A 110,219-nucleotide genomic window follows, 5' to 3' on the forward strand; every position below is an offset into this window, starting at 1 on the left:
ACTTTGTGTACACTAGTGTGTGTACTTAGGGTGGGATCTAGGGAGATACCACACCTTTTGTAACCCTGCAGTTTTTATTGAAGCATCTCAGCAGTACACCTTGCTCAGGAGTGTATAATGAGCACTCCAACATTCAGACTCGAACGCATACAACAACTGGCTGACGATGATGGCAGTAAGACGCAGAAGAGCTTTTTTTTATTAGCAGTGCTGCTGGCACATGCTGTCCTCTACTTCAGCAGAGATACTGAAGTTACTCTATTAATCTGCATGTATTTGTGTGTCCCTGTAAACAGTTCTTGCATGAGAAATTTTAATTAATTTTGCTCCATGTCTTCCTGTTGAGTCAGACACTTAATCGAACAACACACTAATGCACAAACATACACAGATGGAATTTTCTAAAGCAATTTTTGGCTGCGACATTACAAATAATTTGTCACCTGTTTGTGACACATAGATGTACGGATGTGGTTGTGTCACCAATGGCAGACGCTTTTCTAAGTGTAAATGATGGTGTGAAAAACAGCTTTTGAAGGTTCTGATTATGTAGGCTGGCCTGTTAGACATGGTGTATCAGATTCTGTCAGACAGACAACATAGAAGAAAGCAAGTCGTACACACACACACACACACACACACACACACACACACACACACACACACACACACACACACACACTGGTGTACTGGTGTCCTACCCATTTGCCATTCACTAGTAATTTCAAACAAACCTACAACAAAAATTAGATAACATACACACATGCAGTAAATGCTACATATTAACCTAGTTCATGCAAACAGACGAGTTGGATATGAACCATAAATCAGTTGTCCAAACAGGAAATTAATAAGTCCTCCACAGATCCAGGCCAGTAAAATGCTTCAGTCTTGATGGGGCTTCCAGTAAAGACAACTGAACATGATTAAAATGATTAAAAAGCCACTTTCTAAGAATTTTTCTTTAAATAAAATAAATAAAGGCAAAATTTCCATGTCCTTTGGAGATATTTGGAGAGAGAACCAAAAGATATGTTAGAAAAAACGACATGAATATGATATTATAATGTTATTATTAATCATTACAATATTATAATATACATTATTAATAGTAGCATTAATATTAGTTCAGCTAAAAGTTCAAATAAATGAATAATTATAAAATTTATATACATTCTATAATGGTTTGTGAATATCACAACTTTAACGATTAACTTTTACCAAAAATGTAAGCCACAATTTAGACAACAGGCACACCTTTTATGGCATGATGTTCCCTCTATTGTATTTTAGTGGATTCCAAATAAAAAGAAAATTGACTGACAAGGATGTAGGATTTCATTATTGAATTAACTTTTCGTTCTCATCCATTTCAAGCTCTATTATCGTGTGGAAAGTGCCAGCTATTAATGCAGAGGTTGTAGGTTCAGTCCCAAGTATGCATGATGTACAGTGATTACAGCCCTGTTCTATTACTCTTGTGCTCTCCAGCAAGCCACTTCACCTCAGATTGCCGCTGGCAGACTGCCACTGCAATTAGTGTATTGTCGCTTTAGATAAAAACCTAAATGGTGACTAGTAGCTGTAGCTGTAGCTGTATCGGATTGGCTGGGCTGTCATACTGACATCTGGAGTGTCAGTCTATTAACAAAGCAGAGAGATAAAAAGTGCTTGATTTTGTCTCTAAATTATTGTTATATATAAGGATATACATGTATAATATATATATATGGATTGCTATTCATATTCTGTATGTAATGTGCTCTTTTATATTTTATAATTTAGATACTGTTTTGTGTTTGATATTTGTAATGAGAGGCATAATAATTATAGTTTTAAAGTGGTCATGTCAGACATTTTTAATAATTTTCCCTCTTGAGGATATTTGTGAGCCAAGGTGGATGGTTTTTTGTTTTTGTTTAGTTTTTTTGCATTGAAAAGAGTAATAATCGGTTTTTCATTATGATTTTCTACCCTCTCTTTCTTTGACCCTTGCAGGCAGACTGATGGAAACACAGAATCATTTTTTTTTTCAACTTACTTTCAGTAGAATTTTTTTATTTATTTCTGAACGTAATTATGTTTTAGATTATATATTATATATTTTATATATATATATTTATATTATATTAAACTCTATTTTTTTAAAAGATCATGAACAATTAACTAGGTCAGAAGACATGAATCATGATTTACCATGTATATTGTAAGTATTACACATAAAATACCCGGATTGATCACTGATTTTTTTTTTATATGGATGTTATTCTTGCAGGCATTCATCAGGTGAAAGGGTTAATGCACTGACCAGTAGGATCACAAGACCTGCCACAATTGCTGAGAGATTAATGTTATCGTCTGAAGGAGCGGGCAGATGACCTTTGTGTCGACATGTAGATGTGCCAAAGCAATCCTTCATTAATTCATAAGGATTCAAGCTGCATTCATGAAGCTTAATTTTTATTGGTTTGTGGCCAGTTTTATTGGCTGAGTTTTCCTTGAGCTCTGTGAGCGGTTCTTTAAATGGTCATGGCGAAGACAACCGGGTCCCTTAATCTGTCCTTCCTTCTGGAGCACGAAAAGCAGACGATCCTCAGTGTTCTCCAGAAAGACGAGAAGGTCAGGAAACGAGAGGAGAAACGCATCAGGTAGAGTCTTCCACCTGCACATCATCACAAACAGACATTTTCTTTCTTCTGCAAAAGTAGTTAGCTATTCTATAAACTTGAAAGAAAATGCTAACTACACTGAAGCTACTTAAAATAGGTATACAACTATCCAATTAGATTATTTTTAATTATATTGCAGCACAACAAAAGCAAATAGAACTCATTATAATCAGTGATGCTGTCTACAGTGACAGTTTCCCGACAGTAACTGATGCCCCATTCTATTTCAAACGCATAATAATAAACTAAATGTTCTGCTTAAAAAAATACTTAAAATGTAGCGAACAAATCTGTGGATTTGTGGAAAATTCAGCTTCTTTTTGGAGTAGATAAACCGTGTTATAAGAAACAGACCTACTGTAGTTAATGGCTACGTTTAGTTACTCCCCAACAGTGATGCCAGTTGTGCCTCTACAGGAAGCTGAAAAATGAACTTCTGGAACTGAGGCGAGCCGGGCGGCGAAGTTCAGCTGATCAGCGTGAGTGTGCCGTATGTCTGCGTGCTCTGGGTCTCATCCTGCAGAGGGGTAATGTGTGTACCAACTGTCATCGGCGCATCTGCAACTTCTGCACTGCTACGCCTCCAGGCAGCAACTGCAAATGCACTGTGTGTGCAAAGTCTGCGTGAGTCTCACAGAATATCCATACACGCTCTGAAAAGATGAAAGACACCATGAAATGCATTTTTTGGCTTTTAATCCATGTTCTGCACCAACTTATTTCAATAGGAAATGTGTCAACGCAGTATGGAAAATTGCAGTTCATAGGCTCTTTAATTGGTGAACCAGTTAAGCAATGCTTGTCACTTCTATAATTGTGGCTTATGCAGTGTTGTCTGTGTGTGACTTGCTGTCATAGGGAACTGAAGGTGGTTACAGGAGAATGGTTTCTGGAAGAGAGATCCAAGAGGTTTCAACATGTCGGTGTACCCATCACTGATGTAGTCAAACAGTCAATCCTCAGCAGTCCTCCAGGTGAGATCAACTCAGAGTTTGTGTCAACACAAACATCCATCAAACAATGCCTGGAAATATTGCCATACATTTTACACAATGCCCTGACATAATGGAAGGTTTTCCTCTCCAGGCTCTTTTTAATGATTTGAATACTAGAATAGTTACATGTTTCAGTGTATACAAAATAAAAATATTATCATTGTTTGTTCATGTCCAGGTGAACAGCAGCATTGACAAAAAAGTACAAGTTTTGTGTTAATTAATAGTGACGCACCTCATATTTCAGCATCCAAAAACATTCACAACATTGGTTGCAGCCAGAATAGTTTTGAAGGGCCGAAACCATTGACGGAACAGTGACCGTGTCAGCATCTATTACATGCACACAATGTGGATAAGCAACAGCGGGTGAACATGTCAGTGTGGACGCATGACCAAAAAGGATGCTAAAGAAGCAATATGCAAATTTGTTCAGCTGACATATTGTTGCCAAAGAACTTTACTACTGGTTTAATTTATCATCTGAGAACACTATACCCTGAGCAGAATACCATGTTCAAATACCCAAATTTAATTTCCTAAACTTTATTGGTCACTATTGAATAATACACAGATGGCCAAAGGACTGTGTATTTAGCTTAACGGCATTGATTCGATTCTTATTATGAACATTTGTTTTTGTTTATGGAGATGGAGGCTCTTCTCCCAGACCTTCAGAGAGGGAGAGATCATCCACACCACAGTACGAGAGATCGCCTACGTCCCAATTCCAGATAAGGACAGGGAAGAACAGGAAAGGGTGAGGGGCATCATTTACAGTCCACTGAGCTTGACTCTGCTATGCTTGGAATCACTTACTTTGATACAATTCCTGCAGTTTATAGTAATTATGCAGTGCAGTGTATGCCTTTTTCTTTATGCATGGAAAAACAGGAAGACCTACTACAGTTGCTTAAATGTAACACAGTAAACACTGTATGCAACAATGCAATGCTCGACCATTAGCAATGTGACAAATGAACCAGGAGTAATATCATAAATGGTTTAAACATTAATTAAGCATGCATTGCAATGAGGTCATGTGACAACAATGTAGCATATCGCTGTTTGAAATGATTGTATATTGCATAGTTTCACATATTATTTAAAAAAAAATTATAATAATAGGCAGTATATACTTTAGTGCAATAAGCTAGCGTCTCAAGCCTGTGTCTTCTCAATAAGACTGTCAGTGTTTCACTCTCATTAAGTGTCTGTGTTTTAGGAAGAAAGCGGTTGCAGTGGAGCCATCAGGGTTACCAGCGGTACCCAATAACATGAGAGCACAAATGGTCAAAACACCAACCCAGACAGAGGCAAGAAACAGGGTAACACACGAAAACACAATTGCATTCATATATACAGACTTGTGTGCATGGCAAGAAAGCAGTGTTTACTGTCTGTGCGTGTCCGTGTGTTTGTTCAGCCGGATGGAGCAGAGAGCGTGTGTAGTATACAAAGCAGTGACAGCACTTCTGAAAAGATGGCGGATGGGCGGAGACAAAAAGATTCCAGCACACCCTCTATCGCCATATCCAGAGCCTCCCTCTCATCAGGTATCACCATGGCAACAACTTGACATATATATACTATTGCTGCCAGTGACACCAGTAACAACATTTGCATGCGAAACTGTCCTTATATCAGTTCACTCTAATATAAAAAATGTACAGAGACCACACTGAAAATCTAATTTAAACATGGAAATGAACAGTTACAAAATGTAAAATAGAAATATATGTAGAAGAAATGGAAATACTGTCATGTAAACAAACAATAATCAGTGTCTTTGAATTTGTAAACCAATACTTACCTCAAAAACAGAATGTCTACCTCTTTTTCTAATGTTTTTTTTTTCTTCTTCGATATACTATGTAAAACATTTTCTTGAAAAATCAATTTTAAAAAAAGTAAAACAAATCTATGTAGAAATATTCAAGATTCTGCACTATTTCTAGGACACTAATTAAAATAAGCATTTTTAGACCAGTGGTAATTTTAGGCAAGTGGTAAAATATAATTAAATATATTGATATTTTTTCCTTTACTTGCTTTAGCTTATTATGTTTGTTTAGTCTGATTTTAATCATTTTAAGTAATCTTAGAGGGCTCAACCCTGGTTGAGAACAACAGTTTTAGGCCATGTTAACATTGTTGTACAGACTGTCAGATGTTCTTGCTTCCGTTAAAGCACAAGATGCTTTTTGGATCTTTCTCAAATCATGCTAGAGAACATGATCATCGGGGTTTACACAAACATGCCAAATACTAAAACATTCGGAAATTTGTGTTAGTGTTTCAGTTCAACCTTTTGCTTAAATTATGGGAATGATGTAATTTGCAATGAAAGAAGTAAATATCATATTCCGGAAAATGCTAAATAAATGCATTTTCACTTGTGGTTTTAGGCTCGGTCTATGTCCTTAGAAGTATTAGATCATATAAAATAGTCAGAGCATCTAATTTTCTGTTCTTCACAGATCGCAGTCGCTCTGAGGTGGACCTCAGTAATCCTGGTGAGGGGTTCAGTGAAGATCCTCTGATAAGTCGATGCCGCTCAGTTCCAGGACTGAACGATGGGGTAGATTTCAGCCACAGTCTCTTAAACCACTTCTCACTAGCAATCTTGTTCATAATTTTTTTTGCTGTGTGCAGGATATGAGATAGATTTCCGGATAGGGAGTTAAAATGATAAGAGACAGCCTTCTGTAATGTGATTTTTATGATATCATATCACTGAGTGAAGTGATTGCATGAAGAAAAGCAGTGCTGTTTCAATGTGATATTCGCTGAAGGCAGTGTTTGTGCTCTAGGACTCGGATGAGGACATTGATGCGGTGTTATCAGCACACTATAAAACCAACCGGAGCGTCTGCAGTGCGCAATCAATGGTATAATGATTTACACAGACACACGCACACAAAAAACAACATAATCACAGGTGCTTTGCTGCAGTGTGTGTTTGCTGGCTTTGTGCAAATGTCTGACTGAAACAAAATATATTTGTTCCTTTTTCTGTGTTTTGCATGTGTGTACTGTATGTTTAGACTTATATTTGTGTGCCTTGTAGAAGGGGAACCAGAACCCATTGCTTTTACCCTCTTTTTTCAGATATTAAGTGTACCCTATAAAACTCGTTCCAGCTATTCTTTTGAATATAAGTATATATCCTTGTAAATATTAGCATTTCCTCCTCCTGGCAAAATATCCAGTTACATGAGATCACTTAATTTGTTGACTCACCTGGTAGACCCATGCATGCATTTTTTATCGCACAATCTCATATACACACAATTCAGCATTGATAAAACTCGCAATAACTACTGAAAGTGCATAATTGTCATAGTTCCCGGTTCTTGGCCACACATACAGACGCAGGTGGTGCATTAAGACACAACAAAGAGAAATAATTCAGGGAAACATGAAGACAAGTGGCCTCTTTCAAAACAGCTGACATAACTCATAGCTCACACGCAGTCTCTAATAGCTAGATGAGTCAGATGTGTTTCCTCTTCATTTAGCACTCTTCACAAGAAAAGAGAAAAAAACTAGCGAAGAACGGTCATGTTTTCACCGAATTAAAGTTGCCATCGTTTACTCAACCTTATATGATTCAAAATCTAAATTATGTTCTTCTGTGGAACACAAAAGATGTTTTGAAGAATGCATGAACATGCTACTCTTTGACATACAGTGAAAGTGAATGACAAAAAGAACCATTAAAGTGGTCAATTCAATTTGTGTGATAAAGTCAGAATATAAAATATTCCAAAGAGTAGACCGAAATGATACAATATTTATTACTTGTTGAAAATCTTTCTGCCATAGCTCTTAAATCGCATAAGTCTTCATGTAAATTCATATGCCCTGTGCTACATTTTACATAAAATGTATGGCTTCAAAAAACCTATACTATTTTTATTGGGTTTTTCTGTCATTTTTGGAGCCCAAAAGCCCCAGTTCCCATTCAATGTCATTATATGGAAAAGAGTAGGGATGCACTGAATTAATTTTCTAACAAAACTAAACCGAAATTAAATATTTCGTTCAGCCCGAAACCAAAACTAAATAGTATGTATGGGTAATTTCATTTTGTTCATTGAATTTGGTATGCTGTTTGGGGATTTATGTTCTCAGGTGATAAATTAGACGTAGTCGTAGTAAAGTTCTCAATATTTTAGTCACCTAATTCGGCTACTGAGAAATACTAATTAAATGGTGTTTTTTGGTCAATGGTTTCGTCCCCTCAAAACTACTACTGCCAATACCAAAAATTCAGCTGAATATTTGTTTTTGCTGAAATGTGCATAACTAGAAAATAAAATCTCTTTTTATGGAAGAAAGAAGTACAAATGGGTTTGCAATGACATCAGGGTTAGTAAATAGGACACAATGTTCATTTTTAGGTGAACTGTCACTTTAAACAGCTAATAATCAATAATCAAATGTGAAAAAGTTCCTTCTTGGCTCTAGCAATCTGTGTTCTGTCACATTATATAGGTTTTCTTATTCTACTTCTCTGCTCTCTGTTTTTTTCCTGGCTTGCCTTCATACTGTCATTCTTCTCTGCTTTCTGTCTTTCTCCTGTCTTATTCTAGTCTTCCACACCTGCCTCGGAGAGAAAGTGGGGTTTCCTTAATGTACCTGACTCAGATGCTGACACTGTGAGTGTTCAGTGTGTGTGTTCGAGTACAGCTGTGCGTCTGTCTGTCTGTTGCTGTGTTCGCTTCAGTTTCTCTCTCTTGCCTTTCTGTATTACACATACATACATACATACATACATACATTTAAACAGAAGCTTGTGAAAGATGCACAGTCAAAGACTCTCCCTATATTCTCTCCAGACCAGCATTAACAGTATGATGAGCGTGTACAGTGAGACGGGGGACTATGGCAACGTGCGGGTTTCCGGGGAGATCCTGCTCAACATCTCTTACAGCTATAAAACAGGGGCACTCAACGTGCTCGTCCGCGAGTGCCGCTGCCTAGCAACCGGGGATGAGAGGAGACAGCGCACGGATGCGTAAGGCCACACACACACAGACACACACAGAGAGAGAGACAGCTATACACTTCACTTTGAGCCCTGGTAGTGCATCTCTGCACTGCATGTATTTGGGGTGTCCATATATTAACATTAGATTCACAATTAGTATTTAATTAATTTTTACTGTATTTAAAGGGATAGTTCCATGTGATAATGTTAAATGTAAATTCTATAATTATTTATATTAGTATTGTTGTTTATACACTTAAATTAGTTAAATGGTAATCACTTAAACTGTTAAATTAGCTATTATTTCTATATTTTGTCTTCATTTTAGTTTGTTTTAATAGTTGTATGTGTTTGTGTAATTTTTTACTAGTTTTATAAATATTTAGCTATCATTTATATTTATTTTATTTTATTTTTACTTTTATTTCAATTATCGGAAACAATTGTTAATAGTTGATTTTCAGTAATTTAATGATTTAATTTTTAGTCAATGGCATGGCTTTAAAAAAATGTTTATGGATGTAAGGACTATTTTTTGTCATTTTTAGAGCTCAAAAGACTCAAAAGACTTTTTTTTTTTTTTTTTTTTTAAAGATGGGTGACCTTTTCATTTAATACAGTCATTTTCAGTTTTGATTTAGCTGAAATGTTCAGAATTTTTTTCTGAAATATTAATAATTAAATACAGTATGTGTTGAAAGGTACAGAAATCTAACTGTCCAGTATCCACATATATTCTCATAAATTGTATATTATCATCAAATTATTATTTGTTGTCTAAGATATCAATTTAATACTGATGCTTCAGAGACTGATATTGTACAGAAGCAACAAATTTGGTACTGTGTGTGTGTGTGTGTGTGTGTGTGTGTGTGTGTGTGTGTGTGTGTGTGTGTGTGTGTGTGTGTGTGTGTGTTACAGCTATATTAAAACATATCTCCTGCCAGACAAGTCCCGTCAAAGCAAGCGGAAAACCAGCATCAAAAGCAACACCACTAACCCAGTCTTCAACGAAAACCTGAGAGTAAGAGAGGGTTCAATCCTGCCTTACAGCGTTTTCTATTGAGATTGATGAGATATCGTAAATGAGATATTGATTTAAAGGCTCTTATCTGTCTGTCCCTTTGAGTAGTATGTAGTCAGTCACTCTCAGCTGGAGACGCGCACACTGCAGGTTTCTGTGTGGCATCATGATCGTTTTGGACACAACAACTTCCTGGGGGAGACGGAGCTGACCTTTGACTCCTGGGAGTTTGACACGCAGATAGAGGAATGGTTCTCTCTACAGCCTAGGGTGAGCTGAACACACACACACAAACAGAAACAGCGAGAGATAAAAAGAAATGCGTTGACATGGATTAGTGTGATACTGAAATGTGTGTGTGTCTGTGTCAGAATGAGTCTTATGTGGACTCAGTGATGCACTATAAAGGGGAACTTACAGTGGTTTTGAAGTACATTCCTGCAGAGAGAAATGTCTCCCTGCCTCTGGATCAAGTGCAAGGTATGACTTAGAAATAATTTCTACTTAATTTCTTTCACATTTTCATTGTTGATAAAACCTATGACCTACAGTAGTGGCAAAAAGTGGGGATATATTTTTTAATTAACCTTAAGTTCGATTAAACCATAAAAAAATATTAAATTATATTTTAAATATGAGGGAGGAACAAAACACTAAACTTGGTTAAGGTATTTTTCTGACAAAAACTATTTGGCCAAAAAAAGACAAACTACAGCTAGAGGTTTTATTTTACTGTGCAAAAAAAAGTTTGTTTTTGCATGTGTTCATAATTTCTTTGTATGACAGCCTGGCCAAAAATTATGTCCGCAAAATTTGGCATGTTTCATTGCGTTTTCACAAATACAGCAAATGACTCCAAGCACAACTACGAGCACAAAATCTTTAACAAAATTTTAATAGTATTTGAATAAAAGGTGAAGATGTCAATTTTCCTTGGCTGAACATCATGAATTTAATTTTAATGTGGCAATCATTTTTTTATGGATTGATCTTGAATTATGATGTTGCCTCGAAGCCATAAACAGCCTACAGTTAGGTTACAATTAACTATATTACTAAGTGGAAGAATTATTTATTGTGATTATTAGTAGTATTATATATTGAATTATTTTTAATATCTAATATTATATATCATATCGCTTTGCTGACTGTAAAACACTTTGTGTCATATTTTAAATTCTATAAAAAGTAAATGATAATGATATCATATCATATAATAAAATGATAAAAGGACATATTTGTTTAAAGTTACATTTATGCATAATGTAAATTTACAAACATTTTGTGTTTTAAAAACTAGGTACTTTTCATGGTTGGTTAATTTTGTGATAGGTACGTTAATCTAATAGTTTACACAGAAAAAAAAAACTATTGCAGATGTTTTAAATAAGAAATGTTCAATAGAGGAATATGCAATGGTGGTTAATACAAAGTGATACTTTAGATGGTATACCCAAAAAATTTGCTCATCCTCAAGTTGATCCAAACCTGTGTGAATTTATATGGAATATTTTGAAGAATGTCAGTAATCAAACAGTGGATGGGACCCTATTGATTTCCATAGTTTTTAGTATATAGTATTTTTGCCATAATATGAAAGTCAGTGAGATCCATCAACTGATACAGGTTTGGAGCAACTTGAGGGTGAATAAATAAAGTAAAACCGCCAGTATGTGTCTGTAAGTCACTGTCTTAATGCTTGAGCCATCGGGTCATTCATACATTCATTCAGTTACAAAGCAAGTGACTGTATCTATGAATGAAACATTGACTCTCACGATTCGTTCAAAGCCTCAGATTCGTTGCAGTTCTGCTGTGGCTTTCGTTGGAACTATTATTTCGTTGCAAAATAGAGCAATCAATACTGACAATACTGTGTTTAAAATGAACATCACTTAATATTACCATTTTGTTTTTGAACTTGGAAAAGTTGCATTCTTGCTCCTATAATACTGATAATGATAATATTCAACATTAAAAACAAGCCCTCACACAGGGTATGGTTTTGTTTTGAAGAGAGTTTGTGTCTTAAAAGGATCTCCATGCACTCTCTGTGTCTATATTTGTTCTTCATGCTAGTAAGTGCTAAATTCCTACATTTACAAAGGTACAATGCCGAGAATGACAGTAATGTAGCTCGATTTGCCATGGCAGCCGACTCAGCAGCACACAGCCTCTCATGCACAGTGCTTGTGCGGGATGCAGTCAGGTAATTTGATTGGATGTCATGCATTTGACCTTTTACGGCATTTTGCCTGTTAGAAATACATGCTCGGTTTTAATGTAATTTTAAGGTGGGGTAGAATTAAATTAAACGGCAAAAACTCAGCATTTTGTTCGCATACACCCTTTGTGTCGCCCCAGTTTAGGAACTACTGGTCTAATGATTTAAACATTGTAACGGGACACTATATGTTTAACGTGCCATCATCAAAGCTTATATTTGAGCTCCCTGTATATAATACTGAAGTGTGTAATCAAGCTCTCTTCTGTTTCTCAGTGAAAAGGGGATTTCTGAAAGGAAAGAAGAAGACCATCACACTTCCTAAAGGAGGAATGGTGGAGCTGCTGGTTAAAGAGGCAAAAAACCTAACGGCTGTTAAAGGAGGGTCCTCTGACCCATTCGTCAAAGGGTGAGCTGAATTCCTCTGATTTCATTCATATATATCTCGCAAACTCACACTCCTGGTTTTCTGCTTGTGTATCAGATACCTACTGCCTGATGACAAGAAAAGCACAAAGCACAAGACCGAGGTGGTGAAGCGTACTGTAAACCCACGCTGGAATCACACCTTCACGTACTGCGGCCTGCAGCACAGCGATCTGGACAGCGTGTGTCTGGAGCTGACAGTGTGGGACAGGGAACCGCTTGCCAGCAACGTCTTCCTGGGTGGCGTTCGGCTCGGGGGAGGGACAGGTCAGTCTTTCTTTAGCTTAGCCTTTTTAAGTTCAATCTGTATTTTTGTATCAAAAATACACAAGATCGGCATACATGCTAAATTCAGCGTTTTACGCAAACAATGGGTATATTATAATATTTTGAATTCGTAATATTTTGAAATAGACTTTATTTTTATATTTTCAACTTATAAAAGTTTTAGTCGTTTTGTTGTGCTTTTCTGTTTTAAGTTTTAAAAAATATATATATTTCTATGTAACTTTCATTTATTAATACTTCAACTTATACATAGTTTTTTTATTCTTATATGTTTATTGTACTTTAGCTTTTTTCAATTTCTTTTTTTTTTTATACATAGTTTTAGTTTTTAGACACTTGAAAGTCAATCACAAAATACTCAAGTTCTGTCAGGAATAGGAGCCAAACTTTTCAAAGCACAACCTGAAACATAGTTTTTCATTCACTAATGGAAGTCCATTTCATTTAATTCCCCACATTAGTAGGACAGATTTGTTCAGATTTTATATTGTGCGTTACTGTGCAATGTTCTCTAACTCAAATTAAGATAATCATTCAGTCCCACATGTTCTTGAATATAATTTCCACTGTAATGTTCTTTCTAATCGTCTCTTAAATCCATCATCAGTGATGCATGAAGCATTAGTTTCTGCAACACATTTTGTATTCATGCTAAACTAATTTACTGTTACAAATAAGTTTTATTAATATCTTCACTCACTTTGATGATTGTGTTAAAGGGGCATTTTACAGTGTTTATAATTACAAATATTACTCAAAGTTTCTTGCACTAAAATCAGTTTGCATGACTAATTTCCACCCCCTCTAGCCCTTTGATATTCCTTTAAGACTTCTATAAATAAAGGACCCCGATTAGGACTGGCTAACCTCTTCACATGTAAAATAAAAGGACTATCACACCCATATTAAATTGCTGACAAAGTAAATGTAGACAGTGATATATTTATGTGCTGATAGTTCAAACATAACCATGACATGTTCCTGACACTGAAGACTGGAGTAATGATGCTGAAAATTCAGCTTTAGCTTCACAGAAATACATTTATTTTTTAAAATATATTACAATATACAAAATATTTCACAATATTACTGTTTTCTACTGTATTTTTGTTTAAATAAATGCAGGCTTTGGTGAGCATAAGAGACTAATTTTCAAACACTAAAAAAACTTTCCATCTAGTGTAAATTCATTCATTTTGTGACTGTGTAAATTCATTCATTTTCACTGTGATATACTAAATGGGCTTTTTGGTGTGAATTGCATAAAAAACATTTTGAACACTAACAGCCAAAAAATGGTCACCTAGCTAGCTAACATAAGTATATTTTATTTCTTTAAACAACCTTTGAAATGATTCCACTGTGGGTGTCTGAGAGTTGAGCAGTACAGCTAAGATCTCTGTGTTTAGATCTTACATACAGAGCAATCGTATGACCTGCTTGTGTCCTGCAGGTCTGAGTTATGGGAAAGAAGTAGACTGGAACGATTCCTGCGGCGAGGAGCAGCGGCTATGGCAACGCATGATTGACAACCCTGAAGTCCCACAAGAGTGCACACTGATGCTGCGATCCAGCATGGCCAAGAGGAAGACATAGAGAGAAGAGGAGGGACAGTTTCCCTGGCAATACGTATCAAATCTGATCACCTCTAGACACTTTAAAGTGCTCTTTATGTTCTTTGGCAGTACTCACACTACCCAGATTCTCATTCCAACGTGCATATGCTCTCTAAATTCTCAAAACACATCTGTGGCATACACATATGGGCCTTTAAGGTCCCATTTACACCTGGTATTAACATGTCTCAGTTGTGACCACATGGAATTGGATTTAAATCATTATCATACATCATCTATATATCATATAGATATCCATATATATATCATAGATATATATCACTTATATCAGTGCGGTACTTCATGTTGATAAAGCACATGGGAAGAGCAAAAAAAGGTACACAGTCTCTCCCAGATATATTTAAATATTTAATATAAGCTTTTTTATTTTTTTTATTTACACATTCACATTAGTTGAGTACCTGTATTAAGCAATCCTCGGAATAGTGTGCTTCAAATTTTGTTGATATCAGGCTTACTGAAGAAAGAATATTATGTGGTACTTAAATGTATATTTACACTGTTTTAATATATAAGCTTACACTTTATTTTAAGGTGTCCTTATTACAATCACACACATTGGTCATAACTGAATAGCACATGAGTACTATTTAAAAAGAGCATAGTGAGCATTATCAACAATCAAAGGTCACAGTTGTCCAGAAAGAACAAAGCACAAAGCACTTCCTCCACACACACACACACACACACACACACACACACACACACACACACACACACACACACACACACACACACACACACACACAAGATCTTTTTTTTTATCCAATTTGCACAAATACCACCTGCACATAACACTTGTACAAATGGCAGACTAACTGAGAACAATGTACTGTAGTTTCATAGCTAGTTTTTCCACAGTTAGAATGTGAAAATAGGTGCGTGGCATAAAAAAAAGATTATCTGGGAACAATGTGGTTCATTACCTTTTACTAGATTTACAGTTCCTCGAAGAAAATCCAGTGTGTTTGGTAAAATGATAGTTATAACCCCAAATGTAAAGTAGATCAAGTATATTACATTTCTATTAAGACATCTTTAAGCCTGTTTTCTAAAGACTAGTCACAATTCAGCATGCAAATATTACAATGACATGATTGTTGTAAGGTAGATCTCCCCAATCCCCCCCCCCCCCCACCACCACCACCACTAGCACTGTTCTATCACACAGAAAGCCTCACCCCAAAGGAGAAAGTAGTTTAGCGTTGAATAAAGCACACACTCCACAAATGCATGATGTTTACCATAACCGAAAATACAAAGAAAAACCTAAGAATAAAATGATCTATAAAAATGTAAGTGGTTTAAGGTTCTATTTGGATATTAAAAGAAAAAAAGAGGGATTGAAATACACAAATTGTCACAAAAAAACACATACGTGTACACATTATATTGTATAAGCACAATGCGTACAGCCCCTATATTGAGTTTTGAGGTTATTGTAATAGTTAATTCCCCAGTTGATCCATTTGAGCCGTCATGTCACTGAGATCTCCATGAATAATGCGTGCACCCCCTTTTACACCTAATACTCTTGTTAGAATCAGTCAAGTGAATAGACCTTATATCACACCGTATAATAAATTGAGAGATTTTGTGGCATGTGTAAGGCTTTATCAGTGTCGATGTTTGACATCCAAGTGTTCCCATGTCTGATATTGTCTAAAGCTGTTTGATTCACAGCATGTTCAGTGTATGTGTGCTGTTTCCACTCTCTCATCAGGAAGACAGTGTTTAGGACTGTTCTGAACTGTACTTTATCATCTTCAGAAAGAGAATAAACTATTATTTAACCACTCTTGCTGCTTCATTTCTTCTTTTTCCACATCTTAATTATTATTCTCGACCATTCTCTCTCTCTCTCTCTCTCTAAATACATACATAGCTGTATTATATATTATCTGAAAGAAGTTTTCTGCTCACCAAGGTTGTATTTATTTGATCAAACATTCAGTAAAAACAGTAACATTGTGAGTTATTGCAATATAATATATTGTAAAATGTAATTTATTCCTGTGATGGCAAAGCTGCCATTACTCCAGTCTTCAGTGTCACATAATATAATAATATTCTGTGTAATATTCTGATTTGGTGCCAAATATTTCTTGTTATCAATGTTGAAAACAGTTGTGCTACTTAAATATTTGCGGAAAAATGTTATAAATTTGTTCAGGATTCTCTGATGAATAGAAAGTTCAAAAGAACAGCATTTACTTTAAATAGAAATCTTTTGTAACAATGTCTTTCTCTTTACTCTCACATTTGGTGTTTTTTAAATATTTTTTTAGAATATTTTTTAATAAATATTATTTTGTGATAAAGTGGCTAAACAAGCTGGTTAAAAATATCACATTATTGCTCTCTTGACTTCAATAATTTCTTTTTTTTTTACATGGCAACAAAAATGGCTTTTACAATAGCCTTTCAAACATAACAAATATACTTTATATATATTTTAAAGCAAAGCTGATTCACTACTTGCCAATATATTTATTCCATATTTATTTACCAATCCAAATAACCCAGATAAACCATAACAGCCTTTTAAAAAAGCGGAGTCTCATGCTCTCAAATTTCAATCATCAAACAGGCTTTTATTACATTAATATTGCTTTGGTAGTATTTCGTAAGAAAAGTAGACCGTCCACTCTGACATAAATAGAGACAACAGACAAATCAAATAGAGCAGACCATCATAAAAAGACAAACAACAAAGACTCACTCATGCATTCATATTGAGAGATGTGTGTGCATGTGTGTATGTTTACAATATATGATAAGATGTAGCAGCTCTATCCAGACTCTCTCTTGTAGTGTGGTTTGCTTTATACCCAGTAGAAAATGATGTGTAAATGTGTGCACTGTAAATATACATCTAGCAGCTCTGTCCAGCCTCTTTCTGTAGTATGGCCTCCTCAGTGCGGAGGGGAAACGTGTCAATGGTGGTAAAGATCTCTGCTGATGTGATGGGGAAAGTGTAGCGTTGCTTATCCACACCCTGTTTGTCCAGCAGCACCATGCTAAAGGAATTCTGAGACAGCTGCAGCAGCAACCTGCCCCACACAAACAAAACACACACACACACACACATTTACCTCACATTCAGGAGAATGATGCGTATCAGGAGGTGCTTTCTAGTGGGAGCAATTCACAAGTTCTCATCTACAAAACATTGTTTACAAAATATTAATTTAGAGCTTTCTTTCAAGCGCTGTAATCAAGTACCTGAGTTGTAGAGCCAGCCCTGGAGGGATGAGTCTGTGTCTCATGCGGCCGATCTGAGCTGGATACACCCCCACCAGCTCAATCACCGTCACATGCCTTAAGTCCAGACCACACTGGGCATGCTGCACAATACAGATCATCCCGTTTACTTGCAATATGTGTGTATGTATTTATTATGCCATCATTTTTACATTTACATTGTTGTTTTCATCTATCTTTGTGAGGACATTCATTGACACAATGCAATCTCTAGCTGTTTACCCTAACACTACACATCACAACTAAGTGTCTAACACGAACCCTTACTGTAAAACCAAGTCTTGACCCCCAAACAGGCCTTTAAAGGGGCCTCAGAAAGTGAGGAGCAGTCCTCACTCCGATGGTCTAAAGCCCGGGACACACCAAGCCGAAGTCAAAGAACTAGCTGACTGTGTTGCCGCCTCTCGTCGGCTGCGTCTCGGCCAAAAAGCTGCGCTTGAACACACCAAAAGGACTTAAAGGCGACTGTGTGTTCTGTGCCTGCGTATAAGTATATAACTTTCTATATCAGCAGGCATCAATGGTATATTCTCATCATTCTAAAAGGAAAACCGAAACTAGGACTGCAGATATACAAACCGTAAATAAAGCAGCGCTTGCTTTCTATTTTGAATATCAATCAAGCTAATCAGTTTTTCATTCCAGTCGCCTCATGTTATTATGGAAATATTAGTGCATTCGAATGCTCGGGTAAGATGACGTATAATTATAACAGTCTTCTGTCTGTACTGTCTTGACTTTTTTGTTCGCTTTGGCTTTTATTCTGTTCACTAAGCTGAACAGCCAATCAGAGTTCTCTCTCTCACCGGCAGCCCAACAGCTATTCCACATGCTGAATCAGCCCAAAAAACCCGGAAGGCATCCAACTAGAGCCAACAGTGCCGAACATAGCGATAAAACTATCCCGACCGACACTCAAAAACGGCCCAACATTGCCTGACGGCCGACCGTTGGCTTGGTGTGACCCAGCCTTAAAAGTCAAACTGGTCATCACAAAGATAGTTGTGCAAACACACACACACACACACACACACACACACACACACACACACACACACACACACACACACTCAAACTGGTCATCACAAAGATAGTTGTGCAAACACACACACACACACACACACACACACACACACACACACACACACACACACACACACACACACACACACACACACACACACACTTGTAGCTAACTATTTTTGAACTGAACTTTCTTAGCCTGGACTTTACACCTCTGCTTTAAACTTAAAACTTCTCCAAATTTAAAACTATTTCAAACTCCTTAACATTCCAACTAAGCTTTATATGCTTTATTTTGTAGAATAAATAGAATAAAGAGGCAGATATTAATCTTGTACCTGTAAATTAGTCATCTGGAATCTGTAGTAGTGATTGGCAGCCGAGGGGGCTGAGATGATCAAAATGCGCCGTTTCTCATAGAACTGGTCCAACAATGCAGCAGCAGACCGCACACCCACATTAATATTCATGGCTTTTAATAAAACAAATCATTAGGATGTTATTCACCGGAGGGCAGGAAAGTAAGAGTAAGATCATGAATTTTACATGAACTGTGAGGTTTAATCGCATAAGAAAAATGTGAATAATTCTGTCATGAAAATGTAATCGTTTCCTCTAGCATTTTGCCTCACAATATTAAATATAAATATTCTGCCAGAATAAGCAGCATCATTCTTATTTAGGAATTCTATGCAATCTTGCATTTAAGGGCGTATAATGTTTAATGCAAGGAATATCTCTGGCTAAGCTGTTTGTGAGATGTTAATGTGTGTTACGTACGGGCACAGGAAGTCTCCAGGCCAGACCATTCCATGTTAAACTGGCAGACTCTGGCAGCGCTGCCCTTCAGCTCGTAGCCACCCAGACAGCGGAATTCACACGTGGCCCCGTAATTATCACCCGCACTGTCACATTTCATCCAGCCGTTGTCAGGGGCAGAGAGAGGAGTACAGCGACGCACTACAATGTGTACATAACACACACTTATTACCTTACACACATTCATATATCACAATGCCAACACATTTTGCAATGCTCGGCAACTAAACAAAAGCAAGGATGCCACCAACTACAGTTTAGCTTTTTCAGTAACACACACAGCCGATCAAAAGTTTGCAGTCAGTTTTAGTTTTAAGGAATTAATACTTTTGTTTTGTTTTTTTAAGGAATTAATACTTTTATTCAGCAAGGATGCACTTAACTAATCAATACATTTTTACAAATGGTTTATATTTCATATAAGTGCTGTTAATTTGATCTCTCTAAAGAATTCTGAAAAAAAAAAAAAAATTATCAAGGTTTCTAGAAAATTTTTAATCAGTACAACTATTTTCAACAATGTTAAAAATAAGAAATGTTTTTTGAGCACCAAAACAGCATATTCGAATGATTTCTGAAGGATCATGTGACACTAAAGAGTAATAATTATGCTATAAGAATAATTACATTTTTAAATATATTAATAGAAAACATTTAACAGTAATATTTCACAGTGCTTTATTATTGTTTTTGATCAAATTTATGCAGCCTTGTTGAGCATGAGAAAAGCACAGAGAAGAGGAATAACAGTATTTAATATAAAAACTCAGGAGACACTCCCTTAAACACAACATAACATTAACGTGAACGGACAATGACTGAGGGAGAACACAGGGTATAAATGCATGGGCAAACAAAGGGAGCTGATGAGTGAATGACAAGGAACAGGTGAATGAAATGAGTAATCAAACAGACTGGGGAAAACTAGGTCACAGGACTAAACCAAAATGAAACATAATGAAGGGGGGAACACAGAACATATATTTTACACAAACATTTGAACAGTAATGTACAGTTGTGGTCAGAATTATTGGCACCCCTGGTAAATATGGTCAAAGATGGCTGTAAAAATAAATCTGCATTGTTTATCCTTTTGATCTTTCATTCAAAAATTCACAAAACTCTAACCTTTCATTGAAGTAAAAGAATTGAAAGTGGGGGGAAAGTCACATTATGAAATACATGTTTTTCTCCAAAACACATTGACCACAATTATTGGCACCCCTAGTATTTTTTATGAGTAAAATATCTCTGAAGTATATTTTCATGACTTTACATTTTTTTATAACACTAGGGTGACTAAACATGAAACTTGTGTGTTTGTTTATGACTTGTTTGTTTCAAAGGAATATAAATATGAGGAAACACAAAGGCCAAATTTCCTTTTATCATCCATCACAATGAGTAAAACCAAAGAATATAAGTCTGATGTGCAGCAAAAGATTGTTGAGCTTCACAAAATAGAAAGTGGCTATAAGAAAATAGCTAAAGAATTGAAAATCCCCATTTCCACCATTAGGGCAAAAATTAAGAAGTTCCAATTGACCTAAGATGTTATGAATCTGCCTGGAAGAGGACGTGTGTCTATATTGTCTTAATGCAAGGTGAGGAGGAGAGTTTCCAAGGATCACAAATGGAGAATTGCAGAGATTAGTTGAGCATAGGGGTCAAAAAGCCCATGGTTAAATATACTGCTGGATCTTTAATGTTGTGGGCCTATTTTTTTTTTTGCTGGAGGTCCTGGACATCTTGTTCAGATACATGGTATCATGGATTCTAGCAAATACCAACAGATAAAAAATCTAAACCTGACAACCTCTGCCAGAAATCTGATAATGGGCCGTGGCTGGATCTTCCATCAGGACAGTGATCCAAAAACAAACATCAAAATCAACACAAAAATGTGTCACTGAGCACAAAAGGAAGCCTCAGCTATGACCATCCCAGTCCCTGACCTGAACCCTATAGAAGATGAGTGGGTTGAACTGAAAAGAAGAAGCGCCAACATGTATCTGGGAATCTGAAGGATATGGAGAGATTCTGTATGGAGGAATGGTCTCTGATCTCTAGTCAGGTGTTCTCCAAACTCATCAGGCATTATAGGAGAAGACTCAGAGCTGTTATCTTGGCAAAAGGAGGTTGCCAAAAGACAGTAATTAATAAAAGTGTGCCAATAATTGTGGCCAACGTGTTTTGGACAAAACCATTTATTTCATAATGTGATTTCCCCCACTTTCAATTCATTTACTTCAATAAAAGGTTGGAGTTTTGCAATTTTTTTGAATGAAAGATCAAAAGGATAAACAATGCAGATTTATTTTTACAGCCATTTTTGATCATATTCACCATATTGTTACCTTCTTAAAAGAGCTTAAATGTATATTTTGTAGCTAACATTTTTAGCTCTTTGTTTAGCTAAGCAATTTCAAAGAATAACTTGACTTAAATCATGAGTAAATGATTAAACATTTCAAACATTAAATATTTCACTAAAGAACTTACCTCTCACTCGAACATTGAACCTGCAGGTCGCCTTGTTCTCAGCACGGTCAAACACAGTGTATGATAATTTATGATTCCCTTCTGGGAAGTGCGAGCCTGGTGGCTTTCCTTTCAGTATAACACTACAACAACAACAACAACAACAATGGTTTCTCACAACAAGAATCTAGACAGTGATTAGATGTGAATTATTGTGAATTCAATGATTCTCTTTGGTCAATCTTGGCATTGAGGGGTAAAATATTTTTGAATAAAGACCACTGAACTGAGTGAGCATAAAACTGATTCACTGACTCTGTTAGGATGCCATCCGCTGTGTCTTTGCCCTCTGGCGTGTCCCACGTCACTTTGGCAGTGAGTTTTCCTGGTTCAGCTGTCTTCTCCTTTATATTAGGACACTTAATAACTGGGGGATCCACATCTGAGACAGAAAGCACCTTTACATGCCTCACCACCTAAATACTAGGCCTATGTCATCAATCCAAATCTGTAAATGAATATTAGTGAGTGCTCAATGACTGTTTCACTCACCCAGGCACACACTGTTGCCCCCGCTCCACGTTCTGCTACTTTGGCAGGTGGCGCTGTGGACTCCACGGAGTGTGTATCCTGGTGAGCAGAAAAACTGGCAGCGGGAGTTGAAGTAAGACCCGTCTGAACACTTAAAACCTCCGTTAGATGGCATGGTCAGTTTAGGACAGCGGACTTCTGTACACATAAATCATAGCCTGATGAAAATGGATTTTCAAAGGACAATCACTGCTGTCAATCCAAATAAATCCATGTGTCATTCAGCTGCTGACTGACATGTGGCTGGTTGTGGCTAGTACTAAGCTGTGTCTCGAGATTTCTTCAGGAATCAGTCATTTGAGAAACTGATCAATTGAATTATAAAAAGCAACAACTAGGAAATCAATAAATGAATTAAAATAGATACAATCAACAGTCAAACTTTCAGCATGTGGCAAAAGAGATTATCGAATTTAAAGTTTGGTCATCAAAAATAATCAATTAATAAAAACATAAAAAAGACACTACCATTCAAAGTCAAGTTTGGGGTCAGTAAGATTTTTTAAAAGAAATTAATACTTTTGTTCAGCAAGGATGCATTAAATTGATCAACGGTGAAAGTAAAGACATTTACAAAAGATTTCTATTTTTGAAATAAATGCTGTTCTTGTGCAATTTCCATTCATCAAAAAAATCCCCCAAAAAATATTAATCAGCACAACCGTTTTCAATGTTGATAACAATAAGAAATGTTTCTTGAGCAGCAAATCAGCATATTAGAATGATTTCTGAAGGATCATGTGACAGAGTAATAATGCTGAAAATTCAGCTTTGCAATCACTGGAATAAATTGCATTTTAAAATATATTCAAATAAAAAAAAGTATATTTCACAATATTGCTTTACCGTTTTACTGTTTTTTACTGTACTTTTGATCATATAAATGCAGCCTTGGAGAGGAGACTTCCTAATCTTACTGACTCCAAACTTTTGAACGGTAGTGTAAATAAACAAAAAATGTTGAATTGAAAAAAAAAACATTATGAATTGATTGATGAATGCATTAAAATGATTGTAAAATGATTTTGTTAAAATATAGAACTGATTATGCCTTAATCCTTTCCTTAATCATTCAAGTGAGTTAACACGTCAGCATTTATAGGCAATATGATCTTATAATTGAGCTCAGTAAATGTTGACCTCTGCATGCGTAGTTTCCTGACCACTGTTTGCTGGCCATACAGAGAATCTCGCTGCTGCCGTGCATCTCGTAGCCCGTCTTACAGCGGATCTTGCACCGAGTTCCCAGAACGTTCTTATAACGCTCTCCGCGTGGTGTCTGGCAGCTGACGTGACCATGTTTGACTTTCACTGGGGCGCACCACGGCACACCTAGAAAGAGACATACGTTATCACACATGTACGCAAAGACACTGAGTCATAACAAAACACGGCCTTCAAAGCTTACCTTGACAACTGGCATAATCCAGACATGAATGGAGAAAACGTGAACAAAGATAAAGTAGCACAGCCACAGAAGAAGAGGAAGCAATCAGAGGCCTGAAGCCTAAGCAGGCAGTCAGAGATGTAGTGGCTTCTGTGTTGTGAGTGTATGTGTTCTGACAGCAGCGCTCGTGTGTTAAGATGTGATAAGAGTGTTTCACTGAGAGAAGATGGGTTTAAGTTCTGTGTAATGGGTTTTTGGGATCAACACGTGCATTTAATGTAGTATGTCCTTGCATGTTTTCACCTGTGTGTCGCACATCTTCATCATCAGCGTATGGCCAGTATCCAGAGCCTGCAAAACAATTTAGGACAGCACAAGCAAGAAGAGTTGGCATGAGCGCAGAATTTCAGATTCAGTTCAACTAGAATCATTTGTATTCTGTGTGACTATATTAGAACAAAACAAACCACAGTTTGGTTTTTGTTGTAATATCTTGTAATAGTTGTATGTTCAGTCTGCTAACTATGGAAGCCTCAGAACAAAAAAGGTAATTGTGTATACTATCATTCAAAAATCTGGGGTCAGTAAGATTTTTTTTAAGGGATTAATATTTTTTATTCAGCATGGACTCATTAAATTGATCAAAAATTGACAGTAACAACATTTACAATGAAAAAAGTGCTGTCTTTATGAACTTTCTATTCATCAAAAAATCCTTGAAAAAAAGTATCACGGTTTCCAGAAAATTATTAAGCAGCACAACTGTTTTCAACATTGATAGCATATTAGAATGATTTCTGAAAGACCACGTGACACTGAAGACTGGAGTAATGATGCTGAAAATAGATGCATCACATTTTAAAATAGAAGTTATTTTAAATTGTAATAACATTTCACAATATTACTGGTTTTTTTTTTTTACTGTATCGAATAATTGCAGCTTTGGTAAGCATTTGAGACAAAAACAGTATGTTAAAAGACAAAAACACTAAAAAAAATCTTACCTATCTTGACCCCAAACGTTTGAATGGTACTGCATTTATTCACAATGTGACCTTTTTTTATTTTATTCTTACATTTATATTTTTAAACAGGCTTTCATAGCTAGGCTATCACTGAAATGGGTTTGTTGTATTTATTGACATGGCATGAAATGCAACAATGACCCCTGCTGGTAATGAAGTGAATTACAGTGTGTCATGTTGCGATGCAGTGAAAATGGCAGCCACATAAAATAACATACGACACTATATTAGGATAACATGCTCTACAGGGAACATGACTAGATGGAATAGATGTTGGCATGGCTTTATTCAGAGGTCAGACTAGTAACTACCAATTTTTTTTGCTTATTTACATTCAGTGTCATAACAGAAGCTCCTTCACAACAGTCAACGTGTAATTTCATCCTCCACCACGCTGCAGGAAAAACAGTAATGTTCTCCAACAGAAACAGGTTTCAGTGTTCTATTCCATCTAATTCGGTCAGTTGTACTTACTGTATTATGAAAGTAAGTGATCCATACTCCAATGAAACTTAAAACAAGACCTGCTTCAATAAATCATGGAAAACTCCATTACCCACATTTTGCCCTCTTATATTGGAATCAAACACAAAAAACCTAGAGGCTGCATTCACACTGATTCACTTTTTTATTCCCTCTAGTTCTGTTCTCTTGGCTCATGTGTGTGTGTGTGTGTGTGTGTGTGTGTGTGTGTGTGTGTGTGTGTGTGTGTGTGTGTGTGTGTGTGTGTGTGTGTGTGTGTGTGTGTGTGTGTGTGTGTAAGTGAGTGGATGGCTGATCACACAGCAAGTTAGATCAAAGCTCCCTCTGATGGAGTAACAAGAACTTGAGAGAGACAGAGCAGCAAACACATATACATACACAATGCAGAGCTAGAGGTGAATCATGACAGGACCACAGTTTTCCAACTTCTATCATGGAAAACACTCCACAGGGATCATGTGTGTAGGTGTGTGTGCTCCATTTGGCAGATGAGTTTTCCTGTTCCATTCTGTTAAGCTCAGCAGAACGTTGTGTAACCCAGAATACTCACTGACTTGGCTTAGATTTGCTCTCTCTCTCTCTCTCTCTCTCTCTCTCTCACACACACACACACACACACACACACACACACACACACACACACACACACACACACACACATAAATATACTTCAAACAGAGGGAGTTTCCACTTACAGAAAACTTTGTCAACTAAAACATAAAGCTTCTGTTGAAAAGACTTCACAACTTCTACAATGTTTAGCTTAAAACTGGATTTGGATGAACGTTTTGCAGTCATTAGTCATAAGAAAGCAAGATCCCTCAGGCTCCCCATGTTCAGTGTCTGCAACAGTTCCAGCCTTACGGATTCACAGCTCTTATGTGTGTGGAGTTTAGTTAACCTTATTCTACAGACTGACGGGGAATTACAGACTAATTATGTTTATATCAATCCATCAGCCACCACACATTGACCTAGCCACCATCCAAAACACCTTAGCAACCACTGAAAAAATGCTTGTAACCACACAAGAAAACCTTAGCAACACCCTAGCAGCCATCCAGAGCACCTTAACAACTGGCTAACAACCACTCAACACGCTTTAACCTTCACATCACTCTACAAACTGTCAATATATTCAAACTACATAGGCTTATACTTACATATCAAAAACTGCCCACATATTCAAACTACACTCTCCAAACAGCCTTTAGACTTTTTAAAATCTTTTATTGTCAAGGTTTGTCTTCATTTCTTTTTTTACATTTTTCTTTGAAACTATTGTCCCCCCACATCAATGTGTTTTCTCTCTCTCATATATGCAACAAGCTTTGCTCATCCAAAAGAGTTAATTTCTGAAAGATACTGATTCATATTAGACAAATAATAGCTCAGAATGTTAAATTCGTTTGAGTTTGGGCATGTGGCTGTTTTACAACTACATGCATTCACTCGTACTAGTTCGAGTCAGGACTGTGTTATGTGGACAGTCTGTGTCTGTTCAATCTTAATCTAGTAACATGTCTTCAAGTTTTAGCCTGCATGAGTCTGTGTTTGTGTTCACAAGGCCATAAAATACACACACACAAATAGCCACCCAGTCTTTGTGAATAAACAATGTAAATCATTTGAGATAATTTACCAAAACGCATAATTTATTTTACTGGCGTTTACTTTACACATGCAAATAAAGCCAATATGTTAGTCTGATGGTCGGTTGTATTTTGTAAATTGGACCTCTCATGCATTTACAAACTGTAGCCTGGACCACAACCACAACCTAAAACCCAAAGACAGGACAACAACCTCACACAGTCATTCCGCATTGAATTACATTCCCAGCCGTGGTCTCACTCTAACAGTGCTCGAAATGGAGATTGGTAATTTAGAGCAATTAGTTCTACCACCACAACACATTCATCTCTTCAGCTTTTTCAATTGTGTGTTTCCAGCAGCACGGGAAATGTGCATGTCTAAGCGAGTCCAAGCAAGACTCCTTTTTCATTAATTCTCTAAACAAATAAAATCTTGGAGTGAGAAACCATGAAGGTTTGAAGGGACCAAGGTGCACACGGTGAATGTAAGCAAGTGTGAACTGCTTCTGCCGGAATATAAACACATTACTTCATCACAATGTTTTCTGGAAGTAAAATGCATTTTTTGCTCTCACTAATATACAGCAATACTTCAAAAGACCCTCCTTAGTCAACCAGTCTGATACAAACAACAATACAGATGAATCAAACATAAACCAAAGCACAAAGTAGATTAAAATGTTATAAAGATTCCTAAAATTATCATATACATAGGTTGAATATATTAGTGACATCTGGTACAGGCTTAGCAACCATAGTCTAGTTATGGGAAAGTGGATAGTCTCTAGCTCTGGATACACAAAAATCCTAGATTTTTTAGTTAAAACTATATATATATTTTTTTTTTTCATAAAATGTGAATAACTTATCAAAACATCAGACACATTTCCAAATAGCAGTCCCAGACTCCATAGCCCCCTTAGCATAGCCTGAGGGACAGTGAGTAGCACCATACTACACCACCAGCATATTAATACACACCTCCAGTGATGCTTCATTGCTTGTTTCATATTTTGCATGTATAACTTCTTGTAAATTCAATGTCATTGTATCATATATATGATTACTATTTTATTCTGTTGACTTGAGACTTAACCAAGGAAATGACTCATGATGAATAACACAATCTTTAGATCTGCAAGACCCTATTGAGTAGGCACTTGAAATTTTGCCTAAAATAGCAGTAGGCCTAAATAGATAATGAAGGATAATGAACAAACTTAATATTAAAAGTGCATGGTATTAATATGAATTGTCCTACTAGAAATTTTGAGATCTTGAGACAAAAGACTGTTGAACATGTTTGCTCTAGGCTATATGCTTGGACATTTTGTAAATGTTCCCATTAAACCTTTGCTGACTCTTCGGGCACACTGCTGACCTACTGTCCAGAAGACATTATTACAATATTAGGCTACTGTGTGTCACTAGACACATTAAAGACAAAGCATTCAAAATATATGTCCCATCAGTATTGAGCACTTCGACCGGGCGCGCAGTGTCCTACTGGTGACAAGTCATCAGTGCATTTTCATATGAAAGAGGTCAGTGTCTTTTTCCTGGATTTAAGAAACTTACCCCCTTCTTTCCCCCCAAACAGCCCCAAAAGCGTCCACGTAAACACTCTGAGCTCTGTTGAAATATACTGTGCCTAATACAGAAAATCAAGCAGAAACAGCACGGGGAAACTCTCAAATGCACAAATACTGTATTTCCTCAGATTTTTGCACAACTTTGCATTAGTTTGATAAGTATTGCTCAAAACATTTTGATTGATTTGAGGTCAGATCGCGAGACTCAACACGATCCGTTTGGATGGCTCTCTTACCGTCATAAGCAAAGCTTCCGGACAGCTGCAGTCCCACTATCATATACACACACATCCAGGTGTCCATCTTTAGGAAGTCCAGGAGCTGCTGGGAGACCTCGGGTACATTCCTACGATAGAACCAGAGCACAAGCCCGAGCCCGCCTCCTCAATAGAAATACGAGAGCTCTTCATCCAGCGCGAGCGCGCGCACAGAGCGGCGCGGGGACTTTTGGTATACATGTATACAATATGTACTGTTATTAGTGCTGCTTACAGTGACCCTAAAAAGTAGGCTTTTGGGACACTTAAGTAACAGTTAAATTATTATTATTTGGATCATTTATTATTCGAGTCCTATTTAACTTTTTTTTTAGAATACTTCTTGTATTGTAGCCTATTGAGGGGGAAATTATGCACTGAACAGTTAAAGAAGTTGATAAGATTTAGTTCAAATTCTTTTTGGTCTACATAGACATTTTACCCATCACCATTAGTACTGTAGGATTTTAGACTACAGAATAGGCTACATGGAATACTGAAATAAAGGGAATGTCCTCAAAAGTAAAAGTGGAGTTTGTGGAGCCTGAATCTGAACTATCATAAAAGGGCAATTTAGTTGCCAGACTCCTTGTAGATACTGTAAAAAAAATATATTTTTAAGTACAACCACATTGTTTAAGTCATTTCTACTTAAATTACATTAAACTGACTTAAAAATGAGTTAAATCTTGTATAACAAAATTGCTTCACTGTTAGAGTTAAAGCAATGTAAAAACATATGTTGTCATAACTTATTGATCATATTTATTTTACAGCTAACAGATAAACATCTCAAAATTTAGAGCGACAGAACATTGTTTTTCATCATTTTTTTCATAAAGTACTCAGCAAATTCTTATCAACTTTACAGTCAAATCATAGTATGTAGGTGCGTGACTGTCTGTTCTCTTGCACTTTTAAATAGCAGTTATCATTTACAGTAGTCTGGTATGCTGCTAATAACAGACCAGGTCTTGGAAAAGGAATGTCAAATAGAAACATGAAAATATTCACTGTCTGGTTTATTTTTCTTTGTGTACACAGAAATAAATACTTTAAACATCTGTACTTAAAAAAATAACATTAATAAACACTATGACAATATATACTGTAACAGAATATGCATGGAATAATTTAGTCAAGGCACTTGATAATCAAGAATCCTCATATAGAAGTGAGAAACAACCAGCCCTTTTAGAGCCATACGTCATACTAAAGCAGAACACAAACCATATTTTATGTTTATGTTTCATGTTTAGCTCCATCGCAACACCGTTTAAAGAACTGTGATTCACAGCACTTTTGAAATGTCCTGTGAACTGTAATTGCAGATGTTCAGGGTGTCTGTGCTTGGGGTCATTTAAGGTTGAGATACTGTGGTAGGACACTGTTCCAGAACTGAGGGTCCTGAGCACCATCTGTTTGCTTCTTCCCTTTAACATTCTGTTGATCTCTTTGTCTAGTCTTCTGCCTGTCTCTCTGTGCACTTGCCTGTCTGCGTGCAGGTAACACATTTGGTTTCTCTCTCTGTTTTGGTGCTTCTTTGGTCTTTTCTTCTTCTTCCTCCTCTTCTTCTTCCTCCTCTTCCTCTTCACCTTCTTCTTCTTCTTCCTCTGCTTCTTCAGTAGTTTCTGTCAGTCTCCTCCCAAATTTCTCCGTTTTTATATTCATTACTTTCTGCTCTGCTATTTCCTCCTCCTCCTCTTCCTCACTCTCTCCTTCGCGTTCTTCTTCCTCTTCACTGGTTTCTCTCTGTTTCCTCCTGTTTTTCTCAGTTTTTATATCCTTTTCTTTCTGCTTTGTTTCTTCCTCCTCCTTTTCATCCTCTTCCTCGCTCTCTTCCGCCTGTTCTTCTTCCTCATCAGTATTTCCTCTTTGCTTGTTCTCATGTTTATCTTTCTTAATATTTTTATCGTTCTTCTCTGTTTCTTCCTCCTCCTCTTCATCACCTTCTTCCCATTCTTCCTCTTCACTAGTTTCTCTCTGTTTCCTCCTGTTTTTCTCAGTTTTTATATTCATTTCTTTCCGTTCTGCTATTTCTTCCTCATCCTCCTCCTCCTCCTCTTCCTCACTCTCTTCTTCCTGTTCTTCTTCTTCTTCACTAGTTTCTCTCTGTTTCATCCTGTTTCTCTCAGTTTTTATATTCATTTTTTCCCTCTCTGTTTCCTCTTCCTCGTCCTCCTCACTCTCTTCCTGTTCTTCTTCTTCACTAGTTTCAATCGGTTTCCTCCTGTTTTTTTCAGTTTTTATTTTCATTTCTTTCTGCTCTGCTTCTTCCTCCTCCTCTTCCTCACTCTCTTCTTCATTTTCTTCTTCCTCTTCAGTAGATTCTTTCTGTTTCCTCCTTTTTATCTCTGATTTTATAATATTTTCTTTCTGATCTGTTTCTTCCTCATTAGTTTCTGTCTGTTTCCTCCCACTTCTGTCTGTTTTTTTATTCTCTTCCTCCTCTTCTGTTTCTTCCTCACTTCCTTTCTCTTCCTCATTATTTTCTTCCATCATTTCATTCAGCTTGTCTACCTCATCATCTTCATCTTCTCTGTCCACTTCCTGTGTCTCTGAGAGATCCAGATTCTCTTCTCCTCTAAATTTCACTTCACTTGTATCCATTTCCTCTTCTTTTTCTCCAACGTCTTCCTCAAGCTGTTCACTCCCTTCCTGTCTTTCTTCATCTCCATCTTTCTCGGAAACCTTTTCTTCGTCTTTAGCTTCCACCTCATCCTGTTGTTCTTCTTTCTCTCTCGCACTCTCATCTTCCTCCTCTTCTTCACTGTTTGTTACTCCATCTTTTTTGTCTTTCAGTTCTTCATTATTTTCCATTTCCTCATCTTCTTCACCCTCTTCTTCTTCTTCCTCCTCTTTTGCCTGGTCTCCGTTTCCCTCCTCCTCTTCATGATCAGTCTCTTCTTCTTGATTTTCCTCCTCATCTTCATTTCCTACCTCTTCTTCCTCACACTTTTCTTCCTGTTCTCCCTCTCCTTCCTCTGTTTCATTCTCTTCCTCTTCACTCCCATCATTTTCTTCGCTCTCTCCTTCCTCTTCATCTGATCTCACATTTTTCTTTTCATCCTCACTGTCAGATTGTTCACCTACTTCCGTTTTCTCCTCATTACTGTTCTCTCCTTCCTGCTCCTCCTCTGGATCGGTTTTCACCTCTCCCTCACTCCCTCCATCCCAGCTCTCCCTCTCTTCTTCCTCATCTTCACCACCACTCTCTTCATCTTTATTCTCTTCTTCTTCCATTTCTCCATCCTCACCCTCATTCTCCTCTTCTTCTCTTTCAGTCACATCTTCACTTCCTCCTTCTTCACTCTTCTCTCCCTCACTTTTACTGCTCTGTCCACTATTGCTGTCATCCTCTTCCTCCCCTGCTGTCTCACTTTCCTCTTCTTCTCCCTCCTCTTCCTCACAGTCCTCCACTCTCTTTTGAGCACTGTCACTGTCTTCATCATTATCGCTCTCTCTTTCTTCTTCATCTTCAACAACACTGTTCTCTTCTTTCTGCCCAACACCCTCACTTTCATCTTCCTCTCCCTCCTCTTCCTCACCATCCTCCTCACCTTTTTGAGCACTCTCACTGTCTTCATCATAATCGCTTTTTCTTTCTTCTTCATCTTCAACAACACTGTTCTCTTCTTTCTGCCCAACACCCTCACTTTCATCTTCCTCTCCCTCCTCTTCCTCACCATCCTCCTCACCTTTTTGAGCACTATCACTGTCTTCATCATTATCGCTTTCTCTTTCTTCTTCATCTTCAACAACACTGTTCTCTTCTTTCTGCCCAACCCCCTCACTTTCATCTTCTTCTCCCTCCTCTTCCTCATTGTCCTCCTCTCCTTTTTGAGCACTGTCACTGTCTTCATCATTATCGCTTTCTCTTTCTTCTTCATCTTCAACAACACTGTTCTCTACTTTCTGCCAAACCCCCTCACTTTCATCTTCTTCTCCCTCCTCTTCCTCACCATCCTCCTCACCTTTTTGAGCACTCTCACTGTCTTCATCATAATCGCTTTTTCTTTCTTCTTCATCTTCAACAACACTGTTCTCCTCTTTCTGCCCAACTCCCTCACTTTCATCTTCCTCTCCCTCCTCTTCCTCATTGTCCTCCTCGCCTTTTTGAGCACTGTCACTGTCTTCATCATTATCGCTTTCTCTTTCTTCTTCATCTTCAACAACACTGTTCTCTACTTTCTGCCCAACCCCCTCACTTTCATCTTCTTCTCCCTCCTCTTCCTCACCATCCTCCTCACCTTTTTGAGCACTCTCACTGTCTTCATCATAATCGCTTTTTCTTTCTTCTTCATCTTCAACAACACTGTTCTCCTCTTTCTGCCCAACTCCCTCACTTTCATCTTCCTCTCCCTCCTCTTCCTCATTGTCCTCCTCGCCTTTTTGAGCACTGTCACTGTCTTCATCATTATCACTTTCTCTTTCTTCTTCATCTTCAACAACACTGTTCACTTCTTTCTGCCCAACACCCTCACTTTCATCTTCCTCTCCCTCCTCTTCCTCATTGTCCTCCTCGCCTTTTTGAGCACTGTCACTGTCTTCATCATTATCGCTTTTTCTTTTTTCTTCATCTTCAACAACACTGTTCTCTTCTTTCTGCCCAACCCCCTCACTTTCATCTTCTTCTCCCTCCTCTTCCTCATTGTCCTCCTCTCCTTTTTGAGCACTGTCACTGTCTTCATCATTATCGCTTTCTCTTTCTTCTTCATCTTCAACAACACTGTTCTCTACTTTCTGCCCAACCCCCTCACTTTCATCTTCTTCTCCCTCCTCTTCCTCACCATCCTCCTCACCTTTTTGAGCACTCTCACTGTCTTCATCATAATCGCTTTTTCTTTCTTCTTCATCTTCAACAACACTGTTCTCCTCTTTCTGCCCAACTCCCTCACTTTCATCTTCCTCTCCCTCCTCTTCCTCATTGTCCTCCTCGCCTTTTTGAGCACTGTCACTGTCTTCATCATTATCGCTTTCTCTTTCTTCTTCATCTTCAACAACACTGTTCTCTACTTTCTGCCCAACCCCCTCACTTTCATCTTCTTCTCCCTCCTCTTCCTCACCATCCTCCTCACCTTTTTGAGCACTCTCACTGTCTTCATCATAATCGCTTTTTCTTTCTTCTTCATCTTCAACAACACTGTTCTCCTCTTTCTGCCCAACTCCCTCACTTTCATCTTCCTCTCCCTCCTCTTCCTCATTGTCCTCCTCGCCTTTTTGAGCACTGTCACTGTCTTCATCATTATCACTTTCTCTTTCTTCTTCATCTTCAACAACACTGTTCACTTCTTTCTGCCCAACACCCTCACTTTCATCTTCCTCTCCCTCCTCTTCCTCATTGTCCTCCTCGCCTTTTTGAGCACTGTCACTGTCTTCATCATTATCGCTTTTTCTTTTTTCTTCATCTTCAACAACACTGTTCTCTTCTTTCTGCCCAACCCCCTCACTTTCCTCTTCAACCTCAGCGAGAGTCTCTTCTTCACCTCTCTCTTCCACTCTCTCTGTTTCGCTATCCTTCACATCTATTTCATTCTCCATTTTTCTGTTTTCATCTGAAACAAGCTTGTTTTGTACATCTTGTGCACTCTGCTTTTTGGAGATGCTGTCATCTATTTCCTCAATTGCTGATACATCCTGAACTGTGCTGTCCAGGTCCACTTCGTGTTCTGGCAGGAAATTGTTTCCTGCTACTTCTTGGGACATTGATGCACACAAGGACATCATATTACTTTGTTCCGGTGAATTTTCAGAAAGAACTTCAGCAGCTTTTATTAGTAGTGGTGCAGCACTAACTATAGCCATGGCTGCTAGTGGTGAAACTACACTACCCATAATGCTCCGCTCAGCCTGTGGCTTCCTGTCTGGCTCTTCAGGTTCAACTGATTTGCCATCTAATTTAACTTCATTTAGTGGTGACTGCCTGTATTGTGGTGATAGACTTAACAAATTACCAGATGATGATTCAGTTTCTTTTATGGTGGAAGATTTACTGGTTGCTGATTCGTTACTGGACCATAAACTGGAAAATGATTGGCCTCTTTCTGGAGTTAAGCTTTTAATTGATGGAAATTCATATTTCTGTTCAGTAAGCAGTTTATCAGGGGGTGACTGGCTATTTTTATGCTCAGACTGCAGGTTGGAAGCGGATTGGCTTATTTCAGCAGCTCCTCCTGATTTTCTGTTCTCTACAGGGGGAAATGATATATTGGAGTTCTGAGATATTTTACTATCACTTTCCCTTTTGACTTGTGCTTGCATCTCAGTTCTCAGCTGGACGTTTGAGTTTTCAGCCTCCACAGGTTTCCCCTTTTTTGCTTTAGACTTTCGTGTGGGTATGGAAACTGATAGAGGGCTGGGTGTTTTGGGTGCTGTTTCTTTCATTGGGGCTCTTTCCACATCTGATTTCTTCTTCTTAGCTTTCTTTGGTGTAAGTTCACCAGGGTTTTCTTCTGTGTCAACATGATTTCCTTTTTTGGGGGTGTTTTGCAGTTTGGCTGGAATTTTGACTGATGGGTTTCCCTGTTCTTGTGTGTCGATCAGTGTTGATATGACCTTTTGAGCCTTTCCAAGGGATGGCCTGATGTCTTTTTGAGCAGGACCTGCCTGAAGTTTTGATTCGACCACACTAACTTCCATCCTGCCAGAGGGCACGTCTTGATCCTTGACTGGAGACTTGACCCTTTTTGTAGCTCTTACTGGAATACCCTCCTCTTTAATTTTATGTGATTTGACCTCTAAAACTTTTGTTGGCATCGTTCTAACTTCCTTGACTTCCTGAACTGGAGAACTTGTATTTTGAATTTTAAGTGAACTCGACTTGGTCTCGTGCTCCATCTCAGCAAGAGTAGTATCCTCTTGACCTCTGGGATCTGCTTTTGAAACTTTGTGCCTTGAATCAATACTAACACTGCATGTTTCACTGCATCCTTCCCTTTCTTTAGCTGGCATTCTCTCTGGAGATGATCTGATCTCTACTGCTTGACCTTTAGATTTATTATTTGTACTCTGGATAGGTTTTTTGTATGTTTTGGATTGCATTTTGCTTTGAGATTCTGTAGCATAAAAACGTTCCTCCTGCGTAGCAGCGTTCTTTGGATCTCCAGACCTGGGCTTCTTGTGTTTAAGATTGCTTGGTGGTGGAGATTCTGTCATTGATGGATGAGAAACAGAGCCAGCCTGTACTTCAGTGGGCAGAGCCTGCTGAGGAACATTCTCTTCTTTCCCAATAGAAGAGGCTCTTGCCATCTTGTGCTTATGCTGTTCACGTGTCTGTCAAATCAAACATTATATTCTTCAGTTAAATAAACAGTTTTCTAATAAATAATTTCGTCATCTTGAGCACAGTGACACAGCTTTTGCTCACCTTGTCTGACATGCTGTTTTCAGATGTTCCAACACTATGGCAGTCCTCTGTGCTCTTAGTGATGGGTGTGACTGTATTCACAAGAAAGCTGGTCAATACTGATAATCAAGTGTTTGGATCTTGCTAGTGTTTTTTGATTAATTTAGAATTACTATATTTAGTGATTATATAATTGTGGTAAGAGATATTAGCATCACAGTTGGATAGATGGTAGATGGATGGCTAGAAAGAGAGGTCTTGGGAGAACATAGAAAAATGTAAAAATATTTACGTGGAAGTGTCCTGACAGGCAGTGTGATTGAGGTAGAAGAAGATTCCACAGGGGCATCAGTTCTGAAGCGTTTAGGAGAGTCTGTTGGAGATCTGGGTTGTAGGATGTTGCCTGTCAGGGCTAGTGCAGTAAAGCCAGTTGTAATGGGAGGAAGATGGCAAAATTCTGGACCAAACTGTGCAGATGAGCTCTTCTGAAACACACATACACACAACCATGTTGGTGCACCTATTATTATGAAGACATTCCATAGGTGTAAGGGTTTTTATACTGTACAAACTCTATATTATATCCCCTAACCCTACCCCTAAACCTACTCATCACAGAAAACCTTCTGCATGTTTAATAAAACATTTTTTATTATGTTTTTTAATATTACTTAATATTTACATTTACATTTTTTATATTAATAAAAAACATGTTTATGTTGTAATACCAGTGTAATACCCATGTCATTATACAAATTTGAGTCCTCATAAATCATATAAACAAGCACACGTACACAAATATTTTCACACTCTCCCTACTTTATTTTTTCATTAAGAATGTCACACACAATTAAATAATATTTTCACACACATTTTTCTCACAGGTAAAAAATTCTGTAATATTTACCTTGATTTTTCTTTGTTTCCTAACACATTACAAGTCTCATATTTCATTTCAATCTTGCTCCTTGGTAAGCAAGTACACTAACCTTTTGAAAAAAACTTTCACAATATTGTGTGGTGTGGTCAAAATATAGGACAGCTATAATTATATATATATTTGTTTGGATGCTCGTAGTTGTAAACATAATTATAATTAATATAATATATATATATATATATATATATATATATATATATATATATATATATATATATATATATATATATATAATTAATGAATATTTTTATTATTGATTGTCTTATTTTAAGTTCGAAAATATAGGTCAGGGACAAGGGTAAAAAAAAAATTGTATTCATTAAAGGCACAGAAACGGTTTACACGTTTTAATGTGACCTTAATTTAAAAAAAAAAAAAAAAGAGTTAACTTTGTTAACTCAAATAAAAATCAACCCCTGGTTCATAAAGTGCTTAGCTGAAAAATGATCAACCCTGTAACCCAAGAGATCAGTTTCTTACCCTCTGTCTCCGTCTGGCCCGTGTTGATAGGCTCCAGCGGTGAGAGGTTGGAAGAGATGAGGGGAGAAAGGTCAGTTGTGAGACGAGAGCAGGTGCTGGGTCTGGAATATGCTCTAATGGTTGCCCCTGTAACATTGAGGTATAACACCTGTCCAGGTAAGAGTAGGTAACATCTTCATCCTCTAAACAAACTTCTTCACTTTCCTGTTGCCGTGGCCGTGCGAACACCAGCATGTGACTGGAACCACATGCCACCTACAGCACATAAGCACAAATACAATGAACACATGTGATATTTCCTCAGTTATACATACATAAGAAAGAAAGAACATGATAAGAAACTATCAAAAAAACTTACAGTCATGACAGAGTAATCAAAGAACCTCTGGCACACAGTTGGACTGAACTGATTGGTGAAGTTCTCGTCTCCAAGGCCTAACTTCCCATGACGGCCATCTCCAAATGTGTACAGAAGACCACTATCTGAGAAATGAGTGCATTTAAATAAGATGTGTAACTAACTATATAAACCACAAATACATGTTTTTTGGAACTGGTAAATGTGAAGTCAAATGTTGAATGTATATGTAATTATTGCAGTCAACACATTTACACAACACAACTGTTTGATTCTGTTAAAGACTGATCAGAATAAGAGCTCGTCTGGTAAAGTATTGAACTAGCAACACTAAGATTATGGGTTCGACTCCAAGTCGCTTTAGAAAAAAAATGTCTGCCAAATGTGTAAATGTAATGTTACCCATGTTGTTCAATAAGTTTGTTAGTAAATGACAAAGGAATAATTTATTTTAATCATTTATTTGAATCCTCTGACAGCTCTTAGTTAACAGTGTGTATATCTTACCTGTTATAAGCGCAGTGTGGTTTTCGCCACATGTGACATGAGTGACCCTGCCTTTCCTGAAGTGGCCGACAGCAACAGGTGCGTCTGCTACAAACATCATCGTCCCCAACCCCAACTGCCCAAACTCCCCACGGCCAAAAGAATATAACTCATCCTCTACAGAAAAGGGAGATGCAATTCATTTAAAAACATCATTAACATTCAATGTTTAAGACAAAAAAATGAGAGAAAAGGGGAAAGAGTGGAATAATTGTATGTGTATAATTTCATATCAGGGTTCCCACACCTTGGTTAACTTCAAATTCAAAGACCTTTCAAGGACTTTCCAGGCCCAATACCCTCAAATTCAAGGACTTAATGTGGGGACACATTTCAAGTGAGATCAAGGTTACATTGTGTTACCGGTTTCATGTGTCATTCTTTTTATTTTATTTTTTTTATTTTTTGGCCATATGATAGAGATCTGATATTCTATTTGTCGCATTTCTGTTTTGCATAAAACTGAAGAATATTTGTAAAATGATCTGATATTAACTTATGCATGAAACGTTGAGGTATCATCATAGTAGTTTTGTGTAACACTTAATGTAACGCGTAAACGCGCATAACTAACGTAAATCAAGCAAGCTAGTATGCATAGGCCACGAAGTGTTGGTGAAATAACACATTATCGGACCGGAGGGAATTATATGGAATTGTTTCCAAAAAACTTCCTGCACAAAATAAATCCAAGCACTTTCAAGGACCTGTATGTATGTTTATTTTCAAAAACCTTCCAGGGCCTTGACTTTTTTTTTTCAGATTCACAAACTTTCAAGGATTTCAAGGACCCATTCAGGGAAGTATCAAGAAGTCTCAAGAAGTATTTGGACATGATTCCTGTCTTGTTTCCCCGGTTTTTGTTTAAGACTTTTAAGTTTATTTTTTTTTCTGTTTCCATTGTTTCTGTGTTCTTTTCCTGTGTTGCTATGTCCCTTGTTACTTTCTATAGTGTGTCCCTTGTTTGTCCACCCTGATTAGTTCTCACCCGTGGTCCCTTAACATGGGTTTAACATTCCATGTAAGCTGTTGCATTCTGGTTTCCCTGTTTGGATTATGTTCTTTAACCTGTCTGGATTACCTGTGTTTGTGTTATTTTGAATAAACGCTTGGATTCTTGCCTCTCCTCGTCCCTGCTGTCACGTAACATTAAGCCACACTTAAAAAAATTTATTAATGGCACTGCATTAGATAACAACATATCAAACCAAGTGGCATTTCAATTTTAAACCTAACTAAAATATATTTAATATCCATTCATTCAAATGTTTTTAAGGCACTGTGTGTGTACTTCTCCATCACCTGTGAGGGCGAGTGTGTGCTTGCCTCCACATGCCACCTGCAGAACCCTGTGCAGAGATTCTACTCGCTGGGGACATCTGTGATTGGCCAGCTGATGAGCAGAAAGACCCAGTCGTCCATCTGCACTTTCCCCAAAAGTGAAAACATCCCCATTATCTGAAACATACCAAATTCCCAACAATTTATTGCACCCTCAAAAAATAAATAACAGCATTGTTCATAAATAACAGCATTGTTCAGATATGCAGAATGCATATCTGCATTCAAACAAAAGCAGATATGTGAACATTGATGGTGGTACATAGTCTTAGTTGTTTATTTTATTCTATTTTATTTTATTTTATTTCATTAGTTTTTTTTTTTTTTTTTAGCCCAACCAGGGACTGGGGCTGCAAATTAGCCTCCGGCTAGAAGCCTATATGTAGAGCATCGGCTGCATGAAATTGTAGCAATGTTATACTGCATTGTCCCTGTTAAATAAACTAATAAATAAATAAATGCTTATTAAAAGTGTTGATTGACAGGCGCTCACCTGTGACCAGAGCTGAGTGCCTGTATCCACATGAGACCGACTGAATGGGTTGTCCCAATTTCAGCTCTTTAGGCAACAAGGCATGACTGTCATTCCCCAAACCAAGCTGTCCAACAGAGTTATCACCCCACAGAAACAGCCTGCCATCCTCTGAAATATGCAGATTTATTATTTAAATGCATTTGCATTTATAATAGTAGGTTTATATCTACTATGAAGGAGAATTTCTAGTGCGTATCAATGTTACCTGTAAGTGCAGCAGAGGTGTGGCCACCTGCAGAGAGCAATTTGATTGGAGAATAGTCACAAAAGGGGCGGAGGCGCTGGAAAGAGTCACTGACATTACAGTGGCCCAGTCCCAACTGGCCATCACTGTTTCCTCCAGCCGCAAAAATCTCCCCTTGTGCTGGAAAAACCCACAGACACTTTCACTTACAATTCTCTTTTTAAAATATAAACTAGTTTAAAAGTTTGCGGTCAGTAAGATAAAAAAAAAAGAAAAACGAATACTTTTATTCAGTAAGGACACATTAAATTGATCAAACGTGACAGTAAAGACCATTTATTTTTACAAGAGATTTTTATTTCAAATAAATGCTGTTCTTTTGAACATTCTGTTAATCAAAGAATCATGAATCATGGTTTTCACAAAAAATATTAAGCATATTAAGCATAGAGTGAAGGATCATGTGACACTGAAGACTGGAGTAATGATGATGAAAATTCTGCTTTGCCAACACGGAAATAAATTAAAACATATTAAAACAGAAAACAGCAATTTTAATTATATTTCAAAATATTACCAGTATAAACTGAAATAATATTACACTTCTTCCAAAAACATCTTCCATTTAAAGCTGATGCCAATCTTTTTAACAATAGTGTATACCGTAATACAAAACTACAGTAAAAGGCTTTACTTACAGGTGCTTACAAGTGTGTGATCAGTCCCACAGGCAACCAACTGAACTCTCTCCCCTTTAAGAACTGTGTGGACGAATAAGAAGACAACACAGAGCTAAATTAATATAAAAAATATACATAAATGTATACTGTATGCACCTTTAAGTCTAACCTTTAACACAGACTGGTTTTTTAACTGGTCCTTTGGCTTGTAGACCAAGCTGACCGCTGTCATTACTTCCAAACACAAACAAACGGCCCTGCTCTGAAAAGAGATCAGTAAAGAGACAAAAATATAGTATATATTACAACATATAGCTATAGTTACAAAATCACAAGGAGAATATAGAGAGATTACAACCTGTTACAAAGGCTGAGTGTGACTGTCCGCATGAGATGTGCACAGTTATATCATTCTTTAACCATAACCTGCTGGGCTCATTGTTTGCTATTTTACTATTTCCAAAGGTAAATACAGCACCTGTATCTGCAATAAGGAAACATTTGTTCAGTACAACATCTCACAATTGTTCACATCCGGAGCAAAGAGCAAACCTCCCCATGCTCAGCAAGACGGTCCGTTTAAATCCTTAGAAAGCTTCCAGCTTCCCAGAATAGCCTGTGTGGGTATAATGCTCTAGGAGATCAAAGGCATGATTATGGTGTCACACAAAGAGAGTCTTACAAGCACATGCTAAAATACACACACACGTACACAGATAGAAAGATATATAGATAAAAAGACAGACAGACAGACAGACAGACAGACAGACAGACAGACAGACAGATAGACAGATAGATAGATAGATAGATAGATAGATAGATAGATAGATAGATAGATAGATAGATAGATAGATAGATAGATAGATAGATAGATAGATAGATAGATAGATAGATAGATAGATAGATAGATAGATGTGTCACTATAAAAATACACATCTTACCTGGTATTTCTGTGTCTGTTTCTCCTGTCATTACCTTCTACACCTCTGTTCTTCAGATGACATTCCTGAACTTTCAGCTGTTCCCTGCTGAAGAGATAAAGTTGAACCGGAAGTATACGTTAAAAAAAAATCGAATAAAGTGTTCGCACTCTGTTGTAACTGTACAGTTTTTATTTATTAAATTATATAATTATTTAATTAAGAAAATAAACATTATATTTAATGAGTATTTTAACTGAGAGAGAGAGAGAGAGAGAGAGAGAGAGAGAGAGAGAGAGAATTTAACATCCGATGTCAGGGATAAATGAGAACATGCACAAGAGCTGTCACTCACCACGCCCAGTTACATCCCATTAGCCACGCCCACAATGCTGTATGGCAGGGAGCACGTGGAAATGCATTAATTTGGTTGTGCCAGCTTTGAGCTTTATATGTTTTCATGTGTTAGTAAAATGTTTGCTCTCAAAAACAGAATATATTGTAGTCTGAAAGTTGCAAGATGTTGCCAGAGCAGGAATTTAAGGTGAGTCGCAAAGTTTGCCATAAACAAGAAAAATGGTTTGCTGCTGTTTAACAAATGAATTAATAATTTTATTCATCATTAATATTAACAAATATTACATTTCATAATGCTCAACAGACAATTAATTTAAATATTAAGAAGTCATCATGAGTGTCGTGAAAGTTTGAATAATGTTCTCATTTTAATGTATAGTAACATGCTGATCTGAAAAAAAGTACTTACATTTTAATTAATAAATTTAATTAATGAGTAATTGGCCAATAACACTGATATTTTAACAAAACATTAACATTTAACATTTTTCCTGAATTTATATGTTTTCATAAAGGGACATGTATTCTTAAGATTCTGATACTTTTGAAGTTTTTAACCATTTATATAAATTTTATACATATTTATATAGAGAAATAACCTATACAATTTATTCTTTCAATTTATGACGTCATGAAATCTAAATAATAATTTGAAAATGTTATTTAAAATGTTGTTTTACATTAACTATTTTCATAAAGTGTGTTTGAGTTTTCTTTTCGCTTCTTTTGTTCTAATATTCAAGCAGTTTTCCGTCTGTATCATGCGTATTTCATGTCCACAGAGTGGGAAAAGCAATGTTGAAGAGCGTTAACTTGAAGGGCAGCAGCTTTCTAACACTAAAGGACTTTAATGCAGAGGAAATTAAACATATCCTGTGGGTTTCTGCTGACCTAAAACATCGAATAAAGCACAGGGGCGAGGTACTGCAAACTACTGAACTTACTGATTGGAAATCTCACCATTTCAGGACTTATAAACAGTTCATTTATTCCTCTTTTTATGTACAGTATGTCCCATTACTTCAAGGCAAATCTATTGCCATGATATTTGAAAAGAGGAGCACTAGGACCCGCATGTCCACTGAAACAGGTGCCATTCAGTATTCAAGCTTGTGAAAGGGCTTATGTTTATCAGTGCGGTCTCTGAACAAAATGAATGAATAGAATGATACAGAACAAAGGATTTGACACATAGACAGTTTCTCTCTCTCTCTTTCACTAGGCTTCTCTCTATTGGGTGGCCATCCATGTTTTCTCACACCCCAAGATATTCATCTAGGCATCAATGAAAGCACCACAGACACGGCCAGGTCTGAATTTAAACACATTGTAAACATTGCTTAGACTCAATACTGTGAGGCCTTGAAATGGTCTTCAATGTGGGTATGTATGGCAGGGTGCTTTCTGGTTTGGCTGATATCGTGTTAGCCCGGGTGTATAGTCACTCATCTCTGGAGCTCCTGGATAAAGACGCATCTATACCAATCATCAATGGCCTGTCTGACCTCTACCACCCTGTACAGATTCTGGCTGACCTACTGACACTGCAGGTACAAAACACTTACACAAGTATAAACTGAAGTACATTCACTCATGTGTTTTTTTTTTGTCTCTCTTAAAGGAGCACTACGGTTCATTAAAAGGCCTCACTCTGGCTTGGATAGGTGATGGAAACAACGTTCTTCATTCCTTCATGATGTCATTGGCTAAACTAGGTGTCAATCTAAAAGTGGCCACACCCAAGGTTTGCGCCACTTTCAGAACTGTGTCATATACATGCATACTGTCGCTATTCCTGTCTTGTGTTCAGAATTATAATGAATTTAAGGAAGTTTTTACTGAAGATAGTTTCATCAGCAGAAGTCAGCTTCAAGACTCACACAGGAGTTCGTAGGCCGCCCCGCTTACAGTTACAAAGATCACAGCAGTTATACCCTTCACCAAGGTCTAAGCTACGTCCTTGCTTCAGGTTCAATGATTGTCATTGGCTAAGAAAAATATAAACATAGTAATTTTCCACACATATACCTCGACTGAAGCATATCTCCATCGATTATGCAGCTGAAACTCTGACCCTGAAGTCAGGCATGTTGTGATCTTCCAGGTCGCAGATTTGGGTTGCTGGGTGTCCAGAACAACAACTCATTCAATCTCCAATAATGCCAGTGGTTCTTTAACCTGTAACCAAAAAGACTAACACACACACCGACACACAGCTTTTCCAAGGTTGGATTTGGCCAGGCTCTAGCTATAAACAGGAGTCTCGTCTCAAAACATCAAGATAATACGTTCTTTCTCTAAAGAAGAGCTACGCTTTAGTCTAACTGGAAAGTAAGGCTTTAACAAAGAAATGGTCCCTTAAACTATTGGCTTCAATGACCCCTATATGTTTTAACACGGTGAAGACCTTTCTCAAACACAAAACAAGTCCCTATTTCATTTCTGGAAGCCGGCCTAAATATGCAAGCACTGTTACTGCATTCAAATATCAAATACTGACATTAGAGAATACATGAAAAGAACATTTCAGTAATCACACTGGTTACTTCTGTAAGGGTGGAATTCCTGCAGTGGTTCAAGCTGCAAGAACTGCCGAATGACTAAAGAAACGTTATTGGCAAGATGGTAGAAAACTGCACATTTCTTGTCTATAACCACCCACTGCCACTTATACCAACGACGGAAATAAGTGCAGTTACAATAGCTTAATATTTGTGGGAGAGCGTTGCTATAGATAGTGATGATATTGTATTGCAATATGTAGCACTTCAAAGTCAAATCCGAATCAAAACTAGTTAGCACATTAGTTGCAATTGAAAAGGTTTAATGACAAATTATGGTTATGGTTACACCTAAAATAGTTACAAAATATATGTATGAGATGATGATAACTTATATTATTAATTGTACCCAGCATATATGAAAAATGTTACCTGAGAGAGAGAGAGAGAGAGAGAGAGAGAGAGAGAGAGAGAGAGAGAGAGAGAGAGAGAGAGAGAGAGAGAGAGAGAGAGAGAGAGAGAGAGAGAGAGAGAGAGAGGAAGAGAAGAAGATAGCCAGAGCATCAAAGAGCCAGAGCAACAGTTACAATCTTCTTTTATCCTTTCCTTGACCATGTGACTAAAACCCAAATGTGAGACATTCAAACTGACCAATCAGATAATTACACTCCCACCACTGTACTAAAGGTGTGACAATTCATCGACCCCCCAAAGTACAAACATTTGGCCTGCATGCCTAGATCACTATCAGCCCCTCTGTGCCTTAGGAACTCCAAATGGTCATTGTGGTAGAAAGAGGGGGTAGAAAAACAGTCAAGCAAATATCTTTGTTCATTTAAAATATCTTGGATTATTTACAATCCTACACTTCAATAACAAAGTAAAATCTCCAGAGAAGTCATTCAACTCATTTGATATTTAGAAGGACAAAATATTGATTAATACCTTGATTATAATCACTCATTACATATACATTGAAGCAGCAGTGGATTCCAATCCACCCCCTTCAATAGAAAAGTGTTTATCTAAATTGTATTATTATTTCAAAGTATAACTGTTTTACTGTATTGTTCATCAAATAAATGCAGCCTTGGTGAGCATAAGAGACTTCTTTCAAAAACATAGAAAATCGTACCTACTTTTGAACGGTTGTGTATATATATATATGTATATGTGTATGTGTGTGTGTGTGTGTGTGTGTGTGTGTGTGTGTGTGTGTGTGGTATTTATTTATTTTAATTCGCACCACTCTGAAATGATTTTTCCTAAATTAACTTCTTATTTCTAGGGTTATGAGCCAGATGCTAACGTCACTCAAGAGGCTCAGCGTCTATCTAAGCAGGTATAGACTACCCTACAATACAATTGTCTCTTTGTAATGTCTGCTTTATCTTTATAAGGAATGTTTTATACCATGCATTTGCATTATAGGCATTTGTGTTTTTCTATGTATGTGAAATGATTCTTTAATAATTGCCTTTAACAGATTTTTTTGTTCACTAGCTTATGTATAGAATGTATGTATAGAAAATGCAATGTTTAGCTAATCATGATATCCATGCAATAGTTTGGTACCAAGTTGGAATTCCTGACGGATCCAGTGGAGGCAGCACGGGGCAGTAATGTGCTGGTTACTGACACTTGGGTGAGCATGGGCCAAGAGGAGGAGAAGAAGAAGAGACTGAAGGATTTCCATGGTTACCAGATCACAATGCAGGTTGACAAACATCCATCAACTTTGTCTAGTTTGATCTAGTCTAGACTTTTCATTCCATTATGTTAGTATGATTTACTCTGAATTATAATGCATTTATATGCTGCCTTGTTGTGGAAATTAAAAACTTGCTTCTGAATAGTGTTATGCAGTTTTTTTTATGTTTCTGTTGAATCTGTTGACAGGCAGGAAGTGTGGCTGCACCAGACTGGACGTTTCTACACTGTCTCCCACGTAAAGCAGAGGAAGTAGACGATGAAGTTTTCTACTCACCCCGTTCCCTCGTGTTTACAGAAGCTGAGAACCGCAAGTGGACCATTATGGTAAAGTGTACCTACAGTATATGTAAAGATGTGAGCTTTAATAATGCATTTATGTTTGTTAAGTAATGTTTCATTGTGTTTTCTTCAGGGTTTGATGGTGTGCATCCTGACAGACTATAGGCCTCAAATTCCCAAACTCAAATTTTAAAAAATTAGAAAAGCATAACAAAAAAACTAAACCAGCAAAATGCTGTCATCATCAGCTTTTGTATCAATAATGTGTCTCAAATGTGGTTTAATAGAGAAATAATTAATGAATTCATCAATTAATTGTATAAAAAAATACTTTTCACAACAAATTATTCAAGTATTTCAGTTGTGCAAATACCTTTATGACCTATAGAGGGTGCTGTGACATTGTGTGAAATGGTATGTATTATAAAACATTTGATATGTTCTGATTTCTTTAAATTACAAGGGGTCAGATGGACACTGCAATTTTTTTTACAACAGAAATGGGTTGCAAAGTGTATTAAGCGAAATAAATAAATAATGCTATTCATTTTCTTTTTGTATAAATGCCGTTATTGTATCTCTTGGGGTTTATATGTAATGATGCAGCATTCATGTTGCTTTTTACATAACAGATAGACTCTTCTCAGGTCATCCCTTGTATGTCTAACTCTGCACAGGACAGAAATACAAGTACACTACAATGTCCAGCAGTGTGACATGATTCAGAGTGAGGGCATGCATTTAAAACAACGGTGGTATTTTCATGTTACGCCTGATCTTATCATAAAAAGAAATGTGTGTGTTTTAGCATGAATGTGGAATGGTGTGCATGGTTTGGTTGGTGTAGTTTTTTTAGTTTCTCTATGACTTTTGACTGGCAGCTGCCCTGCAGTTTCAGATCAGACTGAGATCAGACTGATATGCACAGGGATGGGCAGTATTTCGGATACATGTATAAAAAAATACATATTTGAAATACAAAATCAACTATAAACTAGTTCAGCCCCCCCAACCCAAACTTTCCTGCATGTGAGCTGCAGCTGTACAACTCTCCATCTAGCATTGAGAGAGCTAATTTTCTGCATTAATAATGAATAAGATAAGGTGAGGATGTCATGGTCGAACCAAACTTGTTGATTAAGTTTAAATCTCAGCATTATTCAGATTTACCTTCAGTTAACATGAAGGAATAAAAGAGCACTGGCAAGGGGAAAAATAGTGTTAGCCAGTCAGTTTTGATAGTTAATTGGTTATTTGTTTTATCAATCTGCTAGTCAAATGTGTTCAAGCATTATGTTTGTTAGGACTGGGCGATATGATGATCATGTTGGTATCACTGTATCATGTTGGTAATGTAGGCCTATAGAGTGAATCAATTTCAATAGAGTGAATCAATAACTTGTTCTATATTGTTTATATATTGTGGTATACTTATACGTGCAGCTTTTAGCCTGAGTTAATAGTGATAATAGTGATTATTCATGCCCATCTCTGGATATCCAAAATAGTCAAAAAAGATGTTTAGGGGAGGTTTAGACTGAAACTAACAACAATGAAGTTAAGTGAAGACACACCGCTTGAAAAAGAGACAATGTTATGGTGCACTTTTGCAAATCATACATTTACAATGGTACAATTCTCAGTCATTCTTGGGGTGAGGCATAGATGGACCTAGAACAAGGGTGGAGGTGAGAGGCAGAGCAGAAGAACAGGTTTTTAAATCATCCGAGACATTCTAGTCATTGCAAAGGTTTCTCAGCTTCCTTTTTTATGACTTGGTATGCACAATTATTTTAACTGAAACCTTGACGTGATCTTATCTTTTATCGTATCTGGTTTGACCCTTTTGTGGAGACCTTATTAGGCCCGAGTGTGTGTGTTTTAGTTTTTGGATGTATGGGATATTGTACATACAGTATATGATAGCTATTCCAAGAAAGCCAAATATAGAAATAAGACCTTGTGATTTCTTACAGATATATGTGTGAAAAGAGAAACCTTTTTAACTATAACATAAATAGTAGATTAGCATTCTAATCGTTTCATTTACATCTGAATAATCCTCTTGTGTTCATTTGTTGAATTGGACAACAAACCAAATCCCTTCTGGGCATTCAGATTAATTTTACAGGCCAGAAGGGACAGTTTCAGAACATTTTACACAAGTCCATAAAGTGGAAAGCAGAAACATGCCCCCGCACAACCCATTTTAAGGACACAAATAAGACATCTTGTCAACTTATAAAGTATTAATGAAATGTAATGTTTCAATAGTTTGACGAATAAATCAACCTTGCAGACCAATCAGTTTATGAAGTGTTTTTTTTTTTCAGAGAAAATCATTATAAGGTTTGGTCTTTCTTAGCTCAGGAGACATTAATTGAGTTCTCAATCACTGTATGTTCCATTAGAATCAGCTTTCTCTCACATGTTCATATGGATAAATGGAAATCTGTTGAGAAATGTTTACATAGTTTATACCAAAATCTTCTAATGTTGAGACTGCACATCAGTTATGGCAAAATCTTGTCAGTTTCCATTATGTTCCATCCATTATGAACAGAAGACTCTTCTTTAGGAGAAAACTGTAACAAGCTGTAGATTAAAGCAAAAGTTTCTTTCTCTCTATCTCAATTGCCATCTGGAAGACAACTGAGATAGAATCTCATGTTATTTGTGATTTTTCCTTTCTGTTGGTTTCATTCTTTTTTGCTTAGGTGGCATGATAATGACTTCAAACATTAATAGGCTTATTCATAACTTAAGCATTCAACTTTTGGCCTCAATATGTTACTAATCAGAAAAGAATTCTAAAGATTAGATTTTGTTATCAAGGGACATAGTAGGCCTATCCTATGTTACTTGCTCAAAAAGGGATATTTTAACCCTTATTAATGTTGTTAGCCTGCTATGACCGTTCATTTATATAGCCTATAGAACTAGATATTAACAGGCTATTTGTGTCATGTGTAGGCTAAATCTTGAAAATAAAAGTCCAGTTTGGTGCAACAACATTTCACATGCCCTCACAGCAGAATTTAGTTGAATTATTAAGTATTTATGTAGCTTAAATAATTATGCAACCAATTGATCCATGCACTGTTGTGCCGCTCCCTGTGTATCTATGGGCCGTGAGGTGGTTTCTGTCTTACTGTTCGGAATCTGGTTTGTGTCCGACCTGACATCCCAGACCAGATCAACAGGTTTCGGTCACGCCCAGAAGCTAGAAACGTCTGCTATATAAGGAATTAAAGAATGCAGATGTTCATAACTAAGCTAAACACGCCAGAGAGAAGCATACAGAGTAAACTAGCCTACTCTCGAATTAACCACCAAAATGCAGATGTCCGAACCCCTCAGCCAGAAGAACGCTCTCTTCACGGCAATGAACCGCTTCATCGGCGCCGTCAACAACATGGACCAGACGGTCATGGTGCCAAGCCTGCTGAGAGATGTGCCGCTGGACCAACAGAACGAGGAGCAGAAGCTAACCAATGTTATGGGTAGCTATCTGCGGGATGCTGAGGACGACATGTACAGCTATTACAGCCAGCTCAAGTCCATCCGGAACAACATCGAATGGGGTGTCTTGCGCGCAGAGGAGCAGAGGCGCAAGAAAGACTGTCCTGCGCCGGAGCCAGTGCACACAGAACCGGACAGCGACACGGATCTGGAGCAGCTCCTGCAGTACCATCTGAAGGGCTTGCATGGGGTGCTGTCCAAACTTACAAGCCAAGCCAACAACCTGACCAACCGATACAAGCAGGAGATTGGCATTGCTGGCTGGGGACAGTGAACTGCATCATGTAGGATCAATGACTTTGAACATGATGAACAATTCTGATCTAATATGATCTATTCTGCCTTTGTGGAAGAGACAAAAGGGACTGACCGAACAGATGTTAAACTGTCAAAAGTTAAAATGCAAGGCAAAGCGAGAGGGGGAACAGGGTTTTGTATTGGTGTTGATCACTGACAAATTGTAAGAGCATGCTTCCTGTCTTGACGTTATATGTGCACTGGCAGATTCCCTTTTTCACAAAACAAAACAAAATCTCCGTTCAAATGGCTGGCGCCATGCCTTACCTTGATATTTAAATCTATTTATGGATTATGTGTAATTGAAAGCTTTTATTTTGTCATTCTTCTTTAAAGTTGCTGTCTTATGATGTTACCGTGTGTTCCAGAGGACTGATGACTTTAAGAACTAAATGTATGATAGTTTGTTTATGTGAATATTCCTGTAGATGAAGCAGAAACTCTGTAGAAAACTCCTGGGAACGTTTCCTGTTAATGACCTGAAACTATCTGTGAATCATCCTGTGAATCAATGACGTGGACAACTCTGAAAATCACTGCTTGTGTGTGTCATGATGAGTTCCATGAGATTCTGGGTTAAATTGTGCCTAAATGCCAGTTTGATAAAAACAATTTCTGTGTTTTGTATTGAATTGGTTTTTTATAACAAATTAAACTTTTGTAATTTGAATATATGTGGTTGTTTATTATTCATTCATGCTCAAAAATTCACAACAGGCTTACACACCCTGCACCATGTAGGCCTACATACTCCCCATTCCTTAGTTCTTACAAAAGCCTATCATTTAAATAACTTTCATTTCTGAGACTAAGGGATTAGGGATAATGACACAAAATAATAATCAGCTCTAATTTAATCTAATAAAATTAAATTCCCATTTACCATTTCAATTTCTAGCTGTGTATGTGTGTATGTAGATGTACGTTAAGTGAGACCTGTGCAATTAATCAGATTATTTCTCTTACAAAGATTATTTATGTTCATTTGAAGGTCTGTACGACCTACAAATCTGTGGAAGGTACGACTCAATTGGACGGACCAAATTTAATAATGTATTTAAATGTAAACAACTGAAGTTTTTATTGCACAATGACTTATTGTTCAAAGATACCAAAGATTCTTCATTTTTGGACCTAAACCTAAACAAACATTTTGACAAAGTGAACTGCCACACTATGTTCATTGGATGAATCTAAATCACCTTGCTTTCACTCTACTAAATGTTTCATACCATGTTATGAAAACATAAGACACACACACTATTCCACAAAATTAATAAATAGCCTATCAATAGGCCTATAACAGATACGCTGAATAGTCTTATCCATTTATTTTAAGTAAATAATATTAATTAACCAATAACATGACTTCACTGTATAAACAACAGCTAAGTCTGTAGAAAATATAATGTTTATGTGAAAGCTACTGACAGTAACTTAATCAACTTAACTTAATCGCGTTTCGTATATTGTGTTGTTTGTCCCTATGTGCACGCCTTACGTGTCAATGGGGATGATGTGGTGCTCTCATCATGTGCGTTTCCACATCAAAATATTAGTTAGTAAAAAGGAAGAGTAATTATGGGAGATGAGCATTCAGTCCAGGTTAACAACACTAGCACCTCCCGCTGTACTGTCTTTAACGCAGCGCCCGACGACTATCGATGTGTAAGTGTAAACTTGTTTTAAAAATTAATGCAATGCTAACTTTTTAGCCCTCATGCTAATCACAACATGACATCATCCTTTCCAGGCATGATGATTTTCATAGTAGTTTACTCCTAGACGTAAAAGTAAGAAAGTATGGTGATTGATAATCACTTAATTTTAGTTAAACATTCTTGTGGGAAGTATATTAGATGGCTCAGGGTGAGGTAAGTTCATTTGTAAATAAATGACTTATTGAGTTGTGATGGGACAAACCACCCAACACACGAGCAGGAAAATGGGTTACATTTCTTTGGTGAATGGTTGCAAAGTGTCTAAAAGAACCGTATAGTGTGTTAAAATGTAAAGAAATATAGGGGAATCAAGACTTCTATTTAAAATGAAAAGAAAAATATGTGAACGTGCTTTTGAAATCGTTCTTCAGTAGTAGGCTACTTCATGGAATCTCAATTAAAGTTCACCCAAAAATGAAAATTCTATCAACATTTATTCGCCCTCGAGTTGTTCCAAACCTGTATGAATTTCTTTTTTCTGCTTAACACAAAATGTGATATTTGGAGGAATGTTTGTAACCAGACTTCCATAGTATGAAAAAAAAAAAAAAAAAAAATCTGTGGAAGTCAATGTGCAAAATACAAAATACCTTCCTTTGTTTGTTTTAACTTTCCTTCCTTATGGTCATTTTAGTTTTCATTATATTTTTATGTATGTATTTTAATCCTTAGGATGTGATTCTTAAAGTGAAAAGAGCCACAGGGACATTTTCATTAGTGGCATGGTGAGTCGATTTATATCGCACAGAACTTCTTTGTTTTAAATTGACTTTTGAACATTCTTAACTAACTTAAAATTTCCTATCTGTAGCTTTTTCATGCTCTTTGTGATATGGCTGCTGCGCAGATATAACTCTTTGGCTCAGGTACAGTGTGTGTTTGATTTGAATTGCTAAGATACATACACTACTGTTCAAATTCAGCAAGGATGCATTGCAAAAGTGACAGTAAAGATGTTTTGTTACAAAAAAGAGCGGCACAACTAAAATTAATTAGTTAAAATGTTTCTTGTACAACAAATCAGAATATTGGAATTATTAGAACATATTGAAGACTGGAGTAAATTTAGTTTTGCCATCATAGCAATATACATCTTTTTAAAATGTATTAAAATAGTAAACCGGGTTACACTTTATTTTGATGGTCCCTTTAACACGTTCTGTTGACTATAAGTAACATTGCACCTACATGTCTGCTAACTCTCATTAGAGACTTAGTAGAGTATTAGTAGATTAAAAAAGAGTATTAGTAGACTAGTTGGGTTAGGGTTAGAATAAAATAAGTTGACATGTAGTTGCAAAGTTACTTATAGTCAGTAGAATGTCTGTTGGAGGACCATCGCAATAAAGAGTTAGCAGATATTAAGCAGACAGTCTACTAATATTCTAATGAGAGTTAGTTGACATGTAGTTGCAAAGTTACTTATAGTCAACAGAATGTTCACAAGGGACCATCAAAATAAACTGTTACTGTAAACTTATTTTAAATTGAAAAGTGCAGTCTGGTTGAAGAGTTCCTTCAAAAACATAAACAACTCCAAACTTTGGAATGGTAGTGTAATTACACAACATAATTTAAAACTCAGTAAAGTTCTAGTAATTGTCATATTCCATCATATTGTTGATTATTTTAAATAACATTGTATCTCTTTTTATCTGTATGTTATAATCTCTCTCCTTTCCTTTTTTTTCAGAAAATGGTAGTCAGTCTGACAGTAGCTGCATTTTTTGACAGTGTTGCATATGTTATGGTAAGTTTTGTTGATTAATTTGTGTGTATGTTTGAGAGAGAGAGATATATGTAGGCAGAGAGTAATTATTCAAACTAATGTATGTTGAAAACTCTTTAGTTTTTTTTTTTTATCCCTCTTTAATAACTTTATTTCATTGCACCTTTTCTTTTCCTCTCACCTGCAGGGAGAGTCTCATCCAGAGGGTTCTCTGTGTAATTTTCAAGCGTGGTGGCTCACATATTTTGGTAAATTTGGCAACTGATCAAAAGATGTTTGTTTATATGTGTACTGTCTTATTAAAGGGTCAGTTCACCAAAAAATGGGCAAGGCATTAATTACTCCCCCTCTTTCATTCATCTTGTGAAAAATATATATATATATATATATATATATATATTTTTTTTTTTATGAAATTTGAGAGCTTTGTGAATAAAAGCCTAAATTCAATCTGTTCATCATATAAAGTGATCGAGTCTCTTCAGAAAAGTTGGGCTACAACGCTTAATTCACATTGATTAGTTTTACGATCTCTTTATGAACTTTTTGAAGCGTCAAAGTGGTAGTTGCGTAGCTGTCAGTGGAGGGACAGAAAGCTCAGATTTCATCAATGATCTTAATTTGTTTTCCGAAATGAACGAAAGTCTTACGGATTTAGTACGACCTGAGGGTGATTAATTAATAACAGAATTTTCATTTTGAGGTGAACTATCCCTTTAATGTAAAGTAACAGATCATCAATTCTGACATGGCATAATAAGATTATTTAATTTAGTCATTGATGTAACTAGCAGAAGACTTTTAAACCCAAAAATTCACACCACAAAAAACATGTACAGTATGATATTTGTGAATTTGTAGACTGATGTCATGATAAATTGCTGTTGTTGTTGTTATAGTTTTGAACTTTTGGTATGTGTTTTTGACTTTAGACTGGACTGCACTGATGTGGGTGTGTCTTATTACTTTCAATCTCTACCTGAACCTGGTGAGAGAAATCAGAACGGAACATTATGAGATGTGAGTCAATACACACAAAAAACTAATTTAGTTGTGTGTTTTATATATATATATATATATATATATATATATATATATATATATAAGTATTCCTAACATCTGCATGTGCTTCTCAGACCGTACCATGTGGTGGCGTGGGGGGTTCCTCTGTTCATGTCCACTCTCCCACTGATGGCTGGATTCTACGGTCCTGCTGGAGCCTGGTGGTATATAACCTCTGATTTTTGATATATTCTTAATTGGAGTTGTATCACTACAGTAGTCATCAGTCCTTTCTGTTTCATTCTCTTCCTGCAGTTGGATTACAGATAATCATGTTGGGTGGAGGTTTGGCATGTAAGTTTGTAATGTTCAGCATGTGTATGGAATGCGTGTTGTTTCTAGGGATGAATATGAGTTGGAGTAATGTAACTATGTTATGATGTTTCATCACATTTCAGAGGTTCTCGCAGCTCCTCATGCTATTTGAATCTCAGGAATTTCCGTTCTCAATCTGACAGGTTTTTGTGCATGCTGGAGCTGCTTAGAATATTTTTCACTCTAATTATGTAAAGTTTATTGCCGTGTTACTTAACACACTGGTAAACACTGGCCACAGATATATTTAGACGGCTAAAATGCATGAATGCTTTTGCATTACGTAACTATATAATATATTTATATGGATGCGCAACAGCGCAAGATATTGTTTCCATGTTGGTTACTAGCCAATATTTATATATATATATATTTGAAGAGTTCAGATGCAAAAGCCTCTAAGTGCCATCTGAAATTTTCTTCTAGAATGATCATTTTTTATAAAGCTTGTATAAAGTTCAGTAATTTCACTTAAATGACAATTAATAGGTTAATTTCATTGCCATTTAAGTGAAATTACTGAACTTAAATATACAAGATTTATAAAAAGGATCATTCTAGAAGAAAATTTCAGATGGCACTTAGAGGCTTTTGCATCTGAACTCTTCATTTATTTATGTATATCAAATATTGAATTGTTCATTATAATTTTCCATATATTTACATTTACATGACCCTTTTCCATCATCTAACAATCACTTAAAAGTAATCTTTAAAAATAAATCTTATTAATAATGTTAAATGTTAAAACTTTAGCAAATCTAAAAATGAATATCCATTTTTCATACTGTTAAAGTCTTTTAAAATGTTATGATGCTTAAATTCAGTTGTAGCATTTAAAATGATTGATTTTACTTTTTTCTTTTACAAATGTAAAGAATATTATTATATTATAAAAATGATTGATTTGAGTTTTTAGGGATTTATTTGAAACTTTAGACAAATTATATATATATATATATATATATATTTTTTTTTTAAATGTACTATATTATGTCGTTATTACATTATATATTATGTATATAATGTAATTTATACATAATATATAATGTAATAAAGAAGGATAGTAGTACAAGAAGTGCACTTATCTAATAAATGTCCAAATACTTTTTGAGGCCTCTGTTTGTGTATTGTCTTGTTTGAGGTGTAAAGTATTTCTTTGTTGTTGTTTTTTGCAGATGGTACATCCCTCTGTTTAGCCTGATTATCCTCATGATCTGCTGTTATGCTCGAATCATCTGTGTGGCCAATGAGAGGGTGAGTGAATGTGACTCACAAACATCAACTAAAAGATTGTCCCGCTACTTCCAGAATTTGACCTTATGGCAATTTTAGGTCCAACTTAGGTGTGAAATTCAAATTCATCTTGAACAAAGCACTTTGCTTTTCTCTTCCCTGTTCTCTGTAATGCTGACGTGCCACGCTAAGGCTGAAAGTGAACTTTTTGCACGTCTGGCAGCTTCTTCCAGTCACTGACGCAATAAATCAGGCTATACAGGCTCATGTACGTGCAGACACCCGTGTACTCTGCACAGGTCTTAGGGGGGGACATTGAGCATTGTACAGTACACCACATCATGATCCATGCATTAGGAGTGTAAATGCATGTTTAAAGTTACTGTCTTTATTTCAGATGCGGTCCTGGTTAGGCACCTTTAATCCTGAAAGAGAGAGGAGGAAGGTAAGCATGTGTATTAGTGCATGTGCAGATATTACAATCCTGCCATCCACTGGTTTATACATCAGTAATGTATCATTACTTCTTCCTGCAGATCTCTCTAGCTGAAGAGATCAGACCGTTGAAGTGGTATCCCTCTGTCTATCTGCTTGTCTCTATCTTCCCCCTCATAAATCGGTAACAATGCTTTTTTTTGCCATATTTAACATACTGAACCTCATGGATGTGATCTGTATTTATATGGATTTCCATATATTCTGAAATGAACTGTCCCACATGTTAGCTGATCACATACCTTATAGTTGTGGATGCATCTGTGTGCTTGTGTGCATGATCAGCATGTGTATTTTTGCAGGCTTCATAATGCTGCTCACCCAGAGGACCCTGTGTTTTCTCTGACATTACTGCACGTGCTCAGTGCACCATTGCATGGACTTGCAAATGCTCTCGTCTTCGGTAAGGACACCTGGAGTCAACTGAGTTCAACAGGAATAAAGGTACAGTTCACACTCACTGGTCTCAGCCATGGATTGGTTGATTCTTATGTCAGTCAGACAGTCCCTTCTTGTATCATTATGGTAACTAGGCAGCAATGCATACCAGACACATTTGTGCGGTTTGATTTCAATCTCTCATTCACGTAACTCATGCGTTTTCCACAGATGGCGATCCAGTCTCGACTGTGTGACAGCACAAGGATTGGAGAGTACCATGCCACGAATGTAAGATACACACATGACCTTGATACACACTCCGATTCTGATGACGAGGACAACAATGTCATCTTTTACAGTCCGAACATGATCTTAAAAGACAGGGGACCCTTGGAAAGTGTTTAGAAAAGAAGTGTGTATGTGTGTGCCTTTAAAGAGTTTCATTCAGTGTTTCTGTTGCAGCTTTTATTTCGACATTTTAAAATATGTATCATGATTATTGGAAAACAGAAAAGAAAATGGTTGATAGAACGTCTTCCTTTGCCTTTAATTATGGGTAGTATCATAACATTTGTTTGTACTGTATTAATGTGGGAAAGCTTTCATTCAAGCTGTTTACCACCTGAAAGTAATATATTTTGTTGTAAATAATGGAATTAAAGACTGCCTTTTCATTCATCTGAATATTTCAGACATTATATTCTTTTTAGAAAATTTGAGCATGTTTTACTATCATATTTATGAAAATGTATGATATATTTTTGTATTGTTTACATATGCAGCAAATTTGTAATAAAAATCTAATAACATTTCTCTCGTTTGTGTCTTTTGCCTTGTAGAATGAGTTAGCACTCTAACTTTAATTAATCAGCTAATTAACTGAGTTCTTGAATCTCAGCACTTAAATCAGGATGATTAATCAGAAAGCCCTGTGGAGTAAGACATGTTTCCCATGATAAGAGCGTTATAAAAGCTCCTTGATATACACAAGTGATATAGTTTGTGGAACTTTGTCTTACGAAAGCTAATTTAAACGATACTGACACCGTGTGGACAGAAGTGTGAACACTATTCTCGCCAGAAATAGACAATATTTATCGCTCTGTATCTTGCTTTATGAAATAAGAATCCAAAAAGTTGATTCTAAAAGTGTATTTAAATATAATTTAAAGTGTTCAATAAACTATAAGCAAAAGGAGAGCTGTTATTTCGCTGTTCTCTTTTCCTGATTGGCTGTGTTGTGTTATATCATCTAAGCGCATTTAACAGCGATTGGTGAACAACTCCTCGTAAGTGACTAGAGAGCCAATCAGTGAAGAGTGCGTTGTAAAATTGATGATAAATGTAACAGTAACCATACGTAACATATTTTCATAACATCAGCTGGCGAACATGACATACTAGGCAGGGCACTCCCTGAAAGACAACAGTATCATCCATAACCCGTAAAGGCTTGCGTTTCAAGGAAGATTGCTGGGTTGGAAACGGAATACAGTAGAAACTGTAGCCAACGTTACATTCTATCTTAACCATGGTATGACTTCTGATAAAAGGTAAGACTTATTAGTTCTTTATAAGCCGTTAACATTTATTTACTGTATATGATATAAAAGCCTATTATATAGTTAATATTATTGAATAATATATATATTTTTATTAACAAACATGAACAAAAAAGTATTACATTTATTGACTGTTTCGTGTACATACAATTATACATGTGGTAATATGGGATTGTGCTTAATATGAGTACACGGTGTAGTGATTTGTGTTTTGTGTATTTGTATGACTTGCAACATTTACAGCCAGCGTCTATGTGGTGCGCAAGATCAGGGCTTCCATTAAAGAGGGAGAGCAAACAGAGCAACCTGTCCTCACACCATGTAGCCTGGCTAAAGGTGAGTTTACATTATAAATAAATCTATATTTTTATTTAAAGTAAATAATAATGTCAATTCACAGGAATAACAAGTTATGAAACTCATGAGGAACGCAACAGTTCCCGCCCCCTTTTTCAGTGGCGTTGGTTCCGGAAGTAAAAAAAAAAAACGTTTTTTTTTTTTTGTTTTGTTTTTTTATAAATGAACGATGAACCAAGCCAATCAGCTACAAGTTGAATCACAACACTACAAACTCTGATTAAAAGCAAACAGCTTTTTGAAAATCGGACAAAAAGAGAGAGGTACAAGTGTACAATGTAGGCTACTTAACGGAAGGGAGGGAAAGAACTACAATCCCATGAAGCATTGCGAACAGCATAATCGAATTAAAAACGATTACACAGTGCTTAATGCATGTGGGCGGAGCTAAATAGCTATTTTGGAGTGTGTTGCTTTTTTCGACTCTGATTGGTTGTTTTCTGTAGGATCTTCTTGAGTAATGTAATTTTTCACCAGCAATTCCATTGTTAAACACAATTATTTTATGAATAAACTGACAGCGTCAGCAGAAGCAGATACCATGGATTAGCAACCTCATAGCTCACAGTAAGGGCTGTCTTTTAAGGTTTTAAGTTATCTTATGGAGAAAATGAATGAAGTTCTTAATTCCGGAACACACTTGTTGCACTCTATTAAGAAAGTATATAGAGTGAAATTGTATCTCATTGTTTTATTACTCTATAGCCTTATCTGAATGAGGCAAAGTACATCAGAGTGCATTAGTTCATTCCACATTGTACAGATCAGATGTGAATGTACAGAGGGTGTTTTCGAATGTCACTAAAGTTGCCGGACTTGTTTGTGTGTTTCCAGGTAAAAAGAAGAGCAATGCGTCAGACAGTGCATTAATGGCAGCTCCAGAGTCTGAGGGTGCTGTTGGGTCATCTGCACCTACAGAGACAGCTATACAGACATGTGGTTCCTGAGGTTAAAGGTCACGCAGAAGCAAATCTGGAAAAAACTGCCTCGTTGAACACCAGCATATGTTGTGTTTTGCATGCTGGTGTTCTGGTGTTCCAACAATGGCATCTAAGCCGGTCTTTTCAACAGAGACTTTACAGAAGCGGAAGGCAGACTGTGACAAAGATCTGATATCAGACCAGTTTTGCTTTGCGTGACCTTTATTCTCAGTTGCCGACAATTGCTCTGTCTCCTCTTTCTCTTTTTCTTTTCCCCTTCAGCTGTAGTTTATGAAGGTCTGTTCATCAACCTCTGCCTCAGGGGCGGTTCAGATCTGATGTTTACCTGCAGCTTTTGCATTTATACTCACTAACAAACTGAATGAACATGTATCACTGTAACTTTGACGATATTTATAAGATAATTTCATGTTTGTTATGATAAAAACAACTAATAAAATTGTGAAACTCTATGAGCCTCTATTCTTTGATAAGATAAACACACTTCTGTATTTAAATGATGACATCACAATGACATAATTCCTCCACAGGGTTAGAGATGATCTCCGTAATCAAAGGATTTATTTTAAACAATATGAAAGTTGAAAATATATGTATTGTTATTTAATTGTTTAATTAATGTATTGTGTAATTGTAAGTGTTATTTAGATAAATATTCATGGTCATGGTGAACAATATTGACAGGGAAAGGATTTTGTGTCACACTATGTAAACTTTAAAAAGAAACATAAGCAAAACTCAAAAACAAATAAGAATTGTATTATATTATACATGTATTATATTAGTTATATTATAATCAGTTTGAGGACGGTTGATTATGTTGTGGCAAAATAGCAAATTCGAAGTCCTTGGTTCAGGTCACAAAGATGCCACATCGTGGTCCTGTAATGGTCAAGTGGTATGACATCCATCCTTGTCGAGTCGACTGCCTGGTTAAGTCAGCAAGGGTTTCATTTGTTCTTGCACCTCCCACACACTTTGCCAGCAGGGCCTTGATATCTCCAATGGCTAAGATCTTGCCCATTGTCTCTTCTTCCAGTAGTCGAATCCATTTGCCCGCCCCTTCGTGTATGTCAGGGAGGCGAGCGCTCAGTCCTTCCAAATCTTGTCCTGCCCATGGCACATGCTGTCCTTGTTGCCCTTAAATCAGGACGGGGCACTGTGTTTGTTCCTTTCTCAGTTGGCCTCTTCTTTGTGCAGACATAATCCACTCATTGACCTTCTTCTCAAATTGTCCCCTCTTATCCAATGTGGTTTGTTATGGGGGAGTTCCTCCAAGAGGAGGGTCCCTGACACATTCTTGGATTCTTTGTTAGGGCTGGCTGCGGGGTCTATTCCTTGTGTAGTCCTGAAGTCTCCGATGTTCTCTTCGCATGGTTTCCTCCAATGTCTTTTGCATGGACTCAGTCTCTCGTTGGATTTGTTCTTTGGTTATGAGTATGTCTCTTTCTATCTCATCTTGCTCAGGTTCGAATTGTTGGCTGTCAGCTTCCATCTCCTTCTACAGTCTCTCTTCGAGTTCTTGTAGGGCTTTACTTGCATGATGATAAGGATTGGAGAGGGTGGGGTCTGGGATTGTCCTGGTCAGATGTCTCACGCTTAGGTTGCTGTTTTGACTTCCCCATGACTCAGTGTGCCCTGTTTTGTTGTAGTTGTAGCTTCAAAGATGTCTGTAGCTTTTCTTTCTCTGTAGCCAGGACTTTTCTGTCATCATCCATCCTTCTTCCTCCCTCCTAACTTCGTCAGTTGGTTCGTCCTCAAAGTCCACTTTGCCTTGTACTGTTAAAGTTGCATTTACCAGTGGCAGTTGTTTATCAGTTGAATCATAGTGCATAAGGGGGTGGGGTTGCTGTCATGTCACTTTCTTTTCCTGTTTTCTCCCTAATTCCCTTAATCAATTTTACCCCTTGGTCTCTACAAAGATTCTGTTTTTTTGCTTCTATCTTGGGCTTTGTAATTCTTTATCAGTGCTCCCATTTCCCAGCACATAGCCAAATCAAATGTTCCCTCTGCTGGCCACTTAGTGTTTCATTTTCTAGTTCTTTTTTCCCACTTCCCTGACAGGTTTTTAATAGCATCTACATATCGGGTATTGTGATATAAGCTGCTCTACTGGGGTCTCTTGTTGTGGTGACGTCGAAGCCATTGTTTTAACCTCAATTGTTCTGTATTCCCACCCAATTAGTCAAATTATAATCTGTTTTCTCAATTTTCTGTTAAGTTTAAGAATTGCCTGTTTGGTTTTTTGGAGATATCTCAAGATATTTGTTCATATTTGTACCTCAGACAATGGCTTTCGGCGTCACTTCTCCTAGTCAATCATGTATATTTCGTTTCCAAATGATGTCCTCCCCCAGGCACATCAGTTCGAAACTCCAAATAATGTTCTTTTCAAACCACCAGCCTCGCGCAGTCATATCTCCTGCCCTATTTAGATAAGTAAGAGATGGGGTCAATTCCACTTCATGGCCTTTCCACATGGTAACTGAAATATTTAATTATTCATTATTGCAAGTTTCTAATTTTAATGGTTCAAATAAATCAATTAAAGTTTTTCTTTCATGCATGAATTATGATAACCTCAGTCAGGATTTTTTTTCCTATGTGTTTTTATTGCTCTCAAGGCCGTAACCAGGGTTTGAAAATTAGTGAGGTCCGGGGTGAGGTGCAGGGCCGGATTAAGAATTCAGAGGCCCCTGGCCACAATCAATGTCTTATGCCCCCCCTTAGGTAGGCCAAATGTATAGTTTGTCCAAGGACATTTTAATTTTGCATTAAGAGTTTTAGTTTACTGACTTAAAAGGAACTTTGTTGTACTATGCTGGAGTAAAGTTCATAAATGATCGATCTTTCCCATAGGATTTTGTAAAACTATGTTGGGCAAACCTCTGTCCCTCTAGGGGGGTTCGGGGGCATGCTCCCCCGTAAGAAAATTTTGTACATTTTAAGGTTAAATGCATCAATCTGGTGGTCTTTGAGAGCTCAAAATTAAGAGCTTCAACGGGCTTCAACCCATGAACTGTGCACAAAGAAAAAACATTGACTTGTACCTGGACATTAAAGGGGGCTCAAACATATTTTTTAGTTATGATATGGAGTTTCAGTCTACATTACATTATAACTGGTGTTTTAGTATGCCAAACAATTAGTATAATAATAATATAATAATGATTTAGATAATTATTCCTATTAAAATCCATATAGCCTATAATGAAAATGAATATTTCAAAAGTATACTTTACATTACACTATAGGAAAATTACAATACTTTTGTCCTAATGTCTTCACTTGCAAGAAATAAACTCTTTGATCGCGTGAGCAAAGTGCGCACTTTTCTTTAAATCACGCAGCACAAACATAATGCCCATATAGGATACTTAAATTCTTGTGCTGTTTTATAAAAGCACAAAACCATATCACGGTTTCGATATTAGTTCGTTGGCAAAATATAACGCTAGAGACCTTTATGTTAGGCTATACATTTTACATCTCATGTGTATTGGGAAAAGGGAGAAGAGCGAGTTCGGCAAAAGGCGGATTCGAACTCGAGTCGAACGCTTCAAAAGCTACTGAGTTTCAAGCACCTCACGCACGCCCAACGACCCATGCCACTGTAGCTATTTAGTAGAAGGTGTCTTTTTTTTGCTAAAAAGACAGGCACTTAGTGCAAATTACGCTCCATTATCGGAAATGTAAAAGAAAAAAAAAGTTCATTGGCACTTTTTGGTCATTTCATGAATTACAAATTGACATCAAATGTTGTTGCATCATGCTTGTAGTTTCTTTTGCGCTTTATTTACAAATTATAATAAAGTGACATAAAGCGCTCTGCCGCATTTTTTATAGTCTATGCTTACAACACGCTCTCAAGCCCCGTTCACTGATCTACCTTCTCGCAGCGACATAAATTGCAAACACACATGACGCGGTTTAAACGGCTAATTAATCATTCAGAGAGCTTGACATTTTATTTTTGAATATAAAAAAATGACCGAGGTCCAGACCTCGGTGACCTCATAGCTGGCTACGGCCATGATTGCTCTTAGGGCATGAAAAACAAGAATTGATTTTTATTTTATTTTTTTACTAATTTTTCAAAGAGATCTTCAGATGTCCACTTGAGTGGACAGCATACGGTTATGGTTTAAACTTAAGATATACTATATTAAATATAAGACAATAATCAAACAGATAAAGTATGTGAATTTAACAAACTAATCAATACAATTATATCAAATCACGTGAAAACTATCAAATATATACAAAAAATATAAATGCAAAATATTGCAAAGGCTTCATACAACTTCATACAAGTTGCACTTCGCGTATCTTTGATATCAGAACATGAGGACGTGATTCCATCAGAATTTTCTACAGTCTGTCAAGGTACAACTGTGGAAACCTCTCAGATGCTCCCTCCAGTGCACCAGAGTATGGATATTATTAGCTGATAATTCTGATTGTGTTCAAGATGGACATGCACATTTCTATCATAGCCCTCCTCTGAGAAAACCTAGCGATACGTTTTTCAATCTCATCTGAAATGATCAGTGTTGGGGGTAACGCTTTACAAGTAACATGCATAATGCATTCAGATTACTTTTTTGATGTTACAAGTAAAGTAATGTGTTACAAGTAACATGCATTACCTAATCAGATTACTTTTTGATCTAACAAGTAATTAACTACAAGTAATGTGCATTACCTAATCAGATTACTTTTTGATGTAACAAGTAAAGAAACGCATTACAAGTAACATGCATTACGTAATCAGATTACTTTTTGATGTTGAGTAAAGAAACGCATTACAAGTAACATGCATTACGTAATCAGATTACTTTTTGATCTAACAAGTAAAGTAATGCATTACAAGTGTCATACATTATGTAATCACATGACTTTTTTCGATGTCAATGAAAATTACATTCTAATAATACAAATACATTTATTTACAGTAAAAAAGTCACTGCAGATTAAGTTTTTAAGTTTTAAGTTTCAAAAACAATATTCACATTATAATTATGAATTGTAGCTGAAATATAGCAATTGATGCATGACGTCCACTACAGTGGACATGATTAATCAGAGTTTTCACTCAATCTAAAATCAAAACTTGGAAAATTTTACTGTGATATGACTCATTAGATATTGCTTGATGCTGCAATATTTTTTTTACCTACAAGAGTCTCCTAGGATAGAAGGAATGGGTGGATATTCCGGAGCAACTTTGCATGTCTGACTGACCCTTGGCCATCTTGGTTTGGAGGGGGAAAAAATCGAAACACAACGGCTTGCCACTTGATTGCAATTTATAGGATGATGCACCAGGGTCCAATGAAGAGGCTGATGTGCAACCCGTGCAAATTTAAGAAAATGCTTTTTTAATAGCTGTCCACTGTAGTGACCACTATGCGTGAAAGGGTTCATTGATTTTTGTTTAAGATTTTTGTTAGTTTTCTTAAATAATATTTTTTTCTTTTGGTCTGTTAATTCTTGTCTCTGTTCACGAATTCCTTTTCCTGCCAAAAGTTCCTTTTCTCTCAATCTGGTCCACATGTGTTCTTATCTTCAGGCTTCAAAAAAAAAAAAGCTCTCTTTCTCTGTCACCTCTCTCCCTCCTTATTTCTTTATCTCAATACAAATATTTTTAGTCTACTACATTGTTCATTAACACACCCGGGATTTCATTCAAGTTATTTTTTATTTTTCTTATAACAAATGAAAAGACAAAGTTAATCAATCAAACTTCTGCTCAATATGGGCTGTGTTTCCCTTTCTGGATCACAACACTACAGTAAGGAAAATGGCCAAACAGCTGACAAAACCAATTTCGAGGAATATTCTTTGTTCTTTAAAATATGTTGGTTTTCTTATTTTCCTTTCATTCATTTGTTTTTTATTATCCATTAAACTTTTTAATAACATTGATTCACCATTCTTATTTCTTGTAAGAGTTTTATTTCATGTGCCTTTGTCTGTCTCAGCTTTCTCAGCCTGATTACTCCCTTTTTTCTCACTGAGCAGTGCCAAGGTGTGCCTTTTCATCTTATATTTAAGATGAAAAATCACTTAGACATACAAACAAAAACCACTTTACTCCTCACATAAAACAGATCACGTGCTTCTCATTTCAAACGCACTTTCTTATAAGCAAAAATTGACTTAGACTACCTTATTTTATGGCGAGCCTTTGTTTTGTAAGGCCTCTGCCAGCACGCCCACCATGGCCACTCCTCGACTCCTCGTCCACTCCTGGCTGAGCTCGCCAATTATGTTGTAGCAAATTCAAAGTTCCTTTTGGTTCAGGTCTCAAAGAAGTTATCAAGTTATAGCAAATTCTAAGTCCTTGGTTCAGGTCACAAATAAGTTTCTCAGAGTCGAGGTTCCAGGTCAGAAGACAAGCAACAAAGTGAGAAGCCAGCAGGCCATCCGGACATCTGAGGTTACAATGGCCAGTGTTCATGTCTTATACTTTTTCTTATCGCTAGGTGCACAATGGGCACCCTCATATCTATCTCTTCTTCTTTGTCACTCCTTGTGGCCTTGCCACCATTAGATACATCTCTCCCTAAACCTTCTTATTGATGGAACATCTCAAAAAACATGTTTTTCTGCCAGCGCATCCCAGCACCTGCATTAACAGACTTTTGGGTACTTTTCCATTCTCTTATCCTTGTGACCTATTTTCTGCTGGGCATTACAGCATTCAGACTTTTACATGAGACAAGGGAAATTCTTCAACATTTTCTGCTCCAGCATGACAATGTCCCTGTGCGTAGACAAATGTACTGACCCTGGTGTGATAATGTAAACCTGAACAAAGTCTTGACCTGAACCCCATTTGAACACATAGAGGATGAATTGGATTGCTGACTGTGAGACTCCGTCAGTGCCTGAACACACTGGTGATCTTATGTCTGAATGGGACCAAATCCCTACAGCCATGTTCCAACATAATAAAAGCTTTTGAAGAGAGAGAATAGAGAAAGCGTTTAGAGAGAACCAGCTCCCAATAACATCAATGGTTTTGTTTATTTTTAATAAATGCTCAACAAAGACATATTGTTTGAGTGTCCGAATACTTTTGTTTTTTCTATAGTTTGTAATTTCGTACAGTCTATGATTCAACCTCAGTGAAAAAAGGAGCTTACACTAGTTTATATTTCACTCAACATTTCCTCCATGGCGCTAGATGGCGTACAATACCTTGTGGGGAGAAGAGAAGAAGAGAACCCGACTTCCTGTGAATGGCGGAAGTTTTCAATCGAGGAATATAATCCTAATATTCATGTGCTCATTTCTGTTCAGCAACTGAATTATCTTCATTAAACATGTTCTACAGCTTAAACTGACTCCTGGACTTAAAAAGTAGGTGCAATATATAAACCTGAAACCAGATGAAGGTATAATAGGACATTGTATTTAGCTACAGGCCAGTTAAGATCACTTTTAATGTGCATCAGTGTAAATTGCTGACTGTTTTACTGCACCGACAGAAGTGAATAGTTACAATGTGCAGATTTTTGACTTGGTATATTAGTTAAAGTCATCTAATGATAAAATAATCTGATTTAGCTCTTCTAGGACTGGTTGCAGCGGTACACGCTTTTATCTAGAGCGACTTACAATTGAGGAAAACAATCTACAAAGTAGTATATTAAGGTTCTTATCCTGTCCTGATTGTTGTTGTTCTCACTGCTTTATCTGTGATCTCAAAGAGGCCTTGAAACATCTGTTTGCAGAATGCCACATGAAAAAACCCGCAACAGCCCTCTTTCTGATTCGTGTAAACTTACTCTGGACCGGAGGAGAGCTCTGACTCTCTCACCTGGGCTCAAACGTGGCAACTGTCAGGTATGTCCATGACTTAAAATTGAGGAAGGATTGAGGTGTTTACAGAGTTTCAGTGCTTTCACCTAAATCATTCGGTAACACGTTATTTTACAGTGTCCTAGTTAAGTTGGCTTGGAAAAGTTTCTCCACGTAACTCCTCCTAAACTGTTCAAGCTACAACCACTAAACTCAGACTAGACCTTCAAACTGTTCTGACTCGAGTTGCTTTATCTATTTAGACTGATCAGACTTGCTGTTTTCCTAAAATGGCTGATATAAACTTGAAAAAATCCCATAGACTTTCATTGCGGAATGTTCAAATTGAGCCAAGACTAACGTTATTTAAACTTCAACTGTCTATCTATCTATCTATCTATCTATCTATCTATCTATCTATCTATCTATCTATCTATCTATCTATCTATCTATCTAACTCCAAACTAAATTCAAATTTTGACAGTTGGAGAGGCTCATTAGACTCCATCAGCTGCCCTTCTATGTATTATTTCTAATTAATGGTAGCCAGCAGCCATGTCACCCTGTAGCCCAAGACTGGTTGCCCACTGAAGCTAAGCAGGGCTGAGCCTGGTCAGTACCTGGATGGGAGACCTCCTGAGAAAACCAGGTTGCTGCTGGAAGAGGTGTTAGTGAGGCCAGCAGGGGGTGCTCACCCTGTGGTCTGTGTGGGTCCTAACACCCCAGTGTAGTGACGGGGACACTATACTGTCAAAGAGCACCGTCCTTCGGATGAGACGTTAAACCGAGGTCCTGACTCTCTGTGGTCATTAAAAATCCCAGGATGTCCTTCGAAAGAGTAGGGGTGTAACCCCGGCATCCTGGCCAAATTTGCCCCTTGGCCTTTGTCCATCATGGCCTTCTAATCATCCCCATATACTGATTGGCTTCATCACGGTCTCCTCTCCACCAGTAAGCTGGTGTGTGGTGGGCGTTCTGGCGCAATATGGCTGCCGTCGCATCATCCAGGTGGATGCTGCACATTGGTGGTGGTTGAGGAGATTCCCCCATCTATGTAAAGCGCTTTGAGTGCCGAGAAAAGCGCTATATAAATGTAATGAATTATTATTATTATTATTATTAATTCATTGAGACGCATTTAATCTTTCTTTCTTTCTTTCTAACTAATCTTTCTTTCTAACTCCAAACTAAATTCAAATTTTGACAGTTGGAGAGGCTCATTAGACTCAATCAGCTGCCATTCTATGTATTATTTCTAATTCATTGAGACTCATTTAAGCTATCTATCTATCTATCTATCTATCTATCTATCTATCTATCTATCTATCTATCTATCTATCTATCTATCTATCTATCTATCTATCTTTCTTTCTTTCTTTCTTTCTTTCTTTCTTTCTCCGAACTAAATTCAAATTTTGACAGTTGGAGAGGCCCATAAGACTCCATTAGCTGCCATTCTATGTACTATTTCTAATCAATCAAGACTCATTTAAGCTTCCCTTCTATCTAATATTTCTAAACTGAAAACCTTCAAACTTCTACAAACTTTTAAAACTACTAAACTAAAACTTAAACTAATTAAAACTGAAAACATTCAAACTTTTAAAACTAGTAAACTAAAACTTAAACTTTAACTAATTAAAACTAAAAACCTACAAACTTCAAGCTATTGAAAATTCTTCAAACTTTCTGGCAAGGCTTTTTCATGCCAACTTAAAGTTTGTCTACAAACTTTTTCATCTAGTTATTATTATTTCATTATAAACTATTTAATAAGAGAAACCTTATTTTTGTTTAAACCTATTTGTTATTATAATTTTCATATTTACTTAATTTGTCGTCTTTATAATTTTACATGTTTACTTAATAAATTGGTTAGTCCTTATTCAAATTTGATCTCTGAGTCTGACATAATTGTTGCTTGTATGCCTGGATCTCTCTGCATCAAAAGTTTAACCCATCTCTTCATGTGTCTCAGATTGAAAGTCCTCTTAAGATCCCCAGGAGAGTTTCCACAGCTGAGGATGAGTGTGCAGATACGGAGATGTTTAAAGATCTGACAAAGAGCCACTCCAAGGTGAATGAGAATGACAGGAAGTGATGCATAATGTGTTTGTGTATTTGTTGACATTTTTTTTTTTTTTTCAAGTTCTAGTAAAGAACTACATTTGGACCACTAAGACATTATGGACATTTGTGGTGGAAATTCACCAATAAAATTAAAGTCAGGCAACTCAATGGTAAAAATTAAATAAAAATGTATTTATGTGAAATCACGATTCAGATATGTTTCTCTTACTACCAAAACATACTGTATCTGAGAGACCTACAAAGTGAGCTCCGAGCAAAACAGAGTATTTATTCAGTAAGATCATACATATACTTTTATCATTGAACAAAGACTTTCAAATTGATTGGATAAAAAAATTAGCAGATTATCATTAGGCCTCTTACATTTTTCAGTTCTTGACATCCCATAATATTTATCGACATCCCATAATATATATATATGTATGTTAGAAGCAACTTGGGTATAATTATTTCTTTCTGCAGTGAAGGTATATATATATATATTTTCTTTCCTATATAATTATCTCATAATTGTGTAAGAAAATCTATGTAACTCATGTAAGGTTAACAGAATTGATGTATAAGCAGCAGCATTAACAGAATACATAGAAGCAAATAATATTTATCTTGCACATTTAGTCAAATAATTATAGTTCTTTTGAGTGCTATTGCTTTTATAAATCAGAAACTACAGCAATATGATAAAACACACAAGTGTTCAATAAATTATGCATGTTCACCAAGTTATATAGTTTATAAGCATATCTATATGGTTGCCAAGCACAGAATTCTTTTGGCACATTAATATAGAATGTGTTTATCTGTTTTTAGATGGTTTCCTGATCCAGTAAACTACCTCTGTCAACAATTCAACCTGATATGTCCTAATGTTTGGCAGTGTCTGATTGTTTTTTTGTTTTTTTTTGTACTATTAGATCCACTGGACACAGCTGGCCTCAAATGGTACATCCTCCCAGTCAGATCCCAAATCACTAAAAAACAGCATTAAAGAAAATACAGTATGGAAGGAAATCCAAAGGTAACATGCTTTTCCCATTAACCTTCAGATCCCGAAGGCGAAGCACGTTCTTCGTCACTCAAAAGTTTAGTTATGTTGTGTATATTTTTTACATTGCATTATCTGAATTATGTCGTTTTGAACCACACAAATGACAAAAGAATGACTTGCTGTCAATTGCATGTATGATATTTTGTGTGATAGACTCAATATTGCGTGTATTTTGACAATAATTCAAATTTCAGAGGTTTTAAACAGAATTTGTAACATTCTTGATTACCCAACACCTGTTTCCTGGCAGAGGAAGTGATGGGGGGGGGGGGTACAGTGACTGTACTGCTAGAACTGAAGTGTCTCTTATCTGGCATTAACAAATTCCTATGAAAACTGGCTCCTTGGCCAGTTGTTTTATTATTTTCCCTGATGTCCACTTATAATTTTAATCAAGTAATTTTTTGTAATTTTCCACCCTCTTTCTGATCCTTGATATAGGCTTGCTGGATCAAGTCTACAAAAATATTAAATCGCTGTTTTTGTGTTGTGTAACACATCATTTTTAAATTAAACCATCTGAGGAGGGAGAATTTATATAGAATATAGTATATCAGACTCTTGTTTCAAATGAGCAGAGGGAAATCCTGTTTTGCACGATATGGTGCACATCTACACTCTCCTACTGACGTTTTTTTTTCTTATCATTTGTGCACCATCTGTGCATGTTGACCCGTTTCATTCCATGTGCACACTGCTAATACGTTAAAATGGCTAATGTACCATTAGTTAAAAAGTCAATAAACAGCTATGCAGCATGTACCAAATGTTTTAACTGTCTGTCTTGTAGTTAAGGAGCTACAGTGTTTTTATGCAGTATTTTGTTGAGGCAAATATAATTTATGATTTATAATTTTTAAATATTTTGTGATCTTTATTTGGCAGTCATTTGTTTTATTATATTTGTCATTTACTTATATATATATATGTGTATGTATGTATGTATTGTTGATTGTTTAATATGTATTATTCTTTTCCCACAGGCGTCAGGTTAAAATTGTCTTAGAAGATGTTCTTCAGACAGAGATCGGACAGAATCTAAAATGTAGTGGGCAGACTTTCAAAAAGACAGACCAATCAGAGAGCAAAAGACGGAGTGATCACACCTCAACAGCCACGCTTAAAGAAAAGAGGAGATCCAGTTTAACAAAAAGAGGAGGAACAGACTCTACTGAACCAAATGCCACTTCACCATCCCATAATCCGACTGAGTCATCTACTGAAAATGAATCATGTCTACACAAGGAAATCAAAAATCTGCAATCCAAACAACTGAACTCATCACTGAAACTCACGGGTTCATCTGAAGTATCAAGTAACGCTTGTTCACCCAGAGAAAGCGGCTCGCTACAGGCTGTTCAGATTAGTGAACAGTTTGCTAAACAGAACAAACCATTTACTTTTAAAGAGAATGACGCATCACTTCTTGAAGGATCTCCACAGCATGAGGAAGCGCTTTCCTCTGGATTTGAAATTGTATGCAGTCCCTCGTCACGAATGCAGGGTAGCCTGAGAGAAGAAATATCAGATAGTGAGGTAAGACCTGTACACCTTGGCAAAAGACATTGGAACATTTAATGTGCACTGCCATTCAAAAGTTTGGGGTCAGTAATTTTTTTTTTTTTTTTTTTAGAAAGAAATGATTACTTTAAACAAGGATGCAATAAATTGATGAAAAGTGACAGTAAAGACATTTATAATGTTACAAGAGGTTTCTATTCATCAAAGAATCCAGGAAAAATGAATTATGGTGGTTTCCATATATATAGCAAATTATGTTTAAAAAAATAAATTAATTGCATCTTATATCATAATTAGTAATCATGAGATTAATCGCAATTATTAGGTTTAGCAAAGAAAAATATAAGAATAATATATTCTTAAGTACATCCGTTTAGGATTCACTTAGAAACGTTACCATTTTATTGTAGATCATCCTTTTTGATTCTGCCTTCGATTTTACAGAATTTTGATCTACCCAATAAGCAAGAAATGAGAGAAACACAAGAGCCCCCAAAGGATTCTGCAGGAGATGAGGAAAATCACTTGCGCAAGAATGGAGAGGTGGTGCAGGAAGTGGAAGGGATGAGAGGAAGTGTGTTACGCCTCTCGGTCGGGGCTGAGGGGCAAATCCCAGTCAAAAGATGTCGTATGGATAGCTTCTCAGGTGAACAGGGTCCCAACTCATACCCCGCCTCTGTGAGTACAGAGGGACGGAGCTTCGTCAGAAAATCCTCTAAGCTCGACCCATCTGAACCTAGTAAGTGATTAGTGCTCAATATTCAGCAATCATTTTCATTAACATGTACCAATTAGAGGTGTAACTATATATCATTATATCTATTTATTGCGATATAAAAATTTGACGATATAAATCGGTGATCACGATATAGAGTTTTATCCAAGACTCAGCTTACTCTATTTATAAGGTAGGCTATAATTCGCCTAAAAATTTAACTTCTGTCATGATGTTGTTTCAAACCTATAAGATCTATTTCGTTTATCTTCCAAACACAAATGAAGATATTTAAGAAACCTGAGAGATTCCTGTTCCTTCATTTAAAGTCCATTCCTCTAAAAAAAAAAAAAAGGCATCGTAAAATTAATCAATCGAGCGGTCTAATCCAAATTCATGTCTTATGAAGAGACACGATGGCTTTACATGATAAACAGATTTGCAATGCACTTACTGTAGTAAACACGGACTACACTTAAATTGATGCTTGCGAACAACATGAGAGTGAGTAAGTGGAGACAATTTTGATTAGAACTTTAATTGAATGCTTTGTGCTGGAGCGGCTCCTCAAAGTGAAAGTGCAAACATCATTTTAATCACCGTATCGCATTTAGTTGTAGTAGTATGATGATTCAAAGTGTTTTAGATGGATTATTCTTACCATGTAAGTGCATTAATAAAGTGAGAGACAGGACTTTGCTCCATGAGCACCAGGAGTGCTGTGTTCGATGCCTGCATTGAAAGCATGAGTGTACTGCGAGTGTACTAGTTTTAGTGACAGCACTACATTACATTAAACAACTATATATAGCTAATGTTTAATATAATGTATAATAATGCAATGGGGGAATATTTGTGGGTCTTAATAATGCCAAATGTCTGATTTTACCAGTGAAAAAAGAGCCTACATTATATTTATATGCAGTCAGTGACAGTGCAAGCATATGTTTCTAACATAATTCTGCATTTTCAGCTTCAGAATCAAGAATTTTTTTTTTTTTCTGGTGTCACCACTGCCCTGTGTATTGGGACCAGGACCACGTTCAAGTCTATTCAAGTCCACTACCCCAAGTACATTTTAAACAAGAGTTGATTTTACCACATGTTGTTATAAAACATTTTAAAGCAAATAACTTGCCATGCGTCATGACTTACTCTGCCATTCAAAAGTTTATGTCAGTATGATTTTATTTCTTTGAAAGAAATTATTTCATATATCCAGTGAGGATTAAATAGATCAAAAGTGGCAGTAAAAAACTTTCATCAAACTTCCTTTTGAATTTTCTGTTCATCATCAAGAATCCTGGAAAAAAAATCGATCACAGTTCCCACAAAAGTATTAAGCAGCACAACTGTTTCCAACATTTATTATTATAAGAATTGTTTCTTGAGCACCAAATAAGCATATTAGAATGATTTCTGAAGGATCATGTGAAACTGAATACTGGCTTAATGGCTGCCAAAAATTCAGTTTACCATTACAGAAAATGGTTATTTTAAATTGTAATGATATTTCACATTGTTTGATCAAATAAATGCAGCCTTGGTGAACATAAGAGACTTTCAAAAACATCTTTGAAAATCGAATCCACGCCAAACTTTTGAACAACTTACTTTTGTAAGTGATAAATTACATTAATTTTCATAAAATATCAACACATTGTAATTATTACAGATATAACAAATCATTTTTTCTAAAGTTGTCCACCTCATGTTTTACTTCTAAACTTTGTATGTTTATTATTTAAAAACAATAATTCTATCATTACCTTGCTTAGTTGTTCTCTCCAGTGAAGAGGATGATGAAGAAGAGGAAGCCTCTGCTTTAAACATCCAGCCACTGGAGTGTGCAAAGTTCATGAATAAAGTAGATGAATCGGCAAGAGTTTATGAGCAGAAAAACACACCTGAGTGTAACTTACAAACTACAGAGTTATATGACCAGGTTTGTATGATAATCTAAATACTAGACTAAAATAATATAGTTAGTTTACTAAATATATAGCTCATGTATATATAGTAAACCATCTAGCTTAACATAAGCGGTGTGTTGCAACTGGTCACTCACTGGTACTGATGTGTGTTTGTATGTTTTCATTGTCAGAATTCTGCTGTGATAGAGCTACCGCTGTCTTCCCTTCACATGGGTGGAGTTAATGTCACATCCAATGAGAGTATGATGGTGAGAACGATATGTTGATGTGATGGGTTGTAGTGATCAAATATGTCTGAATCATTTTAATCAAAGTTATAAAGATATGTTTTACGTAATATAACAGGAAGTGTATGAGGAAGGTTTCACTGGAAGGAATGAGGGAGTGTCACTGATTTTTAATATACTTTTTTTCAGATTACTACAGACAAGATCACCTTTTCGTTGAAAGGTAAACCTGTTTTAAACAAAAATGATTAGAAATAATCTAGTGAAGTGTAAATTACTTATTTTTAAGCATTTACTGTTTTCTTTTGTAGATTTTAGATTTTCATAGTTTCTTTATATTATAATATAGATTAGATATAGATCAAGGTAAGATATATGCAAGATATACCTTATGTTTAGATTTTTGTAAGCATCTGTCTGTTTTGTTTTTTGTTTACTCAGATTCTTCAGTGAAAATTTCTATATCAACTGCTAGTGTGTGCAAATACAGTGTGTGGGAAGGGGCTACTCTAAGGGGGTGTGGCCTGGTTAAGAATGATGAGGTCCCGCCCCCTTCTCTGCTCCTCTTTTGGCTGTCTGATGCTCAGGCACACCAACTACACAATGACCTGTCTGTCATCGAGTCAGGCATGCGTCCAGGTGAGATTACTGATTTGTTTTTATTTATTTTTTAAAGTAATGACAGTAGTTTCTTTTATCCTCTCTCGTTTTACATATGTTTTCCTGTGTGTGTACAGCTGAAGGCAGTACATGTGTGTTGCTGTGTTTGGCTGAACCTGTTACTGGTATAACGAGTGCGCTCTTGGCCTCTTTAATGGACATGGTGGTTTTGAAGCAGAACGACTCGGTCCTCTCGTCCCCCCTCACACAGCCGGACAGCCTGAAACTGCTGCAGAGCTCCCAGGAAACACACCTGTTCCAGCTGCTGACGCCCAAAATTGATGCACAAACCAGCACTGCACATGCAGCTGTATCTGCTGTGAAGGTTCAGACAAAATATTGTATCCATGATTCTAGGTTGCGTGTTTGCTTTTTTTCTTTTTGTTTGCAAGTTCTTCCCTGAAGTTCACTTTTAATGTTAGTAATTTTGTTACCATAGTGGTTTTTGGATGATCTGTTTTCCAGCTTAGTTTGATGTGGGAAGCTTAGACAGAATTATTGATTATAGGAGGCTATATTAAATGTTTTCCATATTGAATGTGTGTCTCCAGTGTCAGGATTCTGATGTTCAGTTGAAGCCAGTCTACACTCTGTGCCATAGAAAAGCTCAGGGTTCATACAGTGTTTCCTTGGCACCTACAATTGGGGCAGAATGGACACCGTACAGACACTCTGTCCCGGCACGCAGGTGAAAACTTGTGATTTTACCATGTTTAAGGGGGATTTACTATCTCATTCAAAAGTTTGGAGTCTGCAGGGTTTTTTTTTTTTTATTTACATATGCTTATCAAGGCTGCATTTATTTTACCAAAATACAGTTAAAAAAGTTAAATAATACAATTTAAAATAACTGCTTTCTATTTGAATGTATTTTAAAATGTAATTTATTCCTGTGCTGACAAAGCTGGATTTTCAGCAGCCTTTACTCCAATCTTCAGTGTCACATGATCCCTCAGAAATCATTCTATTATGCTGATTTAGTGCTCAAGAAAAAACTCTTATTATCAGTGTTGAAAACAGCTGTGCTGTTCATATTTTTGCGAATACTGAGATACTTTTTTTCAAGATTCTTTGATGAATAGAAAGTTCAGAAGAACAGCATTTCTTTTAAACATTAAAAAATGTATTTGATCCAAAGTGACAGGAATTTAACAAGTATTAATTTCTTTAAAAAAAGACTGACTTTTGAACATTTGCATACTCAGTTGCAACCCTATATTTGCACACATTCTCTGTACCTCAGTCCTAATTTACCACTATTCCTCCCTGTTTAGATTGATTCTGTTCCCTCCTCCGCCCTCGAAAGGAGCCCTCACCGTGACGACAGAGGACCTGGAATGTTTAGACAGCGGCGAGTTTCTTAATGATGTCATCATCGACTTCTACCTCAAGTAAGACTAAAGGCCCGTTCACATCAAGGACGATAACTATAAAGATAACGATAAAGATATAATTCTAAAAATCGTTCTCCATATTGAAAAATAACAGAGTTCACACCACAACTTTAACGATAAAGATATGAGGAACGATATCGTTGGGATCACTTTCAGAACGATTTTTTTCCAGCTTTCAAACGATAAAACACTGACAGCCAATCAGAATCCATTTTAGCAGGTCATCCATTTTCGCTACTTTGAAACCGCAGCGCGGGCGCACGCGTGCTTAGAATAAAAAGACCGTTATTGGTCGTTGGTGTGGACACATATATAGTTATCTTTATCGTTATCTTTATAGTTATCGTGCTTGGTGTGAACGGGCCTTGAGACACAATATTTCAGTGGGAGGTGTTGAATTAGATCCAATCCTTCATAGTTATTCGGGGATGAAAGGGGTTAAGAACTGGGACTTTTGACTGTAAGCATAAAAATTGGTCCAATTGGCATCTGGTTCTGCTCAAAACCTGCACATAGTTGCCTGTCTTAATGATGTGGATCTTTTTTTTTTACGTACATTTTTTTAGGTGCTTAAATTTGAACTTAACATAACCCTGAAGATGTCTTATTTACTTGCTACCAGGCATGTCAACCAATACTTTTTTGAATATCGCCTACAAACTTGCAAACTGATGTTGTATTTTCAGGGTTTGAATTTCTGACAATTGCAGGTTTCTCGTCTGTCCTTAATGTCTTAAATTCACATTTCAAAATTTTAAGGCTGTAAATAGGCTTACATTTCTCAATTAGTGTAATAAATGTCTTAATTTTAGTTTGAATAAGTCTTAAATTAAGGAAAGACGAGGTGTATTCACCCTGCTTAGGGGGATGTGATCAGAGCCTGGAGTGGAGCGAAAGCACGTTCCTCTCTCCACTCGCGGTTCACTCAGGGTTTTCCATTCCCGCTCATGGAAAAACTGCTCTGTGTTCACTCCATTTTAAAAGTTATTCTGATATGTTTAATTTTTTTATATCATGAACATCTGAACACAACATTTATAATACTATATACTACTATTGGAAAGTATTCTACACGTTTAATAAATAGAATTACACAAAAATGTCTGAATGTAGGCTTGTGAACGTGCCTATAGAGAGAAATGCACATTTACGGATTACACAAGAGAGTAGTCGGTTTCTTTTAGTTTTGAATTGAAAAAGTAGACATTTCAAGCTTTCTTTAGATATATTTTTCATGCCTGTGTACTTAGCCTAGTTCACGAGCAATTCAATCGCGCCGGCGCCTCCTGATTATATTGTCTGCTATATTTGCTTCTCTTTATTAAATCTAGGCAGATGGTTGATGAAACATCGATCAAGATACAATTTATACAAAACGAAGTTCATCACTTAAAGTTTTGTTTTGTATAAAGCCTTTCTTTAATGAAGTGGTCAAAATCATGTCTGACCCACTCCATGTCTCCCGATATATTGTGCATGTATAATCAACATAGGTGAAATTTAAAAATAACATTATATTATTTAAACATGCATATGAAACAAAATTTGTTTTATTTAATGGCTACAACACGTATAGCAGGCCTACAGTACAGAGAAATGTAATGTCGGTGCGGGATTTGAGCGAACGCCGTTTACGGTGAGCACGTGGGGGTAGGGGTGCGATTTTCAAATAATTATAGTAATAGAATAATTCCCAGCGATCATAGAATATTATTTTTGCTTGAAATGCCCATCCCTATCATAAATGCACTTTTTGTTCTGATTCTAGTGCTATTAGTTTCCCTCTTCTGTTCAGTGTTAACAGGTTGAGTTAGAACATGCGTTATAATTTCTTATTATAATGCTCAGGTTAAAACTGAATTTAGCCAACTCTGTTGGCTTTTATAATTTGAGAAATAAAAACTTGTGTTAAAGTTATGGTAATGGTTCATTATTTGTATGACTACATCACACAGAGTCAAGTCTTGTAAAAGCATTAGATTAAAAACAATGAAATTTCATAAAAGTGTGTAAATAATACAAACGCAGTTTAAAATGGCTTTTCTTTAAATGCAAATGTTCTTTGAGTATTTCATTTGTCAAGGTAAAGCATGTACTCACTATATTCCTAATTACAAGAAGAAAAAAACTGCTCTTAAACTGTGTGTGTGACAGGCTGTGGAATGGGATTTGGCAGAGGAAAAATGTTCAGTCAAAAGATTTTTTTTTGTTGCTTTAAACCCTATATTTTATTTGTGTGTGTTTCAGGTATCTTATGGTGCAAAAGGCCCCGTGGGCATCGGTACACAGATCTCATGTTTTCAGCAGTTTTTTCTATAAGCAGCTCACACGCAGAGACAATGCTAATGAGGACAGTACAAGCACACCGTGAGCATTTGTCACACAGCACACATAGTTCATATATACAGCTCACTTGCTTATTGTTAAAAAAGTTTTTGTTACACAACAATACATTCATATATTTTTATGATGGATATGTGCCATCAGAGCTCAGGTCAGAAGACATCAGCGTGTGAGGACATGGACCCGTCATGTAGACATCTTTGACAAAGACTTCCTGTTTGTGCCTGTAAATCAAGAGTGAGTATTAACTATACAAATACATTGTTTTGATACTTAAGCCTTACTTACTTTTATGGGGCAGTGTTTTTATTTATATTTTTGTACTTTAAATCACTAGTTTCTGTTCATTAGTTTGCATTCATATGGACATATATTATGGACTTTTGTTCACTCACTGGACTTTATGCGTATGATGCAACTTGTGAGATTTAATGTGCCTGCCTTGAATGAACCTGCGTAAATCATATTGTTTTTAAAAGAATTTTATATCAAGTCTGGTGTTTGTTCTAGAGCTCACTGGTACCTCGTGGTGATTTGTTTCCCCGGCTTAGAAGAGCCGCAGTATGTGAAGAGGGATGGAAGTGAAGGTTTGGGTGAGTCTGAGGGTGAGATACATGGAGAGAATAGATCCAACATTGACGAGGACAACAATAAAGGTAAAAATGTACAAATTTAGGTTTTAATGCTTTACTACTATGCTACTTATGCTTAGTAGTTTAAGAATTATTTCATGATTCTAGACAAACTTTTGCTCTTAATCTAGATGACAGTCATATAAAGCCAAGCACGTCTCATCCTCTCGTAAGTCAAAATAAATGTTGATAACTGTCAGAAATCTGCATTGGATTACATTTGATTTGGTATAATGGAATATGGATAGATAATTTGCACATGCACAGCAACAGCAGAATCTTGTGCTTCTCTTTCTGTAGAACTGTACGGAAAATACCTGCAAAAGACACACTGTGTGTAAAAGGTATGTGTGTGTTTTTAAAGGGGTCATGAATTGCTTTTTTTTTTAAATTATGTTTCCTGTGGTGCACTTATAATGTTAGTATGATTTTTACATCAAAAATGATCATAATTTAAAAATAAAAGGCCATTTTCAACCCTGATTTTAGCAGTTCAAACATGCTGTAAATTAGACTGTAGACAGTGTAATTTATTATAAAGGGAGTCACTGCACTGAGACATTCACATAATTGCAAATAAATAACCACTTTACTAGCATAAGGATCCTTTGGAAGGTGATGTCAGTTTAGTCCAGTGATCCTGTATCGCTCTTCTCCTCATCTCATTATCGTGCCAGTGGGCGGGGCCAAAGACACGATGACGTAGAAGCAGGCATTGATTTGATTCTGCAGAGGCGGTCTTTCGTCGCACTATTATGTCATAATATGACAAAATCCCAAATGAGTTGTTTTCTGAGCTGGGATTCAATAAAAGCTGTTTTTGTATTAACGAGGAAGTTTTGAGTTCTGAAACGCACAGGATGTTTTTACATTATAATAGATATTAGCTGTTATTTTTATTATTATTAGCTGACATTAAGCATACAGTCAACTAATACTGTTAGTTAGAGGTAACACTTCATTTTCTTGGTCCACTTTAAACATTCTACTTACTATCATTTTTATTAGGCAGCCTTTCAGAAAATAAATTTCACTGCTAACGTTAAATTTTAAATGAACAAATTAATTGAAATGTTTAATTTAAAGGTCCCGTTCTATGCCCCTTTTCACAAGATGTAAAATAAGTCTCTGATGTCCCCAGAGTGTGTATGTGAAGTTTTAGCTCAAAATACCCAACAGATCATTTTTTACAGCATGTTTAAATTGACATTTTTTGGGGCTCAGAAAAACGAGCCGTTTCAGTGTGTCCCCTTTAAATGCAAATGAGGTGCTGCTGGACGACACAGGGGGCGGAGCTTCATGAGCTCGTGCTCAGTCTGTCAGGAAAAATTCATCTCACGGAATGATGATAATATCAGAAACTCTCAGTAACGGCGTTCATTTCGAGTCGGACAATAATGCCTACAGAGTCAGATTGCTGTATAGAGATGAAACAGGTATGGTTTAGTAGTTTAATTACGGTTATTATAACGTATTTGTCATCTGCTTGTAGGCTGTGTATCCATTATTTATTAATAGCCTACAAGTCTGCTGTCTGAATGATGATCAAACATGTACTGATGAGTTTAATAAAGTTTATTGTACATCACACAAAAGATGAAGCGTCAGTTTTACTTCAGAAAATCACCGTAAGAGCTGAGTAAACACAGTAAGTTATAAGAAGTGCGCAAGTAGCCAGTAGAGTTGAGGGAGCATTCCTGTGGGCGGAGCTTAGTCAAGAAACGGTTCTGGTGATGTCACTAATGCAGGATGTAGAGGGGTGTAGTCCAATCGAGACGTTTTTTGTAGTCAACTTCTGTTAAATAAAATATCTCGCTTGGCATTGAACTTTGAGCTTTATAATTTTACAGATATTATTTATGCTCTAACAGCAACATTACACATTAACTAAAGTTTGAAACATGAAATCGCATGCAACGGGACCTTTAAGGGATTTTGCCATTTAATGGGCAGAACTATTAAGAATTATTAAGAATTATTTTACTCTTTATTTTTTCAGACCATGTATTCTCATAATGGATTCCCTGAAGTTGTCGGTTCATGAACGTATCTTCAAACTCTTGCGCGAGTGAGTGTTTGCTCTCTGACAGCAGTCCAACAATCTCACATTTATGTTGTGTTATTATCATAATTGTTATAAATTTATATATTTTACATGAAGTGATTTAATTTTGAGTTGTTGTTTTTTTTAGATACCTTCAAGTGGAGTGGGTGGCAAAGAGAGGTTGTCATCGTGACTTTAGTGTTGACCACATGGTAGGTTCCCACTGTAAGGTCCCCCTACAGGACAACAGCAGTGACTGTGGCCTTTACCTGCTACAATATGCTGAAAGCTTTTTACAGGTAGACTTGCACTCATCTTTATTCTTTATTTTCAAATACAAAAATGTGTGTAAGAATCTGTTTTGACCACAAAGGCAACTGCAATGCTGTTTGTGTATCTTTCAGGACCCTGTGTTACACTTTGACTTGCCATTGAGATTGGATCACTGGTTTCCACGGCAACAGGTGCGAGGGAAACGGGAGGAGATTCGAGACCTCATCCTAAACATGTACAGATTTCAGAAAGGCTCTTTGGGAAATGAATCTCTAGAAGATACAATAGATTATGGAAATGTCATTCAGTGATGTAAAGCTTTTAGGTTCACGTGATTATTTTATCCTAGATGTATATATATTTTAGCTGATTTTTAAACTTTTGTATTATTTTATGCTTTTGTATACATTGTTGTAAAAACTTTAGAAAGAAATAAATGTTGATGAAATGAAATTAAATAGTTTTGCCTTTTTAATCTCAGATTTTCTGTATAGCCTGTGTCTTTGAGGTAAGTAGCACAAGTAGCACTTTCTTTAAAGGGGTGATACTGCACGAAATCAATATTCCTTGATCTTTTTAAACAAGGATGTTTGTTCTTTGTACATGTGATTGTGGTCTCTCTTAAAAGTGGCTTTGGTTGTGATGAATGAATGTAGGAGAAGCCAGCCATTAGCACATGATTGGTTGAGCAGTCGGGTGAGGCTTGACTCAGTTTTCTGGCCAACTCATTTAGTTGTGCTCAAGTGGATTGTAAAAAGGGAGTGTGCGTGCAGGGATCTATGGTCGAATGCTAATCAGACAGAGATTAGACCGATTTACAGACCACCCACCACCTTCCAATAATCCCAGTGTTGCAATCTATGTACAATGTTTGTCTTTGTTTACTTAAAAGACAAACAATACAGTATAAAGTCAATAAACCTAGTGATTTTGAATCTTTCTTTGTGTGTGTACCAAGAAGGTATTTAATTCCGTTAGCATTTCCTTACAAACCTTGACCCCTTTAAGTCAGGCCACAAGAAGGCTATTTTTGAAATTGTATGATACCATACTATTACTATTTTTGCTATATTTGCTGTAGGCACACACTGGCCCTTTTAAGTGTGACAAAAACTTTGGAATATTATTTGGAATAATATTATTAACACAATCTGTTTCTTTACTGACTGTTTGATCAAACTACCACAGGGACAGGGATTTTTTTTTTTACAAAAATGGAAAGGGCACAGTATAAATACTATAGAAACAGCAAAGAACTGTATGCTATCTGTGGTGGTTAATTTCTAAGGACACGGACACTAAACCACCTGGACAGTAATTGCATTGTGGCTGATAAATTAGTGTGAGTGCACAGGGGGTTATTAAAACTACAAAATCCTGTCTTGGCCTTATGCAAGACACGCAAGGCCACATCTCCTCAAAAGACCCACATCTAAAACAATTTAGAATTAAATATTTCTCAAAACATTAGTCTATGACAGCCCTGTCAGTCAAGTCTTTTGGTGATTGCAGGTCTAATTCCATTCCATTGCTCTCTATGACATGTATCAATATCGTACATACAAATTTGAATACTAGCAAGAGCCTTGAGCTGCTAAACATTGGGACAGAATTACAAGGTTGCGCATTCAAATGCAGCAGATAATTTTCACTAATATAGTTGTTATACATTCCAGTTATGCTTTTGGTTTTGTCTAGCGAAGGTTTCTGAGAACTGGAAATGGCTGATCCCCTGATAAGTGTTGCTAACTCGGGAGCAGCTTGTGAGTCATGTTAGAAACATAGCTAACATGGCTCTAGCACTTTTAAAGTAAGCATGAAAATTCACTCTGCACATCTATTTTCTAAATGCATGTTATTCAATTATGTTTCACTTTCTAAGTTTTTTTTTGGCCTCAAAATGTTTAATCAAAATGTCATATCTCAGTCTTACAGTGAAACAATGAAGACTTCTCTCTGATGATGTATGCCCGACTTCACCGCCACTCCTATCTTACAATCAACTGCAAACACATGCTGCCTCGATCCAATCAACAACCGATGGATATAACTAAGTCCCCACCCAACTTTTTTTTTCTTTTTTGAAAACGTGTTTCACTCAGATGTATGGCATACGGAATAAAAGGTCTGATGCTAATTCCGTTACATCTCAAATTTAAGTAGTTGGAACAAGCACACAATTTTAATTTAATTTCAATTTTATAATGTTGCATACTTTTGGTCATGTTTATTGCCTTGTACTTCATTGCTATATTGCAATATATTTGTTATTTTGACTTTCATCACACCAGCTCTCAGTGTTAACAATGTGACTTAAGCTTCTTGATTGTGGTTAATTTACAGTTGTTGTGGACTTTAAGGGTCATACCATTAATACCTGCCCTCAACCTTACAGGTGGTCAAGAGTTCAGCTGAGAAGGGATTATGTAATCGTCAAATCAGTTTGCCTCCATTCAGAACTCTTGGGATCCTATTGGGTTCATGTTATTTTGGTTTATCTGGCATATCACATTTTCTATGATTTCTCCTTCACTACCTATCACTGGTTCCCTGCACGTGTATTTTTTCTTAGCACTCTTGGTAAACTTCAGTTCCTCCAGTTACTTCTTGATGAGCTCCTCTACAGGATTACTTAACAAGATTAGAAGAAAAAAAAAGAGAAAAATCCCTTTCCATCTGCCTACCTGCCACAGGATCGCCAGAGTTATTCACCTGCGCTTTGACGACCTAGATAGTACTTTCTAACCATAATAATATACTGTCATTACTATCAGCGGATACTGTGTAACAGGTATGCACAGGTGTTGGAAGCTTTGGTTACATCGTCCGGAGTGAATCAGCAACTATTGCACAACAGCATAATTTTTAAGCCACAGGAAGTCACTATGTGGAAGCTCATATGGACCTGCACCTTGTGTTGTTTAAGCTGCATTTTTGCAATAGGCCAGCTGGATATTACTGCAGGTATGTATGTTTTGTGTATGTATTAGCTGGGTGTGTGATGAGAGGATGATGGTTATAATACGTGTATATTTATGTTTCAGAGGAAGCTAAACGGATTCCCACGCTTATGAACACAGATAAGCGCTCACAAATATTGTTTCAAATGTTTGTGGAAAAGCCTGGAGACCAAGAACGCTTGCCAAGACGTAAGCGTAATGTTTTTCTGTCCAGTGGAGTACGCATTTGCCATCAAGAAACAGTGCAGCAAGTCATCACTAGCCACCTGAAATACTACCAGCTCAGAGGTGAGACACTATTGCAGTACTATTACTAATAATACTGGTAGTATTGCTTATATATTGAATAACTCTTGAGTTGAGTTAATTTAATTTATTATATATGTACAATTCAGTGTTGAAGAACTGAAAGTAACGTTTGTATCTGCTGCTCCCTTTTTGTTACACTCTAAAATTGTTTTTAAAAAATCCTCTAAAAGTCCATTTGTAGTGAGGTTTTTGGAAAGACAAATACAATTTTGTTATACAATTGCAAACTGGGGTGAGTTTTAACTAATTTAACGACTCTGGTCATCCTGTTGGCCCTTAATGACAATATCCTACTGGAACTGACACCATTTTTGTTGGGAAAAACAACAGCGCAAACATTTGTCTCATGGTATCTCTGTCTTAAGCTGTCTTAATACATTTTCAGTGCCTGAGCCTAACCAGATCATATTTGTAAGATTCTGATATGCCCTTTTATATAAATTCCTCCTTAAATTACAACACAGCATGTTTATTTACAGAACTCAAAATATATTGCATTACAGGAATGGCTCAAGTACTCAAAGCCAAGAAGTGAATCTGGACTTACTGGCTGAAAAAGGTTTCTGACATCTATAAGGAATGCATGAGAAGAAGGCTCACTATAAACTGACCATAAAATAAGAAGGATTTTAGGATTTTATTAATAGGTAAGAGCAAGCAGGTGGTAGACAGTCAAATAATTTGCCAGACATTAAAAAGTTTTTGCAGATTTTCAGTAATGGTGAAACATGCAGAGTGCCGACCTGTGGTTAAGCCTGTGGTTACGGTAATTATCACCTTTAACACATTGTAGGTTACGGTAATTATCACCTTTAACACATTGTAAAAAGTCTTCCTTATTGTCTGAGACCATAAGATGAGACCCAGACCAAGACTTGACCCAAGTAAGGAGACTCAAATCAAAGCCATATTTATGTTAAGAAGACAAGATCAAGACTCCACAAAGGTTACCATTTAATTCATCAACTATAGTGCAAGCAGGTCTGTATAGCTGACAGCTAGAATGAACAATGGGATCTCATTAGCGTTTGGCAGTTTGATCCGCTCAGAGGTCTGGGGTTAGTGTTGAGAGACCTCAAGACAATCCTTCACAGTTCATGTGTGATTTCTTCCTAACCAAATTAGATAGCAGTATGGTGAGGCTAAAAGCCAGTTAACACATTGGAATTGGGCCAATAAGGTCAGAGCATTTATATCCATTGCTGAGAATAAGGGTGTCAGCAGTCTTGTCTAAACACACACATTGAGACACTACTTTCAAAGTAGAGCTTGAACCACAATGTCATCTGGACAGGTTATTGCTGTCGGTCAAAAAAATACACCCATATGTCAAAAAGGTAACATTTTAGAATACTGTTCCATCGTTAATGAATAACAACCAGGTTGAGTAACGCAATATTAACATTCTAGTAACTATTAACTAACAAGAAACTCTGATTAACAAATTAGTAAGTAATAGCAGTTGAATGGGGTAGTTCTCTATTATCAATAACTACAATTTTTTCATACCTCCCAGAGAACTACTAAGTACTATATATACAGGTTCATAATTAATGTGAATAATGCATAATGTATAATTTATTCTAAAATAAAGATTATGTTAACCCACTAATGACTCAAGTATTACCAATACAAATCAGAAGGAATTACTAATTATTTGGAACCTTATTCTAAAAAACATGATAACTCACTAATGACTGAAGTCATTGTAAGCTTTTGATGTATATAAGGCTTTGGATAGCAGTTACTAGAATGTTAATATTGCGTTACTCATTTGTCCTGTGTAGTTATTCATTAATGATGGAACAGTATTCTAAAGTGTTACCGTCAAAACAACTTTGACCTTAGAAAATAAAATTAAGGAAATGCCTTAGCAGGTTATTTGGCCTAAATGCATGCATCACTGTGATTGGTAAGATGGTAAAATCGTGGTACTTTGATTTATAGTCTGGTACTTATTAATTACCATTTTCACTTTAAGGACTTATTAATGCTCATGTCAGAAACATGGTAATTCCATGATACTATACATGTTATTCGATATAACAGCTGACTAAAGGATTATGTTAAGTGTTAGGCTAAATTTTAGCGTCATGAGTCGTATGTTTGTTGTGGTAGTTTCCAACCTCCTGGCTGTAGAACCAAACACGTGAGTGTTCACTCCTCACTTAAGTGGTCAATCTTGTGAAATCACTATGAGAAATGTTGCTCAATTTTACTCACTCATAAAAAGTGAGCAGTCTGATTGTATTTCCTACTGTTCTGATTGTGTTTAGTTGCACTAATACAATACTGTTATTGTTGTTGTTGTTGTTTTGCAGTGTGTCAGGAAGTTGTGTGGGAGGCCTTTAAAATCTTCATGGAGCGCCTCCCTCGTCAGGAAGAGTACCAGAGCTGGATGAGCCAATGCCAGACAGAGAGAGTCTCCATACGGGAGATTGGCACTTACTTTAGCCAAACAGAGGAACACTTAACACTTGTCCATAGAGTATGTAGCATAAGACAAGTATCATTAACTTTGTACTAATTATGTTAGTTGATACTTTGATAAAAATTATGGGTCAGTGGTGCATGTGCATATCAGAATGTCTTTTTCTCTCTTCTGTCTTTTGAATCTTTATGGTCCATTGCAGAGACTTGCACAGACGGGATTGAAAAGGTGCATTAACATTTTTTTAAAACCTTTGTTTTCACCCTCAGTCCATACTTTTTCAAATACCCCCTTTTCTCCCAGCCATTTATTCATTGTATTAGATGAGTTCTGTCTTACTGGGTCTGTTTTTCTCCTCACCTTTTGCCTTCCTCTTTTTTTCTCAGTAAGACACCTACATACTCAGTATGCAGGTATTACACCCTTTATACCCGTTCTTTATTTTTTTATTAAATAGACTGTACAGTTAGAGATCTTGTGTGTGTGTGGTTTTAACTCTTACATTTTAAGGTCTGTTTAATTTCTAACTGTCTTTTTTTTTTTTTTTTTTTTTTTTTTTTTTTTTTTTTTTTTAAATCAGACCAGAGGATTCTTCCCAAGAGCAAGACAATGTGCCACCAGGTATGTTTGTAATGATTGTGTGTTACATAATGATACAGTATCTTATATAAACTGTATAAAACCCTTACCATGCATGGATCATATTTGACAGCAGAGCCGGATTAACGCAAAGGCAAACTAGGCACGTGCCTAGGGCCCGATTGGCGGGATGGGGCCCAGACAGAGGGACAAAAAAAAAAAAAAAAAAAAGTACAAATGTCCTATCTACAATTTATTTCAATATTTATTAATTCACTATAAATAGTGACGATGTTTATCTTAACCATAGACTGTTACATTACTGCAGTTAAACCAATTAATGTGTGCCGGCTTCTGAAAGTATGTGTAACGAACGCATCCATCAGATGCTGCGAGGCTAAAGCCTAATAAGCACACAAAGAAGCACAGCTAATAATGCAGGTGTGAGAGTTGTCGTCATCTATTTTGGAGTGATTGCAATGTATTCTAAATATAAACTTGTACTGTAGATCAGCGTCATTTCTGGAAAAATCATTCACCGCTTTATTACGAGTTTAAAAGAGCGCGAGCGTCATTAACGTGCCCAGACGCGACGCTTTGAATTTGCGCGTACAATGAATAACATCGCGTCGGGAGCTGACTAGTAAAAAAGCTACAAAATTAAAAGACAAGACGTCTGTATTCTAAGTTAAAAAGCCAACACACTACAACATTTTTAAATGTTTCAAATAGTCTAAAGGATATCATCTATGGGTCTATCTTCTAAATTCTGCTGATGATTAGATTCCTGACATCACGCCAATAATTTCACTTATATATTTTTTTTCTGCTCAGTAGCGATCGTGTCTTTCTCTTCCACTTGATTTGTGTATAGCATATTTAAGGTAGCAATGCAATATAAAAGCCCTTATGCTCATCTACTGAAGTGGGATTCTGGAACTGTGAATAAATTGAATAAAACAGCAAAATAACAACAACAACAATAACATCTTCATTAAACAAAAAAGAGATTACCGTAGATAAAGTTTGATTAATATGTACAGTACCGGTAAAAGTCTGGACCCATTACTATTTTTAATGTTTTTGAAAGAAGTTTATTATTATGCTCTACAAGCCTGCATTTATTTGATCAAAAATACAGAAAAAAAAATATATGTGTTAAATATATAAAAAGTGATAGTGAAGACTTTTTTAAAACAACTCTTTAATAATCAAAAATCCTGAAAAAAAGTATCACAGGTTATAAAATAAATATTAAGCACCATTTCTAACATTTGATAATAAATCAGAATGATCACGTGGCACTAAATTCAGCTTTGCATCACAGAAATATAAAGTATAGTAAAATAGAAAACCATTATTTTAAATTTTAATAATATTTCACTTTATTATTTTTCTGTTTTTTTTTTATCAAATAAATCCAGGCTTGATGAGCATAAGAGACTTCTTTCAAAAACATTAAAAATAGTAATGTGTCCAAACTTATGTAAGTAAAAATATACTGCTTTTAAAATTAAATGTTGTATAAATAAAAAGGTTAGGAATCATATTTGTTTCAAGTGTTTTTTTTATTGGGGGTGGGGGGCCTCCAACATGAATTTTGCCTAGGGCCTCCTAATGTCTAGAACCGGCTCTGTTTGACAGTAATTTTGAAAATCAGAAGGAAAATTATATTTTACAACCATTCAGTTTTTGTGAAAATTGATCAATAATTTAAACATCAATTACAATTATATATGGATAACTTTGCTATGTTCTAGACAATATTTGTGGCACTGACCCTCCTGGTTTCAGTCCTGTATGGAGAGTAATTTGCCTCCAAACAATCAACAGCAATTTCTAGATGTTTAGCAACTAGCTTATGTTTCAACGAGTTAGTGCTGATGCACATATTGTGGCAGAATATAAAAAAAATCAAATGGCTTTAAAATGCCTTTTAGCGTTTGGTTTGAATTTCAGATAATCCTTTTATGTTTTTCCAGGGCTATTTTGATGCAAACTTTGTTTGCAATTCAGATTGAGATGTTGTAATTGGAAATGGCAAGAAATAAATTTAAAGAGATCTTATAACATGTGCCTGAACACCAAGATACAAAAATTATCTTCAAAACTTGGTAGGTGATGAGCTTCCAGCAGAGTTGGTGACCACAACGGTTCCAGATGAGGTCATCTCTGAGAGTGTGAAGGAAGTTACTGCAGAAGCACCATCCGTTGCCGTCACAATGGAGCTGGATACTGAGGTACACAGCTGATGTAGGCTGAAATATACTGTTATTGATGAAGATATAATAAAAATGTATAAGTGAGGTCTAGTTCTAATGTGATGCACCCATGAGTGATACATGCAAAAATATACATACAATTACATTTTAAATATTGAACATCTGCTAAACAAAGTTTGTGTGTATTGTCTGTGGTAGATCACTAATGAGATTGAGCAGGAGGCAGCTGCTTTGCCTACACATCCTCTGGTTGAGCAGAGGGTGGAGCTGGCTTTGTTACTGACTGGAGAACCATGGAGTGAAGAGCTGTTCAACTCCACCAGTAGTGAGCATCGCAGACTCACTCAGCAGATCACAGAGAAGGTACGACAACACACACACACTTACTTTATTTTTTACACTGATGTTATTTTTACGTTACTATATTGTTTTAGATTTGTAACAAAATGTGCTGCCTATATATGTCATTCTTCCAGATTTCCACTGCTTTGGAGAAACTGACAGAATTCAAGAGTGTGTCAGTATTGAACATCAGGTGTGTTAGTGCATGTTTCATTCTGCTAGTTACAATAAATTGGCTCACGTATTTGGACACTTAGTTCACACTTAAAAATGTATAAATATCATTGCATTAGATTAGAACATATGAAGGTATTTTAAGACAGATCAAGCACACTTTTCAAGCAAAAGGTTTTTTAACAAAAAGAATAAGTTGTAATAGATTTTAAATAAAACAATGGATACACTATATGAAATCCGTGCACCACTAATAGTTACGGTACACAATGCAGGTCAAAATAACTGATGAGAAGCGTTGTGGAAAATAATACTAATATATATATAACGAGATATCCCAAGACTGAGTCAGTGCAGTAGTGATCCTGAGTTATCAAGGTCCTGCCCATACTCCCACTCCCGCAGACTCAATCACAAGCACAGCTGTCAATTATGAAGTTATACCCCATTTTTACAGCATCAAATAACTAACTAAAACCAAACTTATTGGAAAAATTTGCATGCATCTGTGAGAGAAAAACTACCTAAAATGACAGAAACCATATTTGGAAAAATATTATTTTAATGTGTAATTGGATTTTTATTTTGGCTCACATTCGATTAAATGGAGAGAGCAGGGTTTATGACCTATACTGCAGCTAGCCACCAGGGGGGGATAAAAATTATTTGGCTTCAGTTGTCAGGACTTGTATGGTACACTTAGGACAGACCCTCGACCCTACAGCAACTGGCAGTGTCACACCTAATTTACCCATAAGTGATCAAGGCCTTAGTGGGCACTCGTGCAGTGTAAGAAAGTATGTACATCTGAGTGAACAAGACAGATGGAGGTTAGTGACGGAAGGGAATAAAAAGTGGACTTAAACGCAGCCCCGGAACATGTCTGTAGTTAATGTATGATTAGACAATATGCGTCATTAGTCTATCACCTGCTATAGTGGTAAGACTATTGTACTAAAAATATGACCTTTATCTTTTCTGTAGGCCACTGGTGGATCCCTCAAGGTAAATTACACTTGATTGTTTGCATGAATGCAGGTTAGTGAGTGAGAGAATGTATTTTTGCAGTCTTTCCTTGAGTTAGTATAAACAAGCAAGAATCATGTTTATAGTCATGCAATTACAATGGAAGTCTAAGGGGCAAGTCATTGTTTGTATATTAACATTAAAATACACAATGTTTTGAAAATATAGCCACAAGACTTACAACTGATGATGTGAGACTGTTGCAAAGTTATCCAAACTTTCAACTCATGTCATGATCATGTTCTGTCCCGTAGACTAAGTGCGGTGGTTGTTTTCTCTCTGCAGTGGGGATAAGACAGTACTGGTGGAATATGTTGTGTCCCTCCAGACGAACAGTGAAGTAATCAGCAGTCAGACGCTGGACTTCATTAATCTTCAATCCAACATGGTAGAGGGCACCTTTAGTTACTCAGAGGGGCCCACAGTCCAGTACACCATTATTGACCTCCACCCTGACATCACTGAGGCTCTGCATGGTACTGCTCTACCTGCTTGTAGCTACTAGTCTTCTACGGTACATCTCAGCAGTCTGTAATGGTGTAATATTTTCTTGTTGTCAGTGGAAACATTTCCAGAGGAAACCCATCCTGCCGAGGAGTCACCAGACCCTGACCACAAGGTGATTAAGATTTGAAGTGAAGTTTGAAGTATACCATCTAAATATATGCATATTCTTAAAATCTAAATTCTGATTCCTAGTATAGGAACACATTACTAGGGTTTTTGACAGGATATTGCTAGGCTAGGTTACAGTGATCTGGATGGTTTCTAGGGTATTGTAAAGTGATTACCTAAAGTAGGTGTTCTGGGATGTTTACTGCCCCAAGCACACTAGTACAAGCACACGCCCAAGTATATGGGATATTCTAGTCTGTAGATACGTATAATGTCCTTTAATGTAAGTCTATCACGCTAGACTTTACCTCTACTTAACAAGGCACACAATTTGAGGTATTATTCTTGTCACATAGAACAAACAATTTGGTGTGAGTAACCTGCCAAAGTTTTCAAAAAACTCTAAGAATGGAATTGCAGGAACAGTAATAGTAATGACAGCCTTAGCAAGAACCATCAATAACTTTCACAAAGACTGAGAGCCAGCTGTTTCATTTTGTTTATTGTCTAGGATGACATTTTATCAGTAGAAAAACCATCTGAGCTGCCTGGAGAAGTGGCAAAAGAGGTCTTTACAATTAGTGACCATTTGGATCCTACAATGTCAGAAGAGGAAGGTATGGGAGAGCAGGATGTCATACATTTAGATGAGACCACACAACCGCTTATAGACTATCCCAGCGGCAGTTTCTCAGAGGGTAAGAACCAACATTCACATGTACAATGATTTACAGCTGGGATGTGAAATAATGCACTTGGAGGGTCAGTATCCTGCAGGGTTTAGCTTCAACCTGCCCAACACCCCTTCCTAGAATCTTTCTGAAATCTGCAGGACAGTGGACCTTCAGGAGCAGGATTGACACCCCTAATTTAAACCAATATGGTGGTGAAAGACTTGTGTCAAGATGCTTGTTTGTTCCTCTTTTCAGATCTTCAAGACAAGGACTTGGTGTTACCGTTTTTCCCTAGCCAGACTCCTGCTGTGGAAGGTGAAGCGGTTGGTCCTGTTATCGATGCCAAGCAAGACAGTGACATCACAATGGATGACATTGACCCCGCCTCTGGATTTGGTGTAATCGAAGAAAATTGGGTAACTGTCCTTCCTACTGAAGGTCAAGAGCCAGTTGGAGATATAGAAGTTGATGAAGAGTTTTTGGTTAATGTAGATATGCCACAGAAAGAGGACTATGAATTCTCCACAATTACAACAGTGGTTGAAGAGGACCAGATCTTGCCTGAGGAAACCACAGAATTGATTACTGTTGAAGAAGGAGAAGATGAAAACCTACAACGTGGTAGTGATGCCCCTGCAATGCCACCAGTCAAGGTGGCTGAGGCAGAATCTACCCCACAACCTGAGGAAGACCTCATATTACCTGCAGAAGAAGAGAGGCAAGAGGAAGACAACAAGGAAGACATTTTTCTAACAGAAACACAAAACAATGAGGAAACTGAAGTTGCTGTGGTCACGAAGCAGAAATCAGAGGAGGCTGGAGAAGAGGAAGAATATGTTAACAGTACCACAATGCCACATGAGAACAAAGATTTTGTACTAACGGATGTTTTAGCTACTCAGTTTTCAAAGGAAGTTCTAAAAGATGAAGAGATCCTATTGGTCACCATTGAACCAGCAAACCCAGTTTACTCAACACCGCTTTCACCTGAAATAGAATCACCCTTCTCCCTGTTGACCATGAAGACCCCAGAAGAGGTGGAGTTGGGGCATAACTTAAGTTCAGAGGTCATGACTACATCTCTAGATGTGATCGATAACAGAGAGGAAGAGGGTAGTGGTGTCCCTAGTGTCATTCAGGGCGATGAAGTTTCCAGCACTGCCTTGCCAACTAACCCTGGGCGGTCTTTGATAGTGTTTTTCAGTCTTCGTGTAACTAACATGATATTCTCTGAGGATTTGTTCAATAAGAGCTCTGCAGAGTACAAAGCCTTGGAGCAACGGTTCCTTGAACTGGTAGTGTACTTTCTCTAAAGTATATTTGTACATATTCTTTTCCCTTTCCTTTTCCTACCATCACTTGTTCTTTCTCTTCACCCACATTCCCTGTCAATTTTCCACTTATCAGTCCAAATCAAGAATGTCCAATCCTGCTCCTGGAGGGCCATCTTCCAGCAGAGTTTAGCTCCAGCCACAATTAAACAGACCTGGGGCCAGTTGCATAAACTGCCAAGATTAGTTAGTTACAAGTTAGTCATCCATTTTTTTTCTTTAAGACTGTTCATAAAAACGTAGATTGATCTAATTTCATACCGAAAAGTAAGACTTATTACCCTTAACTAACTGCTGTTGGTTATACTAGTTCTTAAGACACAGTCTTTACATAATGGCTATGTTTTTGCAACTGGCCCCTGAACTTGTTAATCAAGGTCTTCAGGATCTTTAGAAACTTCCAGGCAGGTGTGTTGGAGCTAAACTCTGCAGGATGGTGGCCCTCCAGGAGCAGGAATAGACATTCTTAATTCAGAATAAATTGTTCACTAATTTATATATACCAAGTCCTGGAGTGCCAGTTTCATGCTGAGTTTTGCTTTAACACTAACCAAACAAGGTTAATCAAGGTTTCCAGAATTGCTTGCAAATTACAGACAGGTGGGTTAGACTGCAATTGGTACTAAAGTCTGCAGGACACTGACCCTCCAGGACTGGAGTTGAAAAGGCCTGTTTTATACATTTTATGTTTGTGAGTTTATGCACTTATTATTGGGATTTTATGTCCCTCAGTTGGTGCCATATCTGCAGTCAAACCTCAGTCACTTTGAAAACCTGGAGATCTTGAACTTCAGAAATGGAAGTATTGTGGTGAATAACCGTATGAAGTTTGGGAAGCCTGTTCCACGTGAAGTCAATGCTGCCGTTTACCTCATTCTTGAGGGCTTCTGCAACACAGCTTACCAGACCATGAACCTTGCCATTGACAAATATTCTTTGGATGTTGAATCAGGTAAGACAAATTCAGAAAACTCTCACTTTGGAAATGCAGCCTGTGTATAATGTGTTCAGGTACCTTATCACATGCCACCTTTATGCAGCAGCTAATCAATGTGTGTGTATGGTTGTTTGTTTTTAGGGGAACTTGCAGACCCATGCAAGTTTCAGGCATGTAATGAGTTTGCAGAATGTACAGTGAACCGCTGGTCAGGTGAGGCTGAATGTGTGTGTAATGCTGGTTACTTCAGTGTGGACGGACTACCCTGCCAGAGCATCTGTGACCTTCAGCATGACTTCTGCCTGAATGATGGGAAATGTGATGTCATTCCAGGCCAAGGAGCCATCTGCAGGTATGTTTACTTAGATTATATAATGCTCAAGAAAGTTTTAATTAATTTGTGCAAATTTAAGAAAGCCTAAATACAGATCATATACTGTACAGCGAGGTCTATACTACCTGGAGAACAGCATTCTCATTCATCTTGAAGTACGTAGATGCTAGGCTGGCATTTTCTTAAGGTGCATTTTCTTAAGGTGGGCCAAACTTGCCCATTGGCCTCGGTCCATCATCATGGCCACCTAATCATCCCCATATACTGATTGGCTTAGTCACTCTGTCTCCTCTCCACCAATAAGCTGGTGTGTGGTGGGCGTTCTTGCGCAATATGGCTGCCGTCGCATTATCCACGTGGATGCTGCACATTGGTGGTGGTTGAGGAGATTCCCCCTTCTATGTAAAGCACTTTGAGTACCCAGAAAAGCGCTATATAAATGTAACAAATTATTATTATTATTATGTGTGTGTGTGTCTGCTCTGTAGATGCCGTGTGGGGGAAAACTGGTGGTACAGAGGGGAACATTGTGAAGAATATGTTTCTGAGCCACTCGTGGTTGGCATTGCCATAGCATCTGTTGCTGGGTTCCTGATGGTGGCATCAGGAGTAATCTTCTTCTTAGCAAGAACTCTGAGAGACCAGTATGACAGGGATGAGACGGAGGACCAAGTACGGTAAGACAAATTCTCTATCACAGTCAATCTGGGGTGTGTTTCCCGAACAACGACGTAACTCAGTGCTGAACTACCGTAGTACGATGCATCGTTGAAGAAACCAACTAGCTAGTAACGACTGTTTCCCGAAACCATATTGTCGCAAATTGGTCGTTCAACCACTATGTCACGCAGGTGGTGGAGTAATAACTTTTTAATTAATCTGTTTGCGATCTAATTGATGCTAGATGTTTTGCTATAAATTACAGACATGGCATCTGAGGACTATTTCAAATTTTTCTCAGTTATTTTGCTTTATTTCCAGATCATAGGCTCATAGGATCATAGGCTCATTCTTACGTAGCAAAGCATGTTCACACATGCGCACTATTCAAAAACGATGCTTTAAATCTCTTGACAAATTAAAAGATGTAAATATTATATTATAAATAAGAGATATAGATTGAACTGAATGTCAGCTTGTTTAGTTGACTTAAGATAAGGATGTATTGACTCTAGTCATGCAAACATGAAACTATGCTTCTAACCACAGCTCGAGAGCTGTCATTCCAACCACACAACTTTGCGATGCAGTTAGCGAATGTTCGTTGGAACGATGTTTTCGGGAAACACAGACTCGTTGAACTATGCTGATAACGACGTAACTAGCGACCATAGTTGGCTAACGATGCTTTCGGGAAACGCACCCCTGGTAAATCGCAACTTCGTTCCAACTCGCATAGGCTACTTTCACTGTTCATTATAATATTCTTTCTATTATAGACTTTGTCTATAAGTGAACTTCAGTACATGAAAGCTTTACCTTAGAAGTCTGAGCCTTCAGAGCCAATCACCTGACATGAACCCTTGATAAGAGTTTGACCTTGAGTAAAGTAGCCTTGAGCCTCTAGAAAGGTCCTATGTCACACATAAAAAATCCCAATGAACGCATGATATTTTAATTTCAATAAAAGCTAAATGAAACCATTAAATTGTAATGGTGATGAATGCGAACTTACAAATTGTTTAATGAAAAACAAGTATTTTAAAATAAAACTAAGGTTTTAATTTTTACATTACACACTAAACCAAGTCAAATCTTGAAATCAATTATTTATTGAAATTATTATAAATGAGTCTGTTACATATTCATTTAAAGTGCCCCATTATGCTTTTTCAAGTATGTATTACCTTTCATGCAGTGTGTAATATAGCTGTTTGTGAATGTTAAAGGTCTGCAAAGTTTTAAAGATCAAAGTGGATGACAAATAAATGTGTCTCTTAAAAGAAAGAATAGATTCTAAACTGCCTATACGAGTTGTCAGCAATTCCAGTCTCATGTCCTGCTACATACCTAGTAGCAATGTACCCACCTTCAAACACTGTAGCTGGGGCCTGGAAGAGATTGGTTTGTGTTGTCGACATGTTAACAAGACGCTGTTTTCAGCGTTGCAAATCCACTTTGACTCACACTGGAATTGATATGGGAAAAAATTAACAAACCATTTTGACAAATGTTTGACAAATGAGGTGATGTGCTATGTATATTATGAGAATTTAAGTTTTTTTTTTTTTTTTTTGATGCATTTATTGTAGAAAACCTCCAAAAAAAAAGTGTCAGTTTTAAAATTAGCATGATTTTAAACTTTTCAAATGGCATAATAGGGGCACTTTAATGTTCTTTTTTCTCTCACTTAAATCTCTTTAATTACTGCATGTGCATTACCTAGGAAGAAGTTTACATCTCCAGTAATGCCATTATGAGATTTGCATTAATTCATCAACAAGGCTGATCTTTGATCCCTTGACCCTCTTTAGGCCATGACTTCTTACCCCTGTGGATTTAACAATGGCTGTTGCAACTTTGTGTGTGTGTATACATGTTTGTATGAAGGGGAGAGGACAGGCCACCGTTTATAGACACAGCCACTAAGTATAACCCCATGTTCGAGAGCGATTTAACGACAGGCTACAGCCATTACTACCAGCGGTACCCAGAGCCCCCAGTCCACAGCAGCGCCAGTGCTGAAGCATCCACTGACTTCAGCAGTGAAGAGATACGCCATATTTATGAGAACAGCGAACTCACCAAGGAGGTATGGGTCTGTGTGCATTAAAAATTATTATTTTTTTGAAAACTGTATGAGCAAGTGTGTGATGCGTGTTATTCATGGAATTATCTCTTCCTGTCCATTCCGTAGGAGATTCAAGATCGCATACGCATCCTTGAACTCTACACGAGAGATCGTCAGTTTGCAGATTTTTTGCAGCAGCATCAAATGTAAGTGTGTCTTTTAGAATGTCTTATTCATAGAATATAGCTTTGCATATTTTCACCCCTCATGTTTTGTTTTTGTTTTATTTAAGCAGAACAATGGATAATCGAAGAGAAAGTTCCTCAACATAGGACACATATGTCCAATATTCGGCTGGGTGCGTGACATTGAAGGTGGTAGCAATGTTAGGAGAACAGTATGTTATTCTTTAACAGTTTGTGTCTCCAATGTTGCATCTAGTGTAAACATAAGTGGAACTTTTGGGCTTTTTTTATCTCTTTAATCTATTATTTTATTCTAAAACATTGTTTGTATTGATTTCCTTGTTGTGTTCCTCTTACAGAAACTTGCCTTGTCTTTTGGGAAATGACCTCTCAGTGATTCCTGAGCAAAATCCTCTCCTTTTCCTCTTAGAGACTTTTGCCATCACAAATAAAAATGGTTAACTATAGATCTTTCTTAAAATAAGCTATTTTGTTGCTTTTATTATTATATTTTCCCTACTGTTAAACTGTCCCCTACTGTTTTTTCTGTATTAGAACAAGATCGCAGTCACAGACAATGCCATTGGTTGAAATGTTTTGTTAGTGCCTTCTATATTTATAGCTGTGGTCCGTCTCTCAGCCAGAGAAAAAGATCCCTGATGCATTATTCTTGAAAGTTACTTGAATCACAGACCATCAGTGTTCTATTACTTTTAGGACATTACATTTATTTTTTTATTCTTTGGTACCTTTTATATAGTTTCACTGCTTTTTAGAAATTTCAAGACAAAATAAACAGCTAATTTTAACGTTTATTTACTGAATATTAAAAAAAAAAATTGAAAATTAACCGAAAACTTACAAAACAATAAAAAGTGGCTTCTAATAATGTGCCCATTTATGAAAGAAGAAAAAACGCTGCAAACTCCAAAATGTTATTTTGAAAAGTAGATTTGTCTCTTTAAATTTTTGAATGAAGATTGTGAGTATTAACAGGGGTTATAGTTTTATTATGTAAAAATAATGTATATTATCATTGTTTTAACTGCCCTTAACGGAGTGGCTGCTTTAAGCCAAAATCCCTTTAAGGCAAGTCACTTCACTTGGCAGCCATATAGCAAACATCTTCGGGCAGCTATTTCCTATGTACAGTGTGTAATAGTCATATAAGTACAGTTCCTATATACTTGAATGAAGAAAGACCAAAGTCTTCAAACATTTGTTTCAGAAACATATTTCAAATCAGCAATAAAATACAGTAGTGGTATCACAAATCTTGTTTCTTAAGCTCAAATCATGGCTCAATTGACAAAAAGGCTAGACTTCGATTCCTGCTATTTAGTGTGGCAATTTCTCCCATTCTTTTTTCAGTGAGTGGTCTGTCACCACCTCCTTGCAATAATGGCTGTTGCAATTATTGACATTTGAATGTATTGTTGTTGTTTTTTTTACATTATTTACTGTATTTAAAGTTGTATCAGTCGGGATAGTTTATAAACAAATGAAATTACTGTCATCTTTTAAATACATCATTACTCATGTGGATACATGATTTGACGGAAATTGTCATATTTGTGTGGATGATGCCTTTAAGAATTTTTTGTGAGAATTAAATGTTGTTGCACTGAAGACTTTTATTTTCAAGTTTTATTACAGGTGCTAAGTCATTGTTTACAGTATATGGTTTATTGTCATTTTGTCTCTGTGTGTTAATTTAGTGTGCAGTGTGTGAACGATGTGATGTCTGTTCCTGAGTTGGCCTGCTGGTCTTCCACGTATCACAGCTAATTTAGGAGTACAGAGAGCTCACTACAATTAGTCAAAGCTGAGATTACAGCCCAGATTACAGGGAATTACTGTACCTGCAGCCTATGCTGTAAACACGGAGATGTGACTATGTTTGTTTGTCTATTATACCATGAAAATGCTTACATGTAAATGGCTCTAATATATGTAGTACTACATAGTGAGGTCTAGTCTTAGACAGACTGCATATGTGCAATATAGGCTACTTCATGTGTGTTTGGAATGACATGAGGCATTTTTGGGTGAATTGATTGTTTAATGAAAATGAAAAGACCTCCTGAGTCACATACTTCATTTTGTTGATTTTATGAGAAACAAATGGAGACCAATGTGGTAATCTGTAACACATGAAAGGCATAATTATGCATAATTTATTTGTTAATGTAAGAGAGCATGAGAAAGGGCTACAATCAGAACCCGACTGGGTGCTTGAGCCGCAAAGAAATTGGCTTTTTTTCCCCTCTACAATATCAGTAGTGAAAGAGATCTGATCATGGTCCAGTGATTTTGTCAGCATGTTAAGTTTAATTGAATAACTTGCAGTTACACTTCAGAATTTAATCTCTAGAGGGCGTTGTTTGGGTTTTACTATTTCAAAGTGCTCAATGGATAAAACACTACATGATCAAGAGGCTGTTGTAAAATTCCTATGCTGCTCTATTTTAGGTTCTGCATTGGCTATGAGAGAGTGTTTACACTCTATTGATGTTGCAAGTAGTGATGGGAGAAACTAAGCTTTTCGAATCTCTAATTCAATTGAAGCATCACCCTGGTCCCCTACACAAAAACCCAATAGGATTGTTTCATTGGCTTTAGGATTAGTGCACTAAATAAGGTCTGTGACTAACAAAAGCTTATGATTCTTACACTATTTGTTCATCTTTATAATCTTCACAAATGAACACAACTTTAATGAATTATGAAGCATATATCTGTATATCAAAAGCTACCATGGTCACGTGACTTCAGCTTCACCATCAATAAGCTTCTGACAGATGTTAAAAACATTTTCCATGAAAGTTCGAGTTATAATAATTTGCAAGAGATCAAACTGACCCAAGATCAGTTAAAACCATTAGACAATCTTTCGGGGTTCACCAGATTAGCGCCCTCTAGTGGTGAATCAGCTGATTTTTTAAAACATTTGTTTTATTTTTTATTGAAGAAGTACATGGGACAAACGTTTCGAAACAATAGTAATGAAGCCTCATTTGCTGAAATCACTTAACGTTGTAATTTTGTAATTACCGTAATTACGAGACGGCAACGTGGCGTTCCGATGGTCTCTAAACGGAGCTGTTCATGTCCTGGAAATTATGCGTTTCCATGGCAAATACTACCAACACCAAAATGAATCTGCAGCTGTCAGGTGGTACAAGTAATTAGGCTACTGCTTATAAATAGTTAGGCTACTGCTTATAAATAGTTAGTTAGTTGTTAAGTTTAGGTAGGCCTATTGAGTAGGATTAAGAGATGTAGAATAATGTCATGCAGAATAAGGAATGCTTTATAGTAGGCCTACCAATAAAGCAAGTAGGCTACCAATAAAGCATTTACAAAGAATGCGTTATAAGTAGGCCTACCAGTAAACAGTCAATATCCTAGTAATATGCATGCTAATAAGCAACTAGTTATGTAGTAAACTAGTAAAATGAAGAAACAAAATAAGTGGTTGTAACGAAGGTAGGCATGTTGTTGTTGGAAGAAGGAGACCGGAACCGGCGAACATTAACAATAATGGGCTAATCATAAAATAAATAAATTCAGAACAAAACGAAATACAAATTCGTATAGGCTATTACAGAAACAAATCTTAAATTGAGTTAGGATTTCTTATCCCATCTTACAAAATCTCATTTTATCTGTAGTTAGGAAATCTTAAACCCCTCCATCGAGTTCGGTAATCAACTCTCAGGTCTGTTAGCCTACCAAGCAACCGCACAAACAGTTGCTGTGTGAAGTAAAACGGACAAACTCTAGAGATTAAAATGAAAATACAAAATAAGTGGTTGTAACAAAGGTATGTTGTTGTGGAAAGAAGGAACTGGAGCACACACATAAACTTAACATAACATAAATAGTCCAGGCCTAGTCCTCTCTCGTCGCTCCAAGATAAGATTTTGCACTTAAGAAATGTCATTCTGTAATAGCTTTTGTCCTAAATGAGGTCCTAACTGAAATCGCCATTGTTACCAAACAGATAAAATAAGATTCTAAAGTTAGGATCTTTCTGTAATATGCCCCCAGGAGTCTGTGTAATCAGTTGACAGAGAGTTGTCTGGAGAGAAGTCCACACTTCCAGAGGCCGTAGAAAATAAGAGGATCCAGCCTCGAGCTAACTTGGTGATACAGAAACACTAGTCATATGGATTATGAGTTGACATCATTTCTACAGGTTCTGATATAGATTAACAGTGCAGATTATTCTAGCAGCATCCAAACTTATTTATTCTGTTCTTTATGGAAATTAGGTCATTATCTTTGAAAATTCTTAAAGAATTACACATGCTAAATATGCATAATATGTGTTACGCCGCCTTACACTGTAGTGCAGAAATGTATTGTCAACAAAGTGTTCTGTGATTTATCAATAAAATAGCTTCGAAAATGAAATATTCTAGCATATATTTCTTATATATTTATATACATATAAGCTGTCATGTAGGACAGTAGGAGCAATAGCCTTGTGGGCAGCATTGTGTCATATGCCATAACAAGGGAACCCGCATTTGAGTGTTAGCTCAAGGTTCAGGCTTATTTGTTCAATAATGACTTCATCAGTGACTAGTCGACTCCGACTCGATTTTAATCTCATAAATGTCAACTTAAAAAAATGACCATCATGACCTTAACACAGTTGTCTTTACATTTCTCATACAGATATCAAAAGAACGTAGCCTACAGCAGAATACAGTATACAGACTACAGAATAAGAATAAAGTTAAATTAATTATTTACAAAACAAGTAGCCTACTACATATTCTCTGAAATCTGGGCTAAATGAGTGAACACTAATACTTCATTCGTGACATCAGTCAGACCCTCAGTCACCTCTCAGATACCAAATACTGACATTGCCTGTAACCAGAATAGCTACACTGGTTTTGAGAAAACTATCCCTACGCTATGCGAAAAACTGTAGCTGAATAGTCCCCAAATGACCTATTACTTCTGCCGAGATTCTGAAGTGTGCATTACATGGACACTTTACTATCCTGTGAAGCCACTGGAGGGGATTTATGAATTGAAGTGAAGTGACGCAACTGATGCTTGGTAGGTCACATGACTAATAGCCTACTATAAAGTGCATAGTTTTTTAACGGTAGAGAAGTAAATTCAGATTTCTGATTCAGTATATCATTCAAAAAGAGGGAATGTAAATTCACCCCCTTCACTACTTGAATGGATTTGTTTAATAAAATAACGGCAACACATAATAAGGACACATTATGTCCATGACAGAATATAAGTAGGCTATGGTATGCTAAACTATGACTCTATGCTTGAGAGAGTGCCGGAGACAGTCACAGAAAAAGATGCTTCCAGTAATTGGTGTGCATCTTGTGATAAATTTGATAAACGTCCTGCTGCAGGGCACGGTTGTTCAATATTTGTCAGTGTTACAGTCCAATTGAATCTGTGTGCTTAGACTTTTCTGGCATTGTTAATAATGAATCATCCTCCTGAGTAGAATTAATCAGTCCCCCAAATACACATATGCTGCCAACAGCTGTGTTTAGTCACTTTTTCTTCCTTTGAAAAAAACAAACACATGCACATAAAAATGTTCACAACATTTAACACCACTGATCGGTGATGTCAATGACCACCAATGACCAAACTTTACAGTCAAATGTGTCTTCTGTGTGGGCCGATAAGTGCTTGTAATTTTAGTGGTTTATGCAAACATATGTCGACACCTTAGTTTTTTTCTACTTCTACGTGTTTTTGTCTGTTTGTTGATTGGTATGCCATGTGTGTCTGTTTATATTTGTTGTTTTGTGTCTTGACCAAAATTTCTTCTACAGGAACATGTGCGTAAAGTTCGTTTGGTTCAGCACTACTCTCCCTTTGAGCCAATCACAGCTGCAGAGCAAAACACACACAATCATCTGCACCAAACCATCACACAGGCAAGAGGCTTCATAATCCATTGTTTCCTAACTTGTTTTGTCTTTTGTACCACCGTAATCCAATCAGTAGGTCTCTTAAGCACCCCTTCATTGACACTAAACTAGACATGTGTCATTTAATTCATATTATACTACATATTCTTTATAGTTATTCTGAAGATTATTTAAACATTTTGATATTCAGACCAACAGCACATTGTACATTTTCTTGATTTATTTTTTGCTCTGTTAACAAAAATACTTGCAAATTAGATCAAAATCAATGACTCATTCATAAACACAGACAATTTAGTTTCTGAATGAATTAGTGTTGTTTTTTGAACGAATCGATTGAGTAAATGATTCAATGACTCACTCATAAAGAGTGGCTGCATTTGAAATTGCATACTTTCTGAGTAGGTATTTCTTTTGAATAATTACTTCCCTCAGCCTCTATGTAAACCATAATGTTTTCTAAATTGAACCCAGATTTTGAGGGAACTAGTGACTACTGGGTTATTTGAGACCCTGCTTTGAATTTAAGGAAGTTGAGAACAAACAATAAAGTAAAGAGTACTTTTCAAAAAAGTTTTTGTATGCACCCATGGTGGACGGTTGTCTATCCCTGTTTCAAAAGAGAAGTTTATTAAGGTTGCAGGCCCAGTAATATTGCTGGAAGTTGGGAAGTGTGAGGCCTCCCTTAGCCTTGGGAAGTTATAGGATTGATTTCTTAAGGCGAGCAGGTTTATTCCCCTATAGAAATGAGCGCAAAAGGCATCAAAGCCATTCAAGAAAAATGTGTTAATGAAAATCGTTATATGTGTAGAAAGAGGTAAAAAAATTTGGGCAGAATAATAATTTTGACCAAGTTAATGCGACCTACAAGAGATAAAGGTAGAGAGGCCCACCTACACATATCCAGCTTGAATTTATCCACGAGTGGTTATTGTAAGAATTGATGGGTAGAAGTTTTTCACCACTCCGGACCAGAGCCAGAGAGAAAGACTGAGCAGACTATTACCCTGGAGCCTGTGCCCAATGTCTGACCAGGTGCGTTAGACGACAACACCGTGTGTTTCAATGGGCATGCTCATGGAGTACGAGGGGATGGATGGAAGCCCCAACCACACTCCCTACGCTGAGGGTGAACTAGACCTGTGAATTATTATTATGAGGATTTGGAAGAGGACATTCCCTTTAATATCCCATTGTCACTGGTCCCACCCAGCTCCAAGTGTCCTGTGTCTCTGCTGGTCCCACCCAGCTCCAAGTGTCCTGAGTCTCTGCTGGTCCCACCCAGCTCCAAGTGTCCTGAGTCTCTGCTGGTCCCACCCAGCTCCAAGTCTCCTGCGTCTCCAGTGATCCCACCCAGCCTCCCTCTCCCACCTCCTCTACCAAAGACTGCCAGTCCTTCGGTCCTACCTCCACTGGTTCCCTTCAGTCCCTCTGCTCCCCCTCTGTTGACTCCACTCTGCTGCGTGGATCTGCCTCACATCTTCTGGTCTCCAGCTCTGCCTTGGCAAGGGGATCCCCTGGCTCCACCTCCAGCTGCCAGCCACCTTGGCTTGTCAACCAGTTGGCTCCACCGTGGCTCCTCCCTCCCTCGTCTCCACCTGGGGCCGTCCTTATGGCTCCACCATACTGCCTCGTCCCTCCATCTTCGCCTTGGTCAGTCGCTCTACCTGTGCCAGGGACCTCTGGGCCTTCAGCTGCACTTCGTCCCTCTACCCCTTCGGCTCACTTGGGCACTGCCATCCCTCCGGCTCCACCTTGGTCCTCAGTCCCATCGGCTTCATCTCAGTATTCTGGCACCCTGGCTCCTCCTAGGATGCGTGTCTCCAGATCTATCTGTGTCGCCCGGTCTCATCGCCTGCACCCGGGTCTCCACCTCCATCAGCTCTGTCTCAGTCTGTGGGCCCCCTGTGTTCGTTTGTCAAGACTTGACCATGGCTTCTCCCTCCCTTGCCGTGGGCCTTCGTCCTTGCTTTTCTCTAGGTTCCCACCAGGCTTTCCTGCTTTTGTCTCCTCCCTAGCTCCTCCAACCATTATCGCCACCCTGGTCTCTTCCGCCATCATCTTCTCCTGTTTCCTGCCCTTCGCTAGCCCCTCGTCCACCTCCAGAGCCCCCACCCTCTCTCCTCATATGGGCTTCTTGTGTAGTTATGGCATGAGGACGCTCTTCTTGGGATGTGGGTGTAATGTCAGGGTTATTTTTAGTGTCATTGTGTTTTAGTTTGGTTCTGTTCTGTTCCCGTTTGCCTGTGGTTCTTTGGTTGTTAGTTTCTGTGGTTGCATTCTATGAGTTTCTCCTTTAATTTATTGTTAAATACTGTTTGTTTCTCTGAATCTCCTGCGTTGTGCGTGTTACTGCAGCCAAACGTTACACCAGTTTGCGATATTAAGCAGCATAAAAAAGAATACACCATTCTTTTCTTTTCTTTTTTTTACCAATTTGAATGTCAAATTAAGACTGGTAAGACACACTTAACATTTTAATAAAAATCTAAATCTTTCCAAGAATTCCCAGGTTGGGAAATGGCCAAATCTGTATCTCATATGATAATGTCATTTCTGAGCTGCTAGAGCTCAGATTTATAATGGCAGCACAGTTTTATTTGCACAGAAATCCAGCTATACCTTGGAAATGTATGGAAGACTAATCTTAATTAATCCCTTTGACACCTCTTGGCACATTGCTTTATCAATGTGCCTAAGGTAAAACAGGCATCTGCAGAATAATCACCAGAAAGTTTTGTCCCACTGCCACGGGTCCCATGATCAGATCCTCTCTGCCCAAAGTGGATGAATGCAATCAGTTTCCACCATGAATGCAACTTCCTCTTGATTGGAGTCCGAAAGATACAGTCCTGTTAGAACATCTGCCACTGGCTCGTCAAACAAACAACGACAGAGAGCTGATGGAAAACAGACGGAGAGTAGAAGAGAGGTGATCCCTGTTTCCCTGACATCTCAAAGCACGACTATTAAACATGCTGCCAACAGCAAAAACACGCCAGTCCTGAAAACAATGTGGAAAGATTGATCCGCTCATATTAAGCGACCTGTCACACATACGATTAGTGAAAAGTCCCTGGCCCCGTTATTGTATATATACACAGTATAATTCATAAATATATAATTCACATTCATATTTAGATGACTGGTCCTCAGCTGAAGGCTGGGTTTTGTGTGTCTGTTTGTGATGTAGTTGGTATTTTTATAATGAAACATCTGTGCTGAATTTTCAATTATTTATCCTGAAACACCTCCAAGAGTGAGGAGGGGTGAAAAAAGTGGAAAACTTCTGGTCACTACAGACAAAAACAGCAGTAACTAAAATGCTGTCACATATTTCAAGTAGCACTGTTTAAAATAGGCCTACCTGTTATAACATATGGTATAAATCTGTTAAGAAACCCATAAAATCACTTTAATGCAGCCAAATATAGCTGTAGATTTGCTCTGCAGATTTTATTTGACAATAATCTTGACAAATGTGACCAAAATCCTTGTATGTTTGACAACATATAATTTAAATCAGACAAGATAAAGGCTGCTTCAATAATTTAGCAAGTAAGCATTAAACTGATGAATTTAACCAGAACAACTAAATAAAATTAATGTTGTTTTATAGTGTGTCAGTTAATAGTGTGTCAGGACCATAATCATACACTATAACAAAAGTTTGGGGTCAGTAGATTTTTTTTTTTAAAGAAATTAATACTTTTATTCAGCAAGGATGTAGATTGATCCAAACTGACAAATATTTTTACATTGTTGCTAAAACAATATTTCAAATAAATGCTAATCTTTTTAACTTTATATTCTTCAAATAATTATTTACAGCCAGCATATTATAATGTTTTCTTAAGGATCATGTTACACTGAAGACTGAAGTAATGGCTGTTGAAAAATAAACTTTTGTCATCGTAGGAATTAATTGCATTATAAAATAAATTAAAATACAAAGTAGTTATTTTAAATTATAATACTATTTCACAATATTTGTTACGGAACAGGGACCCGGAGACAGAAGAGCAGGTGAAAGAGTTTATTAAACAGCAGTGGGCAGACAAACAGGTAAACACAAGGTAGAGGAGAGCACAGGACACAGACGCTGGTGATGAACACTGGAGGAATCGCTGGAGAGGACACAGGTAAAGACACGGGAGGCATGGGTCCAAACG

General features: G+C 36.9%; 7 protein-coding genes and 1 long non-coding RNA gene across 10 annotated transcripts; 7 read left to right on the top strand and 1 right to left on the bottom strand.

The window, feature by feature from the left end:
• Window positions 1-2,393: 2,393 nt before the first annotated feature.
• sytl5 (synaptotagmin-like 5) lies at window positions 2,394-14,329 on the top strand. Its single transcript, XM_081367925.1, has 16 exons — window positions 2,394-2,648; window positions 3,087-3,293; window positions 3,528-3,643; window positions 4,316-4,424; window positions 4,890-4,992; window positions 5,091-5,220; window positions 6,145-6,245; window positions 6,478-6,555; window positions 8,263-8,328; window positions 8,509-8,687; window positions 9,582-9,684; window positions 9,793-9,954; window positions 10,056-10,164; window positions 12,185-12,317; window positions 12,393-12,601; window positions 14,076-14,329. The coding sequence occupies exons 1-16, from the start codon at window positions 2,524-2,526 to the stop codon at window positions 14,216-14,218; spliced, it is 2,073 nt and encodes a 690-aa protein (XP_081224051.1). The 5' UTR covers window positions 2,394-2,523; the 3' UTR covers window positions 14,219-14,329.
• A 2,320-nt stretch (window positions 14,330-16,649) lies between these two features.
• srpx (sushi-repeat containing protein X-linked) lies at window positions 16,650-28,902 on the bottom strand. Its single transcript, XM_081368279.1, has 10 exons — window positions 28,756-28,902; window positions 24,128-24,175; window positions 23,578-23,769; window positions 22,399-22,575; window positions 22,162-22,288; window positions 21,868-21,989; window positions 19,327-19,506; window positions 18,885-19,018; window positions 17,485-17,606; window positions 16,650-17,312 (listed from the first exon to the last, which is right to left on the bottom strand). The coding sequence occupies exons 1-10, from the start codon at window positions 28,820-28,822 to the stop codon at window positions 17,135-17,137; spliced, it is 1,347 nt and encodes a 448-aa protein (XP_081224405.1). The 5' UTR covers window positions 28,823-28,902; the 3' UTR covers window positions 16,650-17,134.
• Window positions 28,903-42,458: 13,556 nt separating this feature from the next.
• Window positions 42,459-47,501, top strand: otc (ornithine transcarbamylase). The gene is made up of 10 exons (XM_081368097.1): window positions 42,459-42,649; window positions 43,245-43,383; window positions 43,471-43,552; window positions 43,685-43,772; window positions 43,859-44,012; window positions 44,084-44,206; window positions 46,252-46,305; window positions 46,531-46,680; window positions 46,863-47,000; window positions 47,089-47,501. The coding sequence occupies exons 1-10, from the start codon at window positions 42,558-42,560 to the stop codon at window positions 47,146-47,148; spliced, it is 1,080 nt and encodes a 359-aa protein (XP_081224223.1). The 5' UTR covers window positions 42,459-42,557; the 3' UTR covers window positions 47,149-47,501.
• Window positions 47,502-50,244: 2,743 nt separating this feature from the next.
• Window positions 50,245-51,356, top strand: mid1ip1a (MID1 interacting protein 1a). Its single transcript, XM_081367553.1, has one exon. The coding sequence runs from the start codon at window positions 50,293-50,295 to the stop codon at window positions 50,749-50,751; it is 459 nt and encodes a 152-aa protein (XP_081223679.1). The 5' UTR covers window positions 50,245-50,292; the 3' UTR covers window positions 50,752-51,356.
• Window positions 51,357-52,247: 891 nt separating this feature from the next.
• LOC308692278 (cyclic AMP receptor-like protein A) lies at window positions 52,248-58,522 on the top strand. The gene is made up of 13 exons (XM_081368132.1): window positions 52,248-52,442; window positions 53,168-53,220; window positions 53,307-53,361; window positions 54,189-54,245; window positions 54,412-54,472; window positions 55,157-55,244; window positions 55,361-55,450; window positions 55,542-55,580; window positions 56,780-56,858; window positions 57,235-57,282; window positions 57,374-57,456; window positions 57,635-57,776; window positions 57,942-58,522. Exons 1-13 carry the CDS (start codon window positions 52,356-52,358, stop codon window positions 58,116-58,118), a joined length of 1,059 nt encoding a protein of 352 aa, XP_081224258.1. The 5' UTR covers window positions 52,248-52,355; the 3' UTR covers window positions 58,119-58,522.
• A 579-nt stretch (window positions 58,523-59,101) lies between these two features.
• LOC308691935 lies at window positions 59,102-61,023 on the top strand. Its single transcript, XR_014030283.1, has 3 exons — window positions 59,102-59,266; window positions 59,519-59,611; window positions 60,467-61,023. It is a non-coding gene; the product is annotated as an uncharacterized lncRNA (long non-coding RNA).
• A 6,768-nt stretch (window positions 61,024-67,791) lies between these two features.
• On the top strand, window positions 67,792-85,909 carry LOC308692442 (sentrin-specific protease 7). 3 transcript variants are annotated; one of them, XR_014030343.1, is made up of 21 exons: window positions 67,792-67,941; window positions 68,316-68,427; window positions 70,361-70,459; window positions 71,388-71,491; window positions 72,505-73,057; window positions 73,487-73,781; window positions 75,536-75,702; window positions 75,862-75,939; window positions 76,108-76,141; window positions 76,360-76,557; window positions 76,656-76,903; window positions 77,130-77,266; window positions 77,853-77,969; window positions 80,220-80,339; window positions 80,460-80,552; window positions 80,867-80,971; window positions 81,079-81,116; window positions 81,248-81,291; window positions 82,947-83,015; window positions 83,140-83,290; window positions 83,396-83,714. XR_014030343.1 is itself a non-coding variant. In XM_081368455.1 (21 exons), the coding sequence occupies exons 2-21, from the start codon at window positions 68,317-68,319 to the stop codon at window positions 83,573-83,575; spliced, it is 2,982 nt and encodes a 993-aa protein (XP_081224581.1). In that variant the 5' UTR covers window positions 67,792-67,941; window position 68,316; the 3' UTR covers window positions 83,576-85,909. The 3 variants fall into 3 exon arrangements, 2 of the variants coding, with proteins under 2 accessions (XP_081224581.1, XP_081224582.1); XM_081368455.1 differs by having other exon boundaries at window positions 80,826-80,971; window positions 83,396-85,909; XM_081368456.1 differs by having other exon boundaries at window positions 67,821-67,941; window positions 68,292-68,427; window positions 80,826-80,971; window positions 83,396-85,909.
• Window positions 85,910-86,370: 461 nt separating this feature from the next.
• Window positions 86,371-101,741, top strand: impg2a (interphotoreceptor matrix proteoglycan 2a; the record flags this gene model as incomplete). Its single annotated transcript, XM_081367350.1, has 17 exons — window positions 86,371-86,512; window positions 88,855-88,974; window positions 91,662-91,783; window positions 91,964-92,128; window positions 92,242-92,300; window positions 93,266-93,286; window positions 93,593-93,783; window positions 93,868-93,926; window positions 94,434-94,620; window positions 94,852-95,891; window positions 96,660-96,879; window positions 97,006-97,216; window positions 97,687-97,875; window positions 99,749-99,950; window positions 100,056-100,135; window positions 100,225-100,287; window positions 100,474-101,741. 16 exons carry the CDS (start codon window positions 86,371-86,373, stop codon window positions 100,259-100,261), a joined length of 3,045 nt encoding a protein of 1,014 aa, XP_081223476.1. The 3' UTR covers window positions 100,262-100,287; window positions 100,474-101,741.
• Window positions 101,742-110,219: the final 8,478 nt, after the last annotated feature.

This window comes from Scardinius erythrophthalmus (genome assembly GCF_964197995.2).
Source record: "Scardinius erythrophthalmus genome assembly, chromosome: 6".
Classification (NCBI taxonomy): Eukaryota; Metazoa; Chordata; class Actinopteri; order Cypriniformes; family Leuciscidae; genus Scardinius; species Scardinius erythrophthalmus.

Excerpts from the sequence above, each read along its gene's own strand:
- sytl5 (XM_081367925.1), top strand. The coding sequence starts at position 2,524 with ATGGTCATGGCGAAGACAACCGGGTCCCTTAATCTGTCCTTCCTTCTG. Across the intron at positions 4,425-4,889 it reads ACAGGGAAGAACAGGAAAGG|GAAGAAAGCGGTTGCAGTGG; the intron begins GTGAGGGGCATC and ends TCTGTGTTTTAG. Across the intron at positions 8,688-9,581 it reads AGGAGACAGCGCACGGATGC|CTATATTAAAACATATCTCC; the intron begins GTAAGGCCACAC and ends TGTGTGTTACAG.
- srpx (XM_081368279.1), bottom strand. The coding sequence starts at position 28,822 with ATGGACACCTGGATGTGTGTGTATATGATAGTGGGACTGCAGCTGTCC. Across the intron at positions 22,289-22,398 it reads GGGCAACAGTGTGTGCCTGG|ATGTGGATCCCCCAGTTATT; the intron begins GTGAGTGAAACA and ends TTTCTGTCTCAG. Across the intron at positions 19,019-19,326 it reads CCTGGAGACTTCCTGTGCCC|CCATGAATATTAATGTGGGT; the intron begins GTACGTAACACA and ends TTTTATTAAAAG.
- otc (XM_081368097.1), top strand. The coding sequence starts at position 42,558 with ATGTTTTCATGTGTTAGTAAAATGTTTGCTCTCAAAAACAGAATATAT. Across the intron at positions 43,553-43,684 it reads CCGCATGTCCACTGAAACAG|GCTTCTCTCTATTGGGTGGC; the intron begins GTGCCATTCAGT and ends CTCTTTCACTAG. Across the intron at positions 46,681-46,862 it reads GTTACCAGATCACAATGCAG|GCAGGAAGTGTGGCTGCACC; the intron begins GTTGACAAACAT and ends ATCTGTTGACAG.
- mid1ip1a (XM_081367553.1), top strand. The coding sequence starts at position 50,293 with ATGCAGATGTCCGAACCCCTCAGCCAGAAGAACGCTCTCTTCACGGCA.
- LOC308692278 (XM_081368132.1), top strand. The coding sequence starts at position 52,356 with ATGGGAGATGAGCATTCAGTCCAGGTTAACAACACTAGCACCTCCCGC. Across the intron at positions 54,246-54,411 it reads ACAGTGTTGCATATGTTATG|GGAGAGTCTCATCCAGAGGG; the intron begins GTAAGTTTTGTT and ends TCTCACCTGCAG. Across the intron at positions 55,245-55,360 it reads AGAACGGAACATTATGAGAT|ACCGTACCATGTGGTGGCGT; the intron begins GTGAGTCAATAC and ends TGTGCTTCTCAG.
- LOC308692442 (XM_081368455.1), top strand. The coding sequence starts at position 68,317 with ATGCCACATGAAAAAACCCGCAACAGCCCTCTTTCTGATTCGTGTAAA. Across the intron at positions 77,267-77,852 it reads CACTCTGTCCCGGCACGCAG|ATTGATTCTGTTCCCTCCTC; the intron begins GTGAAAACTTGT and ends CTCCCTGTTTAG. Across the intron at positions 80,340-80,459 it reads GAGGACAGTACAAGCACACC|AGCTCAGGTCAGAAGACATC; the intron begins GTGAGCATTTGT and ends ATGTGCCATCAG.